The 144,179-nt window shown below is 39.2% G+C and overlaps 3 protein-coding genes across 13 annotated transcripts in view; all 3 read right to left on the bottom strand.

Moving 5' to 3' along the window:
- Nucleotides 1-47,053, bottom strand: part of scn8aa (sodium channel, voltage gated, type VIII, alpha subunit a) — a 61,109-nt gene extending 14,056 nt beyond the window's left edge. The window contains exons 1-20 of one of the 7 annotated variants that reach the window (XM_041800108.1): nt 46,874-47,053; nt 42,150-42,483; nt 36,246-36,364; nt 34,044-34,133; nt 32,727-32,855; nt 32,075-32,166; nt 27,835-28,056; nt 27,504-27,567; nt 27,197-27,338; nt 23,083-23,289; nt 22,710-22,991; nt 19,003-19,317; nt 17,314-17,449; nt 16,841-17,079; nt 15,354-15,527; nt 13,418-13,774; nt 12,828-13,301; nt 12,073-12,190; nt 11,649-11,803; nt 4,745-4,918 (exon numbers count right to left, since the gene is read on the bottom strand). In XM_041800108.1, coding sequence (XP_041656042.1) covers nt 4,745-4,918; nt 11,649-11,803; nt 12,073-12,190; nt 12,828-13,301; nt 13,418-13,774; nt 15,354-15,527; nt 16,841-17,079; nt 17,314-17,449; nt 19,003-19,317; nt 22,710-22,991; nt 23,083-23,289; nt 27,197-27,338; nt 27,504-27,567; nt 27,835-28,056; nt 32,075-32,166; nt 32,727-32,855; nt 34,044-34,133; nt 36,246-36,364; nt 42,150-42,428 — 3,768 coding nt within the window. In that variant the 5' untranslated portion in view covers nt 42,429-42,483; nt 46,874-47,053. Of the gene's footprint in view, nt 1-4,744; nt 4,919-11,648; nt 11,804-12,072; nt 12,191-12,827; nt 13,302-13,417; nt 13,775-15,353; nt 15,528-16,840; nt 17,080-17,313; nt 17,450-19,002; nt 19,318-22,709; nt 22,992-23,082; nt 23,290-27,196; nt 27,339-27,503; nt 27,568-27,834; nt 28,057-31,776; nt 31,869-32,074; nt 32,167-32,726; nt 32,856-34,043; nt 34,134-36,245; nt 36,365-42,149; nt 42,484-46,412; nt 46,724-46,873 lie in introns of those variants that run through there. The other 6 variants (XM_041800111.1, XM_041800107.1, XM_041800110.1 and 3 more) reach the window with 6 other exon arrangements.
- A 6,327-nt stretch (nt 47,054-53,380) lies between these two features.
- On the bottom strand, nt 53,381-113,017 carry dip2ba (disco-interacting protein 2 homolog Ba). 2 transcript variants are annotated; one of them, XM_041798873.1, is made up of 39 exons: nt 112,748-113,017; nt 82,462-82,533; nt 78,461-78,616; nt 78,253-78,378; nt 74,988-75,236; nt 74,158-74,286; nt 73,741-73,752; nt 73,253-73,372; nt 72,024-72,221; nt 71,716-71,807; nt 71,518-71,628; nt 71,127-71,250; nt 70,701-70,810; nt 70,307-70,409; nt 69,879-69,943; nt 69,680-69,773; nt 69,025-69,144; nt 68,797-68,911; nt 68,388-68,527; nt 68,144-68,280; nt 67,681-67,761; nt 67,470-67,597; nt 67,214-67,328; nt 66,831-67,032; nt 66,593-66,705; nt 63,255-63,335; nt 62,974-63,097; nt 62,732-62,853; nt 62,208-62,319; nt 61,458-61,567; nt 60,101-60,231; nt 59,835-60,003; nt 59,170-59,340; nt 57,760-57,821; nt 57,623-57,680; nt 56,912-56,986; nt 56,537-56,711; nt 56,268-56,391; nt 53,381-55,978 (listed from the first exon to the last, which is right to left on the bottom strand). In XM_041798873.1, the coding sequence occupies exons 1-39, from the start codon at nt 112,830-112,832 to the stop codon at nt 55,726-55,728; spliced, it is 4,764 nt and encodes a 1,587-aa protein (XP_041654807.1). In that variant the 5' UTR covers nt 112,833-113,017; the 3' UTR covers nt 53,381-55,725. The 2 variants fall into 2 exon arrangements, with proteins under 2 accessions (XP_041654807.1, XP_041654808.1); XM_041798874.1 differs by lacking the exon at nt 73,741-73,752.
- Nucleotides 113,018-117,807: 4,790 nt separating this feature from the next.
- atf7a (activating transcription factor 7a) lies at nt 117,808-142,816 on the bottom strand. Of its 4 annotated transcripts, XM_041799406.1 has the most exons (12): nt 142,737-142,816; nt 136,432-136,503; nt 131,192-131,288; nt 129,988-130,100; nt 129,419-129,583; nt 129,013-129,161; nt 125,711-125,804; nt 125,494-125,613; nt 124,359-124,508; nt 123,937-124,125; nt 120,892-120,997; nt 117,808-120,719 (listed from the first exon to the last, which is right to left on the bottom strand). In XM_041799406.1, exons 2-12 carry the CDS (start codon nt 136,477-136,479, stop codon nt 120,487-120,489), a joined length of 1,464 nt encoding a protein of 487 aa, XP_041655340.1. In that variant the 5' UTR covers nt 136,480-136,503; nt 142,737-142,816; the 3' UTR covers nt 117,808-120,486. The 4 variants fall into 4 exon arrangements, with proteins under 4 accessions (XP_041655340.1, XP_041655339.1, XP_041655341.1 ...); XM_041799405.1 differs by lacking the exon at nt 142,737-142,816 and having other exon boundaries at nt 136,432-136,530; XM_041799407.1 differs by lacking the exons at nt 136,432-136,503; nt 142,737-142,816 and adding an exon at nt 135,249-135,361.
- Nucleotides 142,817-144,179: the final 1,363 nt, after the last annotated feature.

Genomic DNA, 144,179 nt, shown 5'->3' with positions numbered 1-144,179 from the left:
AGTCGAGTTACACACAATTTACAGTTAACTTGAACTTCACACAACCTCAAAGAAACTGGTGCAGCCCCTTTCAGGTCCTACAGCAGACACCGTGGGACTGCTGCACCCAAAGAATGCTTTAAGCGTGTCGTCATTACCAAAATAATTTACAGTTGAATCTTTATATGTGTAATTTTCAAAAATATGTATAAAGAAATCACCAGCAGGGTTATAGAGCTAGAGAACTTGAAGGGCCCTTTCTTACACAAAGAAAAAAGTGTCTTGGCGCACAGTGCAGATGTCTTTTTTTACACCCAACGTTTATGTTTTTTAAAAAGTAAATTAACCTGTGCATGTGTCATCATCCATGGATATAATGGTCTAGGAGTTAGGTGTGGTAAGGCACAAAACTAGCAGGTTCCTATCTTAAGAACATGAAAAATGCACCTAAGACCACATAAAATGGGGTCTAAAGTCCAAACTCTGTGGCACAGTTTGTTGATGATGCATTAGCATGTTAACAACAGTTTCCACTGTTCCACACACACAGAGTACTGATTCCACACCTAATATAAGTTCATTTTCTGTTGCATTCAAATCAAGTTTTAAATTAGCAGAGGTGGAAAATGTGCACAACTATTGTACTCAAATAAAAGTTACTCTTGACTGAAAAACGGCCAAAATTAGACACTTTTCCTTTATGATCTCACTCCCTGTACATATTTTTAAAAGAGAGTATATTAGTTTTTTGTTCGTCTGGGCTTGATACATATGTGTTCCACTTTTCATGCACATCGCTAAGAGTACGTGGAGGGGCCCCCAAAAAAGGATGTTTGGGGCCCCTCAGGGGCCATTTTTCGAGTGAGGTTAATGGAACCACCAGAATACGAAATTTTTTACCAGGATCTAACAAGCCATCAAATTTGTTGAGTTTTGGAGCATGATAAGGCCCCCAAAAATGCAAAAGTTGTGACAGAAAAAAAAAAAAAGTTCCTACAGATACAATAGGGCTCTTGCACTGGTCAGTGCTCGGGCCCTAAATGTAACAGTAAGTATAAATAGTTATTTGTTAATGAAACAGGAGGCCAAGCGACATATTCTGTCTCCACATATTTCATGCAGTGCCCTGTGTGTGTTCAGCAGAACACAAACACAATGAAAGGAGAGAAGTTAATAAGCGAGATAAAGTTCTTTCTATTTGAGAATAAATACTAAAATCCACTGAGTAAAGTACCAATGGGACAGCCTGTAGGCGCATCTGGCCCTGATTGGTTGGACAAATGTTACTACATGAACACACCTATGTATGATCATGGGACTTGATTCAACCTTTTTTCACTCTGTGCCTGGCTTTGCCCCCTGATTGTGTGGCACTTAAGTAGCAAGATGTAGTCAAAAACACCCCATTTTACTTTGCATCTCTATGCTGTCAACATAGGGCCCAATATTTACAAAGGAAAAACCACTAGGGCAGAGTGGCCAGAACTGTAGCTCTTGGCTGAACACATGTATTAAAAAAAGTGCATCATGAGCAAAAGAGGAAATGAAGGATGGATTGTGTGGTCAGTAAGCAGCACTATTGTTTTTTTAACTGTTTACATTAAGTGCAGGAATTACTTAGACATTATATAGTCACATTGTGTTCTTAGACAAGATGCTGCTGCATAGGGACACTTTAAAAAAAGGATTCTTTGGCTGCATGCAGTTTCTCTACATGCAAAATACATGAGAGAACAGCTGGATTTAAAAAAATGTCTGGAAATCAACCAATACAGCGAGATTAATTGGTTCTAAAATTAGCACATGACAACGGGAAATAAACCATGAGGAAGTTTCTTTAATGCTTTTTTTCAAATTTCAATGTTCCTGGTCTGGATGCTGGAGGGTCTAAAAAAAGGAGGAGAACCAGTTTCTTACAAGAAAGGAAAAATATCAACAGTAAACACATGTGAAAGCACCTCCAACCAGCCATCGACACAAACCGGTCAAACTCACCGCAAGAAGTTCACAACATCCAAAGCTTTAAAATCACAGAGGGAGGTTTGTACCAGGCAAAATCTTCATTTTCACTGAAGCCATTAGCAGTGTACATAAGAGACCATTTATGGGTAAAATCCATAGAAACTTCAGAAAGAACAGCAAAAAATGTGGCAGAATATATTTAGCCTTCATGAATTTAAAACTGAGCCATGTTGAAACATCAGGTCAGGAATGACCTAGATCAGTTCTGTCCGTTGAATCTCTAATTTCTCTTTGGCACAAAGACTCTTTTCATCACATGTAATATCTTTATAAATATATTAATATATATCCCACCTCCGAGCTGTTCTGATACGACAGTAAAATAAAGATTTTGCCTTGATCTAAACTACAGTGTTTGGGGTATTTTTCACCTTCAGCCTGACCCCTTGGAGAGCCCCCTTTTGGGGTGCTTGGCCTCTGGCCCCCTGCTGGGCCAGCTGCGTGGTAGTGACCTCACCGCTTCAACGTCCTTCTCACAGAGCTCTGCAAGGCAAGGCCAATGACATCTGGGGCTGTGATCCCATGATGACGACAGCACAAATCAAACAGAAATAATGCAAAAATAAAAGCAAAAGGAAAAAAACAACAAAACAATGAAAAGAATCTGAGTGATAAACAAAGATGAATGGAGTGTGATACCTATCAACATATTACTTAAACATCTCAGCAAAACTATCAAATGAAAATTCTTGCGCTGACTTTTCATCTATAACTGCTAGTGTAAGATGTATATTCTTGACAAGACATCAAAAATATACTTCTTCACTGTTTAATACATGATGCTGAATCCTCTGCTAAATAGTTATCTTTACTGATGTACACTTTCTGCTTAAGGTCTAAATTTGTGTTATTTTGAAGTAAACAAAAAATTCTTATAATGAAAATCAAGACGATTAAAAAATCAAATGTGTAACATAAAAAGACAATAACACAAGGGAAATGAGGAAGAACAAAATACATGCCGGTCTAATGATGGTGCGCCCCTTTTTGAGTCCGTTGTTCCACCCCCACAACACATGACGGCAGAGGCATACGGCACAATCCAGACTCATAAAGAATACATTTTTGGGGAGCAGGGGGAGCGCTAGTGAAGACCAAACTTACCATCAGCCGCCTGTCACCCACCATCATTACATCTCAGCACAATATCACCACATTCCTGAGGTTACACTTTCAAGAGGGAACGGAAGGAGAAGGGAGACAGGAGGAGGGATGTTACTCTTTTTGTAACATTTTTAACAACTTGGGAAACGTGATGTCTTGCACTGTCCCAAGTGTTGGGCTTGACGATACATCTACAGGGAGGGAGTCCACCATGGCAAAAAACAGAATCAGTTGAGTGTGTTTTATGTTCAACATCTAGAGTCTCTGTGTGTGAGTGGGAATATTACATTGTTGTTTAGAAATAGCTGTATGATGAATCTTTAGTAAACTATGTGTCTTTTAAAAGAACAATCTTAATTTTATGAAAGCAGCGATCAAGTTTAATTGAACTGTGTGTACACTGTCTGAGGTGTGTTATAAATGTGTGTTTTTTGTATGGGACCTAGGTGACAGGAGTTTACAGTGAATCAACATGGCAACCTCTGGCCATTGATAGGAGTCCATTCACAGGTATTGGCTGAGGTGCTGGGCACTGCGGAGAGGTGGTTAGTTCAAGGAGAAAGACAGAAGTCAGGGAAATTCATCCTATTTATCATTTATGTTAATTCTTTAATCTTCTTAGCTGTGAAAGCGATCCCCTCATTTCCTCCCCACAAAGGAATCACTCTTTTAGATCCCTTGCAGACATCTTAGTAACCTTACAATCCAAGATTATGACGTCTTAAGAATAGACACAGTATGATTAAGTTGTATAACTACTAAAGAATAGATTGAAGAATTTTCCCTGTTTCAGTCTTTCAGTCTTGACTGACACAAGGAGCAAAGAAGTACACAGAGAGAGAGAGGACAAAGCCACATATCAAACATCTTACAGGTCAGAGACACAGGAAGAGACAGCTTTACAGAGACACATCCTTTACAAGTCTCAAAGCTCTGAGCATGGCTTGAATATGGTTATCAGTCAGTTATTGGTAACTGATATGAGCTGTAACATACTGTATGAGTTTATGCACTGTGTGGATTTTTAATTTCCTTTTTCTTTTGTTTAATAAAAATGAGAAATGGCAGACTTCTGCCTGTATCAGGCAAACTGCAGGAAATGTTGCTTGTGACACACTTGAAAACTTGTTTAAATTCACAAGCAGATTTCTTTTAACATATTCAAGCATTTCAGAGTGACAAAGTAAAAAAACATAACTGTTGCTTGATAGGGCTGTAAACGGTGAGTCTGGCATTTGTTTACTTGAAACGGACAGACTGCATCAGTCTTGTAAAGCACTGTCCTTTTATCATTAGCAAAATTAGAGGGTATTTATATAGTAAATAACATGCCATCTCACCTTACTCGCACCAAAAAGCAGAAATTTCAATAGCCTGACCTTTAACACCTGACCACACCCAGCAGACAAAAACATAACATATGCATTTTTAAAGACTGCACAGAAGTTGGCTCTTTAAAATCAATGTATAACACAAATTCAAAAGTTATCTTTACAGTTGTGAAAGCAGCAGAATTTTGCATTGACTCTCCAATGTAACAGACTATGGAGTGCATTGTTGTTTGATGGGTGTGGTTCAGGACCAAGTAACTAATCATTTGATTAAGTCTACAATCACATGAAACAAGAGCTGGACTTACATCCACAATGAAGAAGTCCAGCCAGCACCAGGCATTGGTGAAATACTTCACAAAACCGTAGGCCACCCATTTCAGCAACATCTCCAGGATAAAGATGTATGTGAAAACCCTGTCAGCATACTCCAAAATGGTCCGGATGGTCTTCCTCTGCTCAATGTACACGTCCTCAAAGGCCTGAGGAGAAACAGGACACACATGTCAGCCACACTGATGACTGTGAGGGAATATAACTCCTCATGATTTATGACTCCACTAATGAAATTGTATACAGCACAGCAGGCTGCTCATTGTGGGTCACTAATGGTGATTTACAAGATTTGAATAAATGGTTGTGGTGACATATCTTAAATAACTCCACTGCTAATGTAGATTTGCTTTTATTTTAGTGGCATTGGACATGCTTGAGAACAAGGCTCCATTCCATCCCCTAAAATAGACTCCCAGCTTGATAGATGGTACAGTCCATTAATTACAGGTCCCTGGCTCTTCCCCCAGCACAGCAGCTGTCGGGCTGAGAAGCCAAACTGCCTGCATCACTGATCAGGCTATTTTACTGTCTCTCCCTGTGGCCACTTTTAAGTACTTTTATTTTCAGTAAGTGATCTCCATTCAGTATTCATCCAGATAGTTTTTCCTTATTAAGAAATATGAAAGATATTGATATGACAACTGTCAGTATAGCAACAAAACAAACGGAAACACAAAGAAAAAGTCAACCATACCATCGACAATCAATCTAAAGAATGAACTATCAGGAGGACCCACATGAAATAAACAAAACCTTTCAATCATTCTACAGCCATGTAAATTCTCAAGTTAAGAACCCCACCTACAAGAAGCAGAACCTTTTCTAATGATCTGGGCATGCCCCAGACATCCAACAGATCTCACAGAGAACTCAGACAGACCAATCATCACAGAAGAACTCTATCAAGCTATAAACAAAAAGCCAAACAATAAATCAACGGGATGTATGCTAAGCAGTATTTTATAAACTCTTTGGACACACATTCTTACCAACTTTTTCAGAGCAGATCCGTCCAAGAATCCCCCCTACACGAATACAGACACTATTTCATTCATATTACACCTAATAAAGACCCAACACACCAATTCAGTTACCTTCCAATCTCAACAATCAATAGAGATTTGAAAATGATCACCAAAGCACTAGCTACCCCAGCAGAAACAACTAACCCTTCACTAAGTCCTCCTTAGTTACTGCTGCTTTGTCTGTTTGAATAATATTACTAGCTTACAAGCTTCCACTCCAGTCATTTCAAATATGGTGTTTTCAACTACATAAGCAGTAATCCAAAGGAAATAATATCAAATTTGACATTTCTGACAACAATGTTTTAAAATATCAGAGATGAGTAGACAGAGAGGTCTACAAAGTGTAAATGAAAGCTATATTCACAATATCATTTGCCAATGCAGCATTGTGAACAGTTTATGTCGCAGCAAGTGCACCATTTTTTAGCTGCTACAGCTAAATAGTAGCAGTAAATGTAACTGCAGCTGAAGAACATGCAGCAAGAGGACAGCATTGAACTATCCTTGGAGGAAACGTTTCTCTGTCTTTGACTACTCCAAATAAACCATGATGGTTAGATTAACAGCGGTTACAGTTAAGCTCATCAGTTTATGGGGACTAAAGTTGCACAACTGTCACTGGTTAGACTCAAATTTCATTTGAAATACAGAGTTTTGATATGATTTCTAAAGTTACAATATTGGATTTTTGCTGATGTCCGATCTGCCAATATTTACAAATAAATTTAGCCAATACCAACACCAATACCAATATTTAAATGAAGCTCAGACCTAGAACTTCAGTCCTTAAAACAAAAAAAATAAGTTTGAGGATGAACGAATGATCACATTTCAGTCCTTAAAACACACTTAAAAATGTAAGTAATGATGATGAAAAAAGAACAATGCCTATTGGTCTATTGGTCTTGCCTAAAACTCCATAAACTTATTTGTTTGTACACCCAGTATTTACAGCTGCTGTTGTCCAAGTATTGAACACAAGCATTTATGGTGCAGTTGGCTGTGTGTGTAAGGAACAGCTCATCACGCAGTTTGCTTGTTTTAATAAGCTGCATACAGATAAGTAAAATGATGACTTTTCTCAGTCATTTTCAAGGTCCAGTCTTGTGTATTTGTGTAAACAAGCTGGCTTCAACAGGGTCACAACTCAGGGTTACTGTCTGACTCGGTTTCTACTGTCTCAGATTCAAGTCTGGTTCTGACAGAAATATGCAGAGGTGTCAAAAGTATTCACATTCATTACTCAGGTAGAAGTATAGATACTAGGTTTAAAAAGACTTTGGTAGAAGTTTAAGTATGAACTCAAGCTTTTCACTCAAGTAAAAGTATAAAAGTACTGGTCTCAAAACTACTGAAAGTATAAAAGTAAAAGTAATGTAAAGGGGAAAACATGCCATTAAGGACAAAAGCTTAGGGCGTGCCACAGGGGCCGATTCTATTCTACCATTCCATTCTACAATTCCCTTCTACCATTCCATTCCATTCCATCCTACGAGTCCATTCCATTCCATTCTACCATTTCATTATACATTCCATTCTATTCTACCATTCCATTCCATTCTACCATTCCATTCCATTTTACCATTCCATTATACTTTACATTCCATTCTATATTCCATTCCATTCCATTGCATTCCATTCTACCATAGTGCACTACCTCACCTCCCCAAAAAACATTTTCTAAAGGCCATAATGACTATAATGTTATATTAAAATGTTAATGTTGAAAAATGTGGGATGCACCTGTTTCAGCCGTATTTATGCCCATTGAAAATGAACGCATTTTAGTACAATGCAAATACATTCAAGAACCATATATGTGTACTACTGAGCATTAACATGTGTTTCATGGAGCGGAAGATATGATGACTAGTTGCCTACAAGTATTGGTCGTCCTGGCTACCAACCTCCTCGCTGGTGCTTGGTTGGGACATTTCGCTTGAGTCCTCTTGAGTCTCTGCCACGGACATCTTCATACTAGCCTACATACATCTGCCATTTCCTTGCTGGAGTGTGACCTGATTTGTGTCATGTCTGAAGGTGCGATGGATCACGTACAAACCAATAGGGTGTCAGAATGGTATTATGTTTATACTTCTCATCCAACCACAATCAAATTCACTCTATCCAGATGGCGGGATTTATCTGGATAGGTTTTTGTTTTTTTTTAATATGTTTTTTTTTTTTAACACTGACAAGCCGGAATGAAAACAAGCTGAAATGAAATAGGCTATTTTTAAAATATAAGGAGTAGAAAGTACAGATAATTGCGTGAGAATGTAAGGTAAATGTAAATGTACAAGTAAAAAGTCAGCTGAAAAATAATTACTCCAGTAAAGTATAAATACCCAAAATTTCTACTTAAGTAAGGTACGAAGTATTTGTACTCTGTTACTTGACACCTCTGGAAATATGTGACCCCAGCCCAGCTCTAGCATAGGCATGATGCTGGAGTTTTTTGTGTTTTATTGCTGTTAAATGCAGGCTAGTGGTCATATATGGCTATCCATTGCACATATTTTCTATATGGTCAGAATTTAAAAGGACTGCAAGCTAATATGGCCTTTGACAAAGAAGTCTAGCCTAAACTCTGATTGTGAATGACAAGAACATTCAAATAGTGGGAACTACTACCCACTAACTTCTGCTACAAGCTTGACAGAACTCCTGTGTATAGTTATGGATGCTAATGTAGGATTGGGCAATGGCCACTCTGGATCGTGGTGGGGGGTTGGCAAAGGTAAATCACTTGGACAAGTTTCAGTCAACACCAGCAGCATTTTTCACCTCAATATGTCACAGCAAACAAAGAAAAAAAAAACATAACTGCATCATTAGACACCATAAAAGCATTTGATAAGGTAAAAAAGATAATGCTATCACATACCCTTAAAAACTGCAATACAACACAGCTAAAACATCAGAGGAATTCAGAGTGTCAATCACAATATAACATTAGCCTTTATGCAGATGACATTTTATTGTTAATACAAGACAACTCATCATTACAGAAAACCTTAACTTCTAATAAACAACTTCTCTGCAACCTCTGATTACACAGTTAACCAGAAAAAATCAATGATGTCCCCTATTTCTGAACAGTCCTGGGATTCTGCAATCCAAAACCAACTCCTCTCTTTTTACATTTGCAGTTTTGGGTATCTAGGTCTTAGCGTTTCCACCAGACTGTCAGATCTTTTCAACCTTGATGACACTGCTCTGATAAATAAAATAGAAGATGTCTTGAAAAGACAGACAAATCTCACACTCTCACGAGATGCATTGGTTAAAGTAAAGATCCTTCTAAAAGCTTACTATCTATTCTTTATGTTTCTAAAACCCCCAAAGACAAATGGTTTAAAAATCCTGACTCTCTAATCCATCACTACTTCTGTCTAAAAAATAAGAAACTGAAAATTGCATTTTCAGCATTGCAGAAAAAGGAAACTCACAGCGGTCTAGAGGCCCCAGACTTCTCCCAGTGCTTCTCACCTCATCATTTCTAATGTATTCTCAAATGGATTAAACAACCCCCACTAAATAATTCAAAGCTAGACAAATAACAGTCCTATAACCAAAAAAAACCTAAATCCCAGACTTATTTTTCTCAATCAAAAACACAGTCAGTCAAATAACACGCACAATTGCTTTAAAAAATCCTATTTACCTTCTCATATGGCATCACCAAGGCATCAGCCACCTTGACTGGGGTTGGGAGTCATTCGTTTTTACAATACCAACAATTTAAATCAATCGCTGAAACCAAAACATACCTTTGGTAATACAGCCATGGAGTCATTACATTTATATAATCCATATCATTCTAAAAAATATTACAAATGAGCTTAACTGGCACTTATGGCTGCTTACAATACATTTTAACCCCATGGACAACTACTTCTAGGTAAGTCAGCCTGTTCACAGTTTCTGGACAGTCATCTTAAACAAACTTTTGGGGTTGCAGGATCTCTCCATCCCCATCACTCTGCCTGACCTTCCAACTCGATACAGAAAGCTGCACCTCATATCTATAACTTTCACCAAAAAAGCAGTACTTCTGCACTGGAAATCAAAGCAATGGTTACTCATCAACCACTAGATCAATCCTCTCAAAGAATTTATATCCACAGAAAAAATGGCAAAATGGTAGAAGCAACATTTCTGTCTTCATTGAAACCTAGGATTTGTTTCTCAGTCTTAACAGGTTGAACTCTGCCACTGCTGAACAGGCTTAAGAGTATTTGAACATTGAGAGCAAAAAGAAGCATTAGCACCATCTGTGTTTGAGAATGCTATAAAACGGATGGCAGAGCTCCTCTACATGATGTAGGCCTGTCCACAGGCTCTTATCCATAAATCACAGGTTGGATAATGCTATACTGTAGATGGCAATATGCTCTGGTCTTCTCTAAAGTAAAACTAGAACGTGCACCATCAGGCACAATAAAAACACGTCAACAGTTTTTAACAATGTTAAAACTTACATTAACATCTTCGTATGGAATATGTAGATGACGTTAATCAAAACTTATTGGTGCTCTGTAACTTTTTAGAAGCTTCCTGCAGAGTAAACTTGCAATTGGACAGAGCTGACCCTTGCTGTGCAATGCAACAATAAGCATTAGCAGCTCGTCTTTATTTGTTTAAAAGCCCACATAACATTAACTTATATTACTAGATCCTGTCCAGTAACAAGATTTGATTTTTAAAGCGTAAACTTTGACAGTTACTTAGCCTTAGTTTTTACATTTAATTATTATTATTATTGTTATTGTTGTTGTTTTTGTTTTAGACACATTTTTGTCATTTCTAACATCTCAAGACATTTTAGTTGAGTTTGAATGAAGTTGTTAGATTTATATCAATATAAAAACTCATATCAATGCACTACCAATACTTTAATTAATTTAAACTAAACTGATAAAAACACTGACATATCTTATAAACACTGTGTTGAAGAGTCCAACACCAACATTTTAGTCTGTTTTAGTTTACTTGATAAAAAACTAAACTTACTTTTCATCAGAGATTTTAATGCCAAACTCACTTTTAGCTAGTCTAATTCTAGTCTTCCTTACGGAAATAAGGTGATAGACTAACATTTTAAGTCAATGGCTTTAGTTGACAAAAGAAAGAAAATGCTGCAACTAAATCACTTCCAGCTTCCCAGTAATAAATGTCCTAATTTTTTTTTTTTTTTTTTTTTTTTTTGGACTCATACATTTTTTAAGTGTAATGCACGTTGAGGCACACAATCTCCTCGTCAAGCATGTGCATGTTGGAAATGTTTATGTAGGCCTATACTGTAGTTTTTAAACACGTGGCAGTAATAACCTATTCTGTGAACATTTTTTGGGAGGGTTTGTCTGTATTAAATGTTTCTCAGAGGTAAAGACAGGCAGAGTTTCAACAATCTAGGACTGTGTCTTAAAATTGTGGAACAATTTCAGAAAAATGTTCCTCAATATGCAATTTTGAGGACTTTGAAATTCCCACCATCTACATTGCAAAATATCATGAAAAGGCATTAAAAACCAACCAATCCTACCTCAGCTGCAGACAAATCTGCATTGTCACACTTTTTGGAAGAACAATTTAGATAACACACACACGGACCAACATCAAAACAACATAACACACACACACTAAACTGCTCATTTTTTCTTCTCTTCACTTCTTGTCTGATTTTTATTAGCTCACTATTGTTGTGCCTTTTGTTTTGTACCCTTGCATCTGTTTTGTCATTTTTGTCCTTTTTGCAATTTATAAAGGAAAACAAACAAAAAGGCAATATGAGAGGAATGTGATTTCATTCATACATGCGTAATTTCATCACAGTCTTCCTTACCAGGGCACCACTACTGAGGAGGATCATGAAGATGATGAGGGTCTCAAACCAGTTGTGCTCCACAATCAGGTAGCAGGTTTTTCTTAGGAACCACCAGCTCTTCCCCCAGCCAATAGTGATATCAACATCGCAGCACTTGTACTTTGCCACACAAGCTGAGGAAATACAGGGGAAAGCATGGTTGGATACTATTCTAGTGGCAGATTACTGTGAACAGAAGAGATGAGTGTGTATCAGCGTGCTAATGTACGTATTTTATTTGGATAACTTGACAGACTGACTCGTGAATAGACAGAGCTTCAGTGAGGCATCCTTCTTAATGAAACTATCCCTCCCCCGGCTGCCCTATCTCTTCCACTCAGCCCAGGGGAGTCTCAGTGCTGTGACATGGATGTAATAGGTGCAGCGGGAGCAGTGGTCTCACCATCTGTCCAACAGGCCTCTGGCTCCATGTATTCTTCCACTGTCTCCACCACCACCACCTCCTCCACGTCTGGTTTAATGTCGATGGTGCTGCCCTCTGATGAACTGGTGTCATCCAGCTGCAGGGACGCAGATGTGTTAGCGCACAAGCAAACAAACATGGAAGCTTGACTGCACATGAGCACAGATGCGAGGCAGAGTTTCAGTGATTCAAATTGTGCAGAAAGAGCAGCACTCTAAGTCAAATCAGGAATTGTGAATCTAATGTTATTTAAGTGCATTGACTAAATCTTTAAAGGGACAACCTCATGTGCTATTTGACCATATTTCTTTTTCTCATCTTGAAATGGACAAGATAACAATCTTGAACCTCACATATCATCTACATGAACTCTAAAGTGGAATATCAGATTGCAGACCATCTGTTCTGAAAGTCTTCTAAATGGATTTTATCAAAAGACATACAGCAAAAGATATCCATTTCCTCCTCATTCCCTGCCCGACCCAGCCACTCTGTATGGCTCTAGTGAGTAATGGAGTCATAACAGTGTCTTGACAGTGCAGAGCCGGCCACACCCAAGGTTTTTGCTGAGCTGAGAGAAGTAACTGTCCTGCACAGACTAATGGGGAGCAACAAAACAGGAAGAACAATAACAGCAAATGAAGTATAATCTTTCCCCTGTGTTTAAGACTCCAATTAAACTTCAGTAATTTATTCCCTGAGCCATTTAAAGGGGATAAAACACAGATACTGACCTCTTTGCTGTTCTCGTTGTCCGACTCACTGCTGAAGTCTTCAGTGTTCAGGTTCTCAAAGTCAGACTCTCCTACAGCTATGGGCACGCAGACGGTCAGGTTTGGGTTGTGGATGAATGACATGTGGTCCTCGTCTATCATGTACTTCCCCACACTGCTGCCAATTCCGCTGGTGGTGCCGTTACCATTCTTGGCGTAGTCCAGGTCACGGTTAATGTCTACCCCTGTGTGGTTAGCTATGCAGTTCAGCTTCTTGTCGTACATGTCATCTAAAGGCTTCTGTTCATCCTCCACCGGTGGTTTTCTCAGCAGATTAGCTACCACTGACCGCATTGTTGCTTTGATCCATGCTATGCCTTTCTTGATGCGCATGACGGAAATCTGCAGGTTGTTTGGTTCACCGTCATCATCTGTAGCAGCCAAGTTGTCAGCACTGAATGAGCTCAGCAGCAAGGCAAGGAACAGGTTTAACACCTATGAACACAGAAGAATAAATGAGTCACCTCTTGACCTGACAACATTTTTTCTTTAATGATAGCATGAAGAGCCAACAGCAAACTCTATCTTGTCAACATATTCCAGACACTCACCACCAGGTTACCGATGACCATGACCATCATGAAGACGATGAGGCACATGGCTTGACCCGCCACTTCCATGCAGTCCCACATGGTCTCAATCCATTCACCACACAGCACTCGGAAGACGATCAGGAAGGAGTGGAAGAAGTCATTCATGTGCCAGCGGGGCAGCTCACAGTCCTGGGCGATCTTACACACACAGTCTTTGTAGCTCTTACCAAACAGCTGCATTCCCACCACGGCAAAGATGAAGACAATGATGGCCAATACCAGAGTCAGATTCCCCAAGGCCCCCACAGAGTTACCAATGATCTTGATCAGCATGTTCAGGGTAGGCCATGACTTGGCAAGCTTGAACACTCTCAGCTGGAATGATATAGAGAGGGAAAAGTAGTAAGGATATGGTTTAATCACAGTTAAATCTTTGCTAAGGGTAAAAACTGTAATAACTGCTGTTTTGGTGAGAGCCTGTATACAGTGACTGCTGGTGTAGTTATTAGCTTGAAAGTAGCCGTAGCAATAGTTTTATCAAATCTGGACAACATTTCTTTTTCAAATAAGAACTAAGAGCATCACTTAAAAGATGTTTTGCCCATTGCATGAAGCGTAAACAGCATTACAGACCTTCCTGGATCCCCCTTACGTTATTTATCCAAATCTGGCTGCCCCCTTTCTTTTGGAAATTAGGAAGATGGTTACTAAAAGTCTGGAAGTCTTTCAAAATATGCTTTCCCATTTTTCATATTTTAGAAAGTACTCAAGTAGGTCAACATATGAACAACAGAACTGGGGAGGGGTTCTGATAAATCTTTTCTTTTGTACTCTGAGGGAGACTGACAACTTTTCTACCATACATACAGTCCTTAAAAAATGTATTAGACCACCCTAACCCTAACCAAAGTAAGGTTTATGCCACAGCTGCCCTAAATTAACAGCATTGGTAATTACCAAAATCATTTTTTATGTTTCTGTAATGGTTAATACACCAATATGTAGAAGCTCTTTAACCCAAATGATATTTTTAATGCTAAAATATAATTATTATTGTTATCCATGAATTTTCAAATTTATTGATTTACAAAAAAACTGAAAAAACAGTAAAGCACATTATTATTTCTTGATTAGTATGTCAAATTAATTAATCATTTACTTGCATTCCTAAACATAAAAATGGGTTTTAGGGGTTGAATGTGATGCTTGATTAATTTCTGACTTCTCAGAGAAGCCCAGTGAGCCAGCTCAACTTTGGGTGAATTCAGTTTGAAATTCCTCATTCCTGTTCAAAATGGTAAAACGTGGAGAGCCTGCATTAAAGCATTTCATGATGCTGGATGGTCTTTGAGACAAATATGACAGGTGGTCTAATAAATATGTTAAGCAGTGTATTTTATGTACAATTTCAATACATTCCTCAATGTTGAGTCACTACTTTCTAGTAATGGCTTTTTTACTTGCTATCAATAAGTTTAAAAAAAGAATTAGACACATTTCTTTATTAAAACCAGAGCAAAGAGTCACAGTGACAACCTTTCTTGGCAGAGAATATGTTTTTGATGGGTTTTATCCACAATCAGCTTCCACCATTGGAGAACTTCAACAGCAGTTTTCTGTTGAGCTTAGGTTACCACTGTAGCTATGCATGCCTATGACCTCATTTTATTTTTTGTCACTCTCATTGGTCTATGAGGAATGTGACATGCAGAACATCTGTCCAATCACCTTCAAAGAATTTTTTTAAAAGTTCTTACCTTCCCAAACAGTTTTTATGGGAGGTTTCCCAGATGAATGTGAAACATATCCATGCAAAGGATACATGAAACAGTCTATCTGGCATGTCAGATTATAGAACAGGAGCTTTAAAATGTGTGTATTCTCCATGCTAAGAGGCTAACCATACATGCTATCTCTTGAATTTAATCAGAGAGGAGCTAAGAGGAATATTTACCAATCGGAATGACCGCAGGACTGACAGGCCTTCAACATCAGCAAGAGCCAGCTCCACTAAACTCAGCGTCACAATGAAGCCATCAAAACAGTTCCAGGCTTCTTGGAAGTAGTAGTATGGATCCATAGCTACCAGCTTAAAAAGCATCTCTCCTGCAAAGATTCCTGTGAAAACCTGGAAGGTAGAAAAGAGATAAAAATTAAATAAATCGATTGGCTAAAAAAATGTCTCGAATGACACTTGACAAAGCAATGATCCAGTGATCTGGTACAGCGGGAATCATTTATTTATTTCTAATCTATTCATGTGCGTTTATAGGCTTTGTTGATAAGTGACGGGGGAAAAGGGTGCAAATTGCACAATTATTCTTCTTTCTGCTTGATTTCATTTTAATTTGATTTTTTTTGTTGGATTTTAATTGTTTTTTAAGAATGAAATAAACACATAAATAATTCTAATAATAACAAAATTACTATAATTATAATCATATTAAGATTAACATTTTCGCATTAGTTCCAACAGATTATATGATTTGTGCTCACAGATGTTACAGATAATTCATCATAAAATAAACAATATCTAAGGTTAACTTCGCATTAAAGAATGGCCTGTTTGCTACGTTAATTTCTTTATCAAAGCAGCACATATAGTTAATGCAGTGTTTGTGCCTGTCAGTCAGTGAGGATTTAATGGCCCTTCTTTGATCCCACAACAGCTGTCATAAATTACTGAGAGTTATCCCCAATCATAAAGACAAGATAACGGGCTAATGCTGTAAAGGCTGTCTGTGAGTACATCTTTGTATGTGTAAAACGATGACTCATTTACCATCAAGGTGACCTAGAAATTTCCACCTGTACCACCCACTGGTCTTTTCTTAGAAATTGTTTGGAAGCAGAAGTGAACGTGAAAAATTTCCAAGCAGCGTTAAATTAAAAGAGAGTGTTTATCACAACAAAAAGAATAAAGCTAGATATGTGACTGTGACCTTTGAATGAGGCTAAAAAGATGTGGCTAAATGTGGTACTAAAAAATTAAACAACAATAATGCTGTCAGAGTATGGATTTAGTCAGTTTTATTAAAGATGTTTAGTGTAAAAATGACCAGGATGAGTTAACCAAGCTATGATTCAGGCACCATTTTAGAGGCGCTCATCGATCAGGCTCCATGAAATATTAATGCAGGCCTCCCACCAGTCAGCCAACCAGCGGAGAGGCTGCCTGATCCCACTGAAACAAACTGCACATCCACTCAAGGAGAGCAGAGAAAGAGAGATAAAGGAGAAGACAAGGAACATGTGTGTGCGTGCAGGCTAAGAAATGAGTAATGCATGGAAACAAGGAAGCAGCAGGGGGATTTAAGAGTTTTTCTTTTCCTTTCAACTCTGAATCGACTATAAAAGACCTGCCAATTATGGTCCCAAAAATAACACTAAAGAAGCAGAATAAAGTCTTCACAGGTGAATTTTATAAAGATTGCCACTCACCAGATTTCCCACAGACAGCATTTCTTCAAAGTCCGGGGTCATCGGGTAGTGCTCCATGGCCATGAAGAGGGTGTTGAGGACAATACAGATGGTGATGGCTAAGTCCACGAAGGGGTCCATGACAATCAGGTTCACTATCTCCTTGATCTTAATCCATGCAGGATTGCACTCCCAGATCAGGAATGTGTTAGAAAACTTATACCAGCATGGCGGACACTTGCGCTGAGACTCCTCCAGTTCTGAAGACATAGCGCGGATCAAACGTCAAAACCAAAGATAATGGCGTGCTTGAAATTATCGCATGCAATGGTATTAAATGATAGAAAAAATTGTATGCATTGTATGTATCTGGTACTTTTGGATATGCAAAGCAGATAAGCAGGAAATTCATGTCAAACTTATCAATCAATGAAAGCAGCCCTAGTTAAAGAATAATGAGAGCAGGTTAAATAGCTGGGTTAAAGTGGCAGTACCCTCCACTAGTGTGTTGGTAATGACGCTCATGACACTGTTGGCCCGCTCTTTCCGCCCAAAGGAGGTATTGAGCTGGTCCACAGACACCATCAGGGAGCCCGACAGCTTCTTCTTCACCTCAACCTCAGTAGTTGGCTGTCAGGAGGAGAGGAAGAATCAAGCACCCATGGAGAGGACATGAACACCATCCCACATCACCACCGGTGGCCGGCGGAGGGAAGTGCACAACAGCATTGGCAGGAAAAAAGTAGTTGAGGGTCAGATTGTTTTTGGAAACGGGGAGGTCATGTTTCATTCTTTTCTATCTCAATGCTGGTTTCAAGGAAGATGTGTGTATGCTGTAAATGCATGCAGGTCTCAGCCAAAGTGGGAGCAGTGGTCTAGGGCTACTTGACCTAAATGTGTTTGAATGTAATTAGCTCATCCAGATTAAATAATAAATGGATTGTGAGATATTGTGCAAGGAGAACTGCTTTTGCATGAATGCATTTTCAGTCCTGTCATGCAGTAATGGAGGCTGTGCTGCCATTGCAATATAATCATTAGGTTATTATTTTACAAAATGTCTCCCAAATCTGGCCATTTAAACATTGCTTGCAATTTAAGGCTACTGTATCTTCCTACTTTGAAACCATACAACTTATATTGCAACCATCAAGTCAAGAGCATTGTAAAAGATCATATGGAGGCAGGTAGTTCAGATCAGTCAAGTTGTCATGCATGAGCATGCTCCAGTCAAAGAGAAGGAGAGGAAATTACAGACATCATAGCCATTGTTCTACTCATCTATGTCATGCTTGTTCTAATTTGGGGTTTGTATCTACCATGCTAACTAGAATGAGACACAACTAATTCACTAATGTTGACCAGGGAGAGTTTGGAAAACAGAGAAATGTAAAGACAGACAAGGACAGCAGCCCTCCTTTTTCCTTGAATTACATCATTAAGATTAGGATGGTGTGTGGTACTTGTGTGTCTGCTTTGGGATGTTAACAGTGTAAAAGGAAAGCAGATAAAAATGTCTGTGGCTCTATAGTGCTGGTCCCCTCTGTTTCCTCCGCCTCCTACGGTAGATCTACCCACACAGACTAGCAGAGGACCTGGATGCCTGGAGGAGGAACAAATCAACACACTGGAGCATGTTAACTCATCATTATATGCTATTTGATAACAAAAACGGCATTTAACCATTAGATGGTGTTATAAAGGAACTCTATGACATCCCACATTTGTAGCTGTGCATTAAGTCATATTCAAGCTTTGATATATGTGCCAAACTCTCACAGGCAGATGTGAGAATTACAGACTTGTGTCAGTTGGTTTAGTGCCTGGGTGATAGTGTATGTATGTAAAAATACTTTGATATGAACATTCATAACATCGACATTCATTGTTAAAATCAAACAACAGAATTTCCTGGAAGTCACTGATAGACCCAGTTTCTATGCTGTCAAATAAAGGGTTGGCTATAGTATATTCTCTATCAAATTTTTTTGTCTCCATCCTTTGCCTACTGTCGGAGGGCAGCATACACTGCAGGGCTGGGGGAGGGGAGGCGCGAGCGCTTAGCCAAGAGATACATACGAACTTGCAAAGATGACACAGTAGAGGATAGAGAGCAGGAAAGAAAAGGAAACGGACGAGAGGGGGGGCCATGCCTAGATAGGTCTACTCATTGACTTCCTTACACTGTCGTCAGTAGCTGCCTTATCTATTTTCACCTCAGGCAGAAGGCGTCCACCAGGCCCAGGGCCGATGAGAGACACCACGCCGTTGCAATCCACCGTGCTGTTCCTCTTCCCATGAAAGCCGGTGTAGCTGCTCCGTCGATACGGGCTGAACAGGGAGCCACGGCGCTCCTCGCACTCCTCCACTGTGCTGTGCTCATCGTCTGCAAATTCGTTCTCCGAGCCCACATCCTTGCTGCGGCCCTTGAAACTGAAGATGCTGCTCTTACTGTTGTGGCGGGACAGGAAAGGTGAGCCGGGGATGCTGAGGAGGGACTAGAGGGGAGGTGGTAGAAGAAAAAAACGGGTGAGTGATGTAGCTTTTTGAATTACTACTCATGCAACATCATTTTTATGCTGTTCGTCATTAGTTTTGGAGGTCATGAGGAAAGGCAACATCTGTAGGGTGTGTGAGCATTAATGCAACCAGGACACTTTTCCCTGAGGAGGCCCACACTAGAAGACAGTCATGTGACTTATAAACAAGAAGGAAATATAATTAGGTCAGTGATATCCTACACTGTCAAGGTTGCACACACAGGACAGAGATATAGGCAACTGATACAACTAGAGAGGACCATGAGTAATGACAGCATAAGTCATTGCTGCAGCAGGTATTGATCTGAATATCATTACAGCCTCACACCGAGCATGAACTGAAATAAACTTCTGTCAAATAAATCTCCGACCTGTGCAGATGTTGACTTTACCTAGAAAATGCTACAGATTTTAAAATGTTATGTAACGCCAGCACACTTTTTGTTTCTTTAAAAAGCTTTTGTGATGTTAGAGACCGATAAATAGCTCACTCTCGTGTTGTAACATTTGCATTTGATGTGTGACTTTGGTTGGAATACTTTTCATGATTTATAAAGCACGGGATGGTTTAGAGCCAAATTTATCAGTGACACAATGTGCCATCCAGAGTCAGACCAGTCAGCTCTCTGGGATAGGACTGCTTGCTGTTCTGTTTTAGCTGTTTTCTTCCATTGTCTTTTCTTTTTAATGCTTTTCTGTGTTATAATTAATCTTCTTTTTTAATGTGTACCTTCCGTCCCTAAATGATAGCGCTTTTGATGTCATGTGTAAAGTGCTCTTGTAGCTGAAATATGCTATATAAATAAGGGTGCCTTGCAAAACACTGATTATTGTTTTCTGTTGTTGTGCACAAAATGGGAGGTCTTTAAAAGTAAGCATCAGAGATTAAAAAAAGAAAGACAAAGAAAAGATTGGGAAAGTTGAACATTGGAGCAAACCCTGCATTTCTGAAGGAAAACACAAAATGAGTATGTTAAATAAGCTTGTTCTTCTCTTTGTAACTGCTATTTGTAGGAGTAAATGATCTAAACTTACACAATTTGTTAATAATGTAAATGTTTTTGTCAATGAAACTTGTGGTTTGTCACATGGTGGCTCAGAGAGTCCCACTGTAAGCAACAGCATCAGGCTACTTGTATTTGTTTGATGCCCTTTAAAAAAACGTTGCTACGACATGAGGAGTAAAAAAAGAGACATAATCTGTATGATTTTAACAGAATAGTGTTAAACACTAAGCTACAGTCTGAATTTTCCATAAGGTGTTGCAGAGCGAACACTGTGTTTTAATAAACACAGGCTGAAAGTGAGCTTTCCATTATATTTTTAAGTTTTTAAGAAAACTAATTGTTCAAAGGTTCATCGGCAGCTATTCACTGCCATAAAGAATTGACACCTATGGGCAAATCCTAAGCTGTTAACAACTAATAAGAGGCCGCCATGCTGGGTTGAGGCCTAAACAAAGCTGCAGGATCACTTCATCTGAAACATTCATGTTCTCACTGTGAATAATTCAGGATCTGGACTTGTGTTTTTACATCTCAGGCCACTATATGCTCCTCTGTGTTTGAACGCATGCAGCACGACAGTGTACAGGAGCAACACATTGATTTAAAACACCTCATTTGATTAAAAAAAAATAAATAGCAGAAACACTTTTTTCTTACATTTGTACTCAGCTATAAAATAAACGTATCTAAACTTATGGCCATGTTTGGCCTATTATTATGTTTATTAAGACTGAAACTTAAGAACATGGTTCCAACATGCTTTTTCGAATCTAAGACATTTTAAGACCTTTTAAAGACTGAATTGAGAAAAATTGATATCAATTTCACAAAATTGAAAGGCATAAGATTTCTCAGTATAATGGACCACGGCTAAATTTTCTGATTCAATGAACTGATTATGAAACATCAAATGGTAAAGGGAAAAAGAAGTTTTGCGGCCATAAATGTCAAAATGTTTTTATTTCTGGCACATTTATTCAATCAATAGTGTTAAATAAGCCTTCACTCAGCATCCCCATACCCGACTACCTTGCCACTCCTGCTCAAGCCACACCCCCAAAATAATAAAAGCCTGTCAGCAGACCTGCAATTCCTCTTTCCTCCAACCAAAGCAAGAGCAGAGAACAAATAGATCCCAAATGTGCGTGGAGAATGGACTTTTCTCAATTACTGATTCACACGTTGATATTATTGCATTATTTCAGATATAATGTATCGTTTAATGTTTCCTTTGATTACCTTTGAATTGACCTTGTTTAGAAAGAAATTGAAGTACCTTATGTGGATGCATTAATGATGTGAGTTTAAAGTATCTCTTTTCTTAATCAATTAACAAAAATATACTTTGTTTGGAAGTGTTATGATCTGTAATATTTCTTTTTTGTCCTTGTGCTGCATACAGAAAAAAAACATCCTGCACAGACCTGCAAAGAAAATAAAGGTTAAAATGGCAGTGGATGCTGTGTTTAAATGTGCACACAACTTAAGCTGTTCTGTGAACTGACGGTAGTACATCTTAGTTTTTCAAATATAGTATAATGTATCTATCATAACACATTTTTGCAGGTGTGCTGAGCTCAATCTAAACAGATTAATTATCAAAAAGTAGAGACACACATTTTTTTCAAAGACGACCTGTTAAAATAGGGGTGGGCTGCAAGGATTTTTAAGTGGGCAACCTAGTAGCCCAGATGTTGGAGAATTGGACTAGTGTTTCACAACAGAACAGAGTTTATTAAATCACAGTGAGTCAGATAAATTAGAGAGTGTTCTGAGGGTCCTCCTCCAGGAAATTTAGAGCACCAACACTGAATTCCCTGAATCACGTCTGTTTATGCAACAATTTGTGGAGGAAGATGATTAAAATCATATAAAGTTGGCTAGAAAACAGAGATTGGATCAGGCATGTCTTAAACCCCTCACTGGTAAAAATCTGACTTTTACGACTTTTATGGCTTTCAATTCCAAATGTGCTATTTAAGACTATTTAAGACTTCTTAAGGATCCACAGGAACCCTGTAAGAAGCTAAGAAAGCCATAACCCCCCTCAATATATTTCTAAACTATAATTCAGGTCAACTACACAAGAATACTGTTTAATTTTAATGTACTGGGGTTCAGTCTGTTTGACTTTTACCACTAACAAAGTGAAATGGAGGTTAGTTGAACAATGGAGGGTGCTCAAAGCACTTAATCTTTCACTGAAGGTCAAATTAATCATTTCAGATGCTTTGTCCAGTGGAGTAGAGAGAAAAAAATCTGCATATGAATCTGAGATAAGAGTCCTGCTGTAAAGAAAAACATAGTTATTTTAAGTTAAGGGGTTATTCCTATTTTCCTCACCTGGTTCATTATGGAAGACTTTCTACCCAGGCGATTATCAGGGAAACGGAAGCGGCTCCTCTTGCTGCCATCATCAGACTCTGACTTGACAAACTTCTCACTGTCGCCTTTCTCTTTCTCCTGCTCTTTCTGACGCCATTTCTTTTTTCGATTACGACGTTCTTTGGCACTCTTGGAGCTAAGCTTTGACATCTCCGATGAACTGCATGACAGTCGCCCTCCTCCATCATCCTCCACGGCATCTTCTGATACTGTGCCCGCAGAGGTTGCCATGGCTGCAGCCTGCAAAGATACATATTCATGGATAAAGTCAGAATTATGACATAAAATGACTCAGAAGCCTGTTTTGTTTCCCATCTTGTTGACGGCATACCTGAGCATCTTCTTGCTGTTTCTTAAGCTGCTCCAGCATGGCTTTGAACTCTTCCTCTTTCTGCTGAGCCTCTTCCATGGTGGCCTGATTCTGCTCCTCATAGGCCATGGCTACCACAGCCAGGATCAGATTCACCAAATAGAACGAACCCACAAAGATCACCAGCACAAAGAAGATCATGTAGGTTTTTCCTGCTGCCCTTAGTGTCTGTGGAGAGGTGAAAGTGGGGGGAGAGGGGATGAACGGAGGGAACAGTGGAGACAATTATGAAACCAGATACATAACCTCGTCCTCCGGGTCAAGATCTGTGTTGACCCTTGTGCTTATCCCTCACAATGACTCGTCAGAAACGAAATGAGTCAGCTGTTGCTGGGGGAGAGACAGGAAATACGCCTGACTTAGCACTTCTGGGTGCAAAAATCAACTCAGCACAAATGTCTGTGGTTTCCTCTAGATAGCAGATACAATGATGTATCAACAATAAAAAGCTTACAGACATTTAAATCTTACTGATAATATGCTGAAATTAGCTGTGCTAATGCTGTTTAGTGATTTATGAAATTTAAACAGGTCTGCACAGGAACTATCTGTTACCTAGTAAGGGCTATACAATCTTTAATATTATAAAATGAGCATTCCCAATAGATACATTTTCAAAGTCTGGGTTGCAATAAGGGAAGAAAAAATATTTTTGTTAATAAAATCCTGCTTTCTCACTCATCTTGTGTGCATTTTATTAATTGGTCTATAATGTATGAAGGGCAGAATATAACAGTCACGCTTTAACGGAATTCTTGGATTAATTGGTGCCAGCTCAGTGGTGAAAAAAGACAGCTTTTTGGATGGATTTTGGATTCAGAAGGGCAAGGTTGTTATTCTAAGAATTGTGTAAAACCATGAAGAACAGCAGATATTCATTGAATTGTTATTGCATTATTTTGCAAAGACATGGCACTTTATGCATAATTTTATCAAATAGTACAGTCCTCTTCCCTGTCCACATTGAGATTCTCTGCATGAACTCGAGGTTTAGTTGCTCATTAAGGAGAGTCATGATATATACATTCTGACCAACTTTGATATGCACTCTACCAGCCAGTGCGTAGTTAATCTCATTCTCTGAAATGAGATACTTTCCCTAAAGGACGTAGGCAAGAAGCCTGAGCTGCAGAGGCCTGGCAGGATGAATGAGAAGATTTCAGATGAACCCTGACAAAAATGTACTTTTATCTGCTATTTTTATTTAAAAGCAACCCTGCATGTTAAGACATGCCGGCGTTATTGAGTTCCCACCGGAGTGCAATTAATCAGCATACGTTTTCTAATCACATATTTCACCCCTGTGATTAACTAATAAAAATTGATCGAAAAATTTGACAGCACTTCTGTTTAAGAGCTAACTATAACGTAGAGTGAAGTGCGTACATTTGACAAATTGTAGGAGGAAAAACGATGCAGCCAGGTTTCCTACATTTCTACCCAAGATGCATAAATGCATAAAATGGTAGACTAAAAGTGAATCTTTTTTAAAATATTCTCAAAAACATAGAAATTTAGAGTGTACATACAGAAGGCAATAATGTTAATTTGAAATGTCTCAGCATGCAGAGTTCTTTTAAATAGGTCTATAACAGGCTTTTAGTCATTTGTAAATATAACCTTCTGTTCTCCACAAGCATGCAACCTTTCAACAAGGACCCAAAATTTGGAATCAAAATGTCATTTATTAGCCTGATCCAGTTGCCACAATTAATGGTAAACTATTGTCTAGAGAATAAAGTGACAGATTTATGGGGAAGAGGGGTCACATTTCTGTAACCCATTACCAGTGCCACACTAACTAAACCTTACGTAAGCAGACAAAAAAAACACCTCATTTTAAATCTGGAGACTGAGCTCAGTCATATTAAATTGACTGAATTTCCTTTACACTTAAAGCATTTAACATACACAGCTGAATAAACATCAGTACAAACTAGAAATAATACCAACAAAAGCTTATACATATCTAAATCTTACTTTTGATATGTTGTTAGTTTATGTTTTTTTCTTGGCCAATAAAGCTGAATTTAATTCATTTACTGTACTCAGATGCTGATGCAATAAATCTTTTCACTGTAACTCAGATACTGTAAGAAGGCTCCCTCACCTCATATGCACATTTTGCACTAATCAACCATGTTAAATGATAGTATCTCATGTAAAACTGCCCACACTCTTACATATTTGATACTTCTAATCATGTCTTATCAGCATTCTAGCATCCTTTATACATCTTGCAATCATGCTATCAATACACACAGACCTGTATACACTAAAATACAGAAACAAAGTTGTTACATGTTTGTTTGGTCCATATTCAGATCACATGTCTTCTTTTTTAAACAGTGCTATGTAGCTGTAATATGTTGCACAGGTTTGCTTCTTGTACATGTTTAAACTTATTTTATGCCTTAAATTGTATACAGGCTAATTTGTGTTCATCTGCCAAGATTTGTAATTTTTTGTCTTTAATTTTATATTCAATTTTTGGTTCAAGTGTAATGTTTCATGGGGGTGGAGGTGCATTTCCAAAAGAGTTGACCTGTCCTCCAGGTCCACAAATAAACGATATTTAATTCATGTACCGTTATCGGTCAAGGAGGATGGGGGAAAAGCGGAACATCTGGCTCACCGAGCAGGAGAGGCAGAGCAGCCGAGGCTAAGCTAGGCGAAGTTGTGGTAAAAGAGGAAAGGGAGGCTTAGAGAAAAGTAGCTAAGTTGTTGTTAACTACACTGTATGTACACCTAAACTTACAACATCTATAAAAAAAGTGGTGATTAGAAGTAGAAAGCGTACAAAATTTAGCTGTAGCTCAATCGATGCCTAAAGAAACAGAACAACAGAGCAACCGCACGAAGAGGAAGTGATGTAATACGCTCACCGTACATCAGCACGTCAGCCCTATTGGTGGATGGGGACGTGAGGGGGAGCAAACTGAAGCAAAAAACATCAATTTTGGAGTTTTATACAAAACTCATACATATTTCTGATTTTGTCATGGTTCCAGTTTTGACCTAGTATACCCTCTAAGTCGTCTGAGAGGTATGAATGAGAATTGGAGCAACAGGGAGGTTTGCAAAGCGAGACATACAGGCAGACAGACAGCTCTCTAATTACAATAGTAAGATAAGCAACACATTGTAGACAGTTCCCACTCTTTTATAAACATCATTTTCCAGGACTTTTCCAGAATGTTTTCAGCAACAACTAAGTTAATTTAGTATGACAGGTATGTTATATGATAATATGATCCTTAATATAATTTATCCCTTTTAGGTCACCGTGTAAATTGTTCTGGGTTATGTTTTAATAACTTTATTTTTTCTCATTTATCCATGTATTTTCTGTGACTGTAAAATGTTCAACTGTTTTCCAGAGAGCATAGGAACCCTGCTGTACACCTCTAGTTAAGGATGAATTCTAAAGATGGGAACAAAAATAGAAATAGGAGCTAGAACGCTCCTATCAGGTCTCATCTCCCTCACAGGCCATACTGTAATCCTTGGCCCTTAATATTTCATACTTCCTTCCTTCCACCTGGCTTCTGTATGAAGAGGCATTATGGTCTCTACAGGCTGACAGACATGACAGAAATCGCCTGGCAACAGTGTGCGGACCAGCTGACTCAAAGAAGGAACAAAGGAAAACTAAAACAATCCACCATTTTTAGTCTTAGTGGTAGAGTGTGCATGACAGCAGACATTAGAATAGGGAGGAGAGAAGGAAAAAAGTTTTACATGAAGTCAACTACTCTTTTAGATATCATTTTGGATCTGCTATAAAATGTACAATGTGAATGCCAGACGATGAGTCATTAAAATATTAAAAAATCTACCTAAAACATATCCAATTTTTGGTTTACTGTAACCACAGTGTAAGGCTTAAAGATCTTAAATGTACAACAGTATATTTTAGAGGAAAGCAGCTACTTTGCAAATTTGCAGGGGTTGAAACTGACAAGTGACTAATCATCGCAGCCACTCACAGTTTTTGCTTTATAAAGACAAAAGTTTTTGAGAGCCTGTGTGTTCTATGTGTCTTGTATGAAGCAAGCTGAACTTGTTGCATTACCAGCATGTAAAGGTTTTCCCAGAAGTCTTGTGTCATTAGTCGGAAGAGAGCCAGGAAGGCCCAGCCAAAGCTGTCAAAGCTGGTGTAGCCGTAGTTTGGATTCCTCCCAGCCTTCATGCATGTGTAGCCCTCCGGGCAGCGGCTGAAGAGTGGTACAACAGACAGAGGGAGAGGGAGAGAGGGGGAGACAACACAGGGCACACAGCCCAAAATGACTCTGCACTATTTACTTATAATACAATCTGACTTCAGACAGGCAGTGGATCTTCAGCAGGAATCAGCAAAGGAGACAGGGAGGGAAACTTACCCAGAGTCAGAGCTGTTCCCACAGAGAAGAGCATCCAGACTGCCAGGGAGGAAGTAGAAATTGGCTAAAGGGGAAAAATGAACAGCAGTTCTAAGTCACTGTGCTCAGGCTCTGTCGCAGCTTCATCTGTTTATTCTACAGTGGTCTCTAAAACTGTTCAGACCTGTTTCTGACTTCAGTTGTTCATTTTCAGCACAGTTCAATGCAAAGCCATTCGTTTGATCTATCCAGTGCCAAAATGGCATATTGTTTTGTCGTTCCAGCATATGGGCTGACTCATACTCCTAGTTTTCCGCCAGCTCACTGTAGGTGAAGCCATGCCTCTACTTACTGTCGTTCATGATGTACTCGTCCCAGTCAAAGCCCTTGCTGCCATTGGCCAGGTGGCTCTCAGTGATGTTGATTGGCCAGATCACACACTTGTGGCGCAGGTTGCCCATGAAGAGCTGAAGACCAATGAGGGCAAAGACACTCAGGCAGAAGACTGTCAGGATCATCACATCCGAAAGCTTCTTCACAGACTGGATCAGGGCACCCACAATGGTCTTCAGGCCTGGATGGAGTCACGCACACACGTACACAAACCACACAGGTGATACAGGAGATGATGATGCCCAAGTTATGATACTTATGACTGTCTATTCTTGCTAGAAATATTTTTTTGTGAGTACTACTGCCAAAGTACTCCTCTTAGGAATTTATAACTATGAAGAATCCAGTTTTACTTTATTTAGATTAAACATCTATGATCAAAGTGCAGTTTACTGCCTTCATACTAAATTTAACCAGTAAAATTACCACATTTTCATTAAGTAGGTTAACTGTAAATGTTCTAAGATATCCAGGGGTTATGTTATAACTTTTATAATAAAGCTACAACTCAAGCCAATTTTTTAAAATCAGATATAGGTAGTAATACATTTTAAACAAAAGTGACATATTACATACAAGAAATTTCTAAATACAAAACAACAGGAAATATTTAGGAGCCTTCCCACTCTTTTCGGATCAAACTGGATATAATTTTTTAAAACAAGTTCTAATTCAAAAGTCCAATTGGCCTTTGACTTCAACAAGGTTTCATTTTTGGCAGTTGATGAAAAAAAAGAGGGGGAGGACAGTAGAAAAGTGAGAGGAAATCCATAAGGAATAGAGCACAGCAGCACAAAGAGGGGCCATGAGAAGGACAGAGGCACAGGCAAGGGGGCAGGAAGTCACATGCAGGTCATTTAAACTCCAAGGCTGAACAGGAGCAGTTCAATGCCAGTGCCAGTGCAGGCACTTTCTTGAACTGTCTTGTATAAGGAAAGCACCGACTCCCCATACGGTGACCCTACAGTCTGTCTCACCCACACCTTCGCTTAAGACACGATCAGTTTACCTTTCAGACAGGCATCCTCTGGCAGCATTCACATGGGTCCATGAGGAACTCTAACATTGAAGCAGGATGTGCCACACCCCCTTTTCTAATCTCTACAGGTACAGTGGGTTTCACCGGCTGCACATGTTGTGTAATCTTGTTAAATCAATTCTAAATTTAGACTTCTTATTTTGCCAATATGATTAAAAAGCTCCATTGGCTTAGCAGAGTCAATTAGGAATACAATATATTCTTGTAAAAATGCACAAGAAGCATACTTATTTACAAGAACATAAGATTACAATAAAAAGAATAATTTCATGAAATTGCTTAATTTTTTAAAACCAGTTGTGAAATAAATCATATTTATGAGCCCTGCGATTGACTGGTGACCAGTCCTGGGTGTACACCGCCTCTCGCCCAATGACAGCTGGGATAGGCTCCAGCCCCCTCGTGACCCCGAACGGGATAAGCGGTATAGAAAATGGATGGATCATATTTATGACACCTAAAAATGTTGGATCTTGATGATTCATTCCTGCCACTGCACATGAGCAATTTTAGTAGGACTACAACTGCACCATCAAGTTACAGTTTTTCTAGTCCAGAATTTTTTTGCCGGTTCAACTTTTTCTCAAAAGTCTTTTGGCACTTTTGGAAATGAGCTTGGTTGTATTAAAAAAACACAGCTTAGCTTAGCACAAAGACTGGAAACAATGGATAACAGTTCATTCTCCCTTAAGGTACACGATCAGCACAAACAAAGCTCACCAGCTCTAATAACTTTTTTTTTGCTCAAGTCCTTAGACTAAAAGTGCTTTTTGAGAATTTTTACACCAATATCTGACAATCGTATTGAATTGTATGATTTTTTCATAAAAAAGGTTAGAACCAGGGCATGACATCAACACCTGCCAACCAGAAATTACCAGCCAAATTTCAGCTGCGGCAGGTAGTGCAGTGACTCCCACTAGCCACTTTGGCAGGCTGAATTTATTGGTGACTCATCTGGTGCTTTATTCTTACAGGGCTCAGCTGCCTTTTGCATGAGGCTGTTATGAAAGGAAACTTTTGCCCATAATAATCGCAAAGTGCTAGATTTGAATCCATTTTATATTAGACCACAAACTTTGTTGGTCAATTTGAGCATGAGGAAAAATAGTTTTAAGTTGGAAGTATGGTGTTTATTTACATTTCAAAGGACTACCAATCAGTACAAGTAAATTTTAGCATGCCATAGTCATCCTTAATCATATAAAACATTATTTCCAACAAGAAAATTGTGGCTAATGAAAATTAAGAGTGCCTAATAACTTGAAATCTACTAGACACAGTGGCTGGTGAGCAAAAACATTTATGTTAAGCCCTGTTTATAACACATTAACAAGTGTCTATGACTGCACTCGCCACCTTGGTTGCAACTCGGATAGTTTATCACCTTATATTACTAACAAGCCAGCAAATGGGTTAGCCGGAGTAAAGGCCTGTTTAACTGTAAAACTCCTAACATCTGCTAACTCGTGCTCAGTTTGATCCTTCATCAACATTTTGTCACATCAAAAAACACTAAGGTGCAGCTATAAAAAGGCTTCAGAAGGCTGTCCACAAAACGATGGTTGATGCCATGGTAGGCATACTCTCTTTTTATCCAGCCAGTGGACACACTGTGTTTGTTGGTTAAGAAATTCTGAAAGGGTTATCTTACCTTTGGAGAAAAATGTTATCTGATTTTTTTTGTTTTCAGTCTTGGTGCTAAGCTAAACTAAGCTAACTGCCTGCATGCAGTAGCCAAAGATTGAATGAGCATATGTGCCAAAGTGACAAAGCATTTCTAAACAAGTTTGAAATTAAAATATTACCGATGTTATTTACACTGTAAAGATTCATATGTCCTAATTCCAAATGTTTAAAAAAGCCATCCACAGCAGTTCTTTTGAGTGAGCACGACATCTGTTCTACATCCTCTATCAATAGATAGATAGATGTGGGGTCATTGTCACTCAAAAAGGTCGAGAGGTCATTCAACCATCCCATCTGTGTCCCAAACCTCTACAACGTGAGCACACCATTTCTTTTTCTGTGTGGTATATCATTCAAGTAGGTTGTAAAAAAGAAAAAAAAATCAATAATCAAACTAAAGAAACAAAAGAGGGCAAATCAAACTCTCAATGCCATTAGTCAGCCAAGCTCTCGGTAGGCTAATATTGTAAAAGCAAGTGACTGAAAAGCATCATGCAGCATAAGAGATATGTTCACAAACTAGGCTTGGCAGTCTTCATTTATAATTAATGGGTGTTTTCTCTGGGATCTAGCTCAGAGCTAAACTATTCTCATATGAACATTGACTTACACAAGGTTCATTTTTGATCCCAAATCATGGAATCCTCAATCTCCAATTTAATAGCTAGTCATGTTTATGTAAAGTAATAATGAGGCTTAATTTCACAAATACTTTACATATCTGTTAAAGGTTGAATAGCCGGATTCCTAACAATTTTGATTAATACATAGCAGATAAATACCACAAACAATTACCCTACATTATTTCTCTTCAAAAGAGAGTATTCTATCAATTTTCATGGCTAGGGGCTTTGGCTTACTCTAAAGCATGAGGGAGAGGAGGGGTTAAAGCTATTTCTAAAGAGCAACACAGCTGCCTGGGAAGTGAGTCTCTTAATGAGATTGCTACTGGGGCAGAAGAGAGTGCAGACACTTTGGAGGGCCCTGGAGGAGACTGCAAAGCCTATCAAAAATGTATTAGTACCATTTTTGATAATTTTGGAGGAAAAAAAATCAAAAAATGGTTGTCTCCAATTCTTTAGTTGTTGCTTAAATCATAATCGTAATCATAATAATAGTGAGTAGAAAAGAAAGGGTGAGAGGATCAGCCTTAGTGTTTAAACTGAGTCTCACCTGGAATGACAGAGATAGTTTTCAATGCTCGGAGAACTCTGAATGTTCTCAGCGCAGATACATTGCCCAGGTCCACAAACTCTGTTATATATCTGAAATAGGGGAAGGATCACACACAGAACAAACACGATGACAATAACCACACACGCCAAGAGCACAACACCACCGAACCAGGAGGAAAACGACGCCACTCACAGAGCCTGTCCACTGAGGAGAAGGGTGGAAGGTAAAAGGAAAGAAAGACACATACACCTAACACCGACCCCGCCCCACCGTCCCCCGCCCCATCCTGTCTTACCTGGAATTACAGAAATAGTTTTCAATGCCCTCAACACCCTGAACGTGCGCAGAGCTGAGACATTGCCTAGGTTTACAAACTCTGTTATATACCTGCAGGATCAGACCACAGTTACAACAGCTCGTTATTTACATGAAAAGATGAGGTGAAACGGTAAAGTCACACACAGGCCGGCCATGGGATGTGAGTTCTACAGACAATGGATATGGATTTTGTATGGTGCTGATTTGGGGTGTGAATTTTATCATTCAAAGGCTTGTGAAATCTGTAGAATACACATTTTAGTGAAATGGCTTTGGTGATGGGATAGTGACCCTTGATTTGATTGTTGCAGGCTCCAGAGGATTGAAAGAGAAAAGGTGAATAAGAGGTAGAGTTAGATGATTCATCTGATAAATGGAGCTAAGGTGAAGGTGTTGTCAGGGAAGCCGCAGTGTCAGATGGAAACCTTCAGCTCCCAGAGGGAAAAACCAGAGAAGTTTCAGATCAATGAAGGAAACACAGAAGATGATTTATCAGACAGAGGAAATGAGCAATCTGTACAACAAAACCTCACTTCCTTCACCCACCCCCCTTAGCATTAAAATGACAGCATACACATGAATACATTTCATAATTAACAGATATTATGAGCAACAGGAAAAATACTTACGCCATCGAAATGACCATGAAATCCAGCCAGTTCCATGGATCTCTAAGGAAAGTAAACCCATCTATACAGAATCCTCGTGCGCAGATTTTTACAAGAGACTCAAACGTATAAATCCCAGTGAATGTGTACCTGAAAGAGGGAAAAAGATGTTGACAGGATCAGTTCATCAAAGCTCACTGACAAAGTTGAATGCGGTGCAAAAACAAGTTTTTAAATAAAGTAAAATTGTTGCTTTTTAAAATTTAAAGTCAGTAAATACATTTGTTTTTAACATTATTTTCTCTAGAGTTGGTGGTAAACTAGCCCCAGAATGTGCCTCTTGTTCATCACCATCACATTCAAGTCACTGAGCAAGGAGGAGTCAATTTTCTGAAAATAAACCCAAAGCAGCATCTGAACAACACTATCAGTCAACAAGAACTACAGCGGCAATATTTTCCAAGAAAACTTTATATATTTCAGCTACAGAAGGTCAGGGATAACTGGCATCATTGGAATCAGTTCTCAGGAAAAACATGAATGTCTGTCCAAACTTTTATGGTAATCCATTACATAAACCTTCTGGATAGAAACAAAACCCAGACGGAGTAAGATTTTCTTTTCCAATCTACATAAGTTTAAGATACCCTTAAGAAAGCCAAGAAATTTGCTCATGTTTAAAATTAAGCATTTTATCAATGGTTAAGGTATTTTGAGGAGCATATATATTGCCTTCTTTTCACATCAAAGAGTATCTGTTTAATATTTGGCTGGTGTTTTATAAATGAGCAAGGAAAATTGCACAAAAACAAAAGAGAGCCAAGAGAGAATACCTGGGTTGGCCACCCAGGTATATTTACAGTCACCCAAGTACATTTGCAGAGTTTTTCTTCTGCACTTGTGAAAGACATCCATCAGCATGATCCTCCTGGATGTGTGCAGATTGATTTGCCATATCTTATGAAAAAATGAAGCTTCATGTGCTGTAAATTCTAGATAACATCCAGCAGATTCTTACTGCCAATATTTTAAAAGACAATTAATGTTATTTAAGTGTAATTATACAAAACACTGCTTATGATTACTGTCAAAGGAGCAGCAACCAAGAAATCAAATATACAGAATGAGACAGGATGGGGTTGGCCATCCCTGCTGTCTAAGTAAAGTGTGATTCAATGGGAAATGCTGAACAAACATTGCCAGGTTTTTTTTCTTTGTTTCAAAGTCACATGCTTAGCTCTGTGCTGTGATATAATGGAGAAACATAGGCACAAACTGGGACTAGCATTAAGCATGCATTTATACATCTAGGTCAAAATATTGAAAAGATATACTTACTCTACTTGTTTTGACCACTCAGGAGGATCACTAAAGGTCATGAATATACAGTTGGTCAAAATAGTACACATAATGATCATGCTGAAAAGAGTGAGGAGCAGGTTAAGGAAAACATGGGTTCTTTCTTTTAAAACAATTGAAATCAAAACACATTGACAAAAAAAATCTAAAATAATTTAAGTGTACATCTAATGTTATTTTGTGGTCCAGTCAGCCTTAATAGCCCTCAACATTTTAAGGGTTAATGTTGTAAAAGCTACTTATAGCACTTAACAGAATGTTATGCATGCCCACAACCACAGAGGCCATTGTTTTACCAATGAAATATTTAAATGGAGTATATATTTAGTGGAAATGCAATGGTAAGACTAAAACAATTGCATGTTTTTAGCGAGAGGGCTCTACACCACTGGGAAACAAAGAAAACCTCAGAATCAGCTTTTAACGCAGAGAGCGGTCAGTGACAGCTTGGGTTTGTGGCCAAGAATGGGAGGAAATTAGGTAAACAAAGGGGCAATACAATAATCAATACTGTTTACTTAGAGTTAAAACAAAGGGTTTGGTTTTCTTATGGGAGAATACAGAGAATAGAAATATCCTAAAATTGTCTTAGTTTTAAGCTTAAATTTTCAAAGTTATTTTTCTGAGGATGCTGGATTGTATTTATTCAATATCATTTAAAGTTTTTTAAGATTTGTGTTTTATTTAAGTGATTATTTGACACATTTGATGGATTGATTCATATCTGATACATAAATATTGCATTTTTTAAAAAAGCTCACCAAGTTTATAATTTCTACTTAATTGGAGAATTCAAAATCACAGAAAATAAGCACACAGTCAAAATGTGATGCTATGCAGTAAAGTGGATTTGCCACAGTGATTTTCAAATCATCTGTGTTTTATTCACAATGCTCATCTATGCTGCCTTCTTTTCTAAACTTCTCTCTTGAGGCTGTAGTTGGTCAGATTTGCTGGCAGTAAGCTTATGGCTGGTTAATAAATGTGATATAACCTTCACAATTTAAAAAAACAACCTGCAGATTTTGCCTCCTTTATGGACGTATTATTTAGTTTGGTTGCGGTTAGTTTCTATACAGATTCTAAATCAGGGTCTGATTTCTTAAGAGGGGCTCAGCCTTCTAAGAAAGAATGGCAATATGCTAAATCCTAATTACTTAAGCTTATTCCAGAGACCCAGCCTGGCTTATTGTTAAAGGGAAACTTCAACACTTTGGCAAATTCGCCCATTGCCATAATTCCTATAGTCTTAGTAATAGGTTCATTTCCTTTAGCTGTCGGTGCAAGCTGTTTCTAGATCTGGGGGGACCGATATACCAGCTGCACAGCTAACCCTATGTAAGCAGACTGTATTTTTTGCTCTGCCTCATCAAACTCATCAAATATACAATCCAACAACTGCAAAACGCTCTCGTGGACAAGTTGTGACCCGCACATTCACCACACTATGAAAAAATCATGGAACATTACAAGACGGAGATGTTTTAAAGTTAAATGCAAAGCTAGAACTACACTCCAGACATGGCTGCTGCACTGTGTCACTACGCCCAGTGGTTTAACTCAAGAAATAGTTCCGAATATTTGCTTCATGTGTCATAATGTAACATAATTATACGTTATTATTTCATAGCGTGGTGAATGTGCAGGTCACAACTTGTCCACGAGAGCGTTTTGGAGTTGTTGGATTGTGTATTTGATGAGTTTGATGAGGGAAAGCAAAAAATACCGTCTCTCTCCATAGCGTTAGCTGTGCAGCTGGTATATCTGTCCCCCTAGATCTAGAAACAGCTTGCACTGACAACTAGCAGAAACGAACCTATTACTAAGACTATAGGAATTATGGCAATGGGCAGATTTGCCAAAATGTTGAAGTATCCCTTTAATGATGACTCATCATTTTTACTAACCTGCTTCTAAAAAGATAAAATGGCTGCAACATGGTTTCCTGTAAGGTTTTCAATATAAAAAATAATAATAATTTCTGAAATCTATCAAACTAATAGTTGCCATGTTCTGACCCAGACCATAACATACCCATCAGTATCTCTCTCTCTTGTAGTAAGAGTCACAGGAAACATCAATAGCAGTACAAGCAGAAAGACAGAACATATCATCATGAATAATACACACGAACAGGAAAGCCTTTTGTCCCAGCTGTTAAGACACCATTTGAAAGGATATGAATGTATCAAAATTTTAATAGCTATTCGCCTAACCAGATTAAAAGGACTTATGAAGTACAAGGCAGGTGTGGCACTAAAACGGAAGATTGTCTTCCCTCTATTTAGCACTATAAATGTCTGCAGAGAGAAGAAAAGAGAGAGAGAGAGAGGATGAATCAATTAACAGTCTGATAAGAATACACACATCTCAGCAAATGCAAACATCAAAGACCATTTAACATACAAAAACATTGAGTTAGACATACAAAAACTAAGACATGTCATATTCCACAAGCAAGAATCAAATAGTCTCAGATATATGTAGATAATTAATAAACAATCATCTGTGTATTTGCTTATGATGTAGAAAGTTGTACTTTTTGGTCAAATACAACGTGAAACACCTTTAAGCAGAATGAAAATGGCTGCTAATGTTGGTATATTGTCCCAGTCACTCAGTGCCTCCCTGCACTTCATGGCTTTGGTGGTTTCAACTGAAGGGAACAAGCAAAGCTGAGAGGGGCAGGCAAGCCTCTTTCTGTGGATAACCTCATAATTGTTTAAATAAAATATGGCGATTTGCATGAAACTTTAATGAGACTCTGTGCATTTGCAGAAGTGATATGGGCTCTTGTGCTTTTAACAAGGCATCTCTCACTACATTAAGCCCGGCAGAGCTGCTGACGGCTGGACATAGCAGAGTCAAGAGGGAGGAGGAAGTTTGGGAGGGGATATGTACAGTAAGAGACCTCGTTGTGGTGTCACATGACTGCATGTTATCTGTGGACTCCCAACAGAAATAAGATGCACGTGCTAAACATTGTGAACAACAAACATTAACATCTCAGGCAGAAACATGGAAGTGAAATGAAGAGCCTTTCTGCCCTGAGGATGAGGCACAGTTCCTTCACATGACCCTCTGATGTTAATTTGATTTTGATGTTTAGAAAACCAAGAACCACTCTGTACAGCTCAACATGATTAGATAATCTTACTCTGGTTACTGTAATGGGTCAGAGCAGCAGCTTCTACTCTCATACTGTAAACATTCATGGTCAGCCATTATGGCAAACATGGCAACACCCCATTTGCAAGTAGCGTGACTTTTCTGTTAAATACAAGCACTACATACATGTTGTGTGCAATATGGATACACATGGGCTAATGTACAGGCACACGCATGTGCACAGAGACATGCATGCATGAGGATAAGAAATGAGCAGCCTAGGTTGTTATCAACACACACACACAACTGCTATATGCGATGGAAGTCTTTTTTTGTAACGCATGACTAAACTGCTGCAAAGCTACTGAAAATTTCATAATCCAGAGCCAAGCATCGAGGAGAGGACAGGCAGAAAACAGAGGAGATGACGAGCAAGTAAAGCAGGCAGGCAGGCAGCAACTGTGGCAGCAGCAGGCTGAGAAGAAGCAGGGCAGAGGGAGCCAGAGCGAGGGAGCTGAGCAGAAGACGAGAAAGCAAGGGGAGGAGGGGGATGGGCTGGAGACAGAGAGGGAGAGAGAAGCTCCAGCCATCAGGCAGGGTTATAGCATCTGTATCCATGAGGCCACAGAAGCTATTCAGAGAGCCCCCTTCTATTATCCCATGTGGTAAATGGTAAATGGACTACGATTTATGGGTCCTCTAGCCTCAGAGGCTGCCATGCTAGCTGCTAACCAGCTCATATTTCCCTCATCCTGCCTTTTCACTGTTACTGCCATTTTGCATCCAAAAATCTGTTTGTGTTTTCTGATGAAAAGCTGTTAGCTTTCTGGGAGAAAATACATGATGTCATGAATATGCAACACATCTCTTAAAATGTGATCTGCATATTATGTTTTCAAGGGGAAATGTACCTTACATCCAGGTCTGTCACAAGTCATCATTTTACTTTGGCCTGTTATCATTGTCATTTGCATTATAAAATAACTGATACAAAAAGAGAAGAGACCCACATATGGTATTCTCTGACAAACATACACAAATGTGGATGGGGGGATTGTTTTTGCCCTGATAGGACTAGTTTTGTATCAAATAAAAATATGAGAACGTCTCAAAAAGCCCTATCTTTTTTGGTAAAATCTGAATATTTTATGCACCTTCAGGTCTTCCCCAGCTAAAACCATTTCGGTGAGCCTGCCCGCATCGAAGGAGGAGAACTAGTGCGCTCATGCATCCTTGCACATGTCGTCCATTTCGTCCCTGTCCTCACTTCCTCTCTCCCTCCGTCTCTCTCTTTCCCTTCTCCTTGAAAATGATCTGTTTCACTGGCCTTGTACTGAGCCTGACGTGGCCTGGCCTGGCTCAACATGGCACTGCCCTGCTTTGTCTGCTAGCTGGATGCTGCGTCATCACCAGGCCAACCAGCCTGCCTCTTTCTCAGATATGACACTATTTGATAGAGTCACAGCTGAAGATTTGTGATGACGAAGATGAACAGCTTTCCTCTCTGATTATTCTCCACGACCAACCCCCCACGTCCCGGTGAGAAATGTATCCAGAAGTGTCCGGCTCTTCCTCAGCGACAAAGACAAACAGAGCAAAATGTTCTTCTATCAAGGTCACCACCTGATCTGACGTCACAGCAGCTCGAGCTGCCAGATCCAAAGCAGCATCGGGTCCCTTTGGCATTGGAACGAGACTAGATTGAGGGCCGTAATTAGATTTGCCTGAAGCTGAGAGCTGACAAGACTGCTGGTAGAGGCAGGCAGGCGCAGAAATGAAAAACAAAACACAAGAAGCACAGACACTCCCACAACTTGGGTGCATCTGTAAAACTAATGCATGGACATATGAGACTAAAGGAAAAGTGAGTGTTGTGAGTCAGTTTATCAACAGCCCCACGTATTGCTGGAAATGTTTTCCACGTGTCATCTGAATCGTGTCTCCTACTTGTGCACTGGACTGGAGGTTACATAACAGACGGCGTGCACAGTGTAAAGACAGGGAGGTATGAGACAGCCTGAGAGAGAAATTTACAGTCACACAATATCTGAACAAATCTGTTCAGCTAATGATGATGACTAAACAGTTTATTACAAGCCTTTTTTTCAGATGGGACTTGGTATATGACTGGCACTGAGTTATACAACACTCAAGCATTCAGAAGTACTTGAATAATTGTGATTGGGGGAGACCATTTTGAATAAAAAATGGTTTCCAAAACTGCCAGTTTGTTATGTAATTATTAGAAAATGCAAAAGAATGACTGGGTGGAAGATTTTATACCGACTTCTCAGTTCTGATGCCTGACCTCAGTGCTCCTTACTTCCTGCTGAATGCCTAAGTAGAGACTGCCATCTTATGATAAACTATTCTCACTAATTTCTTTCAGTAACAAACAGACTTACATTTTCAATGTTGTCTCAGAATGTCAGAGCATCACACTGCACATGCTGCTCAGGTTTTTCAAAATGGCTGCAAATTTAAAGGACATTTTTAACCTCTTATTTGGCCCAAATTTCATCCTCCTTTAACAAGAAGAAATTATGGCTTTTATGTAATTTTACTAGGGGCTAGTTGGTCCATTATGAACCAGTCACCTAAATATAAAGTCTCCTTTAACATTTTTTTGTTGACAGGTGATATTCAGAGACTCTCAAGGTCACCTGCTGTTCTCAAACTGAGCATCAGGAATAACAAACCCCTAAGAGACACGTCTCTCCACCAAGACAACCAGAGTCCTCACAGGCTGCCGCTACTTTTCTCTCCTGCGAGAGATTATTTCTTAAACAATTAGAAAAGTCCATCATGTGGAACCTCAGTCTTTCAATAGTTACTTACTCTGACCTTTTCCCTAATGCCCTGAGAGCATAGCACAGATAAGAAAACAGACCACTCAAAGGCTCACCAGCTTGACTCTAGCATGCCCCAAAGGTCTTCAAGGAGGAAAACATAATTACAGCCTCTAACGTAATCACGAAATTAAAGTAACTGTAAACACAGCACACCTGGAAGCCTACATCTAAGAGCGCACGACGTCTCTGCTTTGTCTGTGTAATCTGCAGCCATCATGTATGACTCACCTCAAACACATGAGGCTACTCACCGACTGATGATTATGAGATGTATTATTATGCATGTTACGTCTCTGCTGATGTCACAGAATACCTGCATGTATGTGCCTATAGCTGCACAAAAAGCAAAGAGGCATGGGTGCTAATCTATTCAGGGAGGGGTACCATCAGAGCTACTTTTTATCACCGCTTCAAAAGCAACAAAGTCAAATTAAATCATCAAATGAAATAGAGATAAGGGTTCTGTTGATTGGGAAAATTTAAAATGTTTTTTTATAATATACTTGTTAACCAGAAAGCTGCCATACACTCTGCTTGTTCAATCAGTCGTTTAGAATTTCCACATCCCAAAACAAAATCTCAACTAGCCCAAATAGAATCGACTCAAAAGGCAAAACAGGCCAGGCATAAAAGCTGCGTTCAGACAGAATGTAAATTCAATACATCCTAACACACATAGATCAATAAAGAGGCCTTTATGAGCACAATGAACATTGTTTTTTTTAATTAAAGGTATCTGAGGTAAAGGGACAAATACATTTATGAAAGAAAGGACAGGATATCTGAAATTTTGTGATTCCAGTGTCTATAAAGTAACAGTGTCATGGCATATACCTACAGACTAAAACATGTTTTGTGAGGAACAGACGCTGAATTTGCTGAAGTTAAAAACTTTGTGAGGAGGTTTCACTTTGTGTCGATTTTGGACCCCCCTGGGGACAACAAAGAGGCACACTGACTCCCTTGCTGATATTTTCTGAAGTCTATGGATATTAAATGGTGATGTTGATTGGTCAAATCTGTTGTTGAGCACCAAGTGTTCAAAATCTTCATACTGTGTCACTTCATTTTCCAATTGGGTAATCTGGAGGCAGATGATGTAACTGGTGCCAGCAAACTTATGTCATCTGATTCAACAAACTGTGGAGAGTCAAGTGCATCAAGGGAATTGGAAGATATGGCAATTGTGAGGAACAAAAAGAGAGCTATATGTTTAAAAATGTTAAATCCAAATCCTGTCTTTGGCCTCATCTGTCTCAGCAGCACTGCTTGTTTTAACAGCTCAAACTGATACAGCCCTGGAGTACCATGGTCATGGTCTACAGGAGCCTCTGAAAGAGGGAACTCCTCTACTCACCATCGCTCATGGCTAAATAGCATGAGTGTGTGTTTGTGTGTGTTTTGCATAGACGGTATGATGTCGCCACTGATGGCGATGCCATGAAAGAGTGAGTGGGTGTGCCTTATCTTTCACAGATTTGTCCATGTGAACACAAGCTCTAAAGGCTTTGTTCAGACACCGACCCCTTAGCACCAGTTTCAGGCATTAAAGGTGCAGTGTGTAATGTTTAGCTTGCTAGCATTTAGCTGAACAAACTTGTTAAAAGTAAAAGTATTCAGAAGTATCTAGAGTAGTGTTAAATCACGTGAATAAATAAAAATGTGTTATTTTTATGCCATCTTGACTATTTGCATTTTGCATGTTTATACAGAACGGACCAAACAACAGTTACACGTTTCTATTAATTACACTGGTTGCCACTAGAAGTGAGCATCCCAATTTATGATTTGACTGTTAGATGTTGCAAATATTTCCCATTTTACAGACTGCACCTTTAAAATTAACTTACAGAAATAATCAGTATTGTTGCTGATGCTCTCATTTGCTTTTGAAACTCATACAGAGACTTCATTTGTAATTTCACTCTATTTCCTACTAAAGGAAAAAATCCTCACTGGAATTAGACCAGATATTAGAGCCTAATTTTGATAGTCCCTAGATTCTTTGTGCAACTGAGGTACGTGTCAAAACTTTTGATGTTTAATACCCAGCCTTATTCAGAAATATCCTGTGGTTTAACTACTTAGTTCTTTGTCATGTGTTTGTGTGTCTTTGCAGACTCACTTTCTGACTGTTCAGGTAGAATGGGTCCAGGTCCTCCAGTGGTACCGCCACCATTCCTGGAGGGATGTCCCCATAGATGTAGGGCAGACTCTTCCCAGCCTCAAGGTCACTGTTGGGCTTGGGTTTGTTCTCGTCATCGTCATCACGGTAGCTGCTGTCCTGCTTGGGCGGCTTCTTGTTTTTCTCCTCATTGATGCGCTGCTCGAGGGCCGCCAAAGATTCCGGGGTAAACTTCTTGAAGCTATCAGGTCCTGGCGGTGCAAGAAGGGGTGCAGCCATGTTTTCATCCTGCAGCTACTTGGTCTTTAGGTTTGTACCATCCACAGTAGCAGCTCTGCAGGAGGAGGATACAAAGACAGGGAGTCAACCAAACTTCTAAGATACTAGACCATTCATTGGCATGTTTAGGAAGAGGGCACACATTTGCTAAATTCTAACATTCAGGATTTCAGTTTAAGCAGAGAGAGGTTTGGAACAACTGACAAAAAGCAGAAGGAAAGATTCCAAATGTTCAGATGCATGGATACTTATGCATGTATAATGTATATCATACATGTCAAATACACATGGTAAATCTTTTTATGCAGTCATGATGGAAGATGTTGCAGAAAAAAATGCCATCAGCCACTGTAAATGTAAAAATTTGATCCAACATAATCCAAAAAAGGAAAAAAACAACTGATAAGTACAACAAAAATGGCTGTGATAATGATGCATCCTTGCCATACTACTTATTCACAAGTTCCTTTTTACTATTTTCTGGTCTTCCTTGGTTCAGATTAAAAATTCACTTCAAGTGTTTGATAAATAGCAGCAGGTTACATATGACAGTCCAAAAGCAGAAAAGTACAGAAGACACGTGGAAGCAGTCAAAATTAGACTTGTACATATTGATTAAAATCAAAACACTGTTTTACAGAAAGACGTAGACCTTGGCTAGCCCATGGCATTGATGTCTACAAGAGTTGGTCAGAGCAGCCAACTGAAGGCAGGATTGTTGTTTCATGGCTTATGGCCAAGAATTGATAATAAACTGTTGAGATTTATATTTTCAAACCAGTCAAGGAAACCAAAACTGTTTTGTTCTCATTCTTACTTTCAATAGAGGATGCCAGCCAGAAGCTTAACAGCGCAGTTATAGTAACAATGTGAAATGTCCCTTTAATGATGTAAGGTTATAAACTTCTCTTTACTATCCCTCTCTCCCTTCTTTGTCTTCAGCTCAAGTACAGAAATAACAAAGTATACTCTTTGTTTTAATAGCTGCTCAGTGGCTTGTCTATAAGACCAGTGAGGTTTGAGCTTATGCTGCAGTAACGGACAGTTGGCCTTAAGGTTTCAAAGGTGGCAAAGTTCTCAGATCCCTAAAATGTCCTTCTTTAAGTGTCCTTGCAACAAAAACTTACTATAACTTTAAAGCTCCTGATATCTTCATCATGGTTTTGTATATTACATATATCTTATGTTTCAGACCAGTGGGGGATTATTGAGTCACAAGTCTAACACTAACATACTACTAATTTGTAAGACTATGTGATCCATTTTTATTTGATACAGATATAGACCTGTGCCTTGTCATTCGTAGTCACAGTATTGCATAAAGGTAATCAAAGGGCAGCTTTCAAAAACAAATCAAAGTGATAAAAAACTTGTAACATCACGTTGACTGTCGACTAATTCAAATCTGGAACACAGTCCGCTTAGTTTGATGTTGTGATACATGCAGGTACATGTAGTGGAGACAGTATCAGAAACAGTGATGTCACACTGCTGGAAAAAACCTTTTGACCATTCATGAATCATCCAAGCATAAGTATATATATACTATACACGGAGTGTGCTCGAGTAGTTCTCACCAGAAAACAGCAGTTTTTGAGTTAGAAGTTGATATCGTAGCAAACCACAGATATAATGCCTTAGCAATAATAGCTAACCTGGCATGCCAGATGGATTTGTTTCACAGGAGAAACACGGAAACGGGCACATCCATCTGCTTTGCAAGGTCAAATAATAGCACTATTCATCTGGTATGATAATAGCATATTCTGATATTTAGAACGTATTACTTGGGATGCACGATATCGGAGCTGTGCTGATATCCCATATGCCCATATTAACAAATTAATTTTGAACAATACTGATACCAATATTGATATTTAAATGTAGTTAAGACCTTAAACTTCAGTCCTTAAAAAAAAACAAAAGTAGTCCTTCAAAAACATTTTAAAACAAGAGTTACCACACTTTCAGCCCATGACCTCTGAAATAAACTTACAAAAGCACAAATCTCACTTGATAACCATGGTATTATTTTAAATTCAACTTATTTAGGGATATCTTTTACAATAATGGATCATTTAAAGACTCATGATGAATAAAGAAAAGACTGCTGTTCATTCAGCCCTAAACTCTTATAACGCACTGTCCATAAAGCACAAATTTACAGCTGATATAGGCAGATATCTGTCTTAATGAAATGAATAATTCACTTTTTGGGCTAGATCTGATACTAATATCATCCCTATAATATCATGCATCCCTACTTATTATGCTGTACTTTCTATTAACTTGTTACTATTAACAATCAGCTCACAATCACTTAAAAATGTAACTTGCACACCTGAAAGTCATCTCGTCGGTTATGTCTGGGTTTATGAAAGGCAACAAGACAACATCGCCCTTTATGTTGGAAATGCAGTCAAGGTCCTGCATCAAAACTCCTGACAGCCATGACAGCAGACCCATTTAAGGATTTTACTCCTTATAATTTTTTGAATAGCTGTGGAAGGAGCAACAGAACAGAGAGCCTGGTGCACTTAATGGCTGCATGACTCAGTAGTGCCTTTTCTCAACACAGTAAGATGTAAAAAGCGTACATGAGATGGTTACATGACAACTATTCAGGGCATTTTAGGGTCAATATATAAATGTGAAGCAGTGCTGAAAATGGAGTTTGGAGTACACAAGACCACACCTGAACCAAGACACTGACTATTTAAAATAAAACTAGAACTATTTGAATGTTTAGACTGAAATAGCCCATTTGAATAATATAGTTATGCCTTATTTCGGCTCAAGGTGGAGGAAGCAGAGGATTTCGCCTTAAAAGGGAGAACTACATCAACCATATTTGAATCAGAAGGCCTGTCACTTCCTTCTCCCTCGCTTGCATAACACAATCTTGAACACGCTGAACGTGCAAAGCTGATATCACACAGCACAGACTAAACACATACACATGAAAACATGCAGCCTGCGAGCCAAGACGTCTGTTTTTAAAATGGACCCCGGAACCTCGCAGTCACTGAGCCTTCTGCTGCTCTGCTGGCGCTGTCCGCTTCAGCACCACACAAGCGCACGCACGTGCACACGCACATACATATGCACGAACGAAAACATGCAGAGTTGATAAAGGGGGAAAAACAGAACCGATCTGTCTGTGCTGTAAATTTAGGCCTTCTGTCTTTTTCGACGCCCGTAGGCCTGCAGTTTATCCTTCAATTCCCTTCAATGTTATCAAGTCACTGTGACAGCACGGGTCTGCTAGTCAGTCAGCCTCACCAGGCTTGGCCATTCAATCGTATTTTCAGAGAAACACAGGATCATTTCACAATCTAACATGATCTCATTTTCAAAGTCGCGGTGAGAAATGGAGACTTGTTTACTGAATCTGTTAATTGAGAAGGAGGGCCTGCAGACGCCATTACGCGCGTCTTCTCCCCCCTTTATATGTTTGCTTGAACAGAAAAGTCCTGCACGACCACGGTGACAGAGAAACTGGAGGTTATAGCTACTGCGCAAAGAAGTGGCCCGCTACCACCAAATTGGCCAAAGCACCGATGCTGCAGTGGGTGGTTTGTATGTGGAAAATGTCACGCTGTGGCAAACGCTACTGTAGAAATGGCAAAGTCAAAAGTGAGATGACGATTTGTCGAAATAAAAGCCTGGAATGTGTGTAATCTTTCTATTCAGCAAAAATAAGCCAAAACGGTTCATTTTCGGAACATTTGGAGGGGTTTTTTTTTTCGCGTTGCCTTGAAGGATCTGCACCACACCCGTGAAGCCATGTCGACTGCCAAATCAATAAGGGCTCCATCCGTGCACGAGATAGCCTAGAGAATAAAGCTAGTCAAGTAAACACACATGAAAGATGAAACGTGACGAACAAACAAGGAGAGTTATCATGCTGCCACACCAAAAATCAACTGGAGGAATGACACTTTTCTTGGCTATTGATGGAAGGAGGAAGATGAGGCTACTCACATAGCACCAGCCCGCTGTTCGAAGCCTTATGGTGTTTAAAGTGAATCATCCTGTAGTCCGAAAGATGCATATAACCAAAAGCAGCGAGCAAAATGTGGGGAAAAATCTGTCTTTTTTCGCCTTTTGGGCTGGAGCAGTCAGACAGCACCCTCCCTGAAGCCTACCCCAAAACGAGGCATTTTCCCTCGCAAAGATCTAAACAATGCCTCCTAAATACGATTAATCCCTTGCCATCGACACTTATTTGCGGTCCATTTCTGTATTTTCTCTGTTTATGTCCAGTCGAAAGACGCTCAGCAAACGCAGACACCCTCATCCATCCCGCTCCAAAAAAAAAAAAGATGCGGGGCAGTGTGCAGCTCTGCGACATTTACGCAAGGATACCGACAGAGAGAAAATCTGCTTTCACCTAACAAAACATGCACCGATCTCTCAAACGATTATAAATAAAGGATACTCACTTTATTAGCGTTACAATGAATCCGGAAAGTCGTAGCAGGACTGCAGATGTGGAAAAGATTGGGGAGAAACTGCGGTTGTCGCCATATTGTTGCTGCTATCTTCCCCCTCAGCGCGAGCAGTTTCCCTGCATAATTGATGACTCTCAGCAGAATGTAAGGGAGTGTCGGCAAGTGTGCTTGGCAAAATCCTAAAGGTCATTTAGGCCTGCAGCCTTCACACACCCATGTGTGGTTCACTAAATAAAGGCTCCCCTGGCTCAGAGATGAGCCTGGATGAGCTTGTGCACAGAAAAGATGCGCAAGTTTGTTTTTTTTTTTCTGACTAAATGCATCGACTCACTGTGTTCATCAGGGTGAGTTTGTAGTGCAGGAATTTATTGGCTGTCAGGCTGTGAGCATTCAGTCAGAGGCATGGAAACACAGAGAGGGAGTTATCATTTTAAATCATGTTGAAGTAAACATCTCAAATCTCTCACAGAGCCCAACATTCAAGTATATGTAACATTTATTGATCACTGATTCCTGAAATCTGTCTGACTTGGTTAAGAGTGAAAGATTATAGTGACCATGCCACTGCACTTATATACATATACATATAGGCTTCTTATAAATGTGTTGCATCAGCTCTCAAAGATTTCAACTTATAGTCTTCGGTAAACTTCTGGACATCTCCCTGCTCTTAACAGCATGAATTAATATGCAAATAGTCAGCTCTTAATCTAGCCACCTGCCCCCTGTCTTTCGTTATGTAATGTGTGAGAGAAAGAGTGAGGGAGAGGAGAGGATGGATATAACTGTAGAGAATCAAACTCTTGTAAATGATTTTCTTTCAGTAAATGTGTGCCTGTCTTATCCATTGCTGACCTTCTGTTTTGATTCAAACTCCTTTTTACATCATATTACCAATAAGACAAATTATTCTGTTCACACAAATCTGCTTTTTCAGCACTCCCATGTTACAAAAATGAATGTTTAATGCTCAGAGCATTATCAATGTTATTCTCAGTGTCTATACAAAAGTTTTCAATTTCAGGAGAGCCTATAGTTTGAGAGTTGTTTTCTAATTTATGGCACAATCAATCAAAAAAGGTCTTAAAGGAAATGTTTTCTCAATTTGGGGTAAAACTAATGACAATATAATTTCATAAATTTTCATGTGGCTACAGAAAAGGATGCAAAGGTGAATCGCTTTCACCAGCGAGCCCTCTTGATTAACCGATCAACAGCTTAAAGTCCAAGTGTGCATGCGTTAATGTTTGTCTGCCATCTGCAGCCAGGCCCTCCTAACAAGCTCAGCATTGAATCTGTAAGAAATTGGTCACGTTTTTTGCTAAGCTGTAACATGAACAGCAGTATTTGCAAAGCTCTGGCCCACATTTTTGTCACTAATATACAGATGAGTACAAAATTATTAGCCCCCCCTTTGAAATTGTCAGTTTTCCCAAATGTTTCCCTGATACCTGAGAGCACCTTAATGTCATTGTATGTCTTGTACAATGACAGTAAAGAAATCTTAATCTTAATCTTAAAGAATCACTCCCCACTTGGAGAGAGCAATCCACCATTTTATGACAGAGAACTATAGCTTCAAACTTTGAGGTGCTGACCCTCATCTCTGCCACTTTGCACTCAGCTGCACCCATCCCAAAAGCCAGCTGGAAGTCACTGGCTGAAGTACCAACAGACCAACATCATCTTTAAAAAGCAGAGATGCAATTTTGAGGTTGCCAAACCGGAAACCCTCCTTTCTTCAGGTGTGCCTTGAGATCCTGTCCATGAAAAACACAAATAGTATCGTGATAGAGGGCAACTCTGGTGGATGCCCATGAGGAACATGCCTGACATTGTGCCAAGGATGCAGACACAGCGCTTACTTTGGTTGTACAGGGAATGGCTAGCTCATAGCAAGAGCCCAAGCACCCCATATTCCCTCTACATCACCTTGATACCCCTCCTCCAAGTCCACAAAACACATTTAGACTGGATAAGAAGACTCCCACTCTCCCTTAAGAAGCCCTGCAAAGGTAAAGAGCTGGTCCAGTGTCTGAAGTTCAGGACAGAAACAGAGTCCAATAACAAAGCACTACTTGGGTTCAGATCAGGCAACTGTTCCTCCAGTCTCCCTCCTCCAGGTGCCTCTGTCATTGCTCACATGGGCATTGAAACCCCCTCTTAGAAAAGAGTACTGAGGTAATTTCCTTTCCAGGACCCCGACCATAGACTCCAAGAAGGCTGTTCTCCAAACTGCTGTTCAATGCACCAACCACAGTCAGCCTTCCTCTGAATGACCTGACGCTGCAAAGAGACAAAGTTCTTGTTCCTCAGGGTAACTTCAACACACAGTGTTTTGCAGTGAGTTGTTAGTATCCCCGCACGCACCCAGTGCCTCTTCCCTTGGGCGACTCCAGAATAGAAGAGCACCCAGCCCCTCTCCAAGAGTTTGGATCTGTGTGGGGAAAGTAGAGTAAAGGACTGTATCTAGCCGGTAATGCTCCACCTCTCGCAACAACTCCAAGTCCTTCCCCAAGAGAGAGGTGATGTACCAAGCCTTAAAACCAGTCTGTACTGGGTCAGTACACCTAGGTTTCCAGTTTTAACCTACCACCTATTATATAAGGCACCCAACCACCTTGCCTATCCTTAACATGTGGTGGCCTGCATGCAGCTTCATGTTGTTTTTTGGGCTGAGCCAATGGGGGGAAAACTAAGCCACCAGAACCCCCAAGTCTAGCTCCAGGGTGGTGCCCTTTTGTGCCACTTCTGGGGAAGGTTGCTCCTCTTTTTTTGTGGTGATTCGTAAGGCTTGTTAGTCTGGGCTCTCCCCCAGAACAAATTTGCTTTGCAAGATCCTCCTAAGGGCTAATGACCCCAACAACACAGGTCCTGGGCTCACAGGGACTCTCAAACCTCTCCACCATGATGTGGCAGGGATTCTTGGAGAGGATATGGTTCAAGCTTATGATCAGGACACTTCCTGGTTACTTCCCTTATCCTGGCATATGCAACTTGGAGGAGACTTGGTGCAGACCCAGAATTTGCTGGAGAGATTATATATCCAATCTTGCTTATGGATGCCAAAGAATCCCCCCAGATGTCAAACAGGAAATCTTCTCAAAATTCAAGCAGAAAATGTATTCTTGTTTTTCAGAGGATGACGGCAGATGGACAGTCCTCCAGGTATACCTTGATTTGGGGGGTTCCTGAACCATGGCTAATGGATACCTAGATAAAATCCAGGCATCAGCAGCCTCTGGCAAACCCTGGTCAGTATTTACTCCTTTTTACATCACTAACAAAGATTACATAGGTGTACAAAGAAGAATTAATGTGAGATGTTATAATAGGGTGGTAAATAGGCTGAAGAATACACTAGCTGTGGCAAACTATGCATTTGGGTTTTAGGGGCTTTTCTAAATTAAATACAATTGAATTTTGAGTGAGAAACACTGCTGATTCAACTTAGTTTGACCCAAAATTGAGGAAACTCGATTTTCCCTTTGAGCTGGTGATTCACACGAGTGCTCTACTTTCTCCTCCTTACCAGTTGTGTGCACTTTCAAGTAGAGGAGTTCATCATTTAAACAGAGATGAAGCACAGATTGCAAAGAGCGGTAGAAAACTCACTGATTATTCAGGATAATACACATCCCTGCAACTGATGTCAGGTGCAATGGCAAAAAGAAAACAATACACTAACACTTATTTATGAAGAACCACACTTCAATCGTGCTTGAACATCAGATGCCTACATTACCCATAATGCAGCTCATCTGCAGCTAATTTGCCCCAAGCCTCTTTGAATCTTTCACATGTCTTGTTGGATTGAATACATAATGTCTAACACAATTTAGATTAAATAAAAGTGTAACAGTTTATCAGTTCAGAGAAGGTATCAAATAGTTAACTTTGATTTAAAAAAAAAATGACTGCCAACAACTAGGCTGTGCTTTCTAAAAATATACCTGGGACAATCCAAATATTTAAAAAAGCTACTAACAACTATTTAAAAAACACCTGTAAGTAAATTATTATTTTGTATATACAAACGTTGTGCCTGTTGATCAGGGCATTACAGGGTTGAGTTGTTCTTTCAAAAGTTAAAGTTTCAGTTGGTGCTTCTTTGAAGGCTAGTGTGCTGTACCAGAAGTAGCAGGTATGCAGTGGGAAGACAAGTCAAACAGTATCAGGCAAACACACTCATTGGTCGTTCCCACCAAGCAGTCCAGTTCTGCTTGGTATAGCATGGCACACATTTTTGGCATTTCCATATATCAAAAGTTGGAAAGGTTCTCAAAAAAACAAGACAAATTAACCTGTACCCTCTCACTTTTTGGGGGGGTTTGCGTACTGACTATACAGAATCAAACAGGACCACCTGGTGGAAACGCAGCTTCAGTGTCAGATGTTTAGGGGTTTTATCCAACTGGGTTACACTTAAATCACTGACTTTTTTTAAAAAAAAGTCTGAGACTATTTAAAGTTTCACTATCATTCATTAAAACTTTTCAAATGGCCCTCAAACAAGTATATCAGGCAGCATCTCACTCGTCTGTTATTTTTTATTTAAGTGTCTCCGACTAGGAAAGCCTCATTGAGATTAAGAGTTTCTTTTTACAAAAGTGTATCTGCTATAAAGGGCAAGAGCACATTTAACAAGTTACTCAGATGAAACTCAAACCAAGACAGTTCAACCTGGGCTCTTCATCAAAGCATCTTTAATATGAGCAAAAGTTTCAAACACAAACATAAATTGTGTAAAAGTTTGAACAGCATGGTTGTTTCACATCTGTGCTTGCATTTCATCTATGTTAACAGTTTGTGCATATTACAATGCAGGAGCATAAATACTATAGGATATGATAATACGATTAAAGAAGGATCATTTTAAGAAGTATCATATGGTCAAAATGGGCCTCTGTAGTTAAAATAGATTGAAAATCAAAAATAAAACATAATAAGGAAGATTAAACTGCTGTTTTTAAAATCCATTTATATTTTATGTTTATGTTTTTGGAGTTATTTGTTTTGGTATTACTTCTAGAGGCAGGGGATCAGAGTTTACAACACAATTCAACTGATTAGACAGGAACGCATGTCACCCATACACAATTTCTGTGGAAGTTTGATTGAAAAGTTGAGCCAGGAAATTTAGAAAGCTTATAAAAGAAGACTAACTGTTCATTCAAATACAACCATGGATGTATAGTACTTCATTAGAGTCAGGGTCTGGGCATTATAGGTACAAAGCATAAAACTGGGAATATTAGCAACATCTAACAGTGATATCATTGATGCAATGCTCACGTCTGGCAGTAACTGTGGCAACCAGTTGAATTATTTTTTTGTTTTTGTTTTTCTGTTATTTGGTCTCTTCTGTGGTACAGAAGAAACATGCAAGATGCAAAAATCCAAGAAGGTGGGACACTCGCCTTTCCTTTTCATGACCAAAGTAGTTTTTGTGAAATAATTTGGTTACTGTGTGCAAAGTAAAAAATGTAAGCATTCCAAATAAAAGTAGGATGTTTGGAAAACCTGTGTTAAAAATTACTTACTCTGCTCAACAGTATAATTCATGGAAGAAAATAAAGTTTTATTTGGGGCTATAATTTTTGCCCTCATCTGCCACTGAGAGTTATTCTGACTACTTAACAATCAGCCAGACAGTGACACACCTTTACTTTTATCAGAGAGCTTCCTTAAATATTTCTCAAAATATGATTAAGAAGTTATAATGAATATTTTTAGAGGACATAAAATTTGGCTGACACCACAGAGGGAGCACCTTTCATGTGAAATGATGCACCTGTTCAGATGAAGAAGTGATACTGCCACCTGGTGGGAGAAAGATGAACTTTCCTTTTAATGCAGCAGATGATTCCTGAAGCTTCCAGAAAGTCGATCTTAAGAAAAACAAGAAACAGCTTGAGGATTTCTGACAAAGGATTTTTTTATTTGACATGAAAGACACCCAATGACAGTGACAGTGTTTTTGTCAAGTAAGACATGTTGTTAGAAGTTATCGCACCATTGACTTGCTCAAAACGCCTCTGCTGCAGCTCGACAATGCATAGTGAACAGACAGTTGTTGAGGTATACATTGTGGGCCCTTGAGTTTGCTTTTTGTGTTTAAGATCCTAATTTTGATGACCTCACAGGTACATTTGACATTTTGTGCTTAGAATAACTTTGGAGGCTTTAAATGTGCATTATTCCGCACAGCATCACAACTTGATGACAAGAAATAAATATAAAAAGGAAATGGCTGATATATGGAGTTGAATCGTCCATGTTGAGAGGTTTTCATCAGACCTCAGAGCTGATGAATGATGAAAGAAAATAGTTAAAGAACTGAGTAATGATGAGATGGTCAAAAAAGAATGACTTCTTTTCACACATAAAGGGCATCCAGGAAGAATCGCTCTTTGATATGACATTGGAGGACAAAGTCTGTCAACTTTCCCTTATGAAATAGCACCAATGTCTATTAAAAAATCTGGAAGGCCAACATGAAATTATAAAACTTTATTAAAACTTGTCGGAGTGAAACAGTAGCAACAGAGCAGTTATTATCACACAATGTAGCTCAGAAGCTTCATGTATTTTTTCATGAGTAACTCAAATATACTGGCATTCAGTGCCTGCCACTGAATCAGGAAGTGGTTTATTGACGTGCTGCTTCTAAATCAAACCAGGCGTCTGCAGAAGAATTGTGCAGTTTAAAAGAAAGATTACATCAGAAAAATATCAATGAATCCCTATAAAATATATCTGATTCCAATTTTGTATGGACAAATTTCAAATACAGTGGAGACGACATAAAAAAGAAAGAATGTTTCAATAATCTGGGATCATTTTCTTACAAAAGACAAACCTTGTTGCACCAGAAAAAGCCAAATATCACTTACACACACACACATACACTCCCTCATGGACACACGCACTCTGAAAATGATATTGGGAAAGTGCACATTGTTCCTGCCAAAATAATCTGAAACCTTTTTTTGTCTCTTTTGCAATGTGATAAATTAACAATGCAGAAAAATCCTGTCAAGTATGAAAGATCAGTCAAGTTTTTTTTTATATGGACAATGTTCATATCCATGTACACATTAACACCAGTAATACAGTATTTGACCTCTAAAGTACAGTATACAGACAATAGCCTTACCCTCATTTATGACCTCCTCTTTCTTTTAAAGGAGGATTTGCCATTTTTAAATCACGGGTTGCTAACTGATTGTTGCTCATTCCTACTTTTGTTTCATTTTCTAACTTTTATTGACATTCAGAAAGAATTAGGTTTTATGTTTATGATGAAATGAGAAAGGCATGACTGAAAAGTCTTTGAAAAAGAACAAAATAACCCCCCTTCCTTTAAAAAAAAACATCATATGAACGTGCCTTAAGCTAAGTCCTGATGTGACAAATGGAGAAATAATTACAACTGGAAATAAAAGATAATGCATTAAAAGCACTGAAGTTCCACAGGTTTAGTAAGGCAAAGTTTTGTCCTCTTTCTTGGTGCTTTGCTTGTAGGAAATTCAACAGTCCATCTTATGAATGTCACAATGGTTCAAAAAAAGGCACTGACTTGCCCTCACATTAGATCAAGCCAGAAAAATTTTTATTATCCTGTCAAACTAAACAAACAAACAAAAAAAACTAACTTACTTGATCCTGCTTTCCCTCCTTTTTTGTGTATACTTTCTACACAAAAGGAGATAAAGATTTCTCTGTTTTGGTGAACTCTCTAATAATCAGGCCACTTTTAATATCTTGAAAAGACTCTGAGCTGACGTGATCTGCTCACAAAAATCAACTGATATGTTTAAGAGGTCTGTAAGGAGCAAAAAAGTAGACCTGAAGCTGATATTCTTCTCAGCTGATATAAATGAAAAATAAGGAGCTGGATGTTAATATCACCTGCATATTAAATTTGCATGCACACCTAAACGCTTTAACTCTCCTTCTTAATGTTGGTGCTTTTCAAACTTTATTAGTACTTCACAATTAAAAGAAGGAACTACCTACTGGACCCACTCTTACTCAAACTGATCACCTTTAACATCCAGGTTTTTATGATGACAAGTCTTTTTTTTCTCCCACACTAACTGATAATTCAAGAGTGCTGTTTGTAGGATGTTTTGGGACTTTTGATTGCCAGCAGCATGTCTGCAGCAAGATACCATATCTGATAGGAGGCGTGAGCCACCATGCACCATGTGAGAAGGTGATATGTTAGGTTTGCCTCTTGCTGGTGGCACTTTTTAATACTGATGGGGACTTTCTCTGGTGAAAGCAGCATACATGAGGCAGGAGGTGGACTCAGAGGTGCGAGGACTTAAAGTGCAAGAGGGGAAAAGTTCAAGCTCCCCTCAGCAGTTCCAGTGCACCATCCTGCCTTTGAGAAACAAGGGAAGGGAAGTTTGGTGAGAATGAAAAAACAAGCACACAAAGATGAATGGATAAAAACTAAGGAATGGAAGGAGGGAGGATTTTTTCTTTGATTTGAGTTTGCTAGTAAAAATGTCTCTAAAAAACATGGAGAAGTATGATGCACATAGAGGATGATGATGCTTCCTCCAGCTGATAGATCTAAAACAGAGGAGACAAAGTTTCCTACCCCCCCATTAGTAATCTGGTGAACCTGGTCTGCAGTGATTGAGCAACTGGAAGCAAAGAAGGATCAGTTTGTGAGAGGGGAGCATGAGTCACTGCTCTCACATTTCCACAATGTTTGGTGATTTTTAAACGTGTCTGACGTTTAACACTGGGGTCACTTCTGAACACGTTCTCATGTCCGTCTGTGCTCAGAGCCCGGCTCAGTTTTCTGCATCAGTTCAGGAGGGCGTTCACATGTTGTAGGCCACGTAGATGGGGTCCAGTTGGTCTGCCAGGAACGAGTCCCGCAGGTGCATCCTTTGCTTCTCTCCTCTGGAGTTTATAGGGATCACCCCAGGGTCCACGATGACAACCACCCCGACAATGAGGTGGTGCTCCTCCAGGACCACGTTGGTGACCAGGGGAACCAGGTCCAAGGCCTCCTGCTCTGAGCCGGCCAGCTCCGCCACCACCACAAGCAGGTTGGTCCACGTAAACACAGCACTGAGGAGGGAGAAGAGCTCAGTCTTAACTGGGGTCATTTCTAAGTGAGTGTGTCAAGAAAATGTTGTATTTTAACAATATGTTTCTTATATCATATTTGAAGTTAGAATTATTGAAGTTAAATAGCTTGCAAAAAATGACTTGTTTTTAGCTACACCTGGTTGAAATGTGTTTCTGTACTTAAACTTTTTATCACAGTATATTTTCACAAATATCTGTACTTGTGCTCAATAATGTATTTCTGCTTATTCTAACTGCAGATTATGAAAATGGAAAGGAAAAAACTCACCTCTCCGCAATGCTGCGGTGTGCTCGGGACACAGATGTCTCAATGTCGATGGGATGATAGCGTAAGCCCCTCAATTCCAGTGTTTCATCAAGAGAGCCCACAACAAACAGGGCATCATGACGATCTGTGGAAGTAAGAAGAAAAGCGATTAAAAATTATCCAAAATATGCGCTTGCTTCAATTTTGTAGTCCTTTTTATTTTTCAGGTATTTAACTAAGTTGTTCTGCCATAAATCTACCCTGCTTACTGATTACTAAAGTCCTCTCACCTCCGCTTGCATCCAGCAGCTCCGTCCTCTTGATGAAGCCCAGGTAACCGGTCCTTGCCCACAGAGTTTGGGGCTCCCCAAAGCTGAGTCTGGTGTTAAAATGATCCGCCTGCAGGCTCTCCTCCCCGTAGATGGTGTAGTAGCCGCTGGCACTGTGAAGGCTGTTTACCCAGATCTAAATGAAGATAAACAGATGAGATGAATAAAGTCTCCAAAGTTTTCACTGTAAATATAACATCAACAATTACAGACAGATTCATCAATTGCCGCCTCCTTTTAAACACTTGTCAGTCAACGTGATGCTTAATCATCAGGGGAGGGTTAAAATATGAATGTTTAAATGTCAGTAAACCTTAAACCTCTCTGCAAACTCACCTCCCCAAGATGTGAATCACCCAGTGGGCCTCTGGTCTCAGGGTTGACGATGATGACCCTGACTCCTGGCAGGATCTTTGAGGACAACAGAACACAAAAATGTATCTTTAATGATAAAACAACTACTTATCACTCATCTCTTTGTCTGTAACTAGTGTGACATCACACAAATTACCTCTTATACATCAACAATCAATACTTATAGTTAAGGCAAGGCAAAGTATCTTCATAGCTTTAAAGATATATTAAGATTTAAGGCAAGTCATTAATGTTTATAACAATATACTGTATGATGATTTTACCAGGCCTACAGCTCAATAAAAAGACTTTTTGCTGTAAGAACCACTAGTGGTAATATGCATATTTACGACAAGACAATCTGTGGGAACCACCATTTTGTTTGTCTTATTTTATTTAAGCATTATTCAAACATACTATTACAAAGTTGTTGTTTTTTTTTTTTTTGTTAATAAACCCATTAGTAATGTTATGGTTTTCTTGGATATGGACAAGCTGATATGCAGCTGGCTGTTGATAAATGTGCCTGTGTGACATCTGTCTTTTGTCCATGTGGAATGGACTTAGTTATTACTTTCGTTCAGTGATTTTTTACAGAAAGAAATAATTTATTGAGATATAAATCCTGTTTTGCCATTTGCCATTAACAATATCAACAAGTGATTTTGGTCCACATCATCCATCCCTACTTACAGTGCCTGACTCCATTAGAGGAAGACTCTGTGGCGCTCCTCGCTCCACCAACCTCACCCTGAGAGACACAGAAAAACACATCAAACATTCTGTTTGCTTAGATGAATACAGTTAAGTCAATCAGTTTCCGGTCTTACCTGTCATGCCGTAGAGACTTCATGTCAACATAGACAGTGGAGGGGTCTGGACCAGCAGTGCCCTGACAGAGAGGAAAAACAAAGACATTTTGTTTCAAGATTTTGGCAACTTTAGTTATTCAGTGATGGTATTATTTGTTGGAAATATTTAGCGGGGAAAATATCATGTCACATAATTTAAGTACCATATCTATTATGAGGAAAAAAAATACAGATCTTAAATAAAATAACTGTTTGAAAATAAAATCTTCTCACAGCTGGAGGAAGTTTGGATGAAAAAGCATCATGAGTTTCTTTTATTACTCCTACTCAGAAGACACATCAAGGTGAACAAACGGTTGGAGGTTATGTAGTTTAAATGTAATCAATCATTACCATTACTATGCAGCTGCCCAAAACTCAAATCCCACTGGCATGAAGTCCATTTGTGTTTATAAAGTATTTCAAATCTTGATTCCATTTGATGTTCAAACAATATATTTTGGTGCCATAGCACTAAATATTCAATTTACAGCAGACAAATATCTAATGGGAATATTACTTGTGGGAGGGAAGGAAGTCCTGACCAGGAAGTGGGTATTAACCACATGCTCCAACACTTGGAGACTGGTTAAAAACCGCTCATGAAATTTTCATCACAGAGAGACTAACATTTTCTATGATCCAACAGTATGAGAAATGTAAGTGACTATGGTCAAAATGGATCCAATACATTTCATCACTGAGACCAGACTTGCTCTGACAACACGTTATAGATTGTCATTTATACTGGACTACCAAAAAGATTATAAATGTGATAAATGAGTAAGTGTGACATCTTCTGATCAGATGTTTAGAGTTTATTTTAAGTAAAATGGAAGAAAGAACAATAGCAGGAAGAACATGTAATGTTGAGACATGACTTGATGCACCCATAAGTAACGTTTGTATCATACTGCATCAGCGTGAATCTGATGTGAAGGGATTTTTGCAAGTATTCTTTGGATACTGGACTATATGTGATATTCCTGATAATAATAACTATTCCACCGTTAGCCCTATCTCCCAATAGTACAGAATCCTTTAAAAAATTTCTGGATCCAGACGGTGATCTGGATCACTCCCAAAATCTAATCAGTTCTTCCTTATGCCATTTCTGACATTTCCTGAAAATGTCATCGAAACTCCACAACTTTTTGAGTTATGTTACTAACAAACTAACAAACAAACTAACCAATGAACAAACCCACCCAATCACATAACCTCCTTGGCGGAGGTAATAATAATAATAGTGATAATAATAATAATAATAATAACTTGTGGATTTAAAGTGCATGACTAAAAAAGTTCATTTTCAAACACCACAGAGAATGAGTGAAAAAGGAGAACATAAGATCCTGATGAAAACGGGGCTATTGTTTTTGAACTGACCTGTAGGCCGATGGCCAGGTTGACCCTAGATCCAAAGGCGGTGCTGACAGCACGTGGCGACAGGCCGAGATCCTTGAAGAGCTTTGAAAAGGACTGACTGAGAGCAAGGCGAGGACGTTCCTCTGCTACTACCACACAGCTCCGCACACATGACAGATTCAGACCCCGGGCCTGGAGACACACACAGATAGTAATTCACGGTCCAGTGTGAAATGAACCTGAACATGAACATAGTGGTAGTGGAAACTTTAAAAATATGGTCACTAAACCACAAACATAAGTTTTAAACAGACACAAACCTCCATGTGCTGTCCACAATCCCTGTTAGTTTTATAAGGAATAAAATTAGTGTCACATCAGTGTGCTGTGTGGTCTACTTTGTATGGCCTGAAAGTCATTACTTACAGCCTAGAGAACAGACCAGTCATTCTGCCTAGTAACCGAATTTGACATGGCCCCATGTTTAATGTTTACTGATTAATACCTAAACATCTTACTTCATTGTTCTCATTATACATTGAATTATTTGATGTCCTGGTGGTCAACTAAGGTATGGACCATGATCTACAGTTTCCATCATCAAAGACAGAAATAACAGAGCCATATTTAAAAGAGGAACCACATATGTCAGGATTATTTACGGAGTGTCTGAGTATGACTCTGACCTTCAGCATCTCTGTTTGGGTGCCCAGGCCTTTAGTGCAGAGCTCCATGACAGAGTAGGAGCAGAAGGTGTCTCTGATCTTGTACTGGCTGAGCGTGCTCAACCACAGAGGCAGCGAGCACTCCAGCTCCAGGGGAGGGATAAGGATGGACTGGTGACCTGAGTAAACACTGAGATGATAACATATATTTGAATAAGCAAGTGACAATAAAGGCCAGCCAGCATGTATGAAATATGGTTTTTAGTGTGTTTGTGATGGTGCAGTACCTGGAGAGGCACCACAGGACGAAGCCCAGGCCACAGTACGGGTCCAGGCAGATGGCTATTTGGCGTGAGGAGTAGAGCTCACACTGCAGCTTGATGGAGCGGCACAGAGTACTGATTGCAGCATGAGACATCTGATAGGAAAGAGACAAAGACTTTCAGACAAAGACTATGTGCATTCATCAGACCATCACTAAAACAGCAGATTCATCAAAAGCTTTGGTGCTGTGAGCAAGATGTACCCGAATACTGTTCATGGCCCGCACAAGGTAACTGTCAAATGTGGGAACTGTAATAAAATCAGGCCCTTTAGGCATACATTTAACATGGTAAATTTCTTTAGTGATGTTAATTTGTGTGTGGGACATGACGCTACGCCTACACCATTTCTATATTTTCTACCACCCTCTGTATTGCTCATCAAATCTCTGGCAAATAATTCAACAACTGATAATTACTTCATAATCCCTACTTGTTCATATGTTAACTTGAAAATCTCTCCAAATGTTATTACGATATTAAAATAATTATGGTTTGAAATTGAATAAATAATGTCTTATGTCAAAATGTAGTTTAAGCATTGGTGATTAAATGCATTTTCTTTTACTTTAAATCATGCTCTTGGTATGTCCTATCTTGAGCTTTTAATTCTCACTAGATGGTGGTCAAACTAAATTATTGATGAAGGGTCTTTTCTCTGTGATCAGACTAAGAGACAGTTTTGTACATGTTTTGTACATGGCTCTGCAGTCACACTAGGCCTTGTTGCCCCAAACCATGCTGAAGTCTCCCTGGTGCCCTGCTGGCCTGTACTCACACTACTCCTGGCCCAAGCAGATGTATGCATGGTTGTACATATGTTATTACATCCCAATATGATGTAAGCTTTGTATATAAGAAGTGCATTCAGAGTCAGAACAATGAAAAGCAACAAGGAGAACGTGACAGAAACTTTCCTCACTTTGTTGCATTCTTTTTGGACATTTTGGTCAAATAGAGCCCTCTGAACCCTCCATGTTTTTAAAAATAACTTTTTAGAGGGATGGTTGTAACAATTATATGTCATGTCCATGTTGCAAACCAATGCTTATGTGCATGCATGAGCAGCTACACTGTACAGAATGCTAACTTCTCCTATGAGTACCATGTTTGAGCGCAGTATTAAGCACTCACACTGGTCAAACAAACTGGACTCGGGGGTCAAGCCTGGATTGCCTAGTTCGGGTGCATCCTTTATTTCAAACATCAAAATAAGACAAACAAAACAAGTTTTAGACATTACGCCTCTCTAACTTATCGGACTATGGCCATTAATGAACAATTTGCTTCTTATTATACTTGACTTATGAGCAGGATTTACCTTAACTCCTGTTAACATGCCTGTGGTGGACACACTGAAGTCCAGGTAGGCCAGCATCTCAGCTGTGGGGGGTTTATAAATGTGCGGTGGCCGCTTTCTGGGAAGATCATCTGGAGGAAGATGGAAGCAGATTTTGGTTATTTTCCTTACAATGCAAAATAAATGACAAAAATTGTCTTATTGTGGTGGTGCAGTTCGCCTTTGGGAATGTGCTACAACCTAGTATCCAGCTTTTTGATACCATGTTTGCTTTACTTTTATGTAACTTTGATGTATATTTTTAGCCTATAGTCTTTCAGTTTTTTAAAACAACTGTTTTTGTCTGTATGTAAATTTATGTAAACGTGTGAATTTTTTTTTTCCTTTTACCTTTCTTTCTTTCTTTTTCTAAAAGCCTAACTAAGGACAGGTAACTGAAACAAGCAATAGCTATAATCTCTATATGTGAAACATCAGTTTGTAACGAGCCAAAGTTGTACTTTGTGATTTGCATTGTCGCTATCAAATAAACTTATGAAAAAATAAATAAATGATGACTGGGAGGATGAAAAATTTGTGATGCATCTGTGCGGTTTCACTGCTAATTCCAAGCTATGCATTTCTATTCATCCCATCTACATTATACGCAGTGAAATTATTCTCATAAGAACTTTGTTTAAAGAAATGGTCATGATTATAAATATGAAGACTGTGTCAGTAAAAACAACCCAATGCAACTTCAACTGCTTTACATCATGCTTAGCACCACACCTGTATCAATGATGGTGGGCCACGTCTTGATGTTGACACTGGCAGCAGCCTCCCTGGACCTGAGGATCCTCATGAGAGGTTGAGTGGTGAGGATGCAGGCTGCTTTGCTCACCTGGAACACAAAAAATAAAACATGAAAAATTTTGTCCATGGACAAAAAACATGGTTCGATGATGTTTAGTATAAATCCTCCATTAAAAATGTTTCTGAAATAAATAGGCTTGAAGTATTATCAATCCCTAAAGTAAAGCTAATTTGATTAGCTTGCTACTTGCCAGTTATTGGGGTCTGAAGTAAAAGATGCTTCACTGAATTTGTTAGAATTAAAAAACCTTCTGTAGGTGCTTCAACACAAATACAATAACAAACTCAAGAGTGCTGCTTTCTGAACTTGTGAAGCTATACATGAACTAGAAAAAGTTAGGTTTGATTTGATTAAATGATTAGACAACAGATACAATCAATGAAGTTATGAGATCATGTAGTTTTGAATATCTGACACAGTCCCAGGGATGCACACTCACATCGATTATCATGCGGACAGTGGGGAGGGTAGCAGCCAGGTTCTGTGGGTGGGGTGGCCTCACTGTCACAGGGATCACCCCTGCATACAGGCAGCCATAGAAGGCAGCAATCAGGTCAATACCTGCAGGATAAGAGACAAGCTGAAACCTCAGAAATGGATACTCATGAAAATTAATCCACATGATCCTGTTTAATGTTTATTAAATGAAAAATAAGGAGACAGTGATGAACGACTGTTTACCTGGGGGATAAAGCAGCACCACATTATCTCCTGTGTTGAGTCCTCCCCTCTCCATCAGGGTCGCTGTGATTTTCTCGGCTCTCTTGTGCAGTTGAGAACATGTGGCTGTGCACACTGCCACCCCCTACAGCACATACGCAGACCAGATGAGTTCATACCCAACAAAATGATTTATCATCACTTTTTCTCTTGTAAGTGTGAGAACACATTTATTATACAGTTATTGTTTCTTTTAACTACTTTCTCATACTCTTTTGTGTTTGTGTGCATGTATAATCTACCTTGGCATTCAGCAGCACATAAAGGACGTGGTCCGGGTCGGTTTGAGCTCTAAACTGCAGAGCTTCAGACAGGAACTGATGCTGTTGAAGAGAGAGGATTGTCACCTAAACATTAATAGTGAGCTGACATAATACATGTATGCATGCATGATTCAGAAATTACAAAAAATCTGTGTCAGTAGCAAATAATAGTTCATTTGAAGATGGCCAGCAGGTAGAAACAAAAACACAAAAGCTAGATTCATGAAGCTTCAGGTATCATCCAACCAAAATAAAGCCGCTTCTCAGGGGCAGCAGATAAATTACTTCTTTCAAACACACACTCTCTGACAATAAACCACTGAAAAAACCAAGGAGATAATCTGTGATGCTTTCAACCTCTCACACAGAGACAGAAAAACACAAAACAGCAAATGTCCAGAGATTATTTTCACCAAGTGCAGGGTCATGCTGGGACCATCTGCACCTGGTGGGAGGCAAATTGGTGCCACTGTCAAAACTAACAAGCTATCTGCTGCAGAAAGGGTCCTGGCAATTCAAAGCCTTAAAAGAGAAGATGACATTTAAATAAAAGCCACAAATAGTTTCTTTTAAAAATAGTTCTCCCAGGGGAAAATCCATTTAATGTTTTTACAAATTAATACATGAGAAAAATTTAATGCAGCACTATCCCTTGATCGGTCTGTCAATGAAAAGATTAACTTGACAGTGTATAGCACTAAACCAAAGCAGATGGGGAAGTTAAGATATTCTTTTAAGGTACAACTTAAGTGGACATATGGCAACACAAAAAAACACAAAAATCTCGACAAACAGCTCTATAAGACAGAAATTTCAATATAAATATCACCATCCAGAGTCCTCCTATGTGCCACACAACAGGTCGACAGTTACATCATTCACACTGGCTGCTCTGATCACTCATCAAGCCATGCTACACATGGGAGCATCACAGCAAATACAGCGAGCAGAGGTGCACACAAATTTGGTCCTAATCTCTACTTTCTTTATAGATTCAGATACAACTATTGTGTATTAAACACATATAACATTAAGTACACATTCAGGATGTTAACTGTTGATAGTAGTGTGCTAGAACTCTCCATTACACTAAAGCAGGAAAAAGGAGTTCAGATAAATCTATCTTGTAGATTTTGGAGCGTAGCTGTTTTCCTTCACCCTGGAAAACAGCTTCCTCCTTTGTTTGAAAGTACCAGTGAAAGCAAGTTCGAGTGTGCTGACCCCTGCTGGCTAAGAAGCCGGCCTGGACAGTCATCTCTGTTTTGGGCAGAAGCTGTTGTGTTGGATATCAGGCTCTCACTGTTGCAGAAGCACATCTGACTGACAGAAGCAGCAGAAGCAAAGGCGGGCAGTGGCCAGGCTCGAGCCTTACCATCATTGTGGGCCACATACAGAGCTAAAGCCCAACTCAAGCCAAGTAAAGGTAGAACAGCAGAGATTTAGACATTAGAATCCACCATGTTACACATCAGTTTAATTCAATGACAATGCATTTGAATTAAGGACACAAGTATCTTGTGTTTACTTCAAATTCAAATGCATCACTTTAATCAGAACAGATTTGAAACTAAAGATAAATGCATATTATGTTGTTTGCTGATTACTGTCTAGATTAAAAGTTGACCAACTGATCATTTTAGCTCAAAAACAGACTAAAAAGACTAAGAACTGCAAAAGTATTCAGTCAGTAACTGTTGAAACACTGGGTTGATATCAGAGTTTAAGGGGCTTTGACATTAGGCACCACTGTTCTTTAGCATGCCCAAACTCAATTCCCCTCTCCTCCCCACCTGGTCTTCTCTCACATTAGAAACATTGCTGTGTGCCTGAGTACAACTCGGTATGCACATAGTCTGATACAGTCGGTGGTGGTATGTGCATATTTGGTTAGCATATCTGCCAAGAAGAAGGAACCATGGCAACCACCAGAGTTTATTAGTCCATAGTCTGTGTGGTCCTTCCTGCTATTATGGATGTTCAATTACTTGAGACACCACTCTCTTCCTGCTTCTACATCTCTCGTGCAGCTCAGAGTATGAAAAGGACCCATGTTGAAGAAACTGGAGATGTTCAGAATAGTCTATACAACTCTACTTGTTGACAAGTACCCTGCACTCGAGAACTGTTGCATTCAAATCTCCTGCAGACCATGCTAAGTAGACATGGCCCATGCTCGACACAACCTTTTTAAGCAGACTTAGAGAGTTTTACAACTCCAGTTTGGTTGATCTGGTCAGGACTCAGGACCAATTTGTTACATCATTGCATACAATGCCAACTTTTGTCTGTGTTCACATGGGGACACAGACAAGCAGACCAACCACTCTGTGATGTGTGAGGAAAAATGCTTTCTAGTAAAGTTCTTGTAGTTTATGATTTACCTATACTGTATCTTTGACCTGAGATAAATACATCTGAATTAAATAATTCTCAGTCACAAATAAATCTTAAAAAAAATAAATAAAACACTTTGTTTATTACATCATATTAAAACAATCTTAATCAACATGATAACATTACCAAATTACATCATTTGCACTTATGAATGAGCGTTTATTAGTTGATCATGGATTGCATTATTTCTCCAATAATACATCAATTAATCAAGCATTCACAGCCTTCCTGGGAGCGATGCCTTTAAAAACAGAGACATTTGATGCTCTGGAAAGGTAAGAGCAATGACAGAACGAGCACTTCAGCACCACGGATGGTCTGTGTGTGCGTTTGTCATTGTGTCATTGCTCTTTCAGGTCTGTCTGTGGGTTTTAACACATTTGTCTGGCTACGGTAGCTGATCTGATCCAAAAAAAGCTTCAAGCTTCCGGAACTACATCAGATTGAGGTCGGTGTGCGTTCTCATCTCAAATAAATTGCATCAGAGTGTGAGTGGAAGTGGACTGAGATCCATCCTTCCGAGTGGTCTTGATCCAGTTGTTTGGTCTGCACCAGAGTTTATTGGTCAGCTTACATACCAGCGCAAACAAACCAAACTAATGCTACAAACGACCTCGGGTTTGTGTCATTCAAACCAAACCAGTTAGGTGTGAAAGCTCCCTTAGACACAATGCCTGATCCCAGATCACATGTGTTAACACTGATCAAATGAACCAGCACTCTGAGCTGGGTCTGGGTCCCTAATGTGACACCACCCTTACATACAGACTGCTTTTGATGTATAAATTCATAAAAACTGAAATTAAGCTGTTAAGAAATGTATAAAGAGTTGTCTTTGTTTGCATCCATCATCAAACATCTGATGAATGTTCCAGGTTTAACGTGATAAAAGCATGGTTCAGGGTCTGTGTGGTAAACAGTACCTTTCTGATCAAATCCTGGTCCTCTACCACACCTAGCTCTCTCCCTATAGCCTGGGCAATCCGTTTCCCTGCCACCAAGTTCCCGACCAGCATGGAAGCAGGGCCGACATCCACTGAACAGAAGAGAGAGGATTAATTATGGCACAAATCTCAAAATAACTGATGATATCTTTATTAATTCTGTCTTGTTGTGTTGTTGTATTGTGAACATTGGTAGACAGGATCTGATGTGTTCTACCTGGCTGTTTCTGGCGCGGTTTGGGCAGGTTGGTAACACAGGTGTGTGGGCACATAAGGATGTTACAGGGGTGCAGGTTCCCTTCCAGAAAGTTCTGCTTGGTTTCACAGATGTGGATGCCTCCTAGGGGCGTCTTTGGGAGGGTGTTGGCCGGGACGAGCGCAAGGCAGTACAAGCCCACCTGATGGATGCTGTCAATAGCCTGCAGAGGAAATTTACATTAACAAATGCAAAATAATCAAAGTATATGATTAATTGTCCTAATAAAGAGAAAGGGCTACAGAGTTGTTAAATGGAACTAATTTGAAAGATATGTGACCAGAGTTAGTGCTCCATTAAAATACAAACTGTATCTATTATTAGATACCGTGTATTTGATCTACCTGCAGAACGCGACTCATCCACTGGAAGCTATCCTCCTCACTGGCATCTGGCCTTTGCTCTGCCACAATCACGATCCTCTCGTCATAAAACACGGTCACCGAGAACACAGCGATCCTGCATTAAAGATGATAGAGAAATTACAACTCACATACTTAAGACAAGCACACAGCAAGAAGCTCCAGGGAGTAACAGTAGGAAAAAAGAAACAAAGAACAGTGCTTCAAACAGGGTCACAAGTAGCTGTCAGTGTCTCACCTCCCCCTGTAAACTGTCTTGACAGGCTCCACAGCAAGCGCTGTGGCCACCAGGTCGTCTGCATTGTGTCGCCTCCCGCTCACCATCAGTAGTCCCTCATTCTTTCCTACAACAAACACCAGACTACCCTGTGGAGCAGAAACTGAACTGAGCAAGAACTCTCATTTCTTAATTTATAGAGCTATCTGTGTTTGGTATTGTTGTCCCTTACCGGTCCAACAAATCCAAGCAGACCAGTTCGGGTGAAGGGAATTTCTCCTATAGGTGCTCCAGCTTGGTTGACAGGAATCACCTGCAGATTAACATAAAAACAATAGGATCGAGTAATCAAGTATATACTGATTATAAAGAATTACAGGAAGTATTTAGAGAAAATTGTATGAGAACTGTTTCCTGAAACTGAGAGAAAAAATAAGAAAGAACAAAATTGTGATGGAAGTGGCACCATCTTGTGGATACTCTAAAATTACACCTCTTTTACATCCACCTATATTTTTAAGCAGTCTATTAGAAAAGAGAAGGGGATGGACCTGAGCTGATCATTATTATGCGTTCAAGGGACAGCATCAACAAAAAGGAAGGAAGACCATTTATGTCAAGAGAATCCCAAACAGGAGTGGATTAAACCTCATTAGAAATTCTTACACATGGGTTAAGATGAAACACCAACTCACCTCAAATGTGTTCTTGGTGACACCAGGAAGGCCGTAGTACATGGTGCCTCCAGCCCGAGAGTTGATCACAATCTCTCCTATTTCATCAGTCTTGCACAGCTGAGGAGGCCCGTCTGGTTTCACGATGCACATCAGAGCTGAAGCACGCAAACAGTCACAAAATTTAAATTCTCAATATTACTAATGCACAGAAGCATGTTGGCTGCTGTAGTTTTGCAAATTAAATCCAGCTGTTGTGGCTGACCTCCAGGCATAATGTGGCCCACATCCTGAACAGTGAGAGCAGAGTTCTTATCCTCTGTGTTGACCCTGATCACCCCATGGCTCAGCCCGCCCATGGAAAGGATGGCCCTAGCTGGTAGTGGAGCTCCTCGGGCACCAGGCCTGAAGTAAGACAAACATGTACTTCAGCTTTAATTTAATGTCCCTTAATCAAAAGAAAGTTAAATGTATGATCTTAAATATCATTTCTAAAGTATGTACATATGAGATACACATTTTTAAGTGATTACACAACAACACAATAAGAAATGTATCTCCTAAATATTAAGATGCACAAAATATCAAAGTTGCTCATGTTTTAGGGGGATAAACTGCTCTATTTTAGTACGTAAATGTCTTTCCCCAGATGTGTGAGTCTTCAGATGTGCTACCTGCGTATGGCCACAGTGAGAGCCTCAGGAGAAGTGGCACATGGACAGATCACCTCAGGCTTCAAACCATGAGACTGAAACACATTCAGGAAGGCATCACAGGACGAGACAGACCCTGGATGAAAAAAGGAGCAAAAACAGGGTAGAGAGTTCAATTTCAGTAGTTTCTCCAAATAAAACTTTTCTATATCAAAAAAAAAACATGTTTGTGCAGGATAAAAGACTCACAGGGATTTGCTCCATCAGCCACAATGAGCATTCTTATGGAGGACAGGTTGATGTCCCTCTGGTCTTTGTGGGCCATCATGGCCCAGTGGAGGTCACGGCACTTCACTAAGGCCACACGTGCTACAGAAGGTGAGGAAAATATGTTGTTCATGTTATGCTTACATGCTGTGTTTACTGTTTGTTTTTAATTTTTTTGGTGTACCGTTTCTCTTTGGCTTTTTAAAAGCCCTTGTCACACTTGCACCCCTGAAAATTTCTAGAGGTTTTCCAGGGTGACCTATTATGAAAATTATCTACTTCTCTTGTTCACACTTGTCTCCCTCACAGCAGGAGGTTTTCCTGTAGTTTCCCTGTCAGGCAAGAGAGGGTTGGGGGAAAGGAAAATACCAGGGGGGCTAGCAGGGCAATTTCAGGATAAAGTCTGGGTAAAATCTGCTGTGAAGAGTTCCAGCATACAGCTCATCCAGGCAAGTTCAGAAAATTTTCAGTTGTTTTTCACGTGTGAACAGGACTTTTGCACACTTATATCACTATTTTAATCATTTAAATACCTTTGTTTTATTCAGTCCTTAGCATTTCATTTGATACAAACATATTTTGACAATTCTTATCACAAAACTGAATAAATAGGGAACAGGAGAAACATTAACTGAACCTTTGTGAATGTGGACCCTCTGCACCCAGGACATTGGACAAGCTTTCATGACAGCGTACGGCACTGTGATTGTGTGGATTCTGTTCATGACACTCTGAAATCAAAGGGAATACATCATTAGTGTCCAGTTGTATTACATATCAAAGATAAAAGTTCAACTTTTTGGATGTACAATAAATATTGTTGCAATGGATCTTACTGTTAAGACACCATGCCACAGACCCATATCCTTCTTACAGTCGAGCACATTAACCAGCGTCTCTCCTAAGACAAAAAAGACACAAAGTATATTCAATCATCAGTTTACTGTGTAAAATATGCAGAATTTGGGCACCACCACAGATGTAATTTTGTGGTTCATTAGAGTGTATATTTTCTCTATATGGTCCTCAGCTAATCTTCACTGAGGTCTCTCTCTACTTTCAGCCATGAGGATGAAAATAAATTACAGGGCAGACTTATGAAGAAAAATGCTGCTGAAGAACTAAAGAGCTGAGTGAGCACTGTTGAAACTCTGAAAAATCATTATTAATGCCCAGTTTACTGCTCCAAAATCCATCAACCTAACAGCCGTGGAAGGAGTTAGCATAGAAGACAGGAGTGTTGGAAGTAAGGAAGAGAACTGACCTTCACAGTAGTTGCAGGCCTGTGACAGGGCCTGACAGTGAGTTAGCATGGAGATCTTGGACACAGCAACCCCCATCACTGTCCCCTCCTTACTTGCTTTGTACTATGGTGGAAAAAGACACACAAATGCACAAACAAACAAATAAAACATTCCCACAGAAGCAGATGCAAAATGTATCTTAAGTTTCTCGAATCCTCTCTTTAAAAAACACGAAAAGGCAAAAGCAAGACTGAGCCCTACTTCACCTTTTAATAAGCTCTTGTGTGTTTGGGTACGCTAGAGCCCTGCTTCATTGTTTAGTAAGATAAACATACATAAATGCCATCAAAACATTGTTATTTTTTGATAACCAAGGTAGAAATTAAAAATTGTGATTCAGTGTTTTAAGAGTACCTCTATGTAGGCCGTGTCTGTGTTGGCAGTGGGTATGTGAGGCTGCCAGTCTTTGGACGGTTTGGTCAGATATTTTGTGTCCGTCACGACCCATTTCATCCTTGGCCATCCTAGTGAAAGACAATCGCAACAACAAAAAAAACATATACAAATATTTTAGCTGACAAATCTAAAAAGGGTGCCGAGGGAATTAGAGCTACTCTACACTGACAGAGGTCATCTTGCTACCTTCTAGTTTCAAGGCCAAAGGGGAAAAGCTAATACAATATCAGAGCAGTGACCACTGAGTCAGTTGTTCATGTATTGAGAACTGAAATTGTCTGGAGATTAACTACACTGTAAATTTATTTTAATGAGTCCATCTAATGGCTCCCACAGAGACTGAGACGGACACAACTTCTGCTGAGCAAGCAGCATCTGACTGACCTTTGAACTGGATGATCTCGCCGTTCGGTGTCTTGGGCAGCCCTTTGAGACACACCTCACTGGTCAGTGCCAGACTGACACCACAGCTGCCCAGTAAGAAGCCAATCTGCTGGCTGCCTGCATCCTACAGAGCAAACAAGGGTCAAAGCACAGGGAGAGGCTAGTAAACCAATCTGTGACCATCAAAACCAACCACATTTTCAAGCTGTCAATATATTGGTCATAATTAATCAACATTTTTACTTGTGAATATGTGCAACGCATCATTTACACCAAAGATACAATGAAGAGTATCCACTGGCTTAGTGCTTTATTTGAATGTGGTTTTTGTATTTTTTTTTTTCTGCAGATCAATACAGAAGCATCTACTTGACAACAGTGACTTTATTACCTGTCGTGACAGTGGGACCTCAATGGGCACAGGGATGACCTCAGCTAATAGGCAGCCATAAAAAGCCACCCAGAACATGCCAGGGTCACTGTTTGGGTACACTAGAGCAACCTGAGAAACAGAAAAAGTTGTGTCATGTTTCTTTGTATTAATACTTTTTCTGATTTATACTCTGATTAGAAACTGACAGGTTCTTACCCGATCTCCAGGTTGTAGGACAGGTTCTGTCTTGGTGCCGAGTTTGTTCAGAAGTGTATAGGCTAGTTTCAGACTTCGACTCCATAGTTTACCTTATAGAAAACAAAGGAAGACATTAATTTAAAATGTCATGTTGGTTTTATGTTTACCTTAAATTGTATCACTAATCCAGGACAGTCAAACTCAGCCCACTGTAGCTCAGCAATAGAAGAGATGTAGGTGCTATTCTGCTCAAGCCAACAAAGATTTTATTCAGTTGAATCCTATCATATCACAGAGATTTATCTTAAATATTAACAACACCTTACCGTATGTGAGTGTGTAGAGCGGTTTTCCGGTGATATCCAGTGCAGTGAGGGCAGGGCTCTTAGCCTGTGTGGCTCCCCAGCGGGCCAGGGCAGCCTGAAGGGCAGGAGGCCAGTTACTGACAACTCCAAGGGGCTCCCCCTTTACCGGGATGATTTGACGTCCCTCTGGCTTTGGGGTGTTTGGGTCTGGCTGGGGCACTGGACAAAGACACAGGCAAAAAGAGGAATGGTGAGGAGATGCTATGGATACTGCAACTGCAAAACCACAGTGGGCAAAACAAGTGAAAAGTCACAACAAAAAAAACATATTTTTTATCTGAACTTAATAAAGCAGAGTAACTATTACGAATGAAGAATCTTCTCTTCAACTGGAAGGAGTTCATCAAAACATCACTGCATCAACTTCTCTTCCCTCGAGATTTTCACGCCTATTATCATGCATTTTACGTTATAGTAACAGCAAAAACAAGTGCATTGTGCCACATAAATAGCTGTCCGTGCGAAACACAGCACGCCATGCGATACAGCACGGTGCGATACAGCGTGGGTGTATATGGATATATGACTGATGACAGCGAATCCTCGAGGCAGATAATTTGCCTCGAGGATTTTTTTTTAATCGAATTACCCGGATAATTTGAGGAATTGTTTCAGCCCTAGATTCAACTAAAATTTTGTACTTTAAAGGCTGGAAGTGACTCTTATAATTTACTGTTAAAAGCAGTAGAAATGTAGTTACTTTGAAAAAAACAAAACAAAACATGGCTTACACAGAACAAAGGACAAGACAGGCAAATTAATATACTAGCCTCTTTTTCCACATGGGATATCAAACTCAGTGCCAACTCAAAGTTTATTCATTTTCACTGCTATATAAATTAAAAAAGCATTATCATTATTATCTGTGTCTTCATATACTGGTATGTTCTACTCTGAAAAAGCTATATTTTTTACTCTTTTAAATTCTATACACAACTTGATGTGTATAAAAACATTGAATGTGCTTTAACCTTCTATCATCACAAAGGAGATAACTAAAGCACCAAAATATCCCCCTTCATAATCTAAAAGTTATCTCGTACATATTGTGTCATACTGTTTAGAAGTCTATGTTAGATAATGCATTTCTGGATTGCAAAATAATACTGTCAGGGCTTTACCAATGATTATTTCAGTTCAACAGAAATGATGAACAGAATCTGAATGGATATGCCATGGACATTCCTCACCTTCTACAATTTCCTCAGAGTCATCAACAAAGAACTCGCTAAGCGGTGGTCTCTTGGGCCGTTTAAGAGTGTTTAACAGCTGCTGGATCTTAGTGGACACCCTGCTGCTGACAGGCACGCCTGGAAAAACATCAAGAACATCCACCGTCACAAACAAATGCAAAAAGACAACCAAAACAATGCACACACCCACACATGCATTTCTATTCTAACACAAATCTCTACTTGATCGCTCACTCTCACACAGGCAGAACCCTACGCACTAGCACACAGTCAGGATCTGAATCAGCAGCAGGAAAGATTTAAAGGGGAAATGACAAGAGATTGACAGTTGGACGATCTTTAGGAAAACAAATAGGAGGTTCTCTACGTCTAAACCTCTAACACAAGACAGAACAGGAGGAGAGAAAAACAGACTCCAGGTTGGAAAGCAAGCTGTTTGGGTCTCTTCGGCATCCCTCCCCTTCCCAGGTTTTGATTTTTATTACCTTTTCTTTTTCCTTTTTAAATGAAAGGCAAGACAGGGACAGGATTAATGGACCCAAAAGAAAGAACACAAAATATCAGTTGTTAGCAGCATCCACCACAATGAAATGAGAATGATGTTGAAGATGATTCCAGGATGTGGGCAGGTCAATGATTGATTTGACAGCACTCAAATCATCCCCACATAAGATCGATGTAAAACAGAGAATGTCAGTTTGCTTCCATGATTACAACATGCAAATGGTAAAACCTCCAAATCTGAAGATCAAACACCAAGTGATAGGAGCTATGTGAAAATCATTTCAAGAGCAGAAAATTTATGTGAATACTCTCCCAACAATGGTACAAAATGTACAACCTGATAAATGTATTTTTACAATCAAAATTTATCCTAAATTTCTTGGCTTGTGTGAGTTTACCGTCAGCTGTATCAAGCATGCTGGAGCGGCTCTGTCCACGACTCATGCCCCTGACAGCTGGCGGCAGATCCACCCTGGACCCTCTCTCCTGGGGGGTGGAGGATGTCACATCTGGAGGGACGCTGTTTTCTAAAAAACAAAACAAAAAAAACAAACAAAAAAAAAAGAGAGAAAGTGAGAATCATGAATGTATATGCCATTCAAACAAGGTTATTATAGTTAACTAAAACTAACTAAATAACCAAAACTAAAATGTAAAAATCATTGTAGTTGACTGAAACTAAATAAAAACTAAGCTTTACAAAAGAAATGAAAACTAACTGAAACTTAATTCTGTGCTGACAAAACTAACTAAAATAAAATAAAATTACAGACAAAATCTCCTTAGTTTTAGTCTCTGACAGCGGCATTATGACAGGCATAGACACCCAAGCCTGGAGAGTGGAAAATCTCCTGATTTTGATTAGAAATACTTATACAGTGGTAATTTTGGGTCTTGAGTTGTATGCAAACATAAAAATTGAATAAATAAAGAGAAAAGCGAAGAGCCTTTTTGCATCTCACCCCGACAAGTTGCCCCATATTGCCAATAAAACTAAAACTAACACTAAAACAAATAAAAACTAAACTAAAACAAAACATTTTTGCAAAATAAAAACTATACTTAACTAACAAACCAGAAGAAAAAACTAATAAAAACTAAACTGAAATTTAAAACAAATAGTAAAATCAAAAAAATAAAAACTAATGAAAAATACAAAACTATTACAACCTTGCATTCAACTATTACTGTTTTCAGTTATTGCTGGAGATATTAATCAAAAGTTTACCGATTCGTGTGTGGGCCAAAACATCAGCTAACACAGAAACACCAGGTTGAGGCTGAGGCTGGGGTTGGGGCTGCGGCTGGGTCTTGGGCTCTCCATGGGAGAGGGTTGAAGAAGCAGATGAGGACGTGGAGGAACTTTGGACGGAACGGTTGATCCAGTAATCAGGGCTCTGCAGTGTCTGAGCCAGCACTGCGCTGAGAGCTGCTTTTCTGCGCAGTGAGCCCTCATCCTCTGATGCAGAAGATGTGTCTAAAGAAAGGAAAAAAACTTAACTGCTTAAATATTTCTTTAATTATAATACATGTGTCCTTTTTCTTTCCCTCCTTAGGGCAAGTGGCAGTCATCTACACAGCAGCACCATACATATGGTAGTTTCTTTCCATAGGGACAGTGATGATGTCTTTTTACAAAGCTCCAAATCATGAAAGGACTTTTACTTCCCCTGTTACACCTTGCCATCAACATAAATGTTGCAGAGGGTAATAGCTGGGCAAAGTCATATCGAAATGCAAACATGTTTGCTCTGTGCATCTCTCACAAACCCAGAGAATGGGCCCTCCCCAGCTGTGATTTATTGGTGATAGCAATGCATGTGTGTTAGATCAGTAAAATTGGTGCAAGTGTCCTGATTAAGAGGATGTGTGCACATTATAGCCTAGCTGGGGAGGCTGACATTATTTCCCTTATGGTTTAGTTCAGCATGCCTTTTTTCACCTTTTTAACATCGCCAGTAAAAGGGTAATTCTGTTTTAAGGAAAGGGTTTTACATTTTTAAAAGGGCTGTATTGCACTACAGCATAAATACATATAAAATATATTTGTTACTTTGGTAGAGTGGTTATTATTTATGTTAAAAAAAAAAAAGTCATTATCACAGCTTAACTTCCAAGGACCATAGTTTTGCTGACCTCATAGACGACCAGAAAGCTCTCACCTTTATGCCTTGACTGTGCATGTCAGCTGCGGCTCAGACAATCACAGTTTTAATGCCAGTGATTAGATTGATTGTATAGCCAAACTAAGATGGGAAAACATTTAGAATAAAAGAATTCTGTACAAATACCCGCCAATCTTGTTAGGGGCATTGTCCATTGATGTGGAAACAGAAATAACAAATTTACTAGAATCATGCATTTGGCTTGTGGCATTCAAGACATACATATCTGTTAAATAAGGTAAATACGGCTTTCTATTTGTCATTTTCTATTTTGGTGAAGACACAGCTGGTGCAAGACAATGCACAAGCCTTCTATTTTCTGCATTCACCTTGCGTGAGAGGCACAATGCTCATACAGGCAGTCTGGTAACATGCAAGCCTAAATGAAAGTCAAGCAGTGACATTGCCTAGACATGTGTTTCACGCATCCAGTCTGAAACAGGTTTTACAGACGCGTAACAACATCACTGTAAAATCTGGCCAGCAAGCGAAACAGCGTTGTGTGTGTGTATGTCTCAGTATAAGTGAGGGTCGCTGTCAGTTTAAATGTCATGGTTCTAATGGTTCTGCAATGTGCCATTTCTACACAAAATCATGGGACACCAAAAATCGTCAATGGGCCACCTACATAATGTCTGTAAAAGTGGTCATGTGTCTAATTAGAATTACTACTCTGTCCATAATTGTTTTCCATGTCTGAGCACATGCTATGCACCTGAACACAGCAGTCAAGATCTCATGCCATGACAAGTTCAACTTTCTATTTATAACAACCGTTTCAGACAGAATTTTGAGTTTATATGTGAGATGTGAGAGGAAAAATCTAATAAGTTTTATTTTTAATTGTGCCAAAGTGTTAAAACCAAGTATACAAAACTGATAGGATGGCAGTAAAGATGTTCAAAATACTGAGACATGCACTAGTGTAAATTCTAACAAACACTGGCATTTCACAGCATATATAAGTTATAATAATGAAACAAGAAAAAATACAGAAAAAAGTGAAAGAAGTACCAGGTACATTTTTGTAAACTTTAGTCTGGCTTTTTTATGTCTCTTTGTCAGCAGTGGGGTTCTCCTCAGTCTCCTGCCATAGCGCTTCATCTCATTAAGATGACGACGTATGGTCCGAGCTGACACTTTTGCACCCTGAGTCTGCAGGACAGCCTGAATTTGTGTGGCAGTTGACTGAGGATGTTTATTCACCATTCCAACTATCCTGCGTTGCATTCTTTTGTCAATTTCTCCTCTTTCGTCCACGTCCAGGGAGATTAGCCACAGCTCCATGGGTTATAAACTTCTTGATTATATTACGCACAGTGGACAAAGGCCTTTCAAGATCTCTGGAGATGGTCTTGAAACCTTGAGATTGTTCAAATTTTTCCACAATTTTGCTTCTTAAGTCCTCAGACAATTCTGAGCCCTTCTTTCTCTTCTCCATGATTGGTGTGATACACACTGGCGCACATCACAAAGGTTGAGTCAACTTTTAGACGTTCTAACTGGCTTCAGGTGTGATTTCTATATTGCCAGCACCTGTTACTTGCCACAGGTGAGTTTAAATGAGCATCACATGCTTGAAATAAAAGGGTGCCAATAATTTTGTCCAGCCCATTTTTGGGTTTTGTGTAAAATTATTTCAATTTTGACATCATGTTTTTGATTTCCACCTTTTTTTTATGCACAAACACATCATTTTATCTGACATCCTTCAGATCACACCTATGTCAAAATTGTGTCATTCATTCACTCCTTTGGAGTGCAGTAAACCATCATAAGCCCCCTATTGGAAACTAAGAATATTGCATGAAAAAGCTCCCTTTGAGAAATATGGCCAAAGGACATAACCTGGTAGAAAACATTGAAAACTACAGTTTTCAAGTGCTAAGTTTAGAATGAAAGCCATTTCACCTAAATTATATAATTAATTCTGTAAATAACAAGGAATTAAAAAATGAAGTTTTCATGGGTTTCAATTGGCCAAATATGTCCACGATAGAGCTGAGTGGTATGATTGGACGTATAGAGAATATTATTGATATATTTTAAAAGCTGAAGTTGAAACTTAAGACATCACAACAAACTCCAGACCCTTGGGAAATTCCATTCCAAATGCATTAACACAGCTAAAATGGTCGAAAAAATGAAAGTGAAGTGGACACAAATTGCCAGCATAGAGCCCAGAGGGTTTTAAAGTATCAAGACAGAGTGATGGCAGGGCTTCATTACAGCTCTGCAGCTTAATCTCAATATAAAAAAAGAGTAAGGAAGGCAGGTCTCAATCTCCTTCTTTGACCTGCTACTCTAAATATGAGAAATATAGCTCACCTGGAGGTGTGCAGTTATCTATGGGAGACTGGACAAAAGCTGAGCGTCTCTTGGTTGGCATGGGCAGTGCCATCTTCTCCTCTTTGTGCTTTGCTAGTGCTGCTTGAACAGCCTCTGTGTGGATGTCTGCATAAACAGTAACACAGAGTGAGACAGAAAAAAGGAATAGATGTATTGTTTTTATATGATAAATATATTTGCACTGTACCTGATCTGTATCTGTCGTCCCTGGCCCCTCCACTGCGGTGTGCACGGTGGTGTCTGGAGGCTGAAGATGTGGAGGGGCCTGGGGCCTCAGGACTTGGGCTGGGGTCAGCACTGTGGCCTGGGGAAAGCTGAACATCTGGTAGAGATAGATCGGCATCTAAAGAAAAGAAGCAGGTAAGAGCGTTTTGATGAGTCAGTAAATCACACGTAAGGAAACAGTAAAAACAAACATGAACTCTAGAGGAGATGCACAAGAACAGAAGTCACACTGTTTCTTTGCATAATACCATTACAGTTAGAGCCAGGCATTAATATTATACGATACCCTGAGAAGCTCTCTAAATTTAGCTTCACTAGAGAGCCTCTGAGCAGAGAATGAAATAAGGACATGTACTTGACTGATGCAACTTGTTCTGTTAACCAGAACATGAAACTAGGCTAGATCTGAGCAAATACAATCTCAGAAACTGTTCTCTTTTCCCGTAGGGCCAGATAAAACCTACAGTGGGAACCCTCTCAGAAGACGACGGTTTAGAGGGATAAGGAGGCCTGAGGGGATGGGTGCAGGAGCAGGAGGTGACCTTTAAAGCTTCAAAGCTTTCCAAAGCATGTTTAAACATTCAGGGCTGACTGTAAAACAACCAGAAAACAGACCAGAAACAGGGGAACTTGATTGATTGATTGATTGCGTTTATCAAATATGAAATTTATCTAAGTAGATTTGGATTAATAATAGAAATCTCGCCCCTTTTGAAGTCTTAGAGGACTTCTCAGCTCTTCCTTCACACATTTGAACAGCTCTGCTGGTGGGCATGGAATTTACTTACATTTTAGCAACATTTAGACACTTTTTCAAGGCAGTTACTGTATATATTGCTGGGATGATATATTAATATGGGATATAATATTACAATTCTTAAGTACTTCCACAATCTTATGAAGGACACAGAGTATATAAACATAAACAGGGAGCTCAACAGTATGAATAAGACAGTCTGAACTTTATTCAGTCATCACCTCCAACTCCTCTGTCGATCAGAGATGCATCTCTGAGACAAAGCAGCTAACAGGACTCCATGTACAGATCTGTTGACAAGTCCATGGAAACTGTCACTTAATATACATGTTATAAATCAGCACTCTTTTCTGATACTCTTTCCTCATAAATCTTGTGATTTTCTACAATAGATCATTTAACCCTCCAATAACTTGTGTGTTTCTTTGCACTTTAATTACAACATAATTCTATAATATCATCATTCTTATGTTTCACATGTCAAATGTCAACCTTGTAGTATGGTTATTCAATCTACATCCATATGTTGCACACTGTGTTTTTTCTTAATATTTTAATATTTGATTTCTGTCCTTTTACAAATTAGGATGTATCTGTGTAAATATGTCACTACTGTTGTTAAAATTCTTATCTCCTTGTATTGAATTATTACAGGTGCTTCTTTTCCCTTACTTTGTTAAATATTGCTACAGGGGTGGAAAGTAACTAATTTGCTACATTTTGAAACCAGTCCTTTACTTCTACTCAAGTCAGCTTTAACCAGAATAATTATATTTTATTTGAGTACAATGCTCTTGTACTTTTTCTACTTCTGATGACTAAACAGTAGCACATAGAGAGAGAATGATTCCACATCACATCCCAGAACAGCTGTTGTACACAGCAAAATCTACAGTGTTGACAGTTCAGGGTTAAACATTTCTTAGTTGATTTTAACTCCCAAAGTGTAATTTCAATTCCCTTCTGAGTGAAATGGTCTCCAGTGTTGGAGTTGTTTGACAGTGATCATCTACCAATGGTATTTCAACTCTTTATCGAATCAACTGAAGTGAGCTTTACCCACTGCGATTCCAAATCTGGGGGGTGTGTGGGTGGAGTTCCCCATTATGCCCTTAGGCAGAGTTTTTAGGTGGGTTTTCTATGTGTTTAGTTGTGTTTGGATATTGCCTGTTGTACAGTGATTAGTCATGTTTCTGGGGGATTGTTGTTGCTTCTGATGTGAGACACATTTGCACCATGTGTGAAGTGATCCACTGTGTTAGAGATATGAGGTTGGCTCTCCACTTTGTTCTTGCCAGAGGAGACCCACCCTGCCACAGATTTTCAAGAATTATTGCAGCTCTGCCACAGATTTTCAAGAATTATTGCAGCTCTGTCATACTGCTAAATATTTAACACTTTAAGAGTATAGATTAATTGTATTGAGAGTGGACCACTATAGACACTTCTGAATTGCCAAATTTATATTGATATGAATTCAATTAAAACAGTCAATTTGGCTGTGTATTTTACGTTACTATAGAGTTGGGACTTTACCTGAACAACCTGGTTGGAGTTCTGTTCTCTAGTTGTTCTTGTCAATATGAAAAGATCATATCTTACTGCACAACTCCTCAGTAGCTACTCAGTACTCATCACTCAAAGTAAATGCTAGATTAAATACTTTTTACATATATTTGAGTAGATTTATAGACCAGTACTTTTACTTAAATAAATTTTGACCAGAGTAGCTGTACTTTTACTTGAGTAAAATAGTTGTGTACTTTTTCCACCTCTGATTTACTCATCATTTACTGTAAGCTACTGTAATACTGAAATGTCCCCAAATGCGGGACTCATTAAAGTCTATCTAATTTTGATCTTATCTCATCCGTTCAACTCTGGTAGCTGCTGTCAGATGTGTTGGTGGCTTTTACTGCAACTCAAAAAAACACAATAATTTTTGCCAGACAAATCTCTTCTGTTCTGGTGTCATCACAAACAATGTGTGCTAAGCAGTGCCTACAGGGCAAAGTGTATGTTTGCCTTTTAAAAATGTGACCCTTTCAGGAGAAAGTTTATTTACAAATGAAATTAGTTAAAATATTCAAATATATATTAACATATACTATATACCTGAATAATAATGGCCACATTGAATACTACAGTGCTCTTACCAATCCTTTGTATGTTGGTGTTTTTTTTCAACCCTTTTTTGTTCTGTTTGACAAATGCCCATTAACAATGACTTTCATGTAACAACCACATTATTGATATATAATAATATATTTGCTTTTGAGTTCTTGAAAGATCATTTCTAGGCAAATGTCTTCTTATATTTGCACTCCTCCTCACAGAGTGTAAGTGTGAGTCGTGTAAGAGTGTGTCCTCAGGTTATGTAATGGATTTTAATTTTTGTTAATTAAAACCAAATAGTTCAGTGATGATAATATACCCAAAAAAGATCACTGATTATATGCATGCTCAAGCTAAGACAGATCAAGGCTGAAGTAGCAGAAAATAAAGACAAATGAGTTACACTTGTCTTATTTAAGTCTGAACTGAAGCATTTATATTCTTACACTAACATGGTGCATTTTTTCCTGTGGAGACACCACACCCTCCTTTGAGTCATCTGATCTTGAAACTGAACAGCTCACCAATAAGGACAGAGGTGACTGACTCACAGCAGTGAAGTAAAACTCTGGTACTTCCCTTCTTCTTTGACTGCCTGTAAACTAACTGTGGCTTTAGAAAATTGTGTTCAAAACTGTATTTGAAAAATTATGAGGCACACATGGTTTTAAAAATGTTTTTCAAGGAGATTTTTTTACAGTTTGTTGCACTTGTTATAAAAGTTCTTTGACATGTAGTACTAATTTTGGCCACTAGAGTGCCACAGAAAGCCAGACATCTTTAATAAATGGCACAAAGAGGTTTCCCCTTGAATTGGATACTCTGTGAAGATGCATCTGTTTTGTTTTTTGTTTTTTTTTTTCAGATGAAAAAACTTCAAATACCCTTCATATGCAAGTCATTTTCATTACAAGAAAATTGGAAGCATCAACTAAGAAGCAGCTCTCTGTATACTTAATCTCAGATTGACATGCTCTGGTGCAATGTTTTAAGTTTTCAGCATGACAGAGGAGGAAAACATTTAAGAAAAACAGAACAAATGGAATGTAATATTAATGTAAAGCTAAGAAGAGAAGAAGAGTTTGTCTCACTTGGCAACTGGGTGATGTAGGAGGCCAGCAGCTTGGCTCTCTTCTTCTCATAGCCCTTTTGCGTGATGTCACCTAGGAGAGAGGACAGCGACACCACACCGTTATGTTAGTCATAATTACCACACAAACACAGCTGACACAAAGACACACAAAAAAACTCTGCTTAAGTGCAAGCCTCACTCACAAACAGCCTCTGCTTTAGCTCACACATGTTCACAGGTTGAGTCATTATAATCCTCTTTAAAGTCAAAGTACTGGACTCCACATGTTGACAGCTTCGTCCAGTTACAACAAGGCTAGGGATAACACCATTGTTCAGTCTGATATTAGTAAAAAACATGATGTGAGAACAAGAGCCTCTTCTGGGCTATGAAACCAAAATATGATTATGGCAATGAGCAGATAACTGGGCCAGGCAGAGAACAATGCAAAACTGAAGGCTATCAGGAAAGTTTGGATAGAAAGCAGAGACAAAAAGGAAGCCATGTGAGCAAGTTTCACATGGGACTCCACCATTTATCTCCTCCTCCACCTCCTCTTTTCCCACTGCACACCCAGCCCCACCCCTTCCCTTCCTCAGTCGGCCTTGGACTGGCAGGAATCCCACTGCTACCAGAGTTTGTCAGTTAAAGTCCGCTTAACTGGGGACCCCTAAACACACATTCTGCTTGTGTAGCAAACATGCATGCAAAGACACACCCTGTGGAGTTAACTTACACACACACATACTCCCCTCGTACACACAAACAACACACCACTGCAAACTTTCTCACTTATTATTATTTCCCTTCCTCTGTGTGCACTGATAACACGGTATGCTATGTCAAGTACAGTGTGCCAAAGGACTGCTTCGCCTCAAACCCCTAACACCTCCTCCACACTGTAACCTGTGACAACAAGGAGACCCCCGCCCCGTCCGACCTACAGAGACGAGGAGAAAAAGGAGAAAACCAAAGATAACAGGGAGGAGAGGTTGATGTTGAGGAAAGCGATAAAAACAAAGTGAGTCACCGGCAGAAAAAAGGAAGAACACGCAAGAATAAGCATCCGTTTAAAACAATCTGCTGCCACTGTTTCCTTTCTGATACCAAAACTAAGACCAACACTTAAACATCTACTTCAGTTTTGTGATGCTCCTTCGTAAAAAAAATAAGAATAACAATTTCCATCAGCTGTCACAAACACTGTATGGATGTGACTGTTAAAGGGTCTGGTTCACAACATTAAAAATAAGTTAGAGGCTGCACTTATGTCCTGTTTTCAGTGTTACTGGGAAAAAAACAATTCTGGTCTTTTCTACCTTTATAAGGGTTTTATGCCTTATATTGAGAGGACAGAAGATGGTTAGGGAGAACAGGGAGAAAGGCTGGGGAATAACATGCAAGAAAAGAGCCATGAGTCAGAACCTGAGCCCCTCACTCGGAGGACTACGGCCTCCATGCATGGGCCATAACCTGACAACAAGGCACCGAGTTCTCAGCTCTGTGTTTACATTTACTTATTATTTTTGTATTAGAAGAAAATACCACCTAAATGTGGGGGAAGATTTTCTAACAAGTGCTTGCATGCATTTCATAGTAATTAAAAGTTATTGTTTGCTTTCCTCACGATAATTTACCAGAAGCATGATATCAGTAGCCAGTGTTTATTTGTTTTTTCCAATAACTTTAAAGCCGGCATCTAGTATACAGTGCTTAACAAATTTATTAGACCACCCTAACCCTAACCAAAGTAAGGTTTATGCCACAGCTGCCCTAAATTAACAGCATTGGTAATTACCACAATCATTTTTTATGTTTCTGCAATGGTTACTACACCAATATGTAGAAGCTCTTTAACCCAAATGATAGTTTTAATGCTAAAATATAATTATTATTGTTATCCATGAATTTTCAAAATTAATGATCTACAAAAAAAATGAAAAAATAGTAAAGCACATTATTATTTCTTGATTAATATGTCAAATTATAGCTATTTACTTGCATTCCTGAAGAGAAAAAATAGTTTTAGTGGTTGAATGTTATGCTTGAGTAAATTCTGACTTCTCAGAGAAGCCCAGTGAGCCAGCTCAAATTTGGGTGAATTCGGTTTGAAATCCCTCATTCCTGTTCAAAATGGTAAAATGTTGAGAGCTCACTGAAAATGAAAGAGTTCGCATTAAAGCACTTCATGATGCTGGATGATCTTTGAGACAAATATGACAGCTGATCTAATAAATTTGTTAAGCACTGTAACTACTAAATCAGATAAGATAACTTACTGGGCTAAAGAGGTCACATGTTGGACAAACTCTTGTTTGAAAAAACATCTGTATCATTATTGGCCATTGGCTAAATTTGTATATGAAACATCTGTATTGGTATCAGCCCTAATTTTCACAATCAGTGCATCTCTAAAAGAAACAAATACCATAAAATCTGGTACATAAGCTTCACTTAATACCACTTTTTTAATATACAAAGTTGGCTGCAGCTTATATACCAGTGCAACCAATATACCATTATAAAGTGCTGAGACATTACAGCAAGTGTTTATAGCTACCACTGTCACAAACTGCATGAGACTTCATGACACTGAAATTCCCCATTAACTGAGTACTACAAGCAGCCACTTCACTAATGGATTACGTAACAGCACAGACAAGACTGGCAGGGTTTGGAGCCACTTTTTACCTGCTTTTCTCCCTCATTAGGTCATAATCTGCATTTAAGAAAACAGGGACTATAAAGTTAAGTAAACTGACCTTGTCAAGTGCTGGTTTGACTGAAACACTCTTGAGTAAAGACAAGTGACAAGTGGAGGAGGGCAGAGCAACTCACGGGCAGTGAGTCTGTCTCCCAACAGTCACTGCAGACAGAGAGCTCAGGAACTGTACAATAGCTAGTAGATTTACTAACTCCACATGTGAAAAACAGTTGTACTGAAAAGGCAATACAGATGCACAGAAGCTGCATGTTGTGGAAGTTGCTGACTGGTTTAAAACTTTGGGAGATTCAAATAAACAGATAAATCTGATTTATATTCCAAATTTTATGGTAATTTTTTGTACTTTTGTGGGTCATGACTCACAGACTGTTGGTTTGAATGTAGGTCTTTGTTTTTAATCACAATGCCACTGTGATCACAATGTGGGCACTCACAAAAAGAACATGCAAATCTGAAATATTTTTTTTATATTAAATGTATATTCTGTGTCAACAAGCTATCAATTCTCACTGCAAGAAGGCATTCATTACCAACTGGATGGAGCTCTGAGAATAATTGGACTTGCAGTCAAATGATGCTAAAGCTAGCTATCAGCTACCCTCACATGATTTGGACCTAGCTTAGGGGTGGAAAAATACTTTTAAATTTATTTTGGATAAGCACAGAAACTGTACATCAGAGCTAAAAAGCACTCTTTTATTCTTCTTTTATTTATCAAATCTATACTGCCACATTTCTTTCTCTCACAACATGCAGGGCAGGCCTGTTGGATCAGAGAATGGACAGGCTTTCTTTATATCTGTACCATATTGTGGATATTATCTTTGGTATTTCCTAAATCAATACCAACAGCAGGACAACTATAGTGTGTGCATAAATAAAAAAAAAAAAATGAAACAAGAAAAGAACATGAGTTCAACAGTAGATTGAAGGGTGGGGGTCATGATAAGCTTGCACTGGGTGGAGAGTCCCATGTGTGACTGAGATTCTGAGTGTTGTAGCTTAAAGCTTTCTTCATTATCCTCTGGTGTGTGATGCTTGCCTAAAAAATAACAGAATCAGCAAGAGAGTTTCTCTTAGGACTAAGTGTGCAGATTCTCAGTCAAGGTTGAATTTGAGGCTTTTTTCTGATCCTTTCCAGGCAAAGAAATTTAGACGTTTCACAACACTGTGTGAAATCACAAGAAAGGGGGGGAGGGAGTAAAGAATGAACACAAGTTTTGCAGATTAAAAAAGGAAAAAGTCAGATGGTTTTAAAGAGGCAATGTGTGATTGAGTGCTTTGTCACTGTCTGAGCAAAAAAGCTCAAATGGGGTTTGCCGTGCCTGGGTGCACAACCCTCCCTGCAATCTATTCAGGACTAAACAATCATTAAATGTGCTCTACAGGATTTGTTTCTGTGTTGCTCTTCTTTTTGGTCTGTTTTAGCATATTTATGTTGTGGACAACTCTCACAGACAAGATGGGCAAGAGTAACAATCAACAACAAATTGGTAGCAGTGGACTGGAGCGTCATTGTTGTTGGAGAGACTGGGATAGCTGGTGCCCGAATGGTGCCCAGAGGGAGGAAAGGGAGGGATGGAAAGATGGAGGGAGGGAGGTCATTAACACACACAGAGGAGAGTCTGTATTGGTGTGGGGCATAACAACAGGCGTGGACTGGCACGACCACACTGGCACAGAGACACTGAAGGCTCCAGTTTGAAAGAGTGACTGTGACAGCTGCTTCAAAACAGAGGAAAAGCTGTATGTTTGGAGAGCAAGAATGCGGTGTTTTTGAGTGCGAGCATGAGCAAAAAAACAGTACAGTGACTGTGTGCTTGTGTATGTGTGTAATCTGAGGTCAGGGGACAGGATATGAGCGTTACCCCACCCTGTGTGTGCGCTGCCAAAACCGTCTCCCTGTGTCTGTCTAGAGAAAGAGGAATGTGCTGATTGGAGAGGTCCGTGCTAACAGAGAGGGCCAACTGGAAGGGACAGCCAGCTCATTGGCCAAAAAGTCCCCTGAGATGCAGGAAGTGAATATATCTGCGTGTAAGTGAGTGTGTGTGTATACACAGCTGGTGCAGGTTAACTGGTGCTACAGTACACAGAAGAATGAATGCTGACTGAGCTCAGTGGCATAGCAGGTCTTCTCTGTGAGATGTGTGTCAGTGTGTCAAACCAGGAACGCATGTGTGTTTTGTTTTCCAGGCATATGTATGTCCTGCATAGCAGAGTTTGTTGCTTAGCAAAGGGTTTTTGTGTCGAGAGTGATTTTAAATAAAGGGGGAAAACTCTCCTTATGCCTTTTAGTTTCCTAATCCCTCTTCTATCATCAGGTCCTTTAAGATTGTCTAGAGTAAAATGGGGGAGCAAACAGCCTGACCAGTGAGGCTGTTTCAAAGGTTCATAAAAGATGACATGATGACAGTGACCCGCTGACTCTTCTCTTAACTGCTGTTGTTAAACCTCTGACCTCAGGACAAGTCAGAAAGAGATCTGATCCTCTCACAGCTGATGGCACAGGAGGGATATACACACAAACAGCATTCCCAGTAAGTTACACCAATGATTATAGCGAGCTGAAGCACATTCTGACTTAAAAGGATTTTACAGCAGAAATCGTGGAGCCAGGCATTAGTGAGTGACCACTTCAGTTTTAATCTGCAGAGGCATTCTCTGATCTGAGCTAGCACATTATAGTCTTTGTCTTTGTGCAGTTTGTTTGTTAATTATTTTGTTGCCATTAAATAAACCATTTCAGAGTTATCAAATCTCCAGAAAAAACTGTGTTCAACTGATGATTTAAATTATTCATAGGTCATGTTTTCAATTTAAATTTTATGCACTTATTGCACTCTTTCAGGTCTCAAGAGTAGTTGATCTATAACAGTGGTTCTCAGCTGGTGGGTTGCAAATGTGTAACCTGAAATGCCAGATAGACTGTTCCATATATCTTCTGCATGGATATATTTCACATTCATACGTGAAAGCTCCCATAGAAAGCGTTTCGCAAGGACGGAACTTTTCAAAAGTTCTCGAAAGATGATTGGACTAACATTCTGTCCGTCACATTTGTGACGGGCCATCAGAGCGATAAGACAAAGTAAGGTTCTACTCATGTGCTTCTCCTCAGCAGACAGGCTACCACTGCCATAGTAATGAATGGTGGAGCTCTTCTGTGAATCAATTAATGCCAAGGCCTGTCAGGAGATTTGCCTGTCAGGAGCATCTTCTCTGCCAGGACAAGCTTTCAGTGTCACTCTCAGTTCTTGTTTCAAAGGAAACTGTGGTGAGGTCCAATTTAACTGCTGTTTTCCTACTCTAGATCCAAGCTAATAGCTGCTGCTGCAGCAGCAGCAGCTCGATACACCAGCAGAACCCAACCGTTACAATCACAAACCCATGCTAAAGCAGAAGGGGAGAAGAGCAAAACATCTTTTCCATCATGAAAAGCTTTCAGTGTTGCTCTTTTCTCTTGTTTTAGTAAAGAATTATTGTCAAATTCTGACAAAACCACCACTAGGCTACGTTCAAGCTAATCACTCCACTAGCAACCATTGTATACAACCACTCACAGTAAAACCAACCATCACCCTGTAACTCTCACAAACTTATACCGAAGCAAGTCGGCAGAAGAGCAAATCTTCTCTCTCGTTGCTCCTCTATACACAGCTCAATCATCACATTACAGGTGCAATTTCAATCTTGCTGCTCCGTGCAGCTGATCTGCTGCTGCTACACAGGTACGCTTTATAGATATCACATCCTGTGTCCAGTGTTGGAGCAGTCAGAAGGTAATGTAATAGCTATGAAATCAATGTATGCCTCAATACTGTCTAACACAGCTAGACCCAGTCCTCCTGCCAGTGCACAGTCTGCTCTATTGTTTCTCTGCTGTTGTCTGTGTGTGTCTTTCTGCAGGTCACAGGTGGGCTCTGCAACACATGGGTGGACCTGGTCAGTCTCTCAGGTGTGGATAAAATCCAGCAGTCAGCTCTCTCATCCGCCTCTCATCCTCACCTCACTGCTTCTTGTGGCATCATGCTTTTGTTTAGTTGTGTGATTTCGTGGTTTATTTTCAAACCATACAACATGTACTACACATCATGCATTCACCTAACAGCCAACACACTGACTCACTGACAAACACACCTCACAATTGTTGTAAATTATTATTCTGGTTATGTTTTGTAATAACCATTTAGTTAAATCATGAGTTTTCCTTTCTTTTACATGTCTTGTGAGCCAGGTCATGACTACACCAAGATTACTTATGCACAATTGTACTAGGGATGCACTTATCCACTGCTGATATTTGTCCAATAATGACTCAGATAAGAAGAGTGGCAAGAATGATGCTAGGGTGGACCTGTGTTTATGTTGACATGAACATTAACTATCATTACCAACTACCATTAGCCAATCTGTCAAAAGGATGAAGAGGGGAGCCACTTCATCAAGATGGAGTAGCCGTCAGTGTAAGCCTTTTTATTTTTAATGTATTTTAAGCTTTCAACAACAAATTCTACAGCTACTGCCAGTGTTTTAAGCAATAGTCTGTTTGAATGCAATAATATGAGATTACTCCTGAACACTCAGCAGATTGAACACCAAATAGAAGTATGTGGAAGGAATAAATAAGACCTACACATCTTTACCACATATAGTGCCTATAAAAAGTATTCAACCTCTCAGATGTTTAATGTAGGGCTGACAGCTTCCATTCAATTGGTCGATTAATTGATCGAAAAGCTTTTGTTTGACCAAGGTCAACCTCGTCGGCGAATCATACTAAAAATATGTGATGTAAAATAAGTACCTGCATAAATATCAATCCCCTTTAAAGTGACTGAGCTAATTCAACAGAGGTGCAGCCAATTTGTGCAAGTAGTCTCACAATTAGTGAAATGGGAATCACCTGAGTGCAGTGAATGTGTCTCAGTGATTGTAGTATAAATCCACCTGTGTCTGGAAGGTCCAGTCACTGGTTAATCAGTATTCATGGCTATCATTACACAATGGCCATAAAAGAACACTCCAAGCAACTCAGAGAAATGTTATTGAAAGGTATAGGTGATTTGTTTGTCAGAAAGTCAATGTCAAAAAAACCAAATCATATTGATTCTGATTGATTTATAAAATCAATAAAAGGGTTAAACATCCAAGGGAGTGAATACTTTCTACAGGCACTCTAATACAGCTGCTTTCACCAGAGAAATCTTTATGGGTAATGCTTCCAGAGGACTGTAGATTCGGTGCATCAATCAAAGACAGCAATCCTCCTCCTTTATGGCTTTCATGAAAGGACTCCAAGAAAAATACGAGCTGTCTTGATGTGAGAGTACTTAAAGGGTACTAAACATTAATGTCTGGAAAGCCGTTTCAGCTGAATCATTGAATCATTTGACTGTAACTGATACAACAAAACCAGCACTTCTTGGTATGCTTTTAACCATGGATTTGGCTTTCTCAAACCGATCAAAAGAGGAATACTAATACCACATTAATGGTGAGTAAATGATGAGTAATAGTATGTGGTATGAGAGCAGCACACAGTCAGAGAGGACTGGGGAGGACAGATCAAAGTTCTGGTTAGAAAAGTGTGCTGAGTGCGAGGAAAACACAATGAAAAACGAGAACATCAGACTTCTGGTTAGACATTTTCTAAAGATAATCTAAAAGTACGATTAGCATTCCAGTTTTCCTATCACAGCAAGCACGTTTGGTAGACATTTAAATAAATCTCCTAGAACATAAACAATGAGTTTCCCATTCATATCCATTCAGAGTAACACCTGCTGCCAAGTGTGACTTTCTTTTTCATCTCCACTGATACAAGTTGGCCTTTGAAATACTATTCTTAATTTTGTTAAATATTCCTCTTTGCCCAAGAGGTTTGGTGAAGCAGTCTCGCAATGCCAATTTTTTCCATCTGTTTGTAGTAAGAGCTCTTTTGTCAAAGGAAAAAACCCACTAGCAAATTTTAAAAATCAAGTGTGAAAATGACTAGAGTATTCTTCATTTTTTAAGAGAAGAAGGATGAACTTGGCACTCTGTTAAGATGAGATTAGGCGACAAGAGAATGGAAATGATCCAGCAGAAACTGCAGCAGAGCAAAGCAGCAAAAAGTCACTTTTGGGTTGATTTTTCCCCTCTAAACCAAGAATAGTTGATGCTAGCAGAAAGGAGAGTCTGGACTACAGCTGATGTTCATCAATTTAACAATACACCAACAGAAACAATCAGATTAAAGTCAGTAAGTGCAAGAGGGAGGTAAGAAATGTAAGTATGTGTGGTGGAGGGTCCTGAATTGCTTTAACCATCAGCTGACTTCCTACAAACATTCTCTAACTTAGCACAGTGATGCGAGAGTTGTGTGTGGATGATCTATGCTGGATTCTTGTAAAATGAACACAAAGCAGTGAGTCAGATTTTCACTTCTCCTTCCAGGATGTGGCAATGTTAAACTACATTGTGCTGTTTTGTGTTGAGGTTGCAAAACACATCCATAATATGTAAATATCCCTTACTGACCCCCTTCTTAAACACATGTATTAAGCCCCCCCGCTGGTGAAGCTCTGTAATTACTGCAGGCAGATTAGCCTCATGGCACCCAGCTCTGGATGGAAGCAACATAACTGTTTCTGCCTCCCACAATTTCCTCTTGCCTCATAGTATCGGTTCCTCTCACTGCATGAGCACACTTCAGGCAACTACATGTCATGGGTTACTTACAAACACATGGCTGAAAACACACAAGCACGCAAGAGTGAGGATTACTACCCAGATTATACAGATAGTTGTGAATGAAACCAAGCTTTCAAATATATGATAATCCACCATCATTGGCAATTTTGGCTCTAACCTAATCTGTAATCTGAATTACAGATAACATAACAGATTAGATGGCTGTCTGGGTTTTTTGGGTGGACTGGCTAAAAGGATAGATTGCAAAAATGTCTAAACTGAGGCTAGTCATGAGGTCATGCTCGGCCTTCAGCCAGAGATGCTTGTTCAATCTGCACAAAGATGTCTTTGTTTATCAACGCCGTATTGTCCGTGATAAATGTGATGCTACCATACTGCACTGATACAACTCTCATAAGAAACAGATACCAAAAGAAAAACAGGGGAAAGCTATTCTCCCCTTAGGGTCTGAGCGAGCAGATGACGATGAAGGGACACGCAGAGCACAAAAACAAATAGTCTCAAACAACCACAGCTCACACATTTACATGTAAATACACACATAAGCACTGGGGACGTGAGAGGAACTAACGTCACCCACAGGATCTTATTTATAGCGACTCTGAGCAGAAACACAAAAACAAGGGGCAGACTGTGCTGAGAACATGGCTATACAGCGCTCAGCAGGAAATGCAAATGAAAGAGTGTCACCAAAGCCTTAAATTGCACCTGGTCATTGGGTAAAGTAGACGTTAGAGGCTTGTTTCAACTGTTCATGCTCCACAAGAGCAGCAGCAGCAAGATGAGGGAAAAGGAAAATTCCCATACTCTGGATTTACATTCATGTTTTTCTATTAATCAGTACTTGCAGTCTTATTGTGAACCGTTTCAACAAAGACAGTACCCGTTCCAACTTTTTAGCCTTGCTGGGTCAAATGTCATCCTTACAGCATTACAAAATAAAGACTAAGTGGTGTGGATTGTTTCTGTTGTGATATATTTAGAATAATAAGATGATATGATTGCCATTAGAGCTTATTAACCATAAAAAAAAACTAAATGAGCATCCAAATTCTCGTGACTGAGCTGTAGCAGCAGCTGAACCTACACCTAACCCAGAAGGTGTTTGGTTCATGTCTGGAACGGGATTGAAATGTTCATGCTGAAGCCTCCCACCTCCAGGAACAATGTTTTCCACTCCAAAGGCAGGCCTACAACTCCTCTGGGACCTGGCTGGCCCAAGTTGGGGTTTTTAAAGCAGACAGGGGAGAAGAAATGATCCCTGACTGGATGAAGAAATCTGCCAGCCAGCTGAGGCAAACAGCTGGGGGAGGGTTATTTCTCTTGAAATGAGAAAAAAAGAGATTTTAGTTATATTTAAGAGCAGAACCAGCAGAACTAAACGATTTTGGCATCTTTCTACTGGGGTACCAGTCGTGCCTAAAAAGACATCGACTTTCATATTAGAACCAAGCAGCAACCTCAATTGTTAAAAAATTATGCCAATGCAGATGTGCAAAACACTGCAGCTTCTCTGCTGTGTCCACTTCAGGCAGGCTGCAGAAGAACCAGGAGTCAATGTCACACCTCATTTTCAAGCGCTAATTTTTATTGAAATAAACATGTTTATGAACTGGTTCAAAGAATCAAGTGCATAGCTTTAGCTCAGACAAGCCACTAAGTCAAGGATGCTATATAACTGAGACAGCTGATCTCACACAAGCTCTTATCAGCTGACAGCAAGGTGATTCACTCTTGGCACACTGACACACTGGCTAATCGCATTCATGCTGCCATTATAAAACTGCTCTAAACTGACTATGATTTGTTGCTCCGTCTGCAAGCCACTTTTTGCAACCTTCCTCCCCCCCAGCTACTCCTTTATTCTGCTTCTGATTTAATCAATGTCATTCTGTTGTTAGTATTGTTGTTGATATATTTCTCCACTGTGCTTAATGTCAGTATTTTCATCAGTATATTTTAAAGAATTTTAAGTGCTGATAGTGCATTAACACAAGTGCTTCACATTAATATTAATCTTACAATTTGGCTGATTAAATTTATTCCAAGAAAATAAATGTTTTGACTCAAAGTAAAGACTTAACTGTAAGCACTTATTTATGACTAAAACTGGACTACAATGTTTAAGTTTTTGTCTACCAAAACTAGACTAAAACTGTCGAGACAGAAAATGACTAAAATGTGACTAAATCTAAAATGCATTTTAATCTATGGACTAAGTCTAGTGCTTAATTTAAAAAAAAAAGCTGCCAAAATTGACACTGATTGAAAGTTTGTTTCAACAGCATTTTCAATCTGTCGACCCCTGAGGATTTGCCTCCAAAGACTGATGTCACTCAGACTTTGTCTAATATTTTTTACAGCCTTTGGTTAGAACAGATTGATTCAAAAAAGAAAGAAATCAAATATGTAGTATATATGAAAAATGCATGTGCATTACTGACACTGATGAGTGAGGAGCATAGAGAAAAGCAAAAAGAGGATGCGACTATAGGTGTGAAGGATTTAAAAGTGAATGTAAAACCATATGTGGCAAAGGTGCAGCATTAAAATAAGACATACAGAAACACAAAGAGAAAAAAACAAAGAGACAATGTACACAAACTCATCAAAGCTGCTTTAGCACCTTGAAGGTAGTCCTGATTCCTTCAGCCAAGACTAATCAATAACTTCATAACTGCACGTGCATAGCCTGCATATGAAAAGACACACCCACGCACACAAACACTAACGTTTTCAGTTCCACCCTCCCTTACTCATGCACTGTAACTGCCAAATGAGGATACAAACACTCCAAATCAATTGTTTAAGTCCCACTAAGATCAAATGTATCACAAATGAACACACCTACAGCAAGATCACAAATTTGCCTTCCTCTCTCATACATGCAAACATCTAAATACACTAATTTAGGGGCCCAGTATTTCCCCAAGGGCTTTGATAAGCTTGGTTTACAAATGTTGTCAGTAAAAAAATTGTATCAACATTTGAAGCTTTGATTTGATGCAGTTAATAAGACCAATGGTTCATTGCTGGGTCAGACAGCTGATGTCAGACAGGCACAAGTGAGCTATAGGATTATATAGTTTACTCTTCAGGCTGCTCTGAAGCACACTATTACCACCACAATGGGCTCTTGGCTAACAGGTGGTGTGTGTGACGCTCCAAGTGAGTGAGACCATAAGAGGTTAAGAGGCTGTATCATTCTGCCGGTCAGGTTAGCTAGCTTGCCTGATACTTCCATTTGTCCAGAGCAGCTCAGCACCAGCTTAAAATGTTACTGCATTGAGGGCCATCACACGGATTAAATGATTCATTAGTCAATCATTGGTCAATATTTAGAGGGGACACTTGTCATAGTGCCTGTAGCACAAACGTTATTAAGAAGATTGATCACACCTGTGCTTTAACAGCTGCATTTAATTTGCATCAGCCAGTTGATGGGCGTATGTGACTTCACAAAACTGAGCCGTCGTTAATGTTATGAGTTACACATGAGCCTTTGTCCTATGTCAGGGGTGTCAAATTCAAGGCCCTGGGGGCCAAATCCAGCCCCTGGTACAGTTATACCTGGCCTGCAAGACCATATCATATTTTAATTTTAACTGGCCCACCAGTATGAGGTCTGTAGATTCCCTCCTGTATAAAAATGTAAACTTGATGATTTTAAATATTAAGTTACAAGTTAGAAAAATGTGAAAAAGTAAAGTGTAAAAGTAATCAGATAAAAAGTCAAGAATGCAGGGGAAAAAAGTTAAATCATGTTTTCATTTAAGATTTTCAATTTTGCATCTCACAATTAGGCTACTACTTAAACTAATGATTCTGACTTCTTAACTCAAGTTGTGACCTTTTCAATTTGTAATTTTGACTTTTTATCCCATATTTTGACCTTTAAGATTCACAATTTAAAATATCAACTCATATTCTGAACTTTAAAACTCATGATTTTGAATTTTATCTCATTTTAATTTTTAAAACATGATTGTGACTTTCTATTTTATTTATTTGCCCTTTAAAACATTATTTTGACTTTTTATCTCAGATTTTGAGCGTTTAAACATTTCATTTTGACTTTTTTAAAATAATTTATCATTAGTGCTAAGTTTTTTCTTCAATAACTCATTACTGGTAAAAAAAAAAAATCAATAAGTTGACAGTTTATGGTTAAATGTTGACCCTGTTAAATTCAGACTCAAGCCCCTGCTGTGATTGAGTTTGACACCCCTGTCCTAACATAAAGTGAGTTGTAAAAAAAAAACTGTAAGGTGTCCACATACAGAAAAAAATGGAGTGGAATCATTTCATATTTTGTGAATTGTGCTTGTTTTCTTTTATGCATAGGAGAAAGAAGGATGATGCAACTGTCATGTCAGAGTGAAATAATCAGCCAGAGCCAGGACACAAAGCTTAGCAAAACATAACAATAGGAGCAGTGTACAAAAACAGCTTATTTCTGTTTGAGACTTTAAAAAGCTTGCTTTTTGGCAAGATTCTGGTTGGTGTTTTGAAAGAAGTTTTAACTTTGATAGAACACTTGTAAAAATTTTAACGATAATCGTACTGTTGGTCGAAACTTGTAGGCAGGTTTCTAAACTTAGTCATGATGTCAAAAAAGTACACATACTGAAATTTTTGACATTATTCCAATGATTATTGGAGTATTATTATTATTATTATATTATTATAGTATTATTTAGGGATGGATGATATTGGGAAAACCTGACACTGGGTTATTTTTTCTATAGTGTATATTTTTTAATATGACAAGTACTAAAAATCATCCCAGATTAATGCGGTATGTTATTAGGGATGCACGATATCATCTGCAGTATATCGGTATCAGCCGATAATAAAATGTACGCAGATCTGTATGAGCGATAATGTGACATCATAATTAAGCGCACACAATGACACCGGACGCATCCCTAGTCTTTATGGACACATTAGGCCTACATGATACTCGAAAACTGTATGATTTGATCATTAAAAAATGAACTGCTGTAAACACAATACATGAAAGTGTACCTTCTCTAAGCATTTTTTGTTGTTCTTGCTTTACTACTAAACTGACACCAATTAATCGGAGGTGGTTAGCTGATAGCTTGCCCGAGCTTCATCTAAAAGCATTGACACTTCTATCTTCTTAACAGACTCAAACTTCATTTGACACACAGTGAAGACATCAACACAGAGTAGCATCTAAATGGCATCTGTTAACTACATAACACATTGGTGCTTTGCATTGCTGGGTAACTAGAGTGTATCGAGCACTGAGAGTGAGTGAGAAGTATCAGCTTTCACTGTGGCAGTGTTGTAGTTAAGAGTTACAGGGGATCAGATGTGTGGACAGACCTGACCTAAAGTTCGCTGACCCTTGCACATCATCTAAACAGTCATCTGTCTGCTCCCCTCAGTTTCAAAACACCAACGTGGTGATAGAGTAAGCAAAAAAACATATTGTAAAACATTTACCACGTGAACCTGAGCTAAGTGATGCCTCTTATGATTCATGTTTTGGTAACACATTCAAAGCTGAGGCTTTCTGACTCTGCTTAATTGCTAGATGATGCTTTAAAAGAGGGCATTATTGCAGAAGGAGGGATGTTAACCAGACAGCTGACTCATAAATCAATATTATAAGCTCTTAACAAGCCATGAGTGGCCTTTGAGGAACACTCTGATCCCAATTGTTGAGTCTACAGCTGATACTGAAAGCTCACAGGCCTTGCTGTCTTTATTTTAGTCTCTGAACAGCTCACTGTCCTGACCTCCCACCACCCACTATCACAGTCATTAAACAGGCTGTCATCAGGATGGGAATGTATTGCTACATTGAAAACTAGAAAAGCACTCGGAGAGCGCAGACATCCGCCATTAGCCCTATCTCCCAATAGTAAAGAATCCTTTAAAAAAATTCCTGAATCCAGACAGTGATCCGGATCACTCCCAAAATCTAATCAGTTCTTCCTTATGCCATTTCTGACATTTCCTGAAAATTTCCTTAAAATCTGCCCACAACTTTTTGAGTTATGTTGCTAACAAACTAACTAACCAACCCTGCCGATCACATAACCTCCTTGGCGGAAGTAATGATGACTTCGAATCCATGAGGACGTTTAACACTAGAAGGAAGAGGTGAAGTGATGAAAAATGGTGTATATAAATGTCAAACTGTAAAACACATAAAGCTCTGTGTCAGCAAAAACATTTCACCTCATGTAGAACCAAATGTCCAAGGTCAAAGGGGAGTGGTGGCAAGGCAATACTAGCAACAAGCTACTCTCTATAGCTTACTGAGGTAAGGAATAAATGAAGCGAGTGAAGGAAAGACGAGTGACAACATAACAATTCAAACTGATAATAGAGATAATAACTTCAGGAATATTTCAAAAATACAAGAGCTAAGTAAAACCAAGTGGATTTACATTAAGGTTGTCAAACTTTTTGATGATGCTATTATAAATAGTACACAGATTGTGAGGCAGACTTAGATAATTTTTTTAGTTTAAAGGTAATTATTAAGGAGGGTTTATGAAGTTGGGATGTTAACTTTCACTTAAATGACTCCAAAGCTTATCCTCACAGTAAGGAATATATGTTATTTATCTAACACTGATATCTGATTGGATCAGCATCAGTACCAGTACATACCCATAGCTCAGATATTGGATCTGTATAAGACCTCAAAAAGTTGGATTGGCAAATCACTGATTTTAGTAGTCCGAAAATAAAATTAGTAACACAAGCATAGCCAGAAGTGTAAATGTTATTCTTTCATGTGTCGAAATATAAACCTTTAATTCAAGGAAATATACAGTTAAAAATGTGGCCATGCAGTAGAAAAGACGTGGTGTGCTTTAAAAAACTTAGAGGCTGAAGCCCCACCTATCTGATGTGTTTTCATGGCCTTTGTTTTACCTCCGTCCCATGAGAGTTGAATTAAAGGGGTGCATGACTACGGGCCAAACTCCAGCACAATGCATTCTGAAGGGGCCAGGAGAGGAGATACACATCAGGCTGTTGAGGGGGTTTCCTGAGAACTTCTACTTTAAGTATTTCTGATAACCAGTTTGGCTCAGCACAAGAATTAAGTAGAGCACAATTCAAACATGAGGCACAAGTCCAAAAGGAAAAAAGAAAGAAAGCAGGTGACCTTTTGGAAACTTTCATTGTACATATACAGCAAGATCACTGAACTGTGGTTTCCCATCAGCCCTTCCTGTAACAAAGGCCCGCACTTTCAAATACAAAAACTCACCAGCTGCAAAGAAAAAAACAGGGTGTACTTGACACTTGTTTCAAGTGTTAAATCTGTTTACATCACTACCATCATAACTTATTTAAATATCAATGGTTTAAAAACACACTGGTAAGAGAGCAAAACCAATGCCCCTAATAACTCATCCTTACAGTCACACTGAAGGGTGTATACAATAGCATAATAAAGTGATATGTGACAGACAACAGCTCATATTTTGCCTAGTGATCTGCAAGTTTTTCCTAGACACTTAAGATCAGAGTCAGGCATACCTTCTCACTCACTGACTAAACAGCATCGCTTCCTCCCTGTGTCAGAGCAGGTGTGAGTGTTTACCAGAGCTGTGAAAAAATATCGACATGGCAATATATCGCGATACTTTGACATCCGATACAATATCGATACTTCAACTCTTAATATCGATTTTTTTGGTAAAAAATAAAAATTCATATTTTAGCGGAGTTGTTAGTAACATACGACTTGCTCGCACGTTTGTGTAAGCACAAACAGCAAGTTAAAGAAAGGAAATGCCGTTTGCAAGCTCTGTCTTGCTGCTGTGAAATATAGCAGGAACACCACCAACGTATTGTGTGATTTACATATACATCATCTCTATATTTTTCTTAGTTAACTGTGTAGAATATCACAATATATCACAATATCATGATATCTTGATATATCATGTTACTATCGTATCATGACCCAAGTATCGTGATGCGTATCATATCGTGAGGTTCTTGCCAATACTCACCCCTAGTGTTTACAATGAATGTGAATTGCAGCATAATAATTGGGTAAACCTGTGTTCTGTCCTCTCCAAGATTGTTGTCTGCAAATAACAGCGACACCAAGTGTGTGTGCTTGTTCTGCAGAGCACTTCCATTGGTCTGTCTAGGACTTAAACACAGGCTTTATGCTAGACTTTATTTGGTTTATCTCCAGCCCAGTGCTGCAGTTTTCTTTTAAAACAAGTACTGAAAGTCTCCCTGAAAGCTTGTCTTTGCAGAGAAGATGTTTTTGCATGTCTCCCAACTGGCCGTGGCACAAATTTTATTCACAGAGGAGCTCCACCATTCACAACTAGGCAACAGTAGCCAGCTTTGGAGAAGCCCATATGTACAACCTCATTTTGTCTTGTCCCTCTGATTGGCCCATCACAAATGTCAAAGATAGAACATTCCTCCAATTACCTTCCAAGAAATTTCTGAAAAGTCCTGCCATTCCTAAATGCTTTCTATGGGAGCTTTACCATATGAATGTGAAATATATCCATGCAGTAGATATATGAAACAGTCCATATGGCCTGTCAGTCAGCCTGTCAGGTTATAACACAATTTCACATGAAAGAAAGGAAACTTCAAACTACAGTCACAAGCTACATCACTGAGAAGGGGGGGAGGAGGTTATAACATTTGAACATGCATTTGAATCCACAGGTTCTTTATTTTACTAATACAGAAGTATGAGAGAGACAGATATTGAGAGAATGAATGAGTAAGACTTTGCTTTGTAACAAAAACATATAGCACACAGCAGGAATCTAAAGGCCCCCTTTTTTGAAACCAGAAATCATAAAGAAATACACAAAGTTAGAGCTGTTGCTGAAAGTATCTAGCCATCTAATGTGCAAATGAATAAACATCATTAAATTGACATGAATGACTGTTCAACAGGGCTTGACACAAGTTATAGGCTCTTTAAAACTTGTTTACTGTTTCACTTTTGTGCTGCTGTTACAGCAGCTCAAATCTTCCACTGAAACGTTTGAAACCAACCAGTGAAATACTCCCTGCTTGCATCTGCCTCAACACAAATGAAAGCCTTACTTTGACAACAAATAAAGCTGTCCACATGTTGGCTGTCAAGAGCTACACGTGATGATTTAATGCAAGTTGGCATGAGGTGAAGCTGTGAGATTCCTGGAGATCCTAGTCAAAACTCAAAGCAGTGAAAATTCTAAGAAAAAAAATGGGATAACATGCTACAGACACCTAGAACCACTCCTGTTATGCTTTTACAATTAGCACACCTATAGTAACTTTCTCCATTGGTCAGACAGCCATCTGATTGGCCTGAAAATGGCAGTTCTCAACAGGCCATGGTATTTCGCACATATCCCATGGGCGTAACAGTGACCCACATGTAGCAGCCAACCAGCCAGTTGGTTGGAAGTGGAAGGGTTTTTCTAATAGCGGCTGTCTACTAGCCAGGAACATTAGCCTGAGCGAGAATGAAATACACACAATAAGAAGTGACTCCTTGGGACTTTGAGAGGGTGGCCTCCACTGCAATAATGGCGGGGCTTTTGTGTCAAAGAGATGCTTGTTTTCTCCTCCTCAGGCATGAAAGCGAATTTGTCTTGCCAGCCAGGTCTATTTATATTCACAAGAGCATTCTTCAGCATTAACACAGTCACATGGCTCTCCAGCCAGTGGATATAGCCTAGCAATACATTACAACTCCGCATCTGCACTAACAGTATGACAACTCCTGAAAAACATGACCCGAGTTGATTTCTGCAATGCCATCAAGTTTATGCTTGGGGTATGAGGTAAAATCAGATCAGTCAACGCTGTCTGGTGCGTCACTCTCACGGCCCCTGACTAAATGGCTGCAGGTCACAACAGCCCTGAGTGGTGAGATTGCACAATAAAACGTCACAGAGTTGCTTTCAGTGCAGCGGTGATTACAGGTAGGTTAAAAGTTGAATGAAGGTAGGAGCTGTTCTGACTAGTAGAAAGGGTTTCATACCACAAAATCCCCATTTACTCTCCCCTTTTTGGTGAGTCAGAAGTGGCATCACAACCTATCAACTGAGTAAACAACCCTGTGAGACAGGAGGCTAAAACAGGTTCTTTCACTTTGTGTTGGATGCCCTGGAGAGGACGACACACCTAATTACAGTGACTCATGGATTTACAACAAGCAGGAAACAGGCTTGCCTGAACTGCTGTTTCTCTGCGAATGATAAGACACAAAAGCAGCATCAATATCACATCAAGGAGAAATAGCATTTAATGTAAGGTGAGCTTTTATTCAAACACTGTAGGGACCTTCCACATGAAAATCAGAGCCTGAGATCAGACACCACATGCAAAGCTTTCTGTAAAAGAGTCCTCCTCAAGGGCACCTGAGGAGAGTGGATGCTTGGTGCCACAGGTGCTTCAGACAGGGACCTTAAATACATCTATTCACTATGTTATTGCTTCAGCTGGATAGACTAACACAGCACAGGAACATGACTCTTAACGCTGCATGTTAATTTAATATGACAGTTGAAAAGCTTTTGGTGGACTAAAACAGAGAAGATATCAGGGATGTCCCCATCCCAATCACATGTACTGGATCGGGGCCGATACTAAGCATTTTTAATTGATCGGCCACTGGCAATTTGATCCAATCAGCCCAGCCAATCATTTACGTCAGCTGCCATAAATGGAGCACAATTTACAACAGGCCATAAAGGCGCCAGTAACAACAAAGCAGCAGTAGCATTAGCTTTCATTTGTTAAAAATATCAGCTGTGTGGAAATACTTCAAACTTAAGAGCAAAAACAGCCCAACGGCCACTTGCAGCATTCGTAGCACGACCGTTTCACAAGGTGGTAGCAGCAGAGCTGTGTTTAATTTTACAAATTTGATCTGTCATCATCGATCAAAACATGCAGCGGAATATGGGGACTTTACAAGAGCAACAGGCAGCTTCACTGAAGATACACACTCTGGACTTTAAGAGAACAGACAAGTACCCTCGAGAGATGGATAAGGCAAAAAAGATTACAGAAAAAGTGGTCAAATTCATCGCGTTCGACAACCAACCCATCTCCGTGGTGGAGAATTTGGATCCACGCTATGCCCTGCCATCTCCACGTTACATTACTGACATTGCTTTGCTGCTTTACCGGAGCTGTACAACAAAGTGTGTGATAGCATACTAGAGAAAGGCAACTTCACTGCCATTAGCTTCACTACAGACATTTGGAGCTCAGATGTTTGCCCCATGTCACTGCTGAGTCTCTGACAAATAAAAATGAGGGGGGAAAAGTGATGTAGCTCTAGTTGCACTTTAGAAATTGCACTGTAATCAGAAGAGTGCCTTGTATTTAGGTTTTATTCCAGTGTTAATGTTTTGGTTCGTGTCTCAGATTAAGCTGCTACATTTTAATGATTGTTGTTTTGAATCTGTATGATTCATATGTTTTTAATCCTATTCAAGTTAAACTGTTTACACCACTTTAAAGTGGAGTTAGGATGTTTTTAATTCATTTTTTTGAGTTTAGTTTTTGTTGTGACTAATAGAGTCAAGTTAACTTCTAAGTGGAATTATAATATTTAACATTCATTTATTAAATTCATATGTTATTGTGACTATTGACTGTTACACCACCTCTAAGTGAATCTGAGGTTGAGTTCACTTTTTTGACTGCTCAGGTCATTTAGCTGACCACTTTAAGTGGATTTTGGTTGTCTGATTAAATACTAAACACTGCACTAAGTGAATATGTAAATTCATTTTTTGCCAGATAGTTAAAGTGAAACAGAGCTATTACACCATTCTGAGTAGAAATGTGATTTTATGTTTTTTACAACAATATTGGCTGTACTGAGTTAAATGGAATAAGTTTGAGCTATCTACTAGTAACAATTGAAACTCTAATCTAGGTAGCTAATTATGAGTATCGGATCGGGACTCTGTATCGGCAGATATTCAATATTAAAAAATCAGATCAGAGGCCTAAAATGCTGATCGGGACAACCCTAGAAGATATGTTCATAGTATGTTTATTCACAACCAAATAAGTTATGTGACGAATTCTGAAGTTAACATGTAGATTCAGTGAAAGTAAAGGCCTTCACACAGTGGGTCCTTTTTGTTCTGGCCTTTCACACCTAATGCCTCAAGTCTAATGTAATTTATTTTCTATTCATTGCCAAAATTTGAAGCACAACACAGAAAGTGACCTTGCTGTACATGAACCTTTCATTGTGGCAGTTAACCAACTTCACAACGTAAAGGTGCAATGTCACTAATTATCACTCTGATTGTCACTCTTTGCTTTAGTTATGTGCAGGTATATTCTGACACAGCCTCTGTATGAATTTAACCCCATTTTCTAGATCAAAAATGTGCTAAACCACGCTTTTCCTTCCAGACTCTATCTGTGCTATCAGTTAGTGGTTGTTTCCATTGGATTAGAGATCCCAGTGGAAGCAAGGCAGTAGTGATTAAGAACAACTACAGTAGCAACTAGTGACAGGTACCTGGGTTAGAGTTAAGAAGGAACGTTTAACTTGGATTGTGGGCCTGAAATTATTAATCGTTGGGACGGCTAAGTAATCGTGAGCAAAAAAAGCCTGTTAAAGAGATAGAGCTCATCATTTAGTTCAGTCTTACTTGTTATTTGGCTTTGAGTACAAATTTCTGCTACAGTGTCTCATGTTCTGTAGGTTGAAATCAAGAGAATAAATCAGCAAACAGTGTGGAATAGGGGGAGAAAGAGAGAGAAGGAGAGAGAGAGAGAGATAGGAAGCTGCAGTCACTGCCTTGAATGGTGGCTGGCCCTGCAAATTTTAATATTGATCCAATAGCAAATAAATAGAGAGCAAGTATCGCCAAAATTCAATACCGATATATTTTATTGTAAAAGCAGCAGTACACATAGGCTTAATTCCTATATTAAAATGAATACGGCTCATAAAAACCAACAAATAAATATCAAGTATCACTTATTTTCTGAGTAACTTTTAACTATTACCAAAGTATTTGAGTAAATACTATTTAAAAGCAGGATTTTAATTCAATTTTAAATTCCAAATTTTTTTGTAATATAAAACTTATTTCTGATCTATTTCATGGGCTCCACAGTACCAAATGTTCAGGCTGTTTTAATTAGCGCATTAATCAGCATACTATTCAGGGCTGAACAATTTTAATTTCAAGGAATCTTTAGGTTCCTCATCTAACACATTTCGAAACAAACAAGCAATAAATCATTCTATATTACAGCAACTACAATATTTGATAGATAACGTTAGCTGAGCTGTTTTGAATAAATATCATTATTCTGAACTATAGTCATTATTTGTGATGCAAATTAAGTATAAATTATTGTTCTGAAAGAAATAGTCAATTAATGTCTTTCTCATTTTTAAGAAGAAAGACAAAAACAGGGAAAGTAGGGTTTTTTTTGCAAACTATAACAGAAAAAAATGGCATTTGAATGTTTGCATGATGATCAGAACATCTCTTCCTCAAAAAATGTATTTAGGTTAACTGGTATTTAGAAACCCTCTTCAGCTTAAAGAAATAGTGCATCTTCTATGATTTGAAAATTGTAGGACACATTGTGATTTAATCTATATTTTGATTAATTACCCATCTCCGGTACTTTTTAATATCTGATTTGAGCAAATGCTGAAAGAACAATCTAAACTGTGAGAAAAGGCAGTCAAATACAAGAGAAAAGAAATGAACAATGATTAATTTTAAATGAAAGGGAACAAATTTACTCAGAGCTACCTGTAGCTTTGGCTCAGTGAAAACTGTCCTGCTACATCTTTAGACAGAGGGGGAGCGGCACAGTTAAACATGGGTCTATCATCATCTTCTTGTATCAGTCTTCTAACAACTTTGACATGAAAACTTCTTAGAAGCCATGTCTGTGTATGCTCACAAGTGCCACTGATGCTGTTAGTGTGTAACTGTTTGCTACATCTGATTCGTCTAGTCAAGTGACTTTTGGTACCACAGTCACAGAGGAATAAGTGAATAAGAGAAATAAGTGAAGTGCAAGAGGAGCATTGACATTTGGTATTAATACTTTTTAAAAGTACTTGATACCAAATGAGTACTTTGTAAATATCAATATATCAATACTGCAGCATCAATATGCCCACCACTAGCTACTGTTAATAGCCAAACAACCATCTAAATGATTAGACAGGTGCAAAAAAAAAAAAAAAATTCAACCGGTTCAAAAAAATAATGGCACACAAAAGTTTAAGAGTATACGAGTGAACTCGATTGATTTTTTTTTTTTCAAATGTGTGGCAGTATTTTTCTTTAAAAGGCAAATTCCTTCTACTAAGGACTCAGATTATCATGTGCTTTGGGGAAAAATGAGACTTTGATCCTTCTATCATATTTTTTAAAACATATCTCAGATTTTCCAATGGTTAATAAGATTGAAAGGTCATATTCTAAAAAGGAACTGCTGTCTTCCTTTCTGTCATTTTACAAAGACATAAGAGTTATGTTTAGGTTTCATACCAGCAGACAGAGGGCAATACATTAGTGAGTGTGCTGGAGTTTGATACATTTGGTAATGAAAAACAATATATTACCCAATATAGGCGGCCTATGAGTATTTTTGTTGCCATGGAAGTAAACAGGTATTATATTGTCTAGGTTTTACAGGTATTGAATCGACAACTGAAGTTTCAAGTCTAAGTCTGTACATAAACAGCAAATGGCCCTTTACTGACTTTGACCATAAATCTTGGAGTTTATATTTACCAAGGCACATCTTTACTGTATTGTATTAAGAACAAAAATCTTGATAATATTGATGATTTGTGTTGTGCTGTCCCAGCCCAGCCTGACATTACATGTGAGCTTGTTCAACAAGTTGAGCATCTTCTTGCCTGGAAAGTGAGACATGTGCAGGTCTGGAGGGCTGATGAGTGGGATGTCAATATCTCCTGGCACTCACTCAAAGGAGGTTGGCCTCTTTTTTTCCTATGCATGCCTCAACTTCTACCTTTGGGAACGTAAAAAAGTCACGCTCACAACAACGCACCCACACCCACTCCCACACCGCTCTGTGAGGGTGTCCTGGTATTTAATGAGAGCATGTGAATAATTCAGCCTACAGCAGGTCTGGAGGAGAAAAAAGGGACTGTACTGTAGCCATCATGAACTATTCACAGTGTTACAGTATTATGACCCATGCACACACATTTGCATGTGCTAACATACTGTGTACTCACACACACACACACACATAAGACTTTTGCCAAGAGAACCCCACCATCTGTTTGGACCTAAGGCTCTGGCTCTGAAGCAACAAGAAAGAAGATTGGTGCTTTTTTGGATTGTGACCTAGTGTTAACAAAGACATGAAACATTAAAGTATCTAAATAGACACAGAGATTGTGTTGTGAAAGATCAATCGAATGTGTTTGAAATTTAGGGAAAGCTTGCTTTGGTAGAACTTAGTATAAAATACATCTTTATGTCATATTTCTATAAGATGCAACAGAGGATTTAGGAACATACTTGTCTGACATTCATAGAACTGTGTTAAAGAAAAATACCATTTGACTGAATTGGATAAACACTGGTTTACTTTTTTAAATGTCATCCTGAATTCTTCTGTAAATAGCATCATGGGAAATAGTCAAGCAGTCTGTAATTGTGCTATTGGTTTGTTTGGGCTTCTTTATTCCTTGAAAAATCCAAAGTAAAGTGAAAACTATGCTATATTGAAGATTCATGCTTCGATAGCTCCAACAATATCAATTGTGAACATATTGCCAACTCATTTTTGCAGGGCAAAGGCACCAAAATTTTGTAAAACTCTCAACAAAGCATGTCATGTAAGGCCTGCTAGGGTAAAAAGCTGAAAAACACTTTGCATTTGGGTTGAGATTTTAGCTTTGAAACTGTGTGACAGGCCCTTACTTCTCTGTTTTACAAGCACAGACCTCTACCTTAAAAACAAGTGCTTTGCACCATATGACCTTGAGTTTGAGGAAGTGTCCAATCACACGTCTGTAATCTGTCCCAAAATAAGCACTCTGGCTGCCTACTTGTTAAAACAACAGTTGGCTGCCTGTTCTATTCAAAAATAATACAGATAGAGACCTTCCCTCTAACTTCCCCTTGTGGAACAAGTGTCTTTCCATGAGGATCCATAAAGCTCACCCTCCACGCTGTTACTGATAGCTCAGATCAGGAGGATGTATGGCTGTCGCTGAATGGGTCCATATCAGTGCTGTCATCCTCTGCTGAGGGATATCTCTGTTAATACAACGAAGCAAGGCAGCTTCTGCTGCATCTGAATGCTGCCTGGTTAAATGGGTGATTGTCCTAGAAAGGAAATTACCGGCAATAATCTGCACTGCACTTACTCTATGAATGCAAACAGAGAGAATAAGGCTGTAACTCCTCGTAAACAAAAACATATAAAGACTAAAGACTTATAATAAGATTGGGAGGGAATACTAGAGCTGTATCCGGCTCAGGGTTTTGTCAGTCAAATCAAATTAGGCTGTTCAAAACAAGACTTGAATACTCCTTAATCCCTTTCATTGGATGCTACACCAAACTCCGATGTCAGCCTATTAAACATCTTAAACATGAGTCTAATGTTTGATTGTGAAATGGACATAAATCAGTCAGAAGCACCATCTGTAGGGAAAAAATGAAAACATTTCCAGTTCGTACATATCACAATAATTTCATTCTTCTATTGAACCTGATTAAAGATCTTAGTTATAAGATACCTGGAAGAGGAAAATAAGCTGAACTACACTGAACAGCAGCTCTATTAAGTACCCCAACTCACTCAAAAGACAGATTTGTTCTTTGAAGCTGTGTAGCTGAGTTTTTCAACCAGCTCTGGTTACTAAGTCTATTTGTTTTGGAGTGGTCTTTGCTATTTTGAAGCAATGACACAGCAAAGAGACCAAGTGCAGAGATTTAACAGAGAAAACACAAGACAATGTAAGGTAGCCCACTAAATTTCACCGATTTTAATTCAGATCTTTTTTATGAAAAACATCCCCTTGGCCTGGGCAACAGGAAACTAAGGCTACGTTTACACTGCATGTCTTGATGCTCTCTTCTGACCTTTTGCTCGGATCTGTCTTTTTTTTTGGTTGGCTGTTCACACTGGAGTAATTTACATAAGATCAGATACGTAAATGATCTAGCACCCATATGTAAGTGGCCTGAATCTGATATGAAAACGACAGATTCACTGTGACTTGCGATGTTTACACTGTCAGAGGAAAAAAAAAAAAACAAGTCACATTTGAGCAAAAATATAAGTTTCAGGTCACTTTTAACTGCAGTGTGAATGCAGCCTAATTCCAAACAAAAAAACACTCATCTATGAGGCTGTTTGCTAGGTTCAAGTAAACGTCCAACTTCTGTAAGTCAAGGTGGACAGTATGTGAGGGATGTAACCCACCCAGGTAGGGTAGTAAAAGGGAAGAACCAAGCCTAACCTTTTACCCTCACCCCAGCTGAGACTTGGCAGGGTGAGAGAGGTGAACCCCTCCCTTTTGTAGTTCAGCTACACGTCATCTTCTCAAGTATGACCAGCAACCAGCCCCTCCCTCTTCTTCCTATGGAGGCAGCTAATTCCAGCGCACACACAAAGACTGGGCTCAGCTGAAAGGCCTAATGGCAGCAGTGCTCCTGGCCACGGCTGCTCAGACCAGCTGAATGGTTGTCATTGTGTCCCCATGGTCACAGGGGGTTAGCAGAACTGGGGCTGTTTTTTAAGGGGCCTTTTGGCAGCTCTGTGTTCTTATCCGAGCAACGCAGGACCAGGCATTTCCACTTAGTTCAGAGGAAGGATCATTACAGATGCAAGAAAATTGGTGATAGAGTGATGACTTGCTGCATAGATCTGCCAATAAAGACGCTAGCAGGTTGCTCTGAATGCACTTGAAGTTACAACTCTATATTAAAGTATTCATTCATAGAGGTACATTAATTCCCTCTCTTTCAATACAATCAGGGCCTTAGAAATGCAGTGTTAAAGCATTAATCAGCCATGTTGTCAGACAGCCAATATGGTAAAACCATGAGGTTTGAGTAAACAGCCACCACAATAATGTGGATGTCTTTTTCTTTGTTCAGCCCCCGACTGTCATGTCTGACATGTTTATCACAAGCACTTAAATGCAGCACATAGAGTGCTTCCTGCATTACTATGTTTAACTGCCTAAAGAGGTAGCAACAAGGTTTTTTACTGTAATCTGCAACAAAAATAAGTTTGGATTATAGAGAGGATGATTCAAATACATGTCTGCTGTACCAACAAAAGATAACAAGTGAATTGAATCTGAAGTACCTCAAAATGACAAGACAAAGGGGAGGATTCCATATCTCAGTGCGAGTTTTTTATGAATATACTCAACAGATTATGAAACAGATTGTTAGCAAAAGGAAATGAGGCATAAATTTCTAATAATGGCTATCTAGCTTGGAGACAACCAGGAATATTATGGTACATCATCATCGTCCTGGAAGAATATCACAAAGCAATAGCATTGCCACAAATATTCTGAGACCCTTAAGGGATATTTACCACAGAATGAACAATGTTTAAATGATTTAGCTGGTGTTTCTATCATCATTCTATCATCTGAGCCACTGTATCAGCTCTAGCTGTCAGTTTGTTGTTCCTAAGGTGAGATAATGCCACAGAAACACCTCTGTACCTGCAGCCATGGCACTACTCAACAAAGCTAGCAGAAGATGATGCAGCTTATCTATGAAAGGCTGTTTGAACTTTTGAAAGGCTGTCTTTGAGAGCATTTGATCGTCATCAATGATGTTTCAATAATGCATTTTAATTCTTGTTCTTAATCGGGGTAGACTGATTATTGGCATGACCCATTATTGGCAGTCAGACGGTTATTGGTGTTGGCATTTGATTTACCAGATAATTGATAGTCAATCAAAAAGTGTGCTACTTTAGTTACACTGCATAGTGACTGGCTTGTTAACACATGAGTAGTAGCCAATCTACACTTAATCCTGAGTGCCAATTACGCAGTGAGCATATGGAATCTCCTCCTGTTTACCTGTTTTAACTTAGTTTGCTCTGTGCTGATTCTCAAGCTGATAGAGCTTGGGCCAAATTGTTTATTTTCCTTTCATTTTGTTGATCATGCAATTTCACTTTTGCTCCATTAATTACATTTTGTGGATCATAATAAATGCATTGGTTCCAAATATCAGTTATCTGTCTCATGAACAACTAATAATAAGAATCATTATCAGCCCTGAAAAAAACAATATCAGTCGACCCCTACTTCTTTATGTATTCTTCCTCGACATCCCTTGAAGTGGGAATTTGAATAGCTGTAATGTTTTTTGGTCTCTGTAAGTCCACATCCTCCCCTTGTCAGTAAGTTTGCATGATATTATAAAAAAAATTACCTTGTACAACCCCTTAAAATGACCTATAATTGTGCTAAATGATCCTGTTAGGTTGTTAGGGACCTTAAACACTCTGAAACCACCATGAAAATGTCATGAAAACACAGTGTTAGCGGATCTAGATGTCAATAATATGTTAATCTAAGAGGTCAGTCAGATCATAAACACTGCAGGTTTTCTAATTAATCTGCTTATGGCCAAATAAGAGCTTCAAAATGTATCCATGCTCCTGCTGCTCTTATGGCTAGAATGTATTAGTTTGTAAATATGAAATGATTGTTTTAGAAAGCACCTGTCAGGTACATAATAAGAACGATTTCTATGTCTTCTTTAGTCTTTTTAAGGCTTGACTGTTGCATGATTGAGCAGTCACTGCACATGAAGGCTTGATTCAGACACCTCATCTGGAATAATGAAGCCTATATAGGTGCTATGAAGCATTGGGGCTGTCTGGGGATGGGACAGTGTGTGGAGCAGGACTGGGGCTAACAGCTGCTCTGGGGGAGGGGTTGATTAGCACGATGCTTCAGTTGAATGAATGGTCAAGATATTTATAGGCTACAATAATTAGAAACATCAATCACCCATCTACTGTACATCCACAAGAGCTGTGCTCATGGACACCTGAGACAGGTCTCAAAAGGTGGTGTAATGGTCGTGAACATAAACCTTTAATTCCAGTAATTGCAGTTTTACACAGGTGTATAAGGCTGTTGTAAGTGAGGTCATAGGCGATGTTGTGTAATTAATGACCGTCATTGATAACAGGCTGTATCATGATATGACACGGTAGCAGAAGCTGACTATAGGCCTAGTCATGACACCTCAACCCTTGTTGCAATGTCTCACAGATTTACAACATTTTAAGCTGAAACCTGAAAACCTTATGTAAAGTAAAAGGCTATTGAGCTGTCAAACAGGAAGCCATGTGCTGACAGATGGATCAAATTCCTGCCATATGAGGAAGTATAACAACGATGACAAGAGGAGGGTCAAGCCCTAACAGCCAGACCTTGCCTCTGGTCATTCCAGTTTGTCAGACAGATACACACAGACACAGGCAGACAGAGAGCTGTGGGTTTGACATATGCGCAAATGAGGAGTATTTGATAAAGAACCGTACATTTAAGTCGACGTATTGTTTCAAAAGAGCTTCCAGGGGGGTCAAGATAAAGGAGACACGAGGAAATGGATGTAGCCTTTCTCTTCCTCCTGCTTGTCATGCTCTGCTAGCTCGTGTACTCCCATCCTGTATTAGCACAAAATAAGCTAACTATGTGCCGGACGTGTGCTTCATTCAATTTAAACGTACAGTAGAAAAGGAGGAGGAACACCATACGCTCAGACAATGCTGGAGAGACCAGACAGCTGAAACAGACATAGCTAGCTTTAAAAAAAAATCTGCTATAGCATCCCCCCATCACCAGCCCCCTCCCCTCCTTTACCTTCAGACAGCTCCAGATCCAACTCCGCCAGTTGGTCTCTAACCTCTTTTGGCAGGGCGGACAAATCCGCGCCGCGGTCTGCCATGACTTCGCCGATAAAAAACACGAGTGCAGTCTAGTTGAAAGGACACCAGGCTGTGGCGATGAAATGTTAAAAAAATAAAAATAAAAAATAAAAATAAAAACGCCCTCCCTCAAGACACAAAACAAGCCACAGAGTGGGAGAGACGGTCCATCCGCACGGTTGGCCCCTCCGCCATAATGGGAAAAACTCACCAACGGCAACGAGCAGGTCACGTGACTGCATTTACCTCGCCTGTACGTTAATTCAACTGCATCTCAGTGAAAACACGCCGTCACTGCTGCTCCCTCTGGCGTCTCTGTGGCAAAAACACACACAAACATCCTGAAACATGAAGTTAGAAGGGCTGTACAAAAAATAACATGTTTAGCCCAACTCACTATTAAAAGTTCAAATGGGCCCTCAAGGGCTGAAAAGAGTTAGACTTCATTATTTGGCATTTTAAGAGCAATAACTTGTCAATCATGTATGTCAAAACTTTATTCTGTACTCAAAAGCAAGGATAGTAAACTCACAATGTCATATATTAACAGGATAGGCAGAAGAGATATAGGAACGGGTCAAGGAAGGTCTCAAAATATTGAAGCAATTATCACATTATTATTAAAGCATTTTATTTATTTATTTATTTTTTGCAGACTTTGAGAAACTAATACGTTATAACAGGAAAACCAACTTTTGTTTTTGTAAAATAAGAGATATTGAGTCCAGATCTTGAGAAAACAACCACAATGAACCCATTATTATCCGAGTAAATGGAGAAAAAGGAAATAAATATATTATTGACACATTTCCTCTGTAGGGCTTCTGTACATCATAGACTGTGTGCCCCTTTGCCACTTACAGTCCACTGAACACAGCTCCCGAACCAACTTCATCACCAACTTGGTTTATTTGTGTTTTTGAGCTTTTGAAATAGACTTCATGCCTCTTCATGATTTATAAAAGCAAAAGAGAACATCAGCGAGAAGACTGATTATACAGATGTGGTTTGAATGCCTTAAAAGCCTGCCCCTGGGTGGGTGACACAGGAGATGTCAAAACAGCTTTTGTTACATTTTCCATTACAAAAATTTCCATTGTGTGATTTTTGTGACTGTCACGGGACAACAAGATGATATTTCATATTCCATTAAAAGTGAGCACCCTTCAGAGAAGCTTTCATTATCAGGGATAAGTAGACAGTTTGGGCCAAAAATTTAGGCTGAAGTAATGTAGCACGTAGGCTGCCTGAGGGCACAATCGGCTGGGAAGGAGGATTGACACAACCCAGGTTGTGTTCTGGATGTCTTTGCATATTACCAGGGGCATGGGAAAATAACCTGTTGAAAAATAACAAGATCAATACTTTTAGGATGGAGTAGGGGGTGGATGTGGCTAATAAGGGTACTGTCCAGGTGGGCTTTTAGGATTGCCACATGCCCCTGGTTTTGCTGTGGAAGTCCCAAGGACCCGAAATGTGTTAGTGGTGTCATTCAGGCATATAAGCAGGTTAGAAAAGGCTCATACAGAGGAGATGCCGTTGAGCCTGACCTTGTTTGGCGAGCAACACATGCATGTTGACTTGTGTCAAGCTGGCTCTGGCACCCTACTTTATAGCCCTGGGTTGTGGCACATCAGGGCCAGTGATGAATCCTTAGCACCCTACACGCCAAGTAATCATATAAAAAAAGTGAGACACATTAAAACTGTGGGAGGGACTTATAAAATTATAGGGGTAGCCCTAGTAGTTTGTTTACAGCGTTGTAAATAAAAACACTACTGTGAAACTGGCATGTATGGTCTGTATGGCTATTACATTGAAATATCAAAACATACACAAAGATTTCACTCACAAGCCTATATACCTTGTGTGTTATTCAAATGGCTGATTTTGTCTAACCCAAATACACTATGTTGCCAAAAGTATTCGCTCACCTGCCTTAACTTGCATACGAACTTATGTGACATCCCATTCTTAATCCATAGGGTTTAATGTGATGTTGGTCCACTCTTTGCAGCTATAACAGCTTCAACTCTTCTGTGAATGCTTTCCACAAGGTTTAGGAGTGTGTTTATGGGAGTTTTTGATCATTCTTCTAGAAGTGCATTTGTGAGGTCACACACTGATGTTGGACGAGAGGGCCTGGCTCTCAGTCTTCCCTCTAACTCATCCCAAAGGTATTCTTTCGGGTTGAGGTCAGGACTCTGTGCAGGCCAGTCAAGTTCATCCACACCAAACTCTCTCATCCATGTTTTTATAGACCTTGCTTTGTGCACTGGTGCACAGTCATGTTGGAACAGGAAGGGGCCATCCCCAAACTGTTCCCACAAAGTTGGGAGCATGGAATTGTCCAAAATCTCTTGGTATGCTGAAGCATTCAGAGTTCCTTTCACTGGAACTAAGGGGCCAAGCCCAGCTCCTGAAAAACAATCCCACACCATAATCCCCCTCCACCAAACTTGACACTTGCCACAATGCAGTCAGATAAGTACCATTCTCCTGGCAACCGCCAAACCCAGACTCGTCCATCAGATTGCCAGATGGAGAAGCACGATTCGTCACTCGTCTCCACTGCTCTAGAGTCCAGTGACAGTGTGCTTTACATCACTGCATCTGATGCTTTGCATTGCATTTGGTGATGTATGGCTTGGATGCAGCTGCTCGGCCATGGAAACCCATTCTATCAAGCTCTCTACACACTGTCCTTGAGCTAATCTGAAGGCCACATGAAGTTTGGAGGTCTGTAGCAATTGACTCTGCAGAAAGTTGGCAACCTCTGCGCATAACTGGACTTGTTGCACAGGTGGCATCCTATCACAGTACCACGCTGGAATTCACTGAGCTCCTGAGAGCAACCCATCCTTTCACAAATGTTTGTAGAAACAGTCTGCATGCCTAAGTACTTGATTTTATACACCTGTGGCCATGGAAATGATTGGAACACTTGATTTCAATTATTTGGATAGGTGAGAGAATACTTTTGGCAAAATAGTGTATATCTCAATGATAAAAGGATATTAGAATATGAGGAGGGACAAATAATCATGATGTAGAAGCCATTCTCTCTTATAATTTGTTTTCTGTACAGAAAAAAATTAGTTCTCTAACCATCTATTTCAATCAAGACAGACTTAATACGAGTTTAACAATGATTTATTTAACAAGTTTGGAAATGTTTGAAAATGTGAAATTTATTTATAGATTCCATTGTGATGTTTATAAACTCGAAGGGGTAGTGAAGCTGGCAGCAGATACCCCCTAATGGGGTCAAGACACTGGTGGTGATAGAAAGAATACGATAAGGTTGTTTATGGACTTCTGAGAGGCTTGACCCAGACACCGATGAGATGACTTGGAAGTAGCAATGAAGGGATGCAGGGTGGCACAAAGAAGCTGGACCTGGACAACGATGGGATGTAATGGAGGTGGCTGGGGTGGAGCAGGGTTGCAGTAGTCACACTGAAACAGACTGACTGTGGAAGAGGGAACAGATTTAAAAATATGACGGCAGCAGGATGATTGGATCAAGACAGGTCATGGCAGACTGGACTTGGCTCAGAATTTTAATGAATAGATGCCCATACCAGCTGATCACCAGAGCAAGAAACGGGGAAAGGGAGACACATGAGTGATTCTAAATGTATGAAAGGATACATGGAAATGAAACGGTCTTCTTGCTCAAGCTTACACAAAGTCTGATTATGTTTTCAGTTTCATTAAACTATTTGTACTAGTTTTTGATGGGTCTTTTTAGGCTAAAAGTTGTATACACCATGCAGTGCTGAATGTATAGTGTCTATAAAAAGTACTCACCCCTTGGATGTTTTGCCCTTTTATTGATTTCATGAATCAGTCAGGGTCAATAAAATTTTGGCTTTCTTGAAAAAAAATCAAAAGAGCCATCTGTCCTACAAAGTAATGCCAATTTAACAAAAATATGAGGTAAAATAAATGATTGCATAAATACCCCCTTTTGAAGTGATGGACCTAATTCAAAAGAGGCCAGCTGGTGCTAGTGTCCTCACAATTAGTGAAATGGGCATCACCTGAGTGCAGTGAATGTGTCTCACATGACTGTATTATAATACAGTAGAGAATTTATACAATAGAGAATTTATGGCTAGACTTGAGAAGGGCTGTTCACGCCTGATCCCTGTGTAACCTGACAGAGCTTGAGCAGTTTTGCAAAGGAATAAAATTGCTGTGTCCAGATGTGCCAGCCTGATTGAGACCTATCCACAGACTCAGTGCTGGGATTGCAGCCAAAGGTGCCTCTACTGAATACTGACTTGAAGGTGTTGAATATTAATGCAGCCACTAATTTTACATTACATTGTAGAAATCTGTTTCACTTTGACATCAAAGAGTTTTTTTTTTTTGCAAAAAAAGCCAAACTGTATTGACCATGATTGATTTATAAAATCAATAAAAGGGTAAAACATCCAGGTGAATACTGTTTAAAGGCACTTTATCTTGGCCCCTACTTACTGATGCCCATTGACTGTTCTTCTTTAAGTTCTTAATTATCAATTGCACCATGTTTTCTTGGTGAAATACTTGCTGTTAAACTTTCTGTGTTCTCTCAGTATGTTACTTCAAAAGGCCTTTGTGGTATCCTGACTATAACTGCTGTAAAATATTTACTTCGTTTCAGCTGCTCTGCTGTTAAAGACTGCTTACAAAAGGTTACAACTATGTTTTGTTCACAAAACATACTTTTGTCTCTCGAGGAAAACACTTCAAAGAAAACTTAACAGCATAATTGTAGGTTACTGCCCATTTTTTGGCTTTCCAAAGGGACTTTAGTTCAGTACAAAAGCATTTAAAAGCAGGGCCAGTGACCTTTAACAGGGCCAGTGGCTTTAAATGCACAGTAAAAAACAAAGAATGTCTTAGAGTTACATAAAACTGTTGAGTTATGCTAATCATAAACAGTTCATAAGTGTAAAAACTTCTTTAAAGTAAGCCAGAAACAAAGAAAAACTGCAAAAAATGTTCATTAAGATGTAGTTTCTTTAATTAAAACTGCAGCACTGTAAGTGTTCATAGTATTCCACTTGGACATGCATGGAAAAGTAATATATTCGTATAGTACAGATATGTACAGTACAAGGACAATTTTAGAAATCATCATCAGTCCAACAATGGGAGTGTGAAAAACCATGAATACATTGTGTGCAACTTTCATTGTTGCATTTTTCATTAAATTCCTCTTCTCACAACAACTCCAGGTAACATTAATATGCCAAAGATAGTCATGACGATTATTAGTTGCCCAATTAAAAAATAAGTTAGACAAAGACAGTCAATACGACACGACCAAATTCAATCTGAAACAGGTGAAAGGGGATGTAGTCAATTTTTGAAGGACTAACATTTTTGTATTGAGAAAACGAGAAAAAAAGGAAATCTGTTTGTTAATTAGTTTCTATATTCTTCAGTACAATTAGACACAGTTGAACAGTGCTAAAAATAGCACACAAACACAAGAAATGACAGGAAAAGGTGCCAATGACATGAATTACATGACAGCTAAATATAGTTTGAATTTTCATTTCATATGAACAATCGTCTATAAAGGGACTGCTAGCCAAATATAGCGCTAGCTCTGAAGTACAACAAAATGCTGGGGGTTGCCATTTGGACTGTCGGACAAGAGGTTCAGTCAGAGTAAAGGTCATAAAGTCGCTGAGCAAATTCCCGTTCAGGTTTACAGTACAGATAAGAGAAATTCCATTAAAAAAAATCTGATATCTTTGAAAAGACCAAAAGACCAAAAGACAAGAGAACTGCAAAAAAAGAAAAGAAATACAAAGAGACAATACCTTTCATTGTTTTAGTGCATAAAACATGCCCTTGTGTGGACAGATATCTGTTTTTTTTAATATATCACATCTTTCAAATATATGATGGAATCAGACAAAGAAGGAAAATATACAGAAAACAAGGAAAGAAAATATTTTGTTTAGGTGTTTATGTAAAAATATAGTAATATCTTGTTAAAATATCTTGGTAGAGACAATCAGAAACAGTCACAAGACATCCTAACTTCTACCTCTCTTGTTGTTGGAAGATGTGTTTACTGTCTCTCACCACCAGATGACAGAGCAGTAATGTTTCAGTTTTCTGAACTGAAACTGAACTGAAGGAATCTGTCCTAAGTAAATTTAATTTGGTAATTACTTGATGAAATGGGTAAATTGTGTCAAACTCAGTATGTTCTTTGAGGATAATTGTTTTCCACATCTTTAAGTCTCTAAGTGGGGATAACCGAGGCACTAATGTGATCTTAAGGCAAACATATGAGACACTGTGTTATGTGTAACAAACAAGTGCAAGCAACAAGCAAGTATACCAACGATTGTGTCACTGTGACGTCTGAATCACAAATAAGAACTGTCGAGAAACGTACTTCCTTTCTCATAACAAGTGCCAGATGGTCTTTGGAGATTCAGAGAGGATTTTTTAGTCATTATGGCTTTGTTTAGGTTTGGTAGAGAGCAAAGAGACTGATCAGTTCATCGCACTTCCAACAAGCAGCAAGGATGTGCAACCATCCTGAGAAGTGTGAAAATAACAGTTACAGTAAGTCAAGAGCCCACATAGAGAAAACAGTCACCAGAAATAGTTTCATATAAAATGGAAAAGGCATCTGATATCAAACAAATAAACAGGAAAACTGTTTTAGATTGAAGTGAGGAGGATGGGACAGAGTAATTCCCTTCAGGTTAAAAAAAATCCTCAAACACACTAATTTTAAAATAACACACTGTCAATCTAGCATATTTGGTTCTGTGGACTAATGTTGGATTGGATGTGCCAATTAATAAAAAATATAGCTGCACATACTGTATCAACAACATAACACCCTATTAGAAAAAGTCACATGCTAACAATCCAGCTATTAACGTATGAGATCAGGAGTAGGCAAACTGCTATGTTCTGATGTACATTAGTATATACACACAGAGCCAATCACACACAGTTCATCTATGCTATCATAAAGGGGTTTGAATGAGGTAAGGTTCGGGGTCTGTGTTGAGATCACATCAGAAAAGGTGAATATCGAAGTCACTGATGTCTGGACGACGACTGCATCTTTGGAGCTGAGGATGAAGAGGGACAAAGGCTGTGATGGCGCATGTGTGATGGGGTTGTGGGTGGCTAAAAAAGTCAATGAATCAACAAGGCACTATTCCCTGCTGAAAACAGTGTGAAGCCATGTGTGTTTCTTGGTAGCTGATTTGATCAAGAGCGTCAAAAACTTTGCACGTGTGTACACATGGGAAGTTCATTGTGGCGTACACTTAGAGCGATGCAGTCCTACAGTCCAGAGAGGAGTCAAGAGATGAATGGGGAAGCACAAGAGGAGGGAAATGAGGATGTGAAGGTGGAGTCCAGCCCCTGTAGTCTATGGCAAAGTGAACAGGAAGCTCTTTTAAAAGTCTCGGTCCATTCCCAGAAGGCTGCTGCTGAGCTCCAGGCCACAGCATGATGGCTCTACAGGAGGGGCAGAGAGGGCAGAGAGAGCAGAGGAGCACAGCGAGCGGTGGGATATGTAATTTTGACTTCTAGATTGGGGAATTCAGGAGGGAGGAGTTTGGGGATCCGCTGCTCTTTTTTACCCCTGGGTGATGAGTGTGAGCCAATTCTGGGCCACGGTGGCATCGCTCATCATCTGGCAGCGGATTGAGATTGTGCAGCTATGATAACGTGAGCGGGTCCGCTCTCAGACCTCTGCTGCTGGCCCATTCCTGCCAGTACGGACATAGCCATGGCCTCAGCTGCTGCCCTTGAGCTCAAGCCATTTTGCCCTGTAGAGGGGCTGGGCCCCAAAGAGCTGTGCTGGATCACCAAGGCAGGGGATCCTGTGGGCTCTGAGGTGTCTTTCATGCTCTCCTCTGCAGCTATAAAAAAAAAGAAAATTTAAAGCTTAGCTAGCGACTATTATTAACTTAAATCCACTCCTTACAAGCCCTTTAGTAAAGCTAAGGATAATAATGTTATTTAGCCATTATATCAAGTTCCAGGCTTAAATAATGCTAAAAAAATGCAAGAAGTTTAAACATAAAGGCTCACCTAGGTAGGCAGTCTTTTTCTGTAGGGTGGTCACAGGACAGTCCTTGTGGGCCAGAAGCAGCTGTTTCAGATGGGCCACTTCGTTCCGCAACATGGACACTTCATTCTGAAGGAAACAGAAAAATACAAAACCATTTTTCAGATTTTCAATAATACTGTATATAGAAAGTTCTGATAACAAGAAGACTAAAAAGCTGTCCTAATTCATAGAGGAATATTTCACCTTTACCCTTTGCAACTGTGTTTCAAAGGTCAAAGGGGCATTCAAAATTGAGGGGTAGAGGTAAAAGTTGAAAAGTGGACAGAGCCTTGTTCCCTATTCACACTCCATATTCACACCCCAGCTAGAGCTCTGAGGTCTGCCAATTAGCTGCTCATGGGTTTGCCCAAAACAAGGCTAAAAACAAGAGGAGACCAAGCTTTTGCAGTAGCTGCCCCAAAACTGTGGAATAGCTTACCCTTTTATGTAAGATCTGCTCAAACTCTAGAACGTTTTAAATCATTGTTAAAAACTTCTTTATTCTCTATTCTTGTTGGCTTTTAATTCAGGATGAGTTTAGTTTACCCCAACAGATTTTAGATTTTACTGTGACGGTTACTATTACTGTTTAATGTTCTTTGTTTTATGTTTTGCTTTTATACTGTGAAGCACTTTGGTCAACCGCGGTTGTTTTAAATGTGCTATATAAAAAAAACTGAATTGAAAAAAATTCACACAGGATTAGCATTACCTAAGGGTCCCTGGTCATTTGTAATAATTGTGTGAAGTGACCATATCCAATATTACCTACCACATAAAATAAAGCTATTATTATGATTATATGTCAGCACACACATAAGTCCACAGGTAATTCTAATCCCATGCAAATTGTCATCTCTGAAATTCAGGTTGGTGATTTTGTTTTTTACAGTCTATGCAGCTTATTTTCTGATTTTAAAAATAATAGAGACAGTAAAGAAGAATGTTAAAGTTTAGACACATAGGTTGTAAAGAGTGCTTTTCTTTTAGTAGATTTATAAAAATGGCTTTCTTTTACATAACTTAATTATTTCATCTTTGCTGTCCAAATGTATGTGCGCACACTGCTGCTCTCTTCATACACACAGCGCTTCTGCTCTGCTTCCTACAGCTTCTCTTTGCAAGTGCCTAATCTTATCTTTAGTATCATTTAGCCTTACATTTAATGCATACGACAATTTACGACATCTGTCTTTCTCATACATCTACAGGGACGTTGCTCAATTTTCTCCCTCTTCCTCTGTATGATTAGCTGAAGATACGCACAGGTGAGATATTTCACTAGTTTATTAGTCATGGACAGCTTTCTACAGATCCAAAAAATGTTAAAATATATTTAGAGAGAGGGAAAAGAAAAACATAAGCGCATGTTGTCTAGTGAAAACTCTGGTCATCAGTATGTAAAGAACACATGCAGGACCATCACCAACAAAATGTGATGTGCACAACATTGCATTTTTTGTATGAATTTTAGAAATAAAAATTCACTGTGCATTTTCATTGTTGCAGCCAATAAATGAAATGGAAATGTTTTCCTCCATGAATGTCTGTAAATTCGAGTACATTACAGATTTCACTTATCCCATGTGGCGTCAGGGGTAAATTCATAAATTATCAGAGGTCCTGTGGGAAGTACTTTAGAGTACTTTAGAGTGCAACCACAAATCAGGGCTAAGTGTTTTCCTATGGGTTTATAATGTTTTCAACTGTGTAGTTACACATGTAAAAACTCAGACATTTTCAATGTTTTTGAGATGAACTGCATGTTGGAGAGCCCCCGACTTAGACTGTATCCAGCCAACTCACATAAAATATTTGTATACAGATGGGGTGAGTTGACAAGAGAAAATATTCAGGCAGGCAAACCGAGTTTTTGGCTTGTAACGTCACACTGTACGCTGGCTTCTCCTCTGTCTGATGTCAAGGTGTGATACATTATCACTTTTATTTCCAGGGTAATGGTGGGTGAAGCCTAATGTGCTGATGTAAATGTTGATCACTGGACTTTTACCATACGTACATATACACAGACAGTTGCTCTCCCACTATGAACAGAGACGCCTGAATGGACAACAGAGGTCACGTCAGCGGTTTTGGACAGGACAGTTGGTGGGAAAACTTAGAAAATAAGTGGTCATTGAAGCGGTAAAGCAAGAAATTCTTCATACGTGGAGGACATCGATGCTATCTGTGAGTAAGCTGATTCACCTCACAGTGAAGGACAGACTACTGTTGACATGGCGTACTCTTTAAAGCACATAATGCATTTCAATGGGTTCATGTGGACAAAGGTGTTTTTGAGAATGCAACGTGCATAGAAGGGAATATTTTGTACACGTTGGAGGAAAACCTCTTGTCCTACATGTGGACAAGACCTTAGTGTACATTATGAATTTCTTTCACTCTTTCTGTATCTTCTTTCCACTCACTTTATGACACTCTCATTAAGCCCAATTACATATGTAAAATTTAAGGCAAAAAATTTCATAATACAGTCTGGCTGTCAATCTTTCTGTCATCATATCCTGTCTGCTGAGACACCACTTGCCTCTGCTAAGAATGAAAACTTCCCTCTGTATGGGATTTGAGGGAATAAGCAACTCAGGAAAATATCAGGGGCAAACTGTCCTGATTTTCTTCTAGAAATTTTTAGAAGTGTACTTGTGAAAAAGGTTAATAAAAGTTCAACAGGGGGCAAACAACAGCCTGGTTTTAAGACAAGCACAGCCAGCAAAAGTGGTCATGTGGTGTAAAAAAACAACCCGAAACAATTATCAGAGATAATAACAGAGATGTGAAACAAGTTGTGATGAGTTTCTTGTTTAGGAATGCTGTCACCTCACCCATTTCTAAAATTACCTAAAAATCCATGAAACTGATTTTTTTTGTGTGGAAATCCCCTCACAAACTTTAACTTTCAGTTAAATCTGTCTGCTAGGCACAGTGAGAGTTAAAGTACATACACTAACACAGGCCTACCACAGGCCACATCTCATCCCTGGCCCACCCACTCCAAGCCCACTCACCGACAGTGAGACGTTGAGGCTGCTGAGCTCCTCGGCCTTCTTCTCTAGAGAACTGACCCACAGTTTGCGTTTCTGTCTGCAGCGCGATGCAGCAGCACGATTCCTCTCAAGGAAGCGCTGCCTTCGTTCATCTGGGTCATCATCTACCGTCCGCCGCCGCCGCCCACCTGTAGGCTGGGCTGGAGATACCTACAGGGAGAACAGGGGGAAAAGGGTGAGATGGAAGCAGACAGGCAAGGGAGGGGAGAGGAAGAAAGACGAGAGAGAAGAGGGAAGTTTGAGTCATGGTTGCATTATTTTAGTCAGAGCACAGTGTCAGTTTAATGTGACTGAGATATGCCAAATACTGAACAAGGTTTAGCTCTGTCACTTATGCTGCTTGCTTTTTACCAAGATCCTCAACTATGAAAGACACGATGTACCTGAGGTTGTGCAGGTGATGGAGCATCTGGGTGTTGGACAAGCAGCTGGCTCTGCTCTGCCCTTTGAGGGACTGTGGGGCTGCTGCCCATCGCCATGATGCCCAGATTCTGTCCTGATGGGCTCTGCTGGGAAAGGGCAGCCTTCAGACGCTACAGGAGAAAAGGGAACACACGTCAATATTAAGAAGACTGCTTGTAAGATGCATCATACAGTTTGGTTTCTTTAAGATTTAAACAGATCAGAAGCAGAAAAAAAGAGTTAACACTGAAGGTTTTGATTATGTGACCAAAGAAGTTCCAGGGAAAGGCTTTTCCTCACGATGCTCTAATTCTGCAAGGATCGTCGCCCATGCTGCCCTCAAAGTATAACACAAATACAGCTTGTTCCAGCAGCATCCCATTCATGTGACATCCTATCGCAACTCTTTTCACTCCTTCAGCTCTTGAGGCCATGCAGATTATGTAACAGTTAAATTTTCCTGGAATAATTTTAAAATGATGTTTCTTTGTGATATGATCCATTATGTAGCCTGGAGAATTCCAAAAATAACTGACTGTGGCAACAGGTCATTGGAACATTTAGGTCATTTTAACCAAAGCTGTCTAAAACAAGCTCATACTTAATTTAAAGGCCACATTTTATTTACTGTCATTTTTTTCTGCATGTTCAAATGAGCAAATGTTGCCATATTACTGTCTTCAAAATTACCACAATTATTCAAAAAATGTTCCGCTAAATTGGTGGAGCAGGCACCCATATAATGAGGCTGTAGACCTCAGCGCACTGGTTGTGGGATCAGTTCACAGTCTGTGCATGTTTGGTGCATGTCTTCCCCCCATAATTCCTGTCCTATCTTAATAAAGGCAAAAAATCCCAGAGAAAAAAATTTAAAAATGTTGTGGCCATGGCATGTACATTACTTTCTAATAATCCAGCAAGGCGTAGGCGAAGCTTTAATACATGCATAAAGCAGAGTTGTGCGATGTGGTGTAAGAGTTATATAAACTGGTATCTGCAATAAAAAAAGTCATATGATGAATAAAATAAGCCAGCACAGAGTGTTGCTGGAGGGTGAAGATGAAGACAAAAAGAAGAGATAACGAGACAAAAATAGAGAGCTAATCTTGTACTGACCATCTTGGCCTCCGAGTGGATGCTATAACCAGAGGGGGAGTTTGAGCCGCTGCTGCTTCCTCCCAGAGGAGGACCCGGGATCCCAGGAATGTTAGGTACCATGCACATGGGTCGGACAAGCTGGAGACAATAATGAAATTCACAAATATATATTTAATAAAAACTTCTTGGCCTATAAGTTGAATGACACCATTTTAAGTGCAGCGGTCATAATTACATTAATGACAGAAGGGATCTGTCCTGGACCTGGAAGCACAGGAACCGCCTGTCCAGAGGGAAGCATCATCATGGGGTAATGACTGGTCGGAGAGCTACACAGGAACGTAACGGAGGAGCAGAAGAAACATGGGATTAACTATTCTGATATAAATCACAATTTTTCACTTTAAAATTTATTGCAAATATCACCGGTTGAAAAAGATAATCTATCTCCACAATAATCTATCTCCATACATAATCTCCATTCCAAATACAGGCACAAATGCATTTATCAATAAAAAGTATCCTAAAAGTAAAAGTAAATAAAAAATATAAATTCAATGTTGAAAATATTATGAATTCTTAGATTTTTAAGAAACTAGATTACTTTTTTCCCCACAAAAACCCAGTGAAAATTCACCCTGCTCGTTTAGGCAAACTTGGTGCACCTGAGGTGGCTGCTCCCAGCTGAGAGCTGTTGGTAGACAGCAGGGCTGGAAGGCTATATAGGGAGCAGGCTGCTGCTCAGTTTGGGTTGGGTTTTGAATGTGTGAGGGTCAACACCATCAGTTGGCTCTCTCTATTTGTGTTTGAGTTTAAGGAAAAAGAGATAACTTTGTTTCAGGGCTTTTGGTTTTTGTGTGAGGGGGAAAATCAAAAATATTTTATTTCACTTACCCCTTATTGGAAAATGACTCCCACCTATCCATATTTTGGGTCAAATTTTTAGTTCTTCTATCGTTTCGATAGACTTAGTGGGTGGCAGTGAGGAGCAATAATCCCCTGCCACCTTTTCGAAACCCAAGACCCATTTTGTTTCGTTCATGCAGTTTTTGTTAGTTTCCCCACTGGCGACCTTTCTTATAAAATTTGTGTTTTCTTTTGGGGGAACATAACAAAAATACACAGAAAAATTGGCAGAATAAAGATTGATTAGAGCTCCTAATGAGCTGATGGACTGTTATATTGTGATGCATTCAAGCTCAGCTCAGTAAAATGACTACTAGGTGAATGAAAATAATGTAATGATGCGTTCAAATGTAACATCAGGACAATGAAAATTTAATTAATGTGAAACGTCAATAAAAGCAGCTGTGAGAACAAGAAATTTGATTGTTTTTTCAGCAATATGAAATAGACATAACAGACGGAATCATGACCTTTTTGACTTTTTAACACAAGCTCTAGTGAGCTTTTACCACTCTAGTTACAAATATAACATTGTTCTGTCTTTCCACCAAACAACAGAAAAGTATTTACAAGAGTACTGATAGGGACTCAGACTGATAAGGAGCTCTGGGTTGAAAATATGACTTGTATATCTGTTTTTACTTTGGTAGCTTTAGTACTTTTATGCCCTATGACGAATAAGAAAATTGGATATCGTCCTGTTTAAAGTAAATGATATCAATAAAGTTACGAAGTTAAGTATTTTTATAAACTTATCAACAAATTACCTTTTTCAATGCACATTTGAAAAAGGTCATTTAAATGATGCAGCAGTACTGCTGGAATAGTTTAACCAAATTAAAAAAATACTGTGATTATACTGATATTCTAGGTCACTAAAATCTTGATTTGACATTTTACTACTTTAGATATGTATTTTGCATATTATCCTTGATATAAATAAACAAATAAACTAAACCGAACAACATTTTTTGTAAACAGTAAACTTTAAAATGAGAAAAAAAAACTTTCACAATTTGTGCAACTACAAAGAATACCACTGAGCAAATTGGGAAAATGTCATTAAGTCTGGAAAATGTGTGAGGCATTCGCATGGGATAAGCAACGTCTGTATTGTACTCAAATTCATTGATATTTGAAGGAAACCCTGGAGGTGCTGCACGACAGAAGCAATAAAAACATACAGTGAATTTCTAATTCTAAATTCCACACAAAAAAATGCAACATAGTGGCCATCAGTGTTTGGCAGGAGGCATCACCTCCAAGTATTCTGTACATTCTGTGAACCAGAGTCTCCAACAGACAACATGAGCCAAATTTGCAGCAAGCTGTCTGTGATCACTGAACTAGTCAACAATCTCCCCTCGCTCTCCCATTTGCATAGAGGTCATATATGTCACCTGTAAGTATCAGCAGCTGATCAGATAGAGGAAGCGGAAAAGAAAGATGAGCGCCGTTACATCCCTCCTGTCACCGTATTAAACAATCAAGAAGTCTCATGGTAAATGTCAGTTTTTTAAATGTTTTTTCTGCTTTTGATTGGGCTGAACAATTTGGTAAAATAATCTAATTGCTCTTTTTCCCCCAATATTGCAATTCTGATTTCGTATTGTGTATTTTAAACACAAGTAAAAAAATCATTCAACATGAAGGACTTTGAAAAAAAAAGCTTTATGAACTGTCGTGTAGAAAGGAATTATTCTTATGTCATTCTCCTTTTTAATAAGAAAAACAGTTTGCAAATATAACAAAATATGACTTTTTGCTATCTAATCTAGAAAAAATGACACTTGAATGTTTGCATGATGTGTAGAGCATAACATCTCTGCGACAAAAACTGCTATTGAAGTGGAACTTTGAAGCACATTTCAGGTTAAAGAAATATTACACCTTCTGCGAGTTGAAAACTGCAGTAAGATGCTGTACACTTTAACCTAAATTTCAATTAATTGTCCAACCCTACTTCTGATGCTGCAGATGTTATTCTTCACTTTTTAATTAGCCCTCTCTCATACAGATCCACTGTTGTAGCCTAAACACTGAATGTTGAGCGACACATTTTCAAACATAAACTGTGTTATGCATGAAATGCTAAATTATTCTATTATAAGATCAGGCACAGGTAAAGAGAAACTGTAAGAAGCAGAGCAGAAGTGCTGTGTATTGGGACTGTAGAGTTTAAATCAATAAATTAAGTAAAACAAAGTCATTTGTTAACATAAGCTGAAATGACCTGAAAGAAAAGCACTATAATAACCTATTTGTTTCAAAGCTTTGTTTACAATGTCCTACACAATATTCCTGTGGACATTTACTGTTCTTCATAAAAAAATTAAAAAGCTGCATGTACCAAAAAACATAATTACCTGTCTAAAAAACAGACACTAATTTACATAGGATCACTTTTACCCATAGATCAATGTGTGTGCTGAAATATGGTAGCCAATTTACCCTGGAATTTGTACTCCGCAATTAAAGACATGGTCAGTTCACACTGGATTAACAACACAGACATCTCGCAATTATTACAAATTACCAGGTCCCTAGGTAATACTAATCCTGTGAGAAAGGGGCATGAGAGGAATTTTGAATGTAAAATCAGCTTTAAATAGGTCAGTATGATGTGCTCACCCCAGGGTTCGATTTGAAGGTGGTGCCTGTGTGATGACAGAGGTGGGTGAAGGCATGGTCGGCTGAAGGGCGTCAAAGCCCAGGTGTAGCGGGAGGGAACCTGGACGCACAATAGTCGGGGTCGGGGCAGAACTTCTGGGTGGTGTATCCTGAAAAAAAAAGGCAAGGTTAGCTTCAAGATGTGTTAAAAACTGTCAGTTATTCATAACGAAGTGACAATGCTTTCAAGATGCAAGTCATCACATCTCTGAGAGGGAGAGATAAGCTTATTCATGTCCTCTACTGGCAGTTACGTAACAGTGTCATAATGACAAACATGATGAGCCATACTCCTCATACATCATTTAAGGTAGCACGTTCTCCTCCTAGCACTGATACAGCCCCCCTCCTTCCGTTTCAGTCCTACCTTTCCTTTAACCAGAGGCTCTCTGCTGCTGTCTGACTTGGCTGAGATGGATTCAGGGCTGGCAGGTGGTGAGGAGTCCACCTCTACAGGAGCCTCCTCTTTCACCTTCACCTCTGATGGCGTCTGCAGGCTCATGTCCAGAGCCCCGGAGTTAGATACAGGGAGCTGAGGAGGACAGAAACAGTGAGAGAAAGAGTTCACACTACTTATCAAAAGTAATATTCTCATAGGCGACAGTACATTTAAAAAGGGAAGTGGGTAAAGGTGGTATTTAGAACACACGCCAAATAACCAAGATATCAGTGACACTATTTTTAATTTATTGCAACACACGGGGTAATTTTAATAAAATCTTCCTTGTTAGCTGCTGCAATACTTTGGTTGTTATAAAACAGATAGTAAAAGGAAAAGGCAGGAATTTCCAACTACATCAAAACTGAGACAGTAAAGAAGAAGTTACTGTTAATTAAATGGGAGTTTTTGCAAAACTTCCAATGCATCCTCAGTAAAATAAAAGTCATACATGGAGAAGAAGATTACCAACAAACTCAACTCAAAGCTGTCCTTACAGAGTTTTTTGCTCTCTTGTCATCCTCGTCTTGTTCAAAGGAACTGGCCAGCTCGTTGAACAGACCAACCTCCTCGCAGTTCTTTAGGAAGCGGGTGGGAGTAGGTGTCTGGTCTGGCAAAAAGAAATGAGCAGAAATAACCGTTCAAAATAACACTGTCACACTTATTTCTCACTTAAAATTAATATAGAATCTTATGTCATTAATGTGCATATGGGGCTGCTTTTCTTTGGATTGCACAAACAGTGCTGGACTGCACTGAGGCTGATGCATGCTAAACAGTCTTCAATTGAATGCAGGAAGAGGATATTTTATACAGAGGAAGAATCAATGAGTGCTTTAAACTGGGGTGGACCAGTACTGGTTTTTCAGGGCTGATACAGATACAGATTATTAGTAAAAGAGCGAGATAACTGATATTTGGAAGTAAAAAATAAGCGTTTAGGAAGTTTCTCTCCTTTAAATGTTAAATTGAAACCTTTTAAACAGTTCATGTACAGGTGCTTCTCAAAAAATTAGAATATCATGAAAAAGTTATTTTTTTGCTGTGATTTCATTCAAAAAGATGAACTTCTATAAATCACAGCAAAAAAATGAACCTTTTCATGATATTCCATTTTTTTAGATGCAACTTTATTTATAAACCTTTAGTGCAAGTGCTCCAATTTTTCACTTTTGTCAAAGTTGCAGGAATATGACAGTGAAAAAACACTGTGATACAAGTATAAGTCTTGCCTATGTAATCATGAAAAAATATACTTTATGTGACAAAGATAAAGTTGCATTTCCGAATAATGTACTGTACTACTGGATACCAGGGCAGGAAGCTACGCTAAACATTTAGAAACTCCTGCCTCCAAAGCTAAAAATAAACCACAGTTAATACATGTATCATTATCACTAAGGGACATTGAGGAAAAAAAAAAAAAAAAAAAAACATTTGGCATGCCAGGACGGAGGGGAAGAGGCAGAAAAGAGGCTGTACACTGCTAAGGCTAAGCTGAGGTTAAAAAGAAAACAATTTAGCTGCTTCAATGTTGATTTTCTATGAGTCATATGATGTTTAGCAAGAAAATGGTTGTGGGGACAATACTGTAGGAGCAGTAAAACAAGAGCAGGGATATAAAGATGAGCAGCAGAGCCAAAGTAGCACACATTTATCAATTTCTCTGTAAAATAAAACACTGATACAGATAATCAGTACCTGCAATAATGACTGAGTCAGTCCTGGCTGGTCCGAATTTCAGCGTCATCTCATGCTTGTGTTTGTGAACAGCCAAGTGGTCCTCATTTGTAAACCTCTGCAACAAAGGAGCAAGAGGAGAGAAAAGAACGTTACATGAAAAAGCCTACAGATAATTGTCTACTTGACCTAGTGACCCGAAGAAAAACTAACATAACACATATATCATATTGCTATAATCACAGACAGTTAACCAACCACAAAGAAAAGTGTGTCTAGGGTGTACAATTCCTCATGTCTTTAAAGCCATTTGTTGGCTCATCATAGCCACAGGACAACGGCTCAAATTTCCGAACAAACACTGAAGTTATCCAAAAAGAAAAACGGACACGAATGAATGAAAAGCACATAATTTAGGAGAATGAATAACAGTGTAGAAACCTCCAGATCTCTGGAGCAAAAAAGCTGACACATAAAAAAAAAAAAGATGTAGCAAAATGGAGAACATGGTTGCTAAACTCTGAACTCTAACAGACATTAATCCTTTGTAATTTGTGTTATTTCCTTGTCAGATTTACCCAGTGGAAGCTAAAGGAAGGTTTGGGGAAAATCAGACTTCAGAAGACAGAACCGCCTCGTCACAAACATGCCACCTCTTCTTTAGAGAAGTAACGTGGTGAATCAGTAAGAGACGGAGGAGGAATAATCTTGGCTCTGGCACAAGCCTATTCACCAGTAACTGGAGCCTATTTTTGGGGCTCTGCTTTGCAGTTGCAAGTTCCAATGTGAGAGAGCGAAGTGGAAACACAGTCAAGTGTCAGGGGGCTTATTTTTAGCGCCACCAGGCAGCATCACCAATACAACCGCATGTCTGATTTGTCTCTTTCCTCTGAACAAGCCTGCAGGCTCTTGTGTAGGAAACTATCTCCAACTAATCTCCCTGTATGAGATACGGGCGGCTAATGTTACCCCTCCCCACACAGTAAAGACTGCCTTTTATATAATGAGGGGGCTGCTGCCGTTGTTGTTGATGTCGTTAACTAAGTAAAAGGAAAACCCTGAGCAAAGCCAGGAGTCAATCATCCTTGTTCTATTATGGGCTTGATTCAGACTTTCCCGGTAGACAACTGGTGCTTGTAAAGGGCAACAGTTAAACAGCTTTTGGACATAAAAACTGGGAACATGAATACTGTTCTGAGTGCATAAGCAAATACCAGATATGATAGATAGAAAATCAGGAACATGCCTGAGCTTTATAGCATGTTAATGATAGCAATGCTCATAAAACTTTTAAGGAATGTGTCTCATTACTTTTAAATAACTAGACAAAACGTAGCACTGGAATAGAGCATTGATCAAGAACTAAAGCCTTGACAGTTTCTTTGGTATTTCATTTTTGATCAGATAACTTAAAACTTAATTTGGCCTATTTATACCACACTTTATCAATAATATTTTAACACTTTTTTCCGATTAGCAATGACTTCCAAATAATTGACGAGATGGCCTTATGATGGCTTTAAGCCAGTGATCATCAACTGGCAGCTTTCTGGGGACTGTTCCCATCCGACCCCCAAAAGATGACTAATGAGTGGAAACAAAAGAAGTTGTGGGTTTGAGGGTTTTTTCTGTCTTTAAATTCACACAGTTATTAAATAAACTACAGAACAAGCAAGAATGCAACAGTTTTATCAAGAATGACTGAATGTTTGATCCAGTTTTTACAGAAATCCACCTGTCAGCCATAATTAGTAAAGATGATGCATAATAAACACATAATTAGTCCACAATCAGTCCAGTCCTGATTACATCTACAATTTTCAGTGTCATCTTTCTACTTCAATGCAATTTTCCAGCACAAGAAAAACACCAGTGTCCTGTATGTATTTATTACTAGGGTTGGGTTTGGCCCCTGTTTTTCCTGAATCAATTCAATTCTGATTCACAGGGTACAGATTCATTTCAATTCATGTTTCATGTAGGGATGTTTCAGTCACAAAACCTATTTTACTTCAACATTACAGAGGATTTTGGAGAACAAAAGTTGAAAATAGCACAAAGAATGTTCCAACCAAGCACATTATTAATAATATCAAGGTTTGTGTTAAAAAATGCCCCCAAACTAGTTGTGCATACATTATATTTTATGTCCATGTGGCACAGCTTGCATATGCATATCCATCATACTGATAATGGCTCTATATATCCAAAATAACATGATTCGGTATAAGATTCAAACCTTGAATCTGAGTCTAAAGGCTTTTAGAGGAAAGTGCAGGTCAAGTTTCAAGTTGGATGAGCGACATAAAGAAACTGGTCGCACTAGGAGCCATTAGGAAACGGAGCAGACCCAAACTTGCCTGTTTATTACCCTTTTAAATGATGCCACATTTGTAAGGAACATGCATTTGTGGGATGAGCAGCAGAGCTGAGTATGTCGATTGCACCCATGAAAATTTTGCCAAATCTTCTCTGGCAATACCAAACAGCTGATTCTGCCATTGACTCTTGTTTGGTGTTTGGTGGATTGGATAATTGAAATTGGAAGACACATGACATATTAGCAATTTAACAATTCATTCATTTAACAAACAGGAGCCTCAGTAGAGTGTGGAAGAACCATACACAGCCACAACAGCCTGGCACCTCCTCCTCATGCTGGTCAACAGCCAGGTCACACACTGCTGTGTTAATGCATCCCATTCTTCCACCAGCATTTGTTCCAAGTCAGCCAACGTGGTTGTGTTGGTCACTCTGGCACGAACAGCACGCCCAAGCTGATCCCACAAGTGTTTAATGGGATTGAGGTAAGGACTGCTGGCAGGCCATTCCATCCTCTCCACTCCCAAATTCTGGAGGTAGTCTCTGATAAACCCCGCTCTGTGGGGGCCAGCGTCATCATCTTGGAGGATAGAGTTCGGTCCCAGACTGTGGAGATTTGGGATTGCCACTGGTTGCAGAATCTCATCTCGATATCTCTCTGCATTGAGATTGCCTCCAATGATGACAAGCCTCGATTTTCCAGTGAGGGAGATGCCGCCACACTGCCTCCATCAAAAGATGTTACTCTATTGGTGCAGCAATCAGCATAGCGTTCTCAGTGTCTTCTCCACACTATGACCCCATGATCCAACTGCCGTAGGCAGAATCTAGACTCATCACTGAACATAACATTCCTCCACATGTTCAGGTTCCAGTGACTGTGTTTCCAACACCAGCGCAAACAGGCCTGGCAGTGAAGGGCAGTCAGGCTAAGTGCAGTCTGTTCTGGATTTTCTGGGCAGGGGGCCATCGGCTATATCATCCTGCAAACCTTGACTGTGAATCTGTAGAAGACAGCCTTCGGTACCTAAGCGCTGACAGGGTAAGGAAACTGTCTTCTTGGGGTGTTGTCTTCTTGGGACGTCCACTTCGCGGCCTGTCTCTGACATCCCCCGTTAACCCACACACTCAGCTCTGCTGCTCATCCCACAAATGCATGTTCCTTACAAATGTGGCACCATTTAAAAAGGTAATAAACAGGCTTTCCAACGGAATAGGATGTATTGCCAAAAAGCATTGTTACAACAAAGAAATAATCTACCAAACACAAAGTTCCTTACTTTTTGTGCTTAGTATATATATAGAGATGGATCTCTGGATTATATGAATCCATATTGTAATCAAAAATTGAGAATTGATCTGTATCAGAGAATTGATTTTTTGAACCCAGTCCTATTTTTCTCTATTAAGACACATCATACTACCGTCAAACCAAATGATGGAAACCTTAGAAAAATGTAGTTAAATATTTGAACCACCCCCTCATAGGAGCCTGCTGGATAAGTGCTGCTGACTGATCTCACTGTTATTGCCTAAATGTTACCTATGTTTCAAGAAAAAAAAATACAAATACTAATACAATAAAATGTTGATTAGATTAAGATTTATTCTACTTTAGATCACTTGAAAGTCAGGCCCCCAAAGAATCTGTAAAGGCAAAATCTGTCCCATGTACAAATGTAGTTGATAGCCCACGCTTTAAGCTTTTCAATGTTTGTTTTAAGCCTGGAACTCTAATTTCATGGTTCAGTCTCACTTCTGTCATCAAGTCAATCCTAGCAGCAGTGCCCAGCTGTTTTCAGCATGAAGAGTTTGCGATGAATCCTCTGCCTGAGCATCCTCCGTCCAGCACCAAACTACAGACACACAAACTGTGAGTAACGCTTGCTTGTGAATAAAGTGAAGTATTTTTTTGCTAGCAAAGGCAGATATTTCACTCAACTGGTGGCCAGATGGAGCTGAAAGACTGTAAATATCAGCCTAACAGACAACTGAATTACTTATATATTAACAAATGAAATATGCAGAGCATTTACATCACAAACATGTGAAAGAAGAAAATAAAATATTAAGTTGTTATCCTGAAGTTTCCATACTGTTCTGAAGAGAACAGCCAAACAAATCATAATGTATTTATCTGAAACGTGCATGTCTTATTTTCTGACATGCCTGTTTTTTTAATCGCCAATCCCATATGCAACACATCCCCTCTGATGAGAGAATGAAACACAGGCTTATGAATCACAAATGTTACTTAACCACATAAACACTTTCTTCCTCCAGACCTCAGAGGAGATAATCCATAAACAGCTCTGAGGATATCACACACAGCTGAGCACCTAATCAGACAAATAATTGAACATAACATCAGACATGACATTTCCTGTGCTGAATAGTCATGAGTCTAACAACACACTTCTTTTAATTTGCTGTGATATGAGGCCAAGCCCCGACAATTCACCACGCTGCTGGTATGTGAGCGCTCTATTGGCGCTCAGCTGAGTCACTGCCGCGGCTCTAACCTGTGTCTGCAGGCTCTGGAAGTCAACAGTGACAGGTTGAAACAATGACTGTGCTCTGATTACTCACTGGAGCTTCCAATGAGTCACAGCTAAAGGAGACAGCATTGTCTCAAGAGACAGCATGCTAGAAGAACGCTATCTGGATTCAACATAAATATATCTGAATTTGATTGTCAGGGAATGTTATAAAAATTACAGCCTGTTAGCTTTCTCTTGCAATGATTTCAGTGTGTAGATAAAGTTTAATTCCACTCAAATAAGTGCTTTTTAAAGTTTGACACATTTGTTTGTTTTGTTTTTTATTCATTTTCCATTTGAAGATAAGAAGAAGCTACAGATAACTGAATAGAAACTTTCAAAAGAGCAAAAACACCCTATTGCACATATGCATACAGAAACCAGAAAAAGAAAACTTACCTGTCCACAGCCAGGAGCGTTGCACACAAAAGGTCGGTCGTCCCCCATTTTTGCAAAAAGCTTGCAATGTAACTGTGGGAGAGGAGAAGAGGAGAACATTGCAGCAGCTTGTCTTGATTTATGAAAAAGGAAAATCCTGAAAACAACAAACCAGGGATGCTGTGGCTTGTAGTCTTCAGTCTGAGCAGGAAGCCGAACGCTATTCAAAAATAACCCTGGCAAGGAGGAAAACATGCACAGAGGCAGCGAGACGAAGTTTCCCTGGTGATACTTCCTTCACACAGGGGGGATTCTGGCCGGCCAATGAGGAGCCGCTTTCCATGAGAGAGCGACGGCTACCGTTTACACAAAGACATCTCCCTCTCCTTCTGTCTCATTTTCCCTCGGTCCCAATCCCTCCTTCTCTCGTTACCACCCCCTCTTCTCACCTCTTGAGCACCTCCCAACCCTTCACCTTCACCACTTCTCTGATTCTGCTGTTTCTCTCAGTGTATCAACAGTATTTATCTATCACTAACAACTTTTAAAGCCCCTCACTTTTACTCAAAACAGGAATATCAACAATGTATCATTGTTTTTGTATGTCTAGCAAAATACAACATCTAAACTACTATGTTAAATACATTGCTACAATTATGGTTGCCAACATTTTGGGTCTTTTAGGTTCATTTTCAATACTATGCAATTTAAAACAAATCTTCATTATTTAAATGATAAATATTTTTAAATAACCAACCAAAGTCAACCAAAAATGTGCCCTGATTAAAAGCAGGAGAATACTGTTGAAATTGCAAAAGATACACCAGAAATGTTTTTGAAAGCAATCACTGCAAGTGTATTTGTGCATTTTAGACAATGTGCAAGTATTTGCCTGCATTTTTCATTATTTAAAACAAGAAATTACCCAGTAGAAGGAGCCTGAGGCTTCTAGTTTTGTTGCCATGGTATTGAAACAGATACAGATATTGTTCGATGTTTAAAAGTACCATAAAAGGTTAAAATCTGGTGTTAAGAAAACCCTTGTTCCTATAAAAAAGCTGAAAATGTTCAATTTGATTCTCAGAACATTTCGTTATTTGCTGATATCAAAGGCTGCCACGATACGATTTCGAGCCGATTTGATTTAGGGGCCTGGGATCGATATCAGACAATATTGTGAACCCATTTATCACAATCAGTTATGTTTTTAGCTCTGTTTGAGTTGTTGTTTAGCTTTTGAAGGAAAACGTTAGTCAGAGTTGAGCTTGGCGTGGTATCTTCAGGCATGCTAATGTTAGCACGGGGATCAATACTGCATTTCTTTCTCAGGTGAGCAGCCAAATTTGTTGTGTTTCCTGCATACTTTATCTTGCCACGGCATTGTTTGCATATCGCATGTGCTCTGTCTTCTGATTCATCTTTTCTCCGGAATCTGAAATACTTCCATACTGCTAATTCATTCCTGAGAAGGTTTTTGTTTTTGTTATCTCTCTCTCGGCTGCTAGCCATTACCTGCTACCCGTGCTAGTGGTGTTGTGACTCTTGGCTGGGCGGAAACTGTCATAACCAAGCAAACGGGGGACTTTCAAAATAATAGCGTATGGTAAAAATGGCAATGGATATCGATGTTTATACTTTCAATCGATTTGACGGAATCATTGCTCAAATAATCGATATATCAATCCAGATCGATAAATCGTTACACCCCTACTCACTTCATGATATATTTTTGAGCTTTTACACCTTTATATTAGAGAAGAGGATGGTGGATTGTGTCAAAACAGGGTGGAGTGGGTGAGGGACATGCAGGAAAGGAGTCACAGGCTGGACTTGAACCCAGGCAGCCCGCATACTTGGGTACAACCCAGCCGCTAGACCATCTGCGCCCCCACTGACTCACTTCTGATATGTTTCTTCTGATTATTACAGTATTATCTGTTTTAAGTTACCATTTACTGCTGAATTATATCTATGACTTGAGATTACTGTTGGATGTGGAAATTTCCATTGGAATAACTATATTACAGAAGATCATTTTCATATTTTTAAAGTATAATAAGATTTTATTTCATAGCCCAAGGCATATTAAAAAGGATTTAATAAGTTTACACACAAATTTGAAAGTACTTTAAAGCTGCACAAAAACAAGCCCCAAAACAGAATCTACCGCCCTCTTTTCCTGGTGTTGGTATTTTTAAGATCCAGATCCTCTTGTTTGGTATCTCCTCCTGCTTCCAAAATGACACAAACTAAAGCTTCATTTTAAGACTCACAGCTTCTATCAGCTGTCTCCAAATCCCAAACTTCACCCATCCTACTAATCCAGCACAGTTCTGCTCAGCTGAATATCATTCTATGTGAAGACAACCCATCAAGAGCAGAAAAATAAAGTTCTCAAGGATCAAAATCATAGAACTGGAGGGATGGCAGCGAACGAGGGACATTAATGATTTAGCACTCTCAACTGACTAAAGTGACGTCTGGTAGTTATTACACAACGCCACAGCACAGAAACTAACAACATGCATCTAGGGCCTTGCTGTGTTTACAAGTAAGATCCTTTCATAAGAAATGCCACTGAGTTCTGCAATGCTTATACTGAAAGGCAGTCTTGAGCAGAGAAGGCATCAGACCTTCATTATTTAACACTGGCTCTTCAAACAGTATGCAGTGATGTCCTTTTTGATGTTGTCTTAAGCTTGTGATTATATTAGGATGATTGCATTGAAGTCTCTGTGTTCTAAGCCTAATATGTAAAACATATGCACCTGAAGCATAAGCTACAACATGTTGAGTGTAGCAGTATTGTACTGTTTTGTTGCATGTACAACATGGTTTGAGCATGTAGCCTGACATTATTGAGTGGGACAGATTATTCATTATGTTGGCCAGGAATAAATGTTTGAAAGCGTTCCCAATGTTGAACTCAGTATTTTTTCCTCCTTCCTCCCTCTGCTGAAGACAGCTACCTCTGAGCCAACACATGATTACTGAAGCCTTGCGGTGGAATACAACGCTCTCCCATGACGCTGGGCTTGTAACAGGCCTAACTGTTGTGTCTCAGCTCCAATTCTTCATAAGGAAAAGGGGGTTCCTATCGTGTAAGCTAGCAAAAACTCTGTCCCTCTCTCTGTAAGTCAAAAAGGCTGATGAAGTGGACCTCCCATGCTCTGGAGAAAGGCAACAAGTTGGTGCCAGGACCCTCACAAAGTGCTTCCAATCCTCTGAGTGTATTTGGGAAGAGATGTGTCTGCAAACGAGAAGCTCGGTCTAACTCGTTATACCGAGGGTGTGGACAGCGTGGGGAATAGACACATCTGGCGTGAAGAGTGGGAACAGATTTCAGAGTTTACATCTTAGTAAAGACATGCTAGACATTAACTTGGCTGGATGGCACCATGTGTGATTTCCGCCCTAACTTTCAGATGACAGGAGCGGAAAATATCATTTGTTTTCATAGCTGCACAAACAGAAATCTAAACCTAATTGAAATGCATGTTTTATCTACTTTTCTGCAGCATATACTGCTAGCTTTGTAATCTGACGGAGTCTCAAAAGGCATCATTAAACTCTGCAGCGCTGTGAGTATTTTTCTGCTACACTAACATATCCTGAAAAAACAGGCACTGTTTAATTTTTACTTTCATGTATCTCACTTACATAAATGTAATAATGACTTAGCAGTTTGATACTGTACGTTGTAAAATGCTTTACTAGTGTACACAATAAATCAGTCTTGTTACATTAGTGCCGATACACATCTCTGATATTAATTACAAACATGGATATCAAGTCCGCCTATTTTTGCCTGCTTTCATCCAAGGTGACATAGAAGTACTCAAATTGCCCTAATTCCTGTCCTGTCTCATTGAGTGGCTGCCAAAGTCCCACCGTTAACTTGGATTTCTCAGACTCAGCAGGTGTAGGGGAACAAGTCCCAGCTATAATCAGCCACAGCCATACAGTGTTTGATGCAGCCTGCTAGGAAACTGACTAAACAAACTGTATTAATAGCTCACACTGCAGCCATGACTCTGGAATCTGAGGCTTGAATTGCCAGAGGGTAGGGGAGACCCCGCAGAAAGAAAAAAGGAAAGGAAGGGGAGGGAAAGTGTGGTAAATAGTGAAAGAGAAAAAAGCTGTTAGTGACTGGTTAATTAAGAGATCATAATAGCTGAATTACAAAGGTGGGGTTATTCAGACTTTATATTTTAAAGACAGACTTTTAAGCAACAGCTTGGAGTATGCCACAGCCAATAAATGTTTGCGTAAGCAAAGTAAATCTGAGATTTGCTCAATGGAACAAGTGAAATTCTATATCTGTGTATGTACAACTGACCGAGCCTTTAAGCTTAAACCACAAAGATAATGCAATACAGGATGAACTTATGAATGATACTTTACTTAAATCAAATCAGAAACAATGCTGATTCTTCTCTTTATATGCACTTTCTCTGAGGTTTGGTGGTGTTACAATATTTAACAGAAAAATATCATGTCATTTGAAGTTCTAGGTGTTGTCAAAGGTTGAGCATTCACTAGCTTCTTGGGCTGACATCATGTTTGTTATTTAATTAATTCATATTGCTTCTTCTATAACATTTTAAATCTGAACGAACCCAAAAAAATTAATGGATATACTTTACTGTTATATAATTTTAAAGCAATGGTTCTCAACTGCTCTAGCTTAAGGATCCAATGCTACCCTTTATTGATAAATTGCAACCCAAATTTCTTCAATTTTTAATCATAACCAAACGTTTAAATCACATTTGGGCCAGTTTAGACATGCAATGGAACTTAAACTGTGGCAGAAGAAAGAGATGGAGACATATACTTCAAAATAAAAGCACATCATAAGCTTTTTAAAACAATCTACATATTCTTCCACACATCTGAGACCCAGTAAAAATGGCTTTGCAACCCACTTGTGGGTCCCAACCCACCAGTTGAGAACTAGTGTCTTTAAGTTATTCTCAACATCACTACCTGTTTCAGCCCATTAGCAACAAAAACAGCCTTTTTTAAAGTAAGCCAATATTGTGTAAAATCTTCAGGTGAGCTATTTTGCCCAGACACCTTCAGTTAAAAATATAACTTAAATTCTTTTGTATGTTTTAGTATACTTACATTTGTACTAATGGAAGTACAGAAAATTCTGATAACATTAAAGCCTAATGCATAAATTTACAATACACATGTCTTGCACATATATCCTAAATATGACTTTTGCTTGCCATGTTTGTAATGTGTTGTTTTACTATGCAAATACAATTATTGTGCATAAAATGTGGAAGCAATATATTAACTCAGAGTGGGTCAAGAGTGTGGTTGGACGAATCAGGGTGCAGTTTTCTTTGGTGTAACTCTATGTGATGGAATGAGGTATATCTCTGCCAAAAACATGACCTACATTCCTAATGAAGGTGTTGACATGCATGGGGATGCGGATCCTGGGGCGCTGAGCAGCTCATATAGCAATACTATGGATATCACTATTACTTTTAAGCTTCTTTTCAGAGTTTTCCTGCAGACCAAGATTATCATTTCTTTTTATTCTGCCGCCAAAACACAGAGATAAATATTCTTCGCTGAGCTAGCAGTATTCATAAGAGCTCATGACAAAATGAAGAGCACAAGTCCTGCAAACTGTCGTTCCTTCTTTTAGACAACGCTGACTGGCTTGAAAAAGTTAGTCTTTTTCAAGGCTTCAATACCGTCTGGCGACGTTCACGCATACATAGCCCTGCCTTTTACCGTAACAAGACCGCCTTTTCTTTTCAGCTATTGGCCATGAGCAAGTCAGTCAACACCATCTTGCTGAGTACACAGCTCTAGACCCTGTCAATAACATGGACCACTCGATTCTTATTGGCTAAAACCCCGAAATCAACTTTTTGTATCCACGAAAAACTAATGGCTAGCTAGTGTTGCTAACGTTAACAACGGGCCGAACTTAGACTCAAAATTAGTAATAACAGCGCTACAACCGTTTTCTGTGGTGACAAGAAACACAGAGACACATCAAATCAATTATATTCGCTGTGAAACTGTGTTTTCAACGTCATTGGGGGCAGTCAAAATCACAAAAGCTGATAGAAGCTAACAGTTAGTTGGTTAGCGGACTGACACTTGAGTGCAAAGCGAGACTGTGGGTCCGAATGAAACGTTGTAGCTGCCACAACAGTTTTGACAAATTCACAGACGTGTAGTCACAACACCCGAAAACACTCAAAACTGAAGCGCTCAGTTGCACTTTATAACAGTTCGTGTATCTAAAATATCTGTTATGAATTTAAAGGGTAATAAAGTGTTTACAAACTCACCCTTGCGCCCCTCTCTGTGGCTCCCCTCTCCTCTCCTCTCTTGGAATTTGACACTCCCCTTGACGTCGAAATATCGCGAGAGTTCATATCAGCCCTCGTAGACAGACGTTTGGAGGAGCTTCCGATTATTCAAAGGAGAGAATGTCCTCTAGACTACGATACTGTCATTTTAATAACACATTTATTTGTTTTTGATAATTGAGTTGTAAACCATGGCTTTAAAAAGACAAACAGGCAACTGTGTTAACAGTCATCATCTACACTGTGCTTTCAAATACACCAACTGTTCCCTTAGTTTGTGGTAGACCTTAACATCACCTCTTCAATTTAAAACATATAACCCTTAACACAATCAAGTCACTGTGGCTGCTTATAGCCATGTAAAATGTGATACAGTAAAAATGAAAAGCTTTATTTTTTAACCTGACATGGATAAATATGGGTGAAATAATTTAAATTAACTCAAATTAACCCACAGACACTGATGAATACTGATACAGTGCTACATTTTTATTTCTGTTGCAATTTTTTCTTGAGCTGTTGTACAGTTAAAACATAGGCATTGATAATTCATTCACAAAAGGGAAAAAGCATCAAGTCACACTTTTATGAGCTTAATTAAGAGGGTATGGTGCCATCAGCTGATGCAACGACAGATTCAGTGATTCTAGCTAACTAGAACTACAGCCTGGCAATTATGTGCATCTGCAAGGTAAACAACAGCTGGACAGGGACAGTTCAGTGGCTCGTGGAGAAGAAGGGCTGAAGTAGTTTCTGTGATAGAGAGGTGGTAGAGACCTCATGCACAAGGGATGAACATGAAACCCAAGGACCTTGACTTTTGACCTTAAAATGTAATCTTAGACTGAGTGGGCATTAGTGAATGTTTGAAAGAAAATCCCTAAAAGCATTTTTTATTGTGTTCACAAACAAGGGATGAACATGAAGCCCAATGACCCTGACCTTTGATTCACGACCTTCAAAATGTAAATAGTCAAAGCTGTCCATAAGGGGGGATAAAAGGTGGAGCTTTTTGGGGCCAAGCCAAACTGGGGGCCCATGGAGACCATGATTAATTGCAATGCCAAGCTGTGATAATTCTTCATCTGACTAATGGCAACTCCAATCAAAACAACAAATATGTTTTCATTTGTGCCATACATATAACCTTCTCAAAAATGTAAACCCATTTTCTTAAAAAAATAATTGAAATTGTTAAAATTGGCAAAAATGAGCTGAAAAGGGTGATGAAATGGTATTTTTAAAAGTAGCAGAAATGGGTTAGAAATAGAAAATGTGTTTCAAGTGGTATACACAGGTTAACAGAGGCAAATAATAGGTGGGAAGTGGAATAAAAAATGACATATTAAGTGGTGAAAAAGGGTTGATAGTGGCACAAATGGGTCAACAGAGGTAGAAAAGGGGGAAAGTGGCAAAAACAGG

This window comes from Cheilinus undulatus, linkage group 11, assembly GCF_018320785.1.
Source record: "Cheilinus undulatus linkage group 11, ASM1832078v1, whole genome shotgun sequence".
Taxonomy (NCBI): domain Eukaryota; kingdom Metazoa; phylum Chordata; class Actinopteri; order Labriformes; family Labridae; genus Cheilinus; species Cheilinus undulatus.
This window is presented reverse-complemented; position numbering and strand designations above follow the sequence as displayed.

Coding starts and splice junctions, on each gene's coding strand:
- dip2ba (XM_041798873.1), bottom strand. CDS start 112,832: ATGGCAGACCGCGGCGCGGATTTGTCCGCCCTGCCAAAAGAGGTTAGA. Junction 68,528..68,796: donor CTCACTGTGGCCATACGCAG/GTAGCACATCTG, acceptor GTCTTACTTCAG/GCCTGGTGCCCGAGGAGCTC. Junction 56,712..56,911: donor GTGATTCACATCTTGGGGAG/GTGAGTTTGCAG, acceptor ATCTTCATTTAG/ATCTGGGTAAACAGCCTTCA.
- atf7a (XM_041799405.1), bottom strand. CDS start 136,530: ATGTTCTCCTCTTCTCCTCTCCCACAGTTACATTGCAAGCTTTTTGCA. Junction 129,584..129,987: donor ACAAGAGAGCAAAAAACTCT/GTAAGGACAGCT, acceptor TGTCCTCCTCAG/CTCCCTGTATCTAACTCCGG. Junction 120,720..120,891: donor GAAAAAGACTGCCTACCTAG/GTGAGCCTTTAT, acceptor TTTTTTTTATAG/CTGCAGAGGAGAGCATGAAA.